This window comes from Eleutherodactylus coqui, chromosome 3 (genome assembly GCF_035609145.1).
Source record: "Eleutherodactylus coqui strain aEleCoq1 chromosome 3, aEleCoq1.hap1, whole genome shotgun sequence".
Lineage (NCBI taxonomy): Eukaryota > Metazoa > Chordata > Amphibia > Anura > Eleutherodactylidae > Eleutherodactylus > Eleutherodactylus coqui.
In genome coordinates this window covers 178,958,794-179,102,972 of record NC_089839.1, presented here as the reverse complement: position 1 = coordinate 179,102,972, position 144,179 = coordinate 178,958,794, and the positions used below count along the sequence as shown (strand labels likewise).

General features: G+C 45.2%; 1 protein-coding gene across 1 annotated transcript; it reads left to right on the top strand.

Annotated features, from left to right (window-relative positions):
• The first annotated feature begins 32,325 nt into the window (after positions 1 to 32,325).
• On the top strand, positions 32,326 to 116,263 carry FAM107A (family with sequence similarity 107 member A). The gene is made up of 4 exons (XM_066594609.1): positions 32,326 to 32,450; positions 76,513 to 76,687; positions 103,092 to 103,248; positions 115,547 to 116,263. Exons 1-4 carry the CDS (start codon positions 32,369 to 32,371, stop codon positions 115,658 to 115,660), a joined length of 528 nt encoding a protein of 175 aa, XP_066450706.1. The 5' UTR covers positions 32,326 to 32,368; the 3' UTR covers positions 115,661 to 116,263.
• The last annotated feature ends 27,916 nt before the right edge of the window (positions 116,264 to 144,179 follow it).

The window sequence follows — 144,179 nt, the reverse complement described above, 5'->3', positions numbered from 1 at the left end:
GTTTCCCAATTCCAGTCCTACAGACCCCCAACAGGTTTTCAGGATCTCCATAGTATTACAGAGGTGATGACCTGTTGGGGGCTCTTGAGGGCTCTTGTAGTGAAACACTGCATTAGAGTATTGAACTATATGTTTCGCATTATTTACTTATACATATAGAACACTTTAAGGGTACAAAATGCTACAGAATTTCTGCATCGAAAAATTCAGTAGCATTTTTGCATGCAAAACAGAGTAAAAATGCACCATTGATCCAGATTCTGACCCGAAATCACCTGCGTATTTGCAGCTGATTTTGGCAGATACAGCGCTCTCCTCAACCCCCTGTTCTTTGTACAATTAGCACAGCCTTTTTCTGGTAAGGTGGCGAGGATGTGACATCACCTGACTAGCGGCACTGCACTTAGTAGAGGCCATTAGATGCCAGGAGAAAGGCTGATAGTCTGAAGAATTCATTTGGATGCAGAAATGCTGTGGAATTTGCTGTGAAATTTTCTGCTCCGGAAATTCCACAGCATTTCCGCATTGTCCAGCTTTAAACTATTAATATCCTATCCTCAGGATGAGTCATCAATATTAGATAAGTGGGGGTCCACCCCCGAGGTCCTCTGCCAATCAGCACTGCTATGCTGATGCATTGGATTGCTGGAGCTATCTTCGTGGCCAGACTATGGCTGCTGCCATAGACTCCTCTGTGACTGCTAAACTCCCTCCCCCTTCTCTCCTCCTCTTCGGCTGTTTGCAATGGGAGGGAGCGGGGCGGAGCTAAGCTCACACCCTCTCCTCCCTCCTTGTCTGCAGCCAGCAATGGGAGGGGGTGGGACAGGGCAGAGATAAGCTCCTCCCCCATCCCACACCCTCCCATTGCAAACAGTCGGAGGGGAGAAGAGAGGAGGTGTGCCAGCAAAGGGAGAGGGAAGGGGGAGACAGTGTAGCAGAGCTAATCTGTCTCCCTCCGCTTCACATGGTAGTGTATATCGGCCAGTAAAAAACGTTGGCCGATATACGCTTGTGTGAGTAAGCACTGAATGACAAAAATGAATGTTGTACATGCAACACTACTTTTACAAAACCCCTAGTGATCCTTTTTCTATACAGCATGTACCAGAACACATGCTGAGGTGACATCATCATTCATTTACAAATCTGGTAAAGAATTCTACATGCCAAACTAAAAGTATAGACACAAATTAAAGAAGTTGCTCATAGCAATTAATCCAGAGGTTTAGCTAATTTCTCCTGCACCCGGATTAAATATACAGTTTGGCGCTCTGAGCCTCCACCAATCAGCGGCCTTTTCTTATGCGTGTGTAGTCACATTCCACATTCACATGACCTGAGAGAAGTTCAGTCACATTCAAGTGAATGGACCTGGGCTGCTATACCTGTCACAGCTGCTATACAATGTATGGTGCTGTGCCTGGTATGGACTGAAGTGCTCACAAGAGCACGATTGCCACTTTAGCACTACTCAGACGCCTCTGCCCTGTACCGGTCACTGCACTGGCTGACCGTCAAACACAGAATTCAATTTAAACTCGCTACCTTCATCCACAAAGCCCTCCACAGTGCAGCGTCCCCCTATATTGCCTCCCTCATCTCAATCCATCACCCAGCCCGGGCTCTCCGCTCTGCTAACGAAATCAGAGTGCCACTTTAATTTGAACCTCTTATTACCGCCTCCTAAACTTCTCCAGATCAGCACCAGTCCTCTGGAAGGCACTACCCCAAAACATCCGGGCAATCCATGACTCACAAAACTTCAGGCATGCTCTAAAAATGCACCTCTTTAGGAAGGCATACCATATCCCCTAAACCAAACCCTTCTGTACTCTGCCTGAATACATGCTTCCTGTCCTAGTGACTGCAACCCCTGCTAGCCACCATCAACCGCCCCCTGCAGTCACACCGATTCAACCACCACACGGCTTAATGTCTGACCACTGCTTATGCGTATAGCATAAGCAATTCAGATTCTCGTTGATCGCATGAATCTGAATAATTTGTTGGCCTGTGTAAAAGGGCCTTAAGTAAGAATGTGAGTGAAGCATGGAAGAGTGAGAAGAGAGGGAGGAGTGCAGAAGGGACATTAGAGGGGGAGATACTAATAAGTGGAATAAGAGCAACAATTAAAGGAGGGATAGCAATAGGTGGAGGGAGGACCAAAAGAAGAAGTGCTACAGAGGATGGAGTGAAGTGAGACAGAGGAGAGGTACAAGAAGCTGGGAGCCATCAACTGTATTCTGTAATGAAGTGGAGGTTGGAGAAGCTTTAGGATGTTCTGTGATACCTGTTTGCAGCCTCCATTGCCTAGGCACACCGGATCATGCTGGGCAAAGAATTATGCCTTATTATTGTTCCGCAGCTCCGCTGTTCAGCTTTTCTCAGCCTCAGCCTGTTAACTTTTCAAGTGATAGTGCTTCTGGTCTTCATTCTCCTTTCTCTGTGCTCTGGCGGGGGGCGACTTCTTGTTTGTCAGGACTTGGTTGCTGAGGCTGAGCTGAGTCACTTTTTTACTGTGTTTTAGCTACAGAAATTATATCTCCACTGCTCACTCTTGCTATACGCTGCCCTAAAAAATGACTTTATGTGTGTGTGTTACAGACACTTAGAGAACAGGTTCTGCAGTTCTTTGTGTACAGGCTATAGAACACAGCACAGCAGTCAGGTTCCTCCCATCAGTCGTGAGGGGGTTGAGAATCAGTTGCACACTCTGCAGGGGGGAAAGTGGGGGAAAATGCAATTATATAATGGCCAGAAATAGGGTCATTCCTCATGTATACACGGGGCAGCTTATTCTGAAAAGTAGGTAGGCTTTAAAGCTGGAATCTGATTGGTTGCTAAGACAAAAACCTCAAATTTTTGTCTGCAGTGATATCGATACACGGTGCCTGTAGTTTGCAGGTTCAGCCTCGTTTATAAAACATAAAAAAATGTCTTTCCAAACAAGGAACAGTTCTAAAATCCTTGTCAAACCGGTTTGAATACTTTGTAAAAAAGCACTGTTAACACAAGATACTGCAAAACAGATCTCATTTCTAATTTCTTTTTGATAAAGGAAGCACTAGTCCTTTGGTTAATAGTTAACATAGCTCCAGTGGACAATGAATGGGTTTGTGTTATTTGAGGTTGTGAAATTTATTCTCAGGACTGTCTGTATCTCGATAGTATCAGGGTAACCAACAGGTTCTAAAAGCAAATATTGACTCATGAGGGAAAGCCTGAAACGTGTGCTGGGAATTATTGCCAAAAGTTAATTTATCAGATTTAACTTCAATACAAGTCGTGAGCTGAGCCAACTTTTTTGTGATTCTTTTCTCTTTTTCTTCAGAAAGATGTTCTCATTTAGGAAAACTTGGCACTGCCACATATTACATGGTTGCCCATGCAGTTGAATGATTGCTGGGTAATACCACGTTTTTCTCACAGTTAAAGGGGAATTCCAGTTTTATCAAATAAAAGCTATTTCTTGCTTAATGAAAAGTTATATACTTTTTACAATATACTTTGTAAGACCGGGCTCACATGAACAGGTCGGAATCCACATGCAGAAATCCGCAGCGAAGACCTGTGATGCATTGTGGAAACAAATTGCATATGGATGCGTTCGATTTTCCTTGTGGGTGTACGTTTATGTGTGGAAGAAGGATCTCAGGCAGGGAATGACACCTGAAATTAAGAAAATATCTATCTATCTTTGTCTTGAAATCTGGCTTTTCTAGTTAGTTCCAAGCAATTCCACCTGTTCATATGCAATATTAATTGCGTATGGGCGACGGAACACATGCATTCATTGACTACATTGAAGGTTGTGAATGCACAATCCGTGTTCAAATACAGCATGTTGCGATTTTTGGTACCCATGAGTGTGAAGGAAAATTCAAAAATACATCAATGTCCGCGTTTTACCGCGGATCTTCAGCGTGTATGGAGATCACGGAATCCGTAATTCAAATCCGTTTGTATGAACCGGGCCTAAGTCAATGCATTATGATTTTTAAGATTAGTGTTGAGGAAACTAAACCAGCAGAACCCTCTTTCGGGTCAAACTTTGCTAAAAGTGAGGTTCAACATGAACCCTAACTGAGCTTTTAGGAAAGTTTTACCTGAAACAGGTTTCTATTGGTTGATTTGCTCAAAACTGGTCCTAATCACAGGTGTATAATACTGTCTAAAAGCCATAAAAGCCCTGTATAAGGCCTCATGCACAAGGCCGGGTCAGATTCTGACTGCGAGATTCTCGCAGCAGGATGCGACTGAAGCCCCGGCAATGACCTCTCGCTTACCCATCCGGCATCTTCTCTTTCTGCTCTGCGATGTGCCGGCTGGCACACAGCCGCGAATGTGCAGAGCAGAGTCGGTGCGTCAGCGGTGACATTTCTGTGCGAGCCACTATTTTGTTACCGTGCAGATTTTCCATGATCAAAATCGTGGCTGTCTGCATAGGGCTGCGTGCACACATGCAATGCTATGGCAGTGTGGAATGGCGGAAATTCCTCTGCAGAATTTCCATCCGTGGGCATTGGGCCTAACGCTCCCAGATTATTATATAGGGCTATTATGACTATTAGACAGTGTTATGCACCAGTTTTTGGGGGTTTGGTGAATTCCTGTTTCGGTTCCAACTAAATTAGACAGAACTAAACTTTTTGCAAAAGTTCGGCTATCCACCCAAACTGAACTTTTTAAAAGTTTACTCATCACTTTTCAAGATCCTGCTTGCTGTCATCTAATAAGAACCTTCGTTGTTTACTTTCAGAGGGTAAAAATCTGGCCTAGTCATGTGATGTACGCAAAGGTGCAAAATTGGTTATACAGTATAGTTATCAGAGCTGTATCAAGGACCTATGTGTCTATCACATGATCACAAAATATATTTACCCATTGGAAGTAAACAATGAAAGTTCTTATTGAATAACAGCAAGCAGAGATCTTAAAAATCATGAAGAATTGACATAGAGATTGTATTGGAAATATTGCATAAGATTTCATTGATTTCACTGGTAGCTTTCCCTATCAATAATAGTTGATGAATGGGGGTTCAGAGCCCCGTATCAGATTGATCAGCTAATCAGATAATATAAACTATCAATATGACCGTAAATAACAATAATGTCTGATTATCTGCATATTTATGGGATTAAAAAATTGGTTCAAATGAAGATTTCTTAGTTGCTACTGCTTAAATGCTATAACATGTAGTCAGGTATTGGACGAATGAACAGTTAAAAGGCATTGTGCCAAAATATAACTCCTCTGTTTCTGCGTTGGGAAAATCCCTCCATCTCCCATGCAGAGGAATCCCTCTCTCCCCACTATGGGGAAATTCCTCCTTCTGCGCTGCAGGGGAACATCTCTCTCTCTCCGCTATGGGAAAATTACTCTTCCCCTGCAGGAGAATCCCTCGAGCTCCCCTGCAAGGGAGTCTCTCCATCTCAACTGGGATGAAGGGAGTCCCCAACGATGAAGGGAAGCCCCACGAGGCTTTTCTTCATCTGTCCCTCCTCCTGAAGCAGTAGCACTTTTTTTTCTGCAACACGCAGCTCCCAATATTGTGAATGGGCAATTTTACCACTAATTAAAGGGGTGGTCTCGCGAAACCAAGTGGGGTTATACACTTCCGTATGGCCATATTAATGCACTTTGTAATGTACATTGTGCATTAAATATGAGCCATACAGAAGTTATTCACTTACCTGCTCCGTTGCTAGCGTCCTCGTCTCCATGGTTCCGTCTAAATTCGCTGGCAGCTTGCTTTTTTAGACGCGCTTGCGCAGTCCGGTCTTCTCCATTCAGCACGAGCCGCTTCAGTGTGCTCCCCGCTACAGCTCTTCTGCGCATGCGCAGACGAGCTGTCACTGCTCGGGAGCGCGCTGAAGCGGCCATTCTGCACCATCCTCTGTTAGAGGAAGGTGCAGAAACTGGAGCTGCCCAGCGGAGAAGCCCAGCCCAGCCCAGCAGCCCCGAGAAGCGTCCCAGGTAAGTGATGGGTCGGGGGGGGGGCTGCCGCTGCGCCGGGCTGCGCCGGGGGGGCTGTCGCTGCGCCGGGGGGGCTGCCGCTGTGATGGGGGGGCTGTCGCTAGGCCGGGGGGGGCTGCCGCTGCGCCGGGGGGGCTGTCGCTGCGCCGGGGGGGGCTGCCGCTGTGATGGGGGGGCTGTCGCTAGGCCGGGGGGGGGCTGCCGCTGCGCCGGGGGGGCTGTCGCTGCGCCGGGGGGGCTGTCGCTAGGCCGGGGGGGGCTGCCGCTGTGATGGGGGGGCTGTCGCTAGGCCGGGGGGGGCTGCCGCTGCGCCGGGGGGGCTGTCGCTAGGCCGGGGGGGGCTGCCGCTGTGATGGGGGGGCTGTCGCTAGGCCGGGGGGGGCTGCCGCTGCGCCGGGGGGGCTGTCGCTAGGCCGGGGGAACTAGCGCTGGGCTCCGGAACCTAGCGCTGGGCTCCGGGGCCTTCACCTGGGCTGAGGGTCTAGCGCTGGGGAGCCGGGGGCTAGCGCCGGTTACCTGCTGTCTGGTCGGCGGCTGCGGGGCGTCTGGTCGGCGGCTGCGATGCGTCCGGTTGCCATGGAGACACAGCTGGCGGCGTCTCGGGAGCGCGCACGTCGGGCTGCAGCGAGCGACGGGGAAAGAGCCGGCGGCCATCTTGAGGAAACTTTTATAAGTTGCTGAAACGCTGGAACGGTAAGTACGAACCAGCTAGAAATGTCATTTACAGGGGGGCTTTGTAATGTATGTTTAATGGGGGGGACTGGGCAAAAAAAAAAATTAACTGCTTCCTCGAGACATCTCCTTTAAGCTTTCGACTTGATAGCAGGAAATCGTCCATTCACCTGATTTTCACGCTGTTTAGTCATGATTTCTTTGCGCGGCTATCTTCTGTGTGATTTTCACGGCCATGTGAATGAGCACTTAAATGCAGATTTGAGCAGAATTTCCCTGGATTACGCACTATTGTGTGATTTTACTTTGAACCCATATAGATTGAATGTGAAGGCGGTACATTTATGGCATTTACATTTAGGTTTTAAAACGTCTCATTTAAGTCTAATATTGGTAAAAGAGCAGTTAAAAAGTCAACTGTTAAAATTAATAAAGGACCCCATGTTAATATATGAATCAGCTATCGTAAAATCGCATAAGTGTATAATTGTGTTATTTTCTTTGCAGAAGGAATACTCACTCCAAGCTAAATTCCATAATGAATATGGAAAACACATAATAAATGGCTCAGGTAAGAGAATTTTTCCCAATTTCTAGCACATTTGCTACAGATTTACCATAAATCTAATGCAGATTACGTCCTTTGCATTTACACAAGGCGAAATCCAAGACATGCAGATTTTGTGGCCTATTTGTGGTGCAAAATTATGCCCTATGTGAGGGCACAACACAACCAGCAACAATATAATCACTAGGATTAAATCACTCAGGATCCAAAGAAAGCGGCAAAAAAAGGATTTATGTAAATGTATAAGCTTAACTAAATAAGTATTAAAAATGCCTCAGAATCAAAATTAGACACCCCACCTGTGGTCACAGATAAGGATGGATCTTACCAGACCCTCCAGGCAGATACATCTCTGAATGTGAATCCTTCATCTGTGTTCGGACTAGTTGTGATTGTGAACAAGTCAACTAAATCTATCCTTATTGTGCCCTAGTACAATAGGGTATCCAGTTCTGGGGCATACTAGGGATAGACCTGACTGTCAAAAAACCTTACTGAGGTTTCTTTTAGCCTTCCTCTGGATCAACATTGAGGGTTAATAGGCAGAACTGGATGTACATGTCTTTTTTCGGCGTTACATACTATCTTACTATGTTAACTGACATGTTCAGAACTAGTCCTGCCACAGGTAAAAGATTCACATTCAAAGATACATCCGCCTAAGTCCTGAAGGCTCTGGTAAGATCCATCTTTGTCTGTGACCCCAGGTGGGGTATTTCTTCTTACTGTTTGTGACTTCTCATTTATTATATGGTTCTCCTTATAGTTTGGGCCCCATTAGGGTTTACAGCCTGGGTGCAACCTTTGCACGTCCTATAGCTACAGTTACCCATAAATCTATATTAAAGTTTCACCAACCTATGAATGATCGCTTATCCAATATTTACCTAAAAAATGTTCAGTACATACAAGTTATCGGCTTCATTTATCAAAACTGATTAATAGTAAGGATATGCAGACAGACGATTGTAAGTTGTGCCGAAGATTCTCCGTGTGCTGTCTGATGTGTGGGGCATTACATTTCCTAATCTCATCCAAGAATCAGACAAGAATTGGACATGCTGTGATTTTTCTAACTCGGACTATATGCCTGAGTGAGAAATCATTGGTGTGAATGAACCCATTCAAATGAATGAGTTCTATTTACATCGAATTTCAGAGCAATTTGTTTGGTCTAAAAATTGGATAGAAAGATCGTTTGTGTGAATATACCCATAGACTGTCCATGTTGACTCTAGCAACTAATTAGAGCTCAGCTTTCATTTCTTAAACTCCTGTGGAAAAATGAAAGGTGAGCTCTGATTGGTTGCTATGGGCAACAAGGAGAGACCTAAGTGGTTACTTGTCCTTTTTGATAATTAGCAAATGTGCAAATCCCTTTATGTACCTAAAATGATGTTTTAGTACATAAAAATCACTCTAAAGTACTGCCCACCAGGGGGTCCACTGCTATCTCCAAGGGTAGTCTGTCTCTATTACCAGAGATAACAAGACAGAAAATAGGAAGTGAAAGAGGGTAATGGACAGAAAAACGGGAGGGGTAAATAGTCGTGCCAGTGTCTGCCATGATTGTCTCTAACCAGAGAGTTCTTTGACAACCTGTTCTTCGTGGACATCTGATAATTCCCAGCATAATATCCTTCTCCAGTCCATTTGCTCACAAGATGTATCCATATTAAGATAGCTTTTGTTTTTATTCTTGCTGTCTATGGGATTCAATGCATTCTTCTCCATCACAGCTAATACTGTTCTTCATTTACATCTACACTGCTCAGTACTTCTGTACACTGTCCTACTTGATGATACTATTACTCTGTGTGTGCAAAGCTTTGTTCAGAATTCTGTCAGCTTATTTCATCCAGAAATTATTTCCATCATAAATGCTGGAAAAATTACTATGGAGCCCCTGAAAAGAAAAGGTTGTAACTCATTGTGGTAAATAGCTTTCATCAGGCGCTGCTAGGTTCTGTTATTTGACAGATCTGATGGCCATTTTATTTTTGTGGTTCTGTTCCATAATGAAACAGAATTGAAATATAAACAGAGCCTTACAGAATGTTTGCAAAATCTGTAGTTTCCTCTGCGCATAGTATATAGAACTCAGCATAACAGCAGGCTCATCCTACCAGCTAAGAGAGAACTGGAAATCAGATACACAGCCTACAGAGGGGAAAACTGCTGAAAAATGCCATATACAAGTCATATAATGGCCAGACAAAGAGTAGTTTTTATCTACACACACGTCAACTTATTCTGAATAGTTATCTGAAAAGTTAGGTACACTGTAATATTAGACAATTTTGATAAATAAGGCCCATATAAGCAATCCTGCAGACTGGTGAATGTCAAAACCATTCGCCACAAAAGGTGCTTAATTAATATTAGCTAATGTCGTCACCACCTACTGAACTTTTTGCTAGGCAACAGGCATGAACTGCCTGGAAAACAGCAGAAAGCTAATAATAGCTAATAAGAAACAGTGATAGAAAAACTCAATTATGTATAAACAGTAAAGGAAACTCAATCAAAATTTCCCTTAGGGTGGTTTCACACCTCAAGCAAAACACCACTACAATTGTTTATGCCATTTTCTTCAAACTAAGGCCAGAAGTCAATTTCCCACATCTTTTGAACCCATCTTGGACTTTGACTAAAAAAAAATGCGCTCAAAATGGCCACAAAAACAGCAGGGTATTTCCAAAAACACTGTGACTCATAATCAAAACTGTTTGTTGTTCATAGCAACCAATCACAGATTTCATAGATTCCACCAATAAAACCACATCAGAAATCCATAGCTACCGTGTTTCCCCTATAATAAGTCCTACCAGTGACAGAGCATTTTTTGCTAGTGGGGTTTGAATACCCCGCCTCCAGCAAGTGATTGCTCTAATTGGTTAATTGAGCACTGCGTCAGCGCTCGATTAACCAATCAAAGTCATTCAATGATGTCATTCAATAAATGGCTGTGATTGGTTAATCAAGTGCCGGCACTGATTGGCTGACGTGGCGCTCGATGAACCAATCAGAGCAATTGCTTTCTGGGGGTGGGGTATTCAAGCCCTGCTATCAGGAAGAAATGCTTTGTCAGCGTTCAGGACTACACAGAAGCCTGCAGATGTGCCACAGCCCAGTGCGAGGCACCGGAATGCCGACTACTAAGTGAGTATTACAAGACACCGCCAAAAAATAAGACACTGTGCCTCTTTTGGGGCAAAAATTAATATAAGACAGTGTCTTATTTTTAGGGGGAAAACGGTATTTTGCAGTGGATGTGAGCATGGATTTAGACTAATTAATGGGCAAAAGCCCCATGCAGAGTTTTTCAGACACATTTCCACACGGTACCACATGAAGTAGTATCATGACACGGATCCACACAAAAACGTGTTGGAAATTTCACCGGATTCCAAAGCCCATTGCCAAAGCTAAATCCACATATGAATCAGCAGCAAAACACGTGGCAGAAACATGTAGCTTAGCTGTTGATTTCTGCTGCGGTTTTAGAGGCGGAATCCATATGCAGAATTCCACGTCGGATTCGGCATGTGAACATACTCTAGGGACACAAGCCATTAAAGGGCACCTGTCGTTTTGCCCATCCAAACCAATATGCTAGTCATGTAGCATATACAATTTATAGTCTGTATCTCGGCTTACTTTTTTAAAACAGTGCTCCCTATTTGAATGATTCCTACTTGAAATGTGTGTGCGCCGCATGTAACATAGACTGATGCATCATTGTTTTTCTTTTTTTTTCACGGCCACAAGCCCATTTATTTCCTCTTGATTGACAGGCTTCTTGCTTCTGAAATCCCAGCCACAGCCTCTCAAATCTCAAGCCTACGCAGTCAATTAACATGGCACATCCTTTGCTCGGCTTCCTCAAGCTAATGTGCATGCGACAGGGATTATGTTAATATGTTCACAATGTCCTCAAACGCTAATGGCATTAGAAGTGGTGTAGTGAGGTCCTATAGGCTCCTAGACTGCCATACACCATCAACTGCGCATGCGCAGCATTTTGTTGAGTACTTCTGGGAAGTAGTTATGTGAATCAACTCAATGGCAGGATTCGGTTATGGAACCTTGGAAAAGCATCAGACTCCTCTGAACTCAGGAACACCTAGTGGACTCTTTTAGGTTCTTTTGCATACAGCACAGAAGATTATTACAATCACTGAATATATCAAGTATTGTTTTAGAACAGTTTTAGTGTAGAGGAAGAAATTAGGGGTCAAAAATGACATGGCAGCTTCCCTTTACATATCCCTGTATTTCTCCATATAGAGTAGACAAGTGCGTAATATTAGTCAATGGAGGTAAACTCAAGGCATTAGCAACTGATGCGTATATGGATTTTAAAAAAAGTGTGGGGGGGGGGCTATAATTTTTTCAATAATTCAGAAAGCCACTGCAAAAAAACATATGAAGCAAAGTAGATAATAAGCAGGCAAACAGCAGTCTACAGCCTGTGAATTCACTAAGCCTTGGCAACTCCTGGATGTGGCACAGAGCTGTCAATCAGCAAGAAAAAACTTCTCGCCCACCAGTCCTGCTATATATATATATATTAAGAGGCTTCCCAATGGCACGTAATTATTCTCGTTGCCATGGAAATGGACCTATACTGAGCAGCATTATGAGAACAAGTTGTACCTTGGCAAGTACAAGCTACTGACAGACGACAGAAAAGCTTTTCACAAATAGAACTACCAGCTCCGACTTCTGCCTTTGTTTACCCAATGTCAGTCTTGATGCTCAATGTAGCCGTCCGGCACAAGTGTTCCGCTGAGCATACAATGTCTGTTCATGGCCAGTCCTTATAACATCAGCTGGAAAGACCATAGAACAAAACACGCAGTAATATACAGGCAATCTATTGTATTCTCTCGCTGTGGTCAAAGCCGAAATCTCTAGAGAGGTAGTTGGCGATTCATCTTCATGTTAGGGGACATTTATTCCTGGGTCCGTAAATGACAAGCAGAATAAATTTCCTGGCCAATCAGCCATGTAAATGGAAAACTAATATTGGTAACTATGGATACCATCTCTATCAGTATGTAAACCAGTTTTAACCCAATGAGGAAATGGACATTTTTTTTCTTTTTTTTGTATTTTTATTTTCTTCTCCCCATTTTCAAAAAATCATAGTTTTTTAATTTTTCTGTCAACAAACATGCCTGAGGGCTTGTTTTTTGCAGGACGAGTTGTATCCTTCCATGGTACCATATATTAGCCTGCAATGCCGTTGGGTGGGGGGAGACAGTTTAGCTCTGCTAAGCTGTTCTCCCCCTCACTGGCTCTCTGCAAGGGGAGGAGGTGGAACAGGGCAGGAGCTAATGTGCTAAGCTCTCGCCCCCTCTCCGCCTCTTGCTGGCTGTTTGCAATGGGAGTGGGTGACAGGGGGCGGAGAAGGGGAGATAAAGGGGAAGGTGTTCAGCAGACATGCTGCTAAACTCCCTTCCACCTCCCCTCTCCGGCAGCTGTCAGTGGCTTCCACAGGAAGGACTATCTATGCTGCTCGGCGTAAAAGCGCCCGGTGCCATATTGGCTGGCTGGGCGCTTTTTCGCCCCGGGAGTATGCAAGGCTCATTCTCAGCAGGACAACCTGTAGCCTCTTGGCTTAGTCACACGGGTGCATCCGGGCGCGATGCGCCCGGTTTCCTGCACGCAGAAGACGGCCACACCTGCAGTGCGGACGACTCTCCGCAGCGCTGGAAGAAAGAACACATGACCGTCAAAAGGGTACCATTTTGCTGTATATATGACTTTTTGATTACTTTCTATTTGTTTTTCCTGGAAACAATGTGACCCCAAAAAAGTGCAATTCTGGTGTTTTGTTTTCACATTTTTTTCTGACAGCATTCACAGTAGTATAAGTAATGTATTATTTTAATAGATCGAACCTTTGTGGACGCAGCAATATCAAATTTGTTTTTTGTTTTGATTTTTTATTATATATATGGGATAGGATTTCTTTTTTAAAACTTTTAATATTTATTAATTTTTGTAATTCTTAAAAAGATTTTATTAAACTAATCTCTACTTTTAGGCTACTAAGGAAACTTGAAATCCCAATTGATGCTAGCTTATACAATACTAGCGGATATACCCAGCTTCGCCCGAGTTAATTTGGTACTGGTGTTTATCTGGTGCTCACACGGAAAATCTTATGAAGTCGTGGTTACTTTAGAGATACTGGAAAAACATATGTTCACCATTTTGCATAGTTCTCTGTGTTACCCAGGAAACACCACGGGGAGGTAACCATGCGACGTTTCCTTTATATAAAATGACATCAGGAAGTGAGAGAATTAGATTCCGTACGTAAAATTTGGACGCTAGTTCTTTTGCGCTAGAATTGAATAATCGAGTTGGGACCCATTAACTTTTCCTATTTATGACATATTCAATGCTTATGGCAAATTTCATGTTTCTATGACATTGGGAAGTGAGAGATTTAGATTATGTACGTAAAATTTCAACGCTAATTCTTTTGCGCTAGAATTAAACAATCTAATTGGGACCCATTAACTTTTCCTATTTATGACATAATCAATGCTCGTGCCAAATTTCACGTTTCTATGACACCGGAAAGTGAGAAAATTACATTCCGTACGTAAAATTTGGATGCTAATTATTTTACGCATAGAATTGAATAATCGAGTTGGGACCCATTAGCTTTTCCTATTTATGACATAATCAATGCTCGTGCCAAATTTCACGTTTCCATGACACCGGAAAGGGAGAAAATTACATTCCGTACGTAAAATTTGGACGCTAATTCTTTTGCGCATAGAATTGAATAATCAAGTTGGGACCTATTAACTTTTCCCATTTATGACATATTCAATGCCCGTGCCAAATTCTAAGTTTCAAATGACATTGGGAAGTGAGAGATTTAGATTATGTAAGTTAAATTTTGACGCTAATTCTTTTGCGCTAGAATTGAATAATCGAGTTGGGACCCAATTACTTTTCCTATTTTGGAGATAATCTATGCTTGTGCCAAAATTCATGTTTCTACGACATCGGGAAGTTGGAGAACTTTTGGCGAGTCAGTCAGTCAATCAGTGAGTGAGTGAGTCAGTCAGTGAGTCAGTCAGTGAGGGCTTTCATCTTTATATATATAGATACTATTCTGTATCGCAGTATATAGCATTTCTGCAGGCATTCCATTAAGACAGGCCATAAGCAATAGGTATTTCCTGGTTAATTGGCAGAAATACATGGCAGCAAAACCTTCACAAGATCTGGGGCTACCATAACACTTGATGGACATTCAGTGGGGGCCATTTAAGACATTTAAATGCGATGGTCAGAACTGATAGTGGTATTTAAATGGTTATTATCTGCAGTCAGAGTTAACTCCTTTCACTGATGTTGCGACTGATGTTGCCTGCTGCATACAAACTCTGAACACATCTGATGTACATGTTCATTGGATGTTGCCAAGGGGTTCAAATAATTTAAAGGAACAATTACTGATGTTGTGGCACTGCTTTGGATTGTATTCCTTGCCCACCACCAACAGATACCCCTATGACTGAGTCTCTGGTACCTATGACGCCTGGAAAGATGCACAGATGTAGAAATTGTTAACATGATTGGTGCATTGTGATACCTCAGTTTGCGGCATTTTAGAACATTGCAGTTATCATAAAACCTAAAAGACCACTTTGGTCAAAGCACATTTTTACGCCCCTGCCCCCCTCAACCTGATTGGCTGTCACACTCTGGAGGTCTCCTCTATGTATTGTAGTCAATTCTATTCAGTACAGCCCCCGGTCTGATGCCTATCAGGCACTATATTGATGTTATTGTCACGTTCACATTAAAGGGGTTGTCCCGAGGCAGCAAGTGGGTCTATACACTTCTGCATGGCCATAATAATGCACTTTGTAATGTACATTGTGCATTAATTATGAGCCATGCAGAAGTTATAAAAAGTTTTATACTTACCTGCTCCGTTGCTGGCGTCCTCGTCTCCATGGTGCCGACTAATTTTCGCCCTCCGATGGCCAAATTAGCCGCGCTTGCGCAGTCCGGGTCTTCTTCTTTTCTGAATGGGGCTCCGTGTAGCTCCGTGTAGCTCCGCCCCGTCACGTGCCGATTCCAGCCAATCAGGAGGCTGGAATCGGCAATGGACCGCACAGAAGCCCTGCGGTCCATGAAGACAGAGGATCCCGGCGGCCATCTTCAGCAGGTGAGTATGAAGACGCCGGACCGCCGGGATTCAGGTAAGCGCTGTGCGGGTGGTTTTTTTAACCCCTGCATCGGGGTTGTCTCGCGCCGAACGGGGCGGGGGGTTTAAAAAAAAAAAAAACCCGTTTCGGCGCGAGACAACCCCTTTAATTCCATAATGCATCAGCACAGCATTACATAAGCCACTACAGACTGTGCCATCCCTGCTGCAGGTAAAACAATTACATTACATTCTATATTTACCTATTTAAGCTACAGGCCATAAGTATACAGTCAGGAGGATGAGCTGTGATCCCCTCTGTTATAAATGTATGATAAGGGATTCTGAGGGTATTATTGTATCTTGATGCCACCAGGAAGTCCTGGTGGAATCAAGATTGACAGGGGGGTGACACCCCCTGATGCTGATTGGCTAGACAGCTGCCTTGCCTGCTGGTCCTGGCAGCTCAGTAACATAATGCTGCAGCTGGAAGTCCTTGTAATGCATGGTGGGATGCAGCTGTGTTCCTCGACAGCCCCCGCTGCAGGCAAGGATTGGGCCAGCTGAAAATCCCTTCCCTGGCGGCGGACCAGAAGGCTGCACTCCCGCTCTGTGTTGAAGCGCAGAGCGGGGTTCGCGATGAGTGAGGAAATACTATCGTTAAGCAGATTTGCCGCCAGCTCCCCCCCTCTTCCGCCACGTATGTGTAACATTCTGCTGAACAGCAGGGAGGACACACCTCGGGGATACCCTAAATCACACACGGCGTACACACACTAAGCAGCACAGCACCAGGGAGCTGGGAGCGGCGGTCTACACTCCCTTACATGCGTCCCCCACACCCTGCATGAGGAGAGCAGGGAGGCAACTACGGCAGGGGACTGTTCATTACAGGCTTCGGACACATAGAGCAGCAGCAGAAGGACAGCTGGGAGCCTACAGCACGAGAACTGGGGGCAACCGTTTATCTGTTGAGGGGTGTTCACTCACCACATCGTACGGCTCATATTAAAGCACTTTAGCATCTTCCAGGACCTTAAACTATTGACCCTATCAGGAGCTAGGGGTGTGAGAGTGGCGTTAATCCTGTCAAACCCCTAGCTTCCGATGGCGTCAAGATACAATAATACGGAATATGTGTTCCCCTGTAAGCAGCTTCTGTGGTAGAGTCTATGTAATTGCATCACACAGACTGAAAAACTGACTAGGAACTGAACACATAACCCCAAGTAGATCTAAATTGGTCAGAATTGCGAGCACATGACTATTTGAGGAGGAAGAAGCCAGCAGTTTCAGATAGAAATAACTAACCAAGGTAACACTAGCTCACTGATATATACTGGGGGCATAGCTACATCATGAATGAAAAAGCAATCACTGGAGTGGCCCTTTAGGCTGGCTCCACATGACTGGATTTGCATTGCGGAATCCGGAGTGGGTGTCCACCTTCGGGTGCCGCAGCAAATACTCCCCATAGCATGCTATGGAAAAGCGCTTTTTCCTGCACATGAGCAGAAATCAATTGCGATTTTCTGCTCGCGGAGGAAAAATCGCAGCATACTCTATTTTTTCAAGGATTCCACACGGATGGTTTCCATTGACATTGCAGAAAGGTTGCAAATTTTACGTCATCGCTAGGCGATGACACAGGAAAATCAAGGGTGAGGCGTGCGGACCATCCATAGTACAGGAGAGGAGGAGTAATGACAGGTACGTGTGGACACTGGCCGAACACAGGATTAGATCCGGTTGCGGGCTCCTGCATGCAAAATTCGACCCGTTTGTGTGCAGCCGGCCTTAAATGTCAAGTTAACGTTTTCTACATCTGTAAACATAAATACTCAACAGATCTCCCAATCCTGATTTTAAAAAATGCGTCAGATACCACATGCGGATTTGTCCCATTGATGTGGATCAGTTCGGGTGTCAGAGTTCTGTCGCAAATTAAAGTATCAGCTCCAGGTTTGAAAAATCTGACGTGGATCTGACAATTTACAGCCAGTGTGAACAAGGCCTAAGGCCTCTTTCATACAGGCGACAGCAATATCGCAGCTGTGTTCCCGCGATTTCTGTGCAATATCGCTGTGTTTTCTCGTGGCGATATCGCTGTGATTGGTTCATTGAGTGCTGCAGTGATTGGCTGAGCCACGGCGCTCGAGAACCAATCAGAGCCAGCGCTTCCTGGAGGCAGGAACCTGCAGCTGAAGACTGCAAACGAATGTGCCAGAGCTTTGGGAGGAGAAGTGCGACGGAGCCGACTGTTCCTGTTAGGTAATGTATTGGTTTTTTTTTGTTAAATGCATCTGGGGCTTATTTTTTAGGAACAAACAGTAGGACTTCCTATTGTAAAAATTGCATCGCACCGTGTAAATACATGTGTATTTACGTGGGCCAATTGGCTGTAAGGGCTCCTTCAGATGGGCTTTGAACGAGGTTGATTTGCGAGCATCTGCATATTTTACTTATTTAATTGGCTAGTTAGCCTAATGAGGTTCAGTTGTGTTCTTTTTTCACGGAATTGTGTAGTGCATTGTGCGTCTGTGTGCGCATTGCATGTGCATTTGCGCACCTCCATAGGCATCTGTGGTGGTCAAATGTGCACAAAATAGAATAGGTCCTATTTTTATGCGTGCGCGAAAAATGTGCGCGTAAAAAAATAATGGACCCATTGATATCATTGTTTTCTATTCTCTGTGTATTGCGCACACACACATTTTTGCACGTGCAAATACAACCATATGAAAAAGCCCTAATGGCCTATTTCTGTCTGTGTTTTTTTTTTCATGCGATCGAAATTTGGTGAAAAAAATGCACACTTGAATCAACCTATTGAAATCAATGGATTCTTTTCACTCTGTATTAAGGCCCCTTCACAAGCAAAGAAACCATTGATTATAATCACTCAACACTCTTTTTTATGCACGTACGAAAACAAATGTAGTATGCCCTATTTTTGTGCACACCAAAAGTCTGCATATAAGTCTATTAGAGCTGCGCCATACGCTGCGCAGTTCCATTTAAAAAAAAAAACACATCTGGACCTCATTGGGCTAAATCAAACTACTAACGATCACTTGTCTGTGAGTATGTATGTATGTATGTGTGTGAGTGATTCTTATGCTCCACCCCTGGTGATGGCATCGCTTCACCCCTTGGTGATGCCATTGAAGGTCCTATATAAAACACAGAGTCTGATAGAAAGAAGAACAACACAGTTAGGGCTCTTGAAAAGGGGAGGACAAAGTAACAAAATGAGAATACAACTAAACCGCTATTATGTCAGACACAACTCAGCATTCCTGACAGAACACCTTGACCTACCTCCACCACAGAAATCTGGTGGGCTGAAGGACCTGTGGTGATGTCACTGCTGTGGGAGGAGCCAAGCTGTGTTTGTCTTGTGTGGTAATCAAGCTGTTGTGTGTGTGATGTGCCACCATAAACACTGGTACTATAACTTCCTAATAATTACTAGTAGCCTTTTAAATGACGGCGTGGGGCAGTCCCACAACCATGTGAACTAGCCCTGCAAAAAGTGCAGTGATATGCACCAATACAAGCATAAAAGCACAACGTTTACCATACTAAAACGTTGTGCTTAGGCAAGCATTTTTTCCCATATGCTTGTAGGAAGGAGCACTTACGTAAATTATACGCAATTACTTTGGAGCCTATTTACACCTGTGTGATTGAGTCCAAAGTTAAATGTATCAGAATTCCTGGTCAATTTGCTGCAAAAAAGTTTGGTTCATCCAGTCGCTAAACTATTACAAAAAGTTTGGTTCAGTCCGAATTATTTTGACCTCATCCAGAAGTTCATTAGAAACCCTAATGCCCAATGTCCACTTGCACACACGGATTCCACTGCTGAATCCTGTAATGGAATTCAGCCATGCCCGCAAACATGGACAGGAAAGACATTTTCTTACCCATCCAGATCCAGCGCGGGTCTCCTCTATGCCGGCCGGATCTTCTCTCTTCAGCACGGTGCATGCGCTGTGCAATTTAAAAAAAAAATCTTATGCTTTCCTGCAGATGTGCGGCACATCCACAGTGACAGCTGTCCCTCAGGATCCACAGGAAAAATGGAGCATGCTGTGATTTCTTCCCGCGTGTGCGATCCTCACACCAGGAAGAAAATCACATCCGCAAGCTTCAAATTGTTTTGCGGATGCTAATGCATCCCTATGGTCTCATAGAGCTGCAGACCTCTTGCGGATCTGCCTAAGGCTGGGTTCACACAAGGCTGATTTCCAGCACAATGTCTACAGATATCAGCCACAGAAAGCCTGACTCCCAACTTGTACCATTTGGTGCGGGTTTTGAATTGGGTTCCATCGCAAGTTACTGTGTTGAATTCACCTCCTCATTGAGAGGGGATGAATTGAGCAGCAGAGACAGTGATAAAATTGACATGACACGGAATTCTGCACAGCAAGTCAAATTCCACAAAAGTTTTGTGTGGGTTATTTCCACAGCCTGCTACTGTAAATGCTGCAGAATTTCTGTGTGGAGGGTTTTTTTGTTGCATTTTTGAACCACAATTAAGAAACACATTTTTTAAAATCCAAATGCAGGTTTTTGATGCGTTTTTTTAATTGTGTGTAAAGTGTGCAATCATATGTAGGATATACCCAGATTATACATGTCCAAAATGAGGAACTGTGCGGAAAGTGGAGGGCCCCATTATTGTCAATGGGGTCCATCCAGAGATAGAACCATTTGGCCGCAGGGATTCACATTGGTGAGCAATATAAAAAAAGGAATTTCTGCTGCAGCACAGAAAATGAGTGAGTAGGAAGTGCTACTGTGCTCTAGAGGTCCTGCTGAAAAGACAATTTAGGAGACGCCATAGTCTGAAGAGCAGTGGCTGCCAGTGGGAGCCAGACACATCAGGATACAGCTCCTGGAGTCTGAGAAGCTTACATCAAGGAGAAAAAAGAATTGGGTGCTACATTCAACCTACTACAGGTGCTGTGGAATGAAAGCGCAGTAGTTTGCAGAAAGGTCAGAAGCTGCAAGCACTGCTACAAGGGACCCTAGGTCCGTCTAAGAGTAGCACCTGGACAGCAAAGATTCTCAAGAGACAAGCTGTAAGTGAGGCCAGCCTCAAACACTATGTTAAGTGTGCACACAGCCAGGGATGAGACTAGTAATGCAACACATTTATTGTGTAAGAGGTCACTACAGCAATTATTAAGCAAAAGAGACATTACTCGCAGGTTAATTACTGAGGCAAAAGTGGTTTGAGCAGAATTAAATGCTATATTCAGTTATACACTTTGTTCAGTTCTATTGCATTGATAGTCGCAAGTGATCATTTTTTCCGTTAGGACTGTGACTGTTATTGCGAGAACTGTATATCAGTGTAACACAACTAACTTTCATAAAGTATCATTTATAGTATTTTCTAACCATTTTTGTTATCTTATATCCTGCATCAAGTATTACTCCTAGGATTTATCTAGCGCAGATAGCATTAAGTACCCATATGGTAAAAGTTGGATTGCTTACTTATAACTATACTGTTATTTACCTACAATTCTGTGTTCTTAAATAAACATTGTATATTTTTGGTAACTTCATCGGCTGCATCGTACCCTGAAACCTGCGTCATGCACCATCGCAATCGACAGGAGACTGATCAGTGACACCCCTATCAATCTAACATTTAGCCCTGGAAACTCTGACTGCAGTACAGGGACCAATAAGTGGTTGCAATTGCTATCTGCATGTATCCCAACACTAGATTTTTCTCTGATTTCCCAATGGCACTTGAAGGGGGTATTTAGTATCATGCATTAATTTCCAGAGATCCTAGATATGTTTGCAGCGTCCGAGGAGCAGGCCCACAGCCCAGGAGATAGCGAGGTAGATTGGAGCCTTGTCATGGTGCTCTACCATCTCCTCCCCTGGGAGTAGCATGGGACCCGACCAAGTTACTGCTAGGCCAAGCACAGCCTCTCTTACTCGCTAAAAGTCTATCTCTTCCTAAGGCCTCATGTCCACGGGGAAAATCAGGCCCGCTACGGATTCTCCATGGAGAATCCGTAGCGGGTCCCTCCTGCCCCGCGGACATGAGCGCTGAAAATAAGAATAAATCAGAATAAACTCACCTCTCGCCCACTCCGGATCTTCCCTTCGCTGCGGCGTCATCTTCTCTGCGTCGCGTCCGGATCTTCTTTCTTCGGCCCGGCGGATGCGCAGGATGACATCGGTGACGTGCCCCGCGCATGCGCCGGCCCGAAGAAAAAAGATCCGTCCGCGACGGAGAGAAGATGGCGCCACAGCGAAGAGAAGAACCGGAGCGGGTGAGTAAATTCCGATTTTTGTCTCCCACGGATCCGGACGGCTTCCATAGGCTTCAATAGAAGCCCGCAGGAGCCGTCCTCGCGGGAGACCCGCACGAAAATGGAGCATGGTCCAGATTTTTTCATGCTCCATTTTTAAAAAAAATCACTTTTATTGACCATCCGCGGGTATTCATCTACCCACGGGTGGTCAATGCATCCCTATTGGATGCGGATCCACGGGCAGGAGAAGAGTTAAAATCCGCTGCGGATTTTAATTCTTCTTTTGCCCGTGGACATGAGGCCTAAGACTCCAACTCAGACTCTCTGGCAAGACCAACTCTCTTCCTTGCAAGAAGAAGATGGCTCTCCCGCTACACCTTACAAAACACACATATATATATATATATAACACGATCACGTGACACACAACAAGATACATTTTTCAGACATAACCAAGACGTTAACCCATTCAGTGCTGTAGAGGTGCAATAGACATCAAGTGCACACACATTGAAGACACCAACAATACAATCATAGAATCATAGATTCAATGACACAAGACAACTACACGCATACTTATGGAGGGGCCCCGTTAACTCTGGGCCACTACATCTTGTACAGAAGTTATATTTCATGCCTCCCTTGCATTTCAACATCAAGCTCTGTGTCATTGAAACTACAAACTGGGTACTTGACCAAGTACAATACTTGACATTGGTCACTTTTGTGAAGAAGACACCTTGATTTTCTTAAAACTGCTATGACGTACTTTGAGGTCTTTCAATTACAGTGTTGCTAGGATGACTTTAGGGGAAGGCTCTCAATCCATGATGCGGTAGGACATGTATTGTAAGGAGAGGCAGACTTTTGTATTAGTAACCATTTACTCCGTTCATTATATACTAGATAATTACTATAATTTCGGCCTGAAGGAGGTCAGAGAAGGTAAGAGATATTATTAAATGTTATAAAGCACTCACGGCTGGCCACTGAGAATACAAGCATCTTGGTAGGAAGCGCTGACTTCAATGAATCAGTTGTGGATTTGCTAGAAATAACCTGCAGGTAATACAAAGAGCTTTATCCATACGGGTAGAACAGATTGTAATGGCCGACGTACTGGATTTATTTATTCACTTATCTATATTTATATATTCTTTTCATGTTTCTTGCCACAGCAGTGGGTGTGGATACACTGTGCCACAAAATTGATTTGGCTTAGAGCTATACTTGGGGACTGCATTTTGGGTTCCCAAGTTTCAACCTTTAATCCCACCAGTCAAGATCTGGTATTCGCTGTGGGGACCCCAGATCGTTAGACATAAATATTCCCAGTTATGTGCCTGCTGATGCAACTGAGAAATAACTGCCGTGATCTCCTTCATGAGGGTGTAAGACAAGGATGTAGTTGTAGAACAGAGCCAGAGTCAGGGCAGGCAGAATACTTTCACAATGGAGATGAGGCCAAGAATCAGGGCAGGCAGTAGACAAAGAAAGTATAGTCAAATAATGAGCCAGAGTCATGTTTGGAGAATTTCAAAGTGTTGGGTGGTTCAGGCATGGAGCTAACACCAGGAGATCGGACAGAAACAAACTTGCACCTTCAGACAGTATGGAGACTGACTGCTCAGGCATCTGCTCATGGGTGGAGTAGTCTGAAATAGGTTAGGACCTGTCAGGATTGATTGCAAATGTGCACTGGCCCTTTAAGAGGCAGGCCTGCCATGCATGCACTCTTTGGGGATTAGGAAATTGACAGGAGATCCAGCATCTGCCACAAAAGGCACAGGAGGCACAACGCTGGCCATGGCTGATTGCAGGAGGAGTTAGAGGACGTCACTGGTCATGACCAGCGGCCATAAGATTTCTATATTCTTCTTAGTGACTTGCTATGAATGGAGTTGAAGCAGGGTAGATAGTCTTTTATGGTGCAGCAGTGACAGACAGAGGTGGAGGTAGCACAATTTTTTTTATAAAAGTAACTTTTTCTGAATTATAGCTTGTTACTCCCTTCGGCCCCCTGGTCATCAGAGCACTTTGATAGAAATGTCCTTCACCATCATCTACAGCCATCTTTCGTCGAGCTATCCAGCCCCTAACTATCCCCCGGCATGATGATTGTTCGCTTCTGCAGCTCACGCCACTCTTAGTAGCCCCAGCTGGGATCTATACTGCAATCCCAACAATGACTGCCACTACTTTCTCTGCACTGCTCTACTGAGCTGTATCACTGCTCTACTGCTGCTATCACACTCCTCTGTAACTGCGTCCTCTGCTCTCTTCCAGTCCCACAGCAATCAATGCTTTTTGTCGGTCAAGCAACAGCCAATCAATGAATATCCTTCTGGGCATGCTCAGTTCAAATTGTTGCAAAATTGTTGCACATGACCAATTTGTTGCACAAATTGTAACATCTCTGTTCATTACTATGGTAATCAGTTATCCCCATAGGGTCACCCCTTACAGAGTGATACACACCAAAGATAGAAGAGGAGATAAGTGGCTGGTAGCTACCTCTGGCGCTGCTTATCTCTGGAAAAAAAAATGAGACACAAAAAATGCATCCAGTTTATTTTCCCTAATGGCACATACTTGCAAATGTGTATACATTTATATATAACTGGCATTTTTGTACTAAAAAGCTTCTATGAAAAAATAGACATATCTACTCATTTTTATACATGTAGTAACACAGAATGCAAGCCTGAAAAAAAGACATATGTCCATCTAGTTCAGCCTACTACCCCCCCAAATGTTGATCCAGAGAAAGGCAAAAAGAAACCAATGGGACAGAAGCCAATTTTCCCCATTTAAGGAGAAAAACTCAAATCTAGCAATCGGAATAATCCCCGGATCACCAAACCCTTTTGAAGTTATTAATGATTATAATAACCTATAATATTGTGTCACTTAACAAAGGCATCCAGGTCCCTCTTGAACTCTTATCAAATTTGCCATCACCGCGTCCTCAGGCAGAGAGTTCCACAGGGTAGTTGTTAGAAATGAATAATATATTTGTAGGCTCAATACTATCAGCCATATTGTAGAATTCATAGAAGTATTGTAGCAACCAATGGAGCATCTAACACTGGTCAAGCAGCCCGCTGAACTTTTGCCCAGTGCTTTGAATTCCCAATTGAGAAGTCATGTTCAAAATGCATACCCGCCCTCAGGGCATTGCCCGTTAGGGACACTATTGAGGGCAATATAACTCTTTTAGTTTCAATGTTTTTTATTGAAAATTTCCACAAAACAATACTGGTGTACAACATTCTTAATTCCCCACACATGGGGCCAATGATCACTGACTTGAAGTACTATAAATTTTACTATAGCATCATATACGTAAAAATGCAATACTGGAAAGCGGTAACAAAAGGAGTATAACAAGGGGTTGTCAAGGATCCATATCAATTCTCTAATTTTTGTATACTAAATGTCGAGAGTTGGTTAGGTAGAGAATAAGCTATAACGTAGTCCTGGGACCTCTAAATGGTCACTCCAGGGCTGCCATGTATTTAGGAAATTTGGTAGGGAGTCCATTCTAAAAGCGTGGATCCTTTTGTAGAGCATGATTGTGGAAATTCTGTTTGTCACCTCAGAAAAAGAGAGGCTCGGGTTTTTTTCATTTGGAAGCGATATGGATCGTTGTGGCCATACATATGACCTGAATAAGCCAATGGGCTCTGAATTTATGCTTCGGTCTCCTAGAAGGAAAACTGTGGGAAATTTAGATACCAGGTTCACAAACAGTTGATTCATCAAATTATGCACTCGCTTCCACAACTTGACAATCTCCGGGCAAAGCCATCAAGTGTGGACGATATTCCCAACCTCCTGGCATCCTCGAAAACAAAGCTGGGAGGAAGATGGGTACGCCTGGTGGATTCTCAGTGGAACTATGTATGTTCTATGAAGAATTTTAACTAAAGTTTCCATAAGAGAAACCTGGTGGCTACCTTTAGAAACCGTGGAACAGCAGTGCTGTCATCTTTCCAAAGTCAATTCCACCCCTACGTCCTCCTCCCACCTTTTCATAAACGGAGGTTTTTTTCTGGGCTACAGGTTGGTTCTGCATGCTATATATATATATATATATAAGAGAGAGTTTCTCTCCAAGAGGGGTCATTAGCACAAAGGTTTTCAAATGGGTTGAGATGGGGGAGAACAGGGGGCAGAGGTAGGGATTGGACAAAATAGAACACCCAGAGGATCCGAAGGTATTCCTGTGTGGGTGGCTTAAATGTGGCCATAAATTGCTGTTTGGTAATAAATTTTGATTTATAGTAGAAGTGGCATAATGTAGTTATGCGATTGCATCTCCACTATACGAAGCAGGCTAGGTCCAGACTCGGTGGGAATTGCTGGTTGGGGATTATCGGTAGCATTGATGAGGGCTTAGAGGACAGGTTATATTTAAATCAGGTACTTTTCCACAGCAGAAGAGAATAGTAAGAAAGGGGGATCATTTGCAGCAATCCTGAGAGAAGAGGGTTTGTGGACCAAGTTAAGGATGGTATCAGGTGCGGATTTATGTGTCTTTTCTCAATGTCCACCCAGAGCGGGTTATTTGTGCTACCCAAACGTATAGCCCATTGGGTTAATCGTGCAGATTTGTAATATTTAACTAGTTGGGCACCAAGAGGCCTCCCAGTCATTGGTGGTAGTACATTATAGTATGTTTGATCCTCGAATGTTTGTTGGCCCATATGAACTGGAGTATGGTACGCTGGAAGGTACGGAGAGTGGGCAGAGGTATGGGTATTGGTAAGCATCTAAAGAGATAAAGTATTCTTGGCAAAGTGACCATTTTAATCTCGTTAATCCTACCTACCCATGAAAAATAGGGCTTATCCCATTTCAGCAGGTCTGATGCAATTTTTTTAAGTAGGAAGGGATAATTCCATGTATACAGGGATTGTATTGAAGTAGTCATATTAACATGCAGGTATGTAATATAATGTTGTTTTTGTTGAAATTGGAAGTTGAGGTCGACCAGTTTCTAAAATGTTCTGGGGTATTGATATAAGATGCTTCTGATTTATCTATATTTACTCGGAGGCCTGAGAGAGCCCCCCGGGTGTCTAGAATAGTCATTTAGTTCGGTAGAGTCGATCAGGGTTGGGATAAGGTTAGCAGGAGGTCATCCGCAAATAGGCTTAATTTATATTCATGGCAATTGAACTTCACCCCCTTAACATTGGGATTATTGTGAATGGCCTCTGCCAGCAGCTCAATAGCTAAAGCAAATAGAGCCAGGGACAAGGAGTGTCCTTGTCAGGTTCCTCTGTTAATTAGTATAGGGGTAGTAGTAGATGGCCAAGAGTGCAGAGAGGAAGGGCCCTTGGAGTCCAATGCACCGTAGAACCCAAAACAAATAATTCCACGATAATGTATTAAAGGCCTTTTCTAAATCTAACGCTAATAAGGTCATTTGGGCTTTTGTATTGGAAAGATGATCCATGATATTTAACACTTTACGGATATTCAGGGCTTGTCTGCCAGGTATAAACCCCAGCTGATCTTTATGGACTAGGGCCGGGAGAAGGAGGTTCAGTCGTGCAGCTAGAATGGCCGTAAAAATCTTGTAATCCAGGTTAAGCAGCGAAATAGGTCTATAATTTATTTTCTTTAGGGATTACTGTGAGTTGGGGGAATCCAGGAATTCATTCGGAGGAGTCTTTCCCCTCATGAGGCCCTGGAATAGTTTTCTCAGTGGTTGAACTAAAATTTCTTTAATGTTTTTTGTAATAGAGGGCCGTGAAACTATTGGGTCCAGGGGATTTACCAAACTTAAGGTTTTTAATGGTGTTTAACATCTCTTCCTCAGAGACATCAGCATTCAGGGATTCTCTCTGATCATTTGAAAAGGGAGGGGAGTTTTGGGGCTCCCAGAAAAGTGATTTCTGGGGGAGGCACATTACCCTCTTGGGCCTTATACAGTGGGCTGTAGTACGCATGGAAGGTATAATAAATTGGGTCAGGGTTGGACATTGGTTTTCTATTAATTTTGAAAACTTTATTAATTTTAGCCCTGTTTCGGAGACTGGCTGCAAGTAGACGATCTGGTTTGTTAGCGTATTTATAATAGCTCGCCGCCGTCCACTGAAGAGTTCATTCCACCTGCTGTGAGAGCAACGTATTGATTTGTAGTTTAATATCCTTGATTGCCTTTTTTGTAGCTAAGGAGGGATTTTGCCAATTTAATGTTTGCAGGAGGAAGAGCCTTCTTTCTAGGGCTAAGAGGGCTTGTCCTTTTTCCCTTTTTCTTTTGGACGCTATTTTGATCAGGTGACCCCTTATGTAGGCTTTATGGGCCAGCCAGGTACACATGGGGGTAGAGTCGGACCTGGTATTTGTTTCAAACTAGTCTTTAAGTTGTTCTCTGATTTGGTCAAGAAGTACTGGGTCTCTCAGAAGGGATTAGTTTAGGTGTCATCTGGATCTTAGGTGGCTGTTTGCTGTCAAAAGAATAGAGGTTAGTACTATGTCGTGATCCGACCATGGGCAAGCATATGTCTGATCTGGGCTAGGACTGGAAGGAGGGAAGTCGAGATTAATATATAGTCTAACCTGGAGTACAAGTGAGCCATCGGGAAGTAATAGGTGTAGCCTCTTTTGGCACAATGGAGTTCTCTCCAGCAATCAGCCACTGACAGATATGCCAAGGAGTCTGTCAATCGCCATTTTTGTGCCGCGGAAAACCTATCAGGATTTGAAGCTGTTCTGTTCAGTCTGAGGGAGAATGGAAGGTTAAAGTCTTCAGCCCAAATTAATTTGGCTGCAGTTGATTGTGCAAGCTTGTGACTTAGAAGTAAGAGAGCAGGTAGTGGGTTCTCTGAGCAGACGTATACGTTAACAAATACCACCTGCTGGTCATATAATGTCCCAAAACTATACAGAACCGTCCCTTATTATCTGCGTCCACTTGGTTCATGTGTAGGGGCGGGGAATTGTGAAAAAGCATCAGCACCCCTCCATGCTTTGTGGTAGCAGATGGAGCATAGAATCTGGAGTACTGTGGATGAAAATAGCTGGGGGAGGAGGACTGGGAGAAGTGGGTTTCTTGGATGATTATTATGTCTGGGTGGGGTTTCCCATATGATAGAAAGGCCTGATTTCTTTTCCGGGGAGAGTTAAAGCCCCATACATTATGTCACACGATATGGACCATAAGGACAGGAAATGAACAGCCTGTGGACACCCCTTGAACCAGATCCCCATAATAGCATTCTGGGGTGTTGTGTAAAGTTGGACTAACTTGACGACCTAGTAACAAAAAAAAAAAACAGTAACTTACAGTTCAGAATTGGTAAAGTCCAGAACTGTAAAACAAGGAAGTGGATCCTAAGATCCAACCAGGGATGACTGAGATCGTTCCCCAATAGCAGGTGTTTGACAGTCATCTAAATGTGTTACTACATGAAAAGCAGGGCTGGACCTGCTCAAACTTTTACAAAATATAAACATCAATAAGGCTTTACGCTTTGAAGTAGGGAAGAGGGCTGAGGCCCCCCAACTCCCACATACATCCATCTTGCTCCAGAATGCAGTCCGCAAGCCACCCCCACTCCACCCCCACCCCCATCCCGGACAAGGCACAAGGGAAAGCCCCCCTCCCCCGTGGTAGGGGAGAGTTGGCTGCAGAGCGCATAAGGAGCAGGCAAAGAATAAGTTTAACTTGTTAGGCAAGCAACATTTTAACTAAGCTCTAAATGGGCATAAGGCCCTCAGAACCATGGGCATACCCAACACCAATCCCGCCCAACCCATGTCATGCATGTCCACATCTCTGCACCCTCCAAGTACGCCCCTCAGACTTAGTGTCTATGTCCACTCATGGCTGAACTAGGGTGAAGGCTGGTCCAGTTGATCATCTGGGTGGGCCTGTCTTGGTCCAAGTTCGTCTTGGATGTAGTGGTAGACCTCCTGTAGCAGAAGTTGTTGCCACTGGAATTCTTGCAGTCTTCGCAGCTTGATAGACCTCCTCCAGGGTTCTGGCTGAGAAGGATCTACCTTGGTGCTGCAAGATGAGGGCAAAAGGGAAGCCCCATTTGTATTTTACATTGGCTGTTTGGAGAGCCAGAGTCACTGGTCGAAGTGATTTGCGTTTTGCGAGTGTAGTGGGAGCAATGTCCACATAAAGTTGAACTGAGGTAGGGAGTCCCAGGAGTTGGGATATCTGCCTTGCTGCTATCAGAAGCTGGTCCCGTACTTTGCTGTAGTGCAATTTTAATATAATATCTTGGGGTAGATCAGGGTTAGGAGGACGGGTCAGGGCCCGGTGGATCCTGTCTATCAGTAGCATTCGTTGGTCAGTGTTGGGCAAGAGTGCGGAGAAAAGGGTAGTAGCCATCTCCCTCAGAGCAGTTACCGTTTCTGGGAGCCCTCAGATCCGGATATTAGCACGCCTGGACCTGTTTTCCAGGTCTTCTTGTTTGGATTCGCAGAGGTTTAATCTGGACTTGAGCTCCTCAATGCGTTGCTAATCATCCTCCAGAGCCACCATTATTTCATCTGTTTTCTGTTCCATCTCTTCTGTTCTTTGTCCTAGATCTTTTATTTGTTCAGTAAAATCCTTCACTGCTGAGGCGAGTTCCTCTTTAAAGATAGACTTCATTTGAGTCAGGAGAGCCGACTGTGGTCACGAATGAGTTGGGGAGGCTGTGTCAGGGTTTTTTTGCAGCATGGTGGTGGTGTATAGCTGATCGGAAATGGCTGGGCATGGAGGCCCTGATCCCGCTTGTGAGTCGGCTTGGGATTGAGATGCGAATAGTTCTGGGAGTGTAACCCTTATTGTAGTTTGAGAGTCCTGAGGGTTCTAGTCATTTTTAAGATGATGAGTGTTCAGGTGTGTAATATGTATAGCTGGAGGGTGCAACTGTCCAGCCAAAGCGTGATCTAGTCAGACATCAGAACATCCTTCTCAGACCACCCATGCGTCGCACACTGATGGTGGGGGTGGGCATAGTCTATGGCATAAAGCAGACGGCAGTTGTAGAAGTGCAGGGTTCCAAGAATTCCCAGGTTCCCTCCTTATAATTTATTTCTTTTATCTCTTTATGCTCTCTCCGACTAACTTTTTCAAGGGAATTATCAGTGGGCCACTATATGTTTTGAGGGCATTATCTGCAGGGTACAATATTTACTTTGGCACTACCTGTGGTGTATTATTAAAGGGCTTATTCAGCCTTTAAGATTTGATGGCCTATCCTGAGGATAAGCCATCAATATCTGATCGGTAGGGGTCCGCCACAAAAGAAATTCGCCAATCAACTGATTGAAGAAGCTGTGGAGCTCAAATGTGTGCTGCAGCCTCTTCAATGTTTAAATTGAGTATGATCTTGTTAGTGCTCATGAAGCTATACTTTTACAGTGGCTGAGGGTGAATGGGACATTCCTTGTAGGGGGTTTCTGGGCACAAAGTAAAAATACTGAAAAGAAGTACAGCTAAGTAGTGGCAACTTAGGACACTTTTCTTCATCCTGTGAAGCCGCTGATCTACCATTGTGTTTACATGCATCACTTTCACAGTAAGGGCGCCCACCCACTGGCGTTTGCGATTTCCGCGCGTTTTTCGCTGCGTTTTTTGCGGCGTTTTCGCGGCGTTTTGCGGCTTTTCCGTTAATTTCCATTGACATTCATGGGTGCATTAGGAGAAAAATAAGGACACATATGCAACTGACAGTTCCTATGTTAAAAAACGCAACGCAACGCAAAAAAAAACGCCAGTGGACAGGAACACATGTTATCTCTATGCCTGTGCAGGAAAAACGCAAAACGCAGGTAAAAAAACGCCAGTGGGTGGGCGCCCTAAGACAGCAGCAAACTGTTACTACAACTCCCAGCATGCATAGAGCTTGTCTCCCAGCCAGAGCGACTCACTTCTGGTACTGTATTTATGTATATGAGCTTGGTTCTGGTATTGTATCTATGTACTGTATTTATGTACCGAGTTTTTTCTAGTACTGTATTTATGTACTGAGCTCAGAATACAAGTTATGCTGCTATCTTACTGCTTTCTGCACCGGTAGAATAAGTGTAGACTGCCTATCAGTGCAATATATATAGTTTTTTTTTTTCTTATAGCAGGGGTGAAGCTCCAAAAACAATGACTGAACCCATCCATGTACACTGATTTACAACAGTGACAATTTATTTCTTTGGTCTTAATAGCCAAAATCAACAGTAAACGAACTGTATCACATTATTCTTCAGTCTTGCCTGCAGATAGGCATTTTAGCATCCAGGTTAGAAAAGTTACACCTGCAGTTTACCTGCTGGATGCTGGAGAACACGATGGAGTTGTTCATTCATGATCAAGTGTCTACAGAACTGTTTCCATCTTTGATTTATAGGGATTTTTAGACTATTTGGAAATGAAAACCACTGGATCATCTTCTGAAATATCTCAGTAATGAAGGATCCTTGAGATCAAATTTCATAGTCTGCAAGCATAAAGTTGGTGGGTGAAATGTTCTGCACATTGTGTGGGCTGCGATACAGCAGAGTCCTGGAGGATGGAGCAGTCAGCAGGGAGGCAGAGCAGGCACAGGTCACGTGACTGCTGCTCATAGAAAACACCGCGGACGAGTGACAGCTCTGCAGATCCCCGGCAGCTGCAGGCAGGGCTTGGTGTGTGCGGGCAGGACAGCAGGGGGCGCACTCATGTCACAGAGGTGGTTTGACCGGGTGAGGGTACCTGATACAGCGGGCACCGGGATGCACAGGGCCATGCTGGTCAAGTCTGGTAAGCAGGAGCATTATTCTGTATGCAGCTCATAAGCTGGGACACACCGGCTATGTGCAGTGCTGCTGCTGCAGAGCATCTCATTGCTACGCAGCCTGTGGAGCAAGATTGCAATTGACAGTTCAGATTCCAAGAGGTTCTGCAGCAGCTTTGTATGCTTTTCCCCCCTTGTATTGTATAATCTGTGGCTTTGCTAGATGCTGTAAAACTACAACTCTCATCAGCAGGAGGACATGGGTGTTATAGCTTTGCAATACAGTCACTCCTAGTATTCAATTGGGTTTGCTGGGAGTTGTGGTTTTACAAGTGCTGGAGATGATTTATATACAATGTACAACTGGGACTACAATATTTGCTATGCTGATAATGAACCTGTATCTGACATGGGGAGAAGTAATAAGTCCTTGGGGTGTCCTTTTGTTACTCTTACCTGTTTCTGGGAAAGCTGTGTTACAAACTATATAGTTACTATTACAGGTGTCATCAAGCTTTCCGAGATCTGATTGACAAACCTGCCTACAGCGATACATCCTCTGTTCTCATTGTTAATGCATAAAGTGGCAGATTTACCATTCAGAAGTCTGGAAAAGAAGAATTCTGCATTGTCTCATGGGCATGCTTGACAACTTAGCAAATAAAATAGAAGATGACAACTCTTGGATGTTACTAAACTGGGAATCCCTTCTGTATGTCAGCTGTGCTTCTTCTAGAGCTATGAGTCCGATCGCCTCCTTATATGAATTCCTTATAACTATATACACAGTAACGTAAGCTGCCCGTAGTTGGTATTTATTTTATCTATCGTTGACTGCAATTGGGACTGGTACTCGACAATCCAGTGAGAGGTGAAACGTAGCTCATGGTGAGGGGCACTACCATCACTGGGGAGTTATTGCAACATGGTTGTTTATATTACAAGAGCCGATACATTGTAGGGGAAATTTACCAAAGCTCTTTCCATCAGTAGCACAGTAGGGTGCTAGTAGGCGAGTAGTTAGTTCTTAAAGTGCCTATAAAGGAACCGGTCACCAAATTCATGCTGCCTGAACCCAAATCACATATGTACATTGTTGTCATGTTTGTCTTCTTTGGAAATGCTACAGTGTTTCAGAATAAACATACTTTTGAAGTTTCATTCCAAACGGAGCTGCAAGTTACGGGGGGTGGCATCGCGCCACCTCTCTCCACCCACATCATCTAGAGTGGCAGCGCTCTCCCTGTACAGAAATAGGGAGTAAGCTGTCATTCTAGATGATCCGGGCGGTGAGAGGCCAGTGTGACGCCTCCCCTATAACTCGTAGCTCCGTTTGGAATGAAACTGCAAACTAGGTTTGTTCTGAAACGCGGTAGCTTTTCCGAAGAAGTCATAAATGGACGCAGTGTGCATATTTGTCCCGGGCTCATGTTCCCTATGGTTCTGGCAACATGAACCTGGTGACAGATCCCTTTTAATGAAAAAAGGCGATATCAACCAAAACGATCATTCGTTGAGTGAAATAAAACGCTGAACGATCATTTTAGCCAACTGATGACAAATCATCATTAGCCTCTGGAAAGAAGTCAGAAACTTTTGGAACTTTTCTCCAAAAGTTGAACAAAAGGTGTTTTGTGATTATGAAAAATCTATTGTCTATGAATGATCTCATTCCCAGAAAGATTTTCGTGCTTCGCTCAGGGACACTGAACATGCATGAGCATTTAAATGACTAGCTGCCAATATGGACTAAAATGTGTATGGCTGAGACTGCAAAGTGATTGTTTATCGAATGATTCTTCGTTCAGCGGTTCGTCAACCATCTACCTACCTCTATCTAATTTGTATGGGTGACTTTAGAGCAAAGTTGTAATTAATAAATTGTACATTGTTAAAGAAATGTTTTCATATAATTAGTGAATGCTGCATATATAGTGCAGTATCTGTATACATGCAATATATGAAGGGTCTATTACAAATATGTTTTTCAATTAGATTGACCTGAGATTAGCAAAGGGTTAGAAGTTAGAACCCTTTGCTAAGAGCTTTTTCTCTCGTTACACACACACACACATTATATATATATATATATATATATATATATATATATATATATATATATATATATATATATATAGTTGCAATCAAAATTATTTAATCCCCATTGTAAATTAGGTGTATTTGACAAATTTACAAACTTTCAAAAAGCAAAACAATCTTGGTGTTTGATGTATTTTATTTCAAGCATACCTGATATAACTAATAAAGCCCTTGATTAGTTGTATCAGGTGTGCTTGAGACAACACCTCATTTGCAAATTTATACCCTTATGAAGGATTCTATTCATGGGGGTGAGTAAATCTGAGACTGCATAAAAGTGGCATTTTGTGAAGAATTTGGAGAAACCACTTGTTATTATCAGTTGTGTTAAGCTATTTAAATTGTACTTGTTTGATTAGGTGTTTTTTGCTGGAGGTTTGTAAATTTTGCAAATACGTAAAATTTGCAATGGGGGTTCAGTAATTTTGGTTACACAGTTCAATTTTTTAAACATCCCAAACTATCCCTATATTCCAGTGGCAGCATACTACTAGGATAACTTTCTAAGTATATATTGTTATTTGTATAGTGCCAACTTATTATGTAAGCAGCGCTTACAGGCAATTTATTTATTTATTACCAAACTGGGTACTCATTTTACTGACCTCAGAAGGATGGAAGGCTGAGTCAACCTTGAACTGGCTACCTGAACCATGTGGGAATTGAACTCATAACTTTCAGGTCATGAGCCAGAGCTGCATTTCTGCTGCCTTAACACTCTGCACCACACAAGGCTCTTGTGTTCTGCCCCAATAACCCATCATACCTTTGGAAATTAACTTTTTAAACATCCCATGTTGTATGTAAGACTCAGCCGACATACCTGGACTGTTCCAGCCCCATGCCTCTGAGTGACTTAGATGTCGCCACCTATGACATTCACAGATCAATGTAGACGTCAGTGTCCTGAAAGTCAGAGCAGGACCAGAGCATGCACAGAAGAATCTGTTGTGGGTAGACTCATCAGATTCCTTTGAATATGCACCAGTCCTTCTGCGACTTCCGAAACATCAGTGTCTACACTGGCCTGTAGATGACGTTGGTGATGATATCCAAAAATACTTAAGGCCCATTTACACATGGTTATCGCTCAAAATGCACTCAAAAGCCATAGTTTGAGCAATTAATCATTGTGTGTAAAGCCCCATTTACACGGGACGAATGTCGGCTCACAGCAGGGAGGCTGGAAGAGATTTCTCTCCTTGCTCTCCCCCGCCCCTCTCCACTCACCTAACACAGCGGCCGTTCAGTACTGAACGACTGCTGTTTATATTGAACCATCATCGTTCAGCTCAGCTTTCATCGTTTAAGCTGCATAAAACAGAGAGTCAGCGATACTCACTCCTATGCAGCAGCAAGGGAGCGAGTACACACAGGGACGAGTGTTGGGCATCATTTGCCCGACATTCTTCCTGTGTAAATGGGGCTTAAATGTTCCCATCTTTCACTCTTTGGCTGAACAATGATTTTTAGCTGTGCATAAAATCCATTATTTAGCTGAACTGGTGATAACATAGACCGCAGGCTGTGTTTGTTGTCCATGGTGCTGAATTCTCCATGGGAGTGCTGATTACATTGTATTCAGCAGAGAGCACAAAGCAGCCCCATGGCAAAACAATAGAGCTGTATGCAGAGAACAGACCACCTACTGTTCTCTACATACAGCTCCTGGAGACTCATTAACATGCAAATTATGGTGATAAGCTGCTAATGGACATTAGTGTCTATTAGCAGCTTATGCAAAACAATCATTCAAAACCTATCTTTTGAACGATTAGCTTTACGTGTAAATGGGCCCTTAGACACTAGGGACATTATACTAAATACTGCTGTTGGGTGGAAGAGTTCGGGTACATCTGCCAGACAGTTCAAACCTAACTATTCAGTGGAGCAAGGTTGGATATTGTCATTGGGGTCGGAGGCCAAAGTGCCATACAGGGCTTCATTCCTAATAGACTTCTGTGTCTGACCCCGGTGTCGGAGCTGGAAATGCCAGAAGTGTAATAGGAGGCTTCAGCTCAAAAGGAGTGAAACACTCTGTGCACTTTCCGCCTCTGAAACCAGTGATGCGCGGTGTGCTGCCCCACTTCACTGACTGATTGCTGGGGATCCCGAGCAGTGGGTCCCTGGTAATCAACTACTGAGGTCATCAATAATATTTAACTGGAAAACACTTTTAATTTCCAAATCCACAATGATTATAAAATAGCACTGGGATACGATCCATAGGTAAACCTCCCACTAGAAGCCAGATCTAAGAACTCAATGTTATAGTGAGCTAATGCGGCAAAATGTATATATGTTTAGAAAGTTATCCTACTTACTAATAACATGCTGCCACTGGTTTCCAAAGTTCAAACTTGGTCACAGGTTCCATTAACTAAATAAAGACTTACATTTCTCTCTGGGAATGGCCTCCCGTTCCCAGCACAACTAGTGACTAGGAGTACCGCTGTTCTCAGGATTGATGGGGTTCTGGTAGTTAGACCCCACTGATCAGAAAGTGATGATTTATTCTAGCAATATAATGCCACTTTCTATGATAGGAATACCCCTTTAAGCCAACCGAGTCTATACTGTAAGTATAATTGGATCAGGACATGTAGTCAGTGTGCCTAGAAGTTTGCTGCTTGCGCCCAACTTTTTGGGGTTACTTTTTAATGATGTTTTGGACAGTTCTTACTGCTTTGCTAATAAAGTGCAGTCAATCAGGAGCAGTACAAATGCCTCCTAACGTCCACAGGAATGTGTTCAGTCCTGATTTTCATACGCGGAGGGTGAAGACCTCACCTGCCCCAGGGTTCCTCAGCTATGCTTGTCTTGGCACCAGATATATTTGTTCTGTAATCTCCATGTCCTGCTAGCATTACTTCTAGTATGTATCTTGGTCCAGTTCAGGTCAGTTCTTATGCTGATAATTCTGTAGTAAACATATTAATGTAGTTCGTTGTTATTTCTTCTTCAACCAGGTGCAATCTCCATTGTCTTGACCTCGCTGGGTCATTGCTTTACAGGGACACACCACACATCCCCTCCTTTCATGTGTACATTGTAAGTTTGGTTAGGTTATCGCTCCCGCAGCACAGCGCTAGATGGGAAATATGTTGTGAAATGTTTCTTGTGGTTATTTCTTGATTGTTTTTTGTTGGGCTCTATCAATGCTTCCACCATGGCCAAGGTAAATATTTGTCTTCGGTGGGGTAATTGAGGAGCTGGTGTAACAGCTAGAAAACCTGGATGGTGGGAACACCCTTTTTACCTCCTTTAATACAAGAACCTTTGCATTTGGGTGTTGAAAATAGGGTTTACTATGGTTGTTTCCATTTATGCAATGTGAATAGAACAGGAAGCTTCTTGTGTTGGCTGATCATGACCACTGAGCTATGAGTTATACGACAGGATAATGTTTGGCCACCACTCACATGACCATGAAGTCATAACTCAAGCTCTTCTCAGTTATTTGTAGCCTGCAAATGTTGTTGGTCCATGGTCATACCACATAGACAAGGGCGTAACAAGAATAGTGTGGACTCCAGGGCCAGAGCTAACCTGAGGTTAGATGACACTATGTAAAAAAATTTGTCAGCCCCCTAGCTGTCATAGGAAAAAAGTCATATGACACTGATAAACATTCTGAATGTATTCTGTTTGTATATGATCTAAATTAATACCATATCTACAGTGCTCAGTAAATAAATACAGTCCCAGCACCAAGCTCAGTGAATAAATATATTACCAAGCTCAGTGAATAAATATGGTAACAGAAGCTTAGTGAATATAATACCAGAACCAAAGTCAGTACCTATATACAGCACCACAACTAAAAGCAGTGCATAAATACAGCATCAGAACAAAGCTCAGTACATAAATACAGCACCAGAAACAAGCTCAGTACATAAATACTGCACTATAAGTAAACTCATAAAATTAATTCAGCATAAACCAACCTCAGCACATACATACAATACCAGCACCAAGCTCATAACACAAATGTAGTCCTATAGCACTAGAACCAATGGTACCCTCTGCCCTGTGCCATTGCTTGACCCACTGTTATTTCCCCCCCCCCCCCCCCTTCCCCACTCCTCAACAAACTAAGGCCATCGATGCCCAGGCAAATTTTGGACCTAGGCCCCCACTACTAACACGTTGCTTGGATGCACAAGCTCCAGTAGCATTGCTAAGGTGGGACTATAAAAAATTTGAATAACTCAAAATGCTGCTCTTCGTTTGGTCCGGGTTTCCCCAGAAAATTGGGACTATTGACAGCTGTAATGTTGAACTGCAGGCAAATATCTTATTGATAATCATGAACGGTAAGCCATCAGGTGGTGTGTGACCAGCTTTACATGCAATGCAGAGAGATCCTTTACATGATTATATAACAATACTTCAAAAGGAGGAAATATACTATATGTGATAAATGTAATAATTCATTCCCAAAATATATGACAGGGAGCCCTGATCCTAAATGACTAGGAAACACTCCTGGTCATAGAATTTGTCATATCTGATCCTTTGGCACGTCCTGATTCACTAACATGATGTTTTTCATAGGCCCATCTGTTGCTGATAAATGCTGCAAAGTTTCAGACCGTTCATTTCCTCTTTTTTTCCCCCCTTCTTATAGAACGTCGTGTTTAGCACTTCTAGTATTTTCTTTCCATTTATGTGACATCTTAATAAGCCACTTGTAATGAATGTAGAGACAAAGTTTTCTGTAAGTACCTGGGAGGATATGTAAGATGTTCATAGTAGCTCAATTCCAAGAGGCCCCACATTTCTAAGGCAGTTATACATTTAAAGGGGTATTTCGCAACTTTATTTTTTCTATTGATGACTAACAGGTCATCAATAGATGATCAACAGGGACCCACCTCTAAGATCCTTACTGATCAGCTGATTCCTGGTGCCACTGTTTCTGTGCAGGAAGCAGAAAGTGCTGACCATATCGCAGTGGCCCGGGTTGGTACTGCAGCCAATTCCAAGAGAATTCAACAAGAGCTATGCCTGCAATATCAACCGAAACTGCTGCACTTTCTGCTTTCTTTCCACTGAAATGAATCCACGGGGACATGAGTAGCGGTCATCGTTAAAAAAGAATAAAAAGAGTCTCATTTAATGCTATATTCACAGCATAAGAATACATGAACAGGAGCACAAAACACGTGAGAATATTATCTCTATTCTTTTAAATGGAGTCCTACACATAAGCGATGTTTTCCTTCACAGCAATGCTGCGAGGTTAAAAAAAAAATCGCTGCATGTCTTTTTTTTTTTTTTTGCGTTCCTCAGGACACATCACCGATATGCATGCGAGTGAGATGTTTCACATTGAAATCAATAGCAAAAACTTTCTATCATCTATCGCTTGTGAAGATCAGAATTTAACAGAATGATGCGAGGCGTTTTTGCATGAATTATGCTTTGCATACATGGTTAAACGCATGTTGCAAAAAGTGCAATATCAGGCCGAGAACATCGTTTGAATGTAGCCTAAGGGTATCTGAGAAACTCGGACTGATATCACACTCTTAGGGTGCCCACCCACTAGCAATATTTTTTCTTGCGCTGCGAGAGCCTCGCAGTGCAGAGAAAACTCTGCAATATCGCACACTATTGTCAATGGGGCCGGCGGCAGCAGCTCCAGCCCCATTGAAAACATAGGGAGTACATTGCAGACTTCTGCCACAGCTGTCACAGCTATTGCAGAGGATTCCCTCATCCCCGCAGGGACCGCAGGGATGAAGGAAGCCTCTGCTACAGCTGTCACAGCTGTGGCAGAAGTCCGTGATGCTATCCCATTGCTTTCAATGGGGTCGGCACTGCTGCATCTCCATTGAAAGCAGTGGGTTGCAGGCAACCCCCACAGCGATGATTATCGAGGATGGCTTGAAATATAAGCCCTTCCCTGCAAATCATCCCTAGGTGTAAAAAAAAAAGTAAAAAAAAAAATTATACTTACCTAGAAGAACTGTCTGGCTCTTCTCTCCGGCATGGCAGTCTTCTTCTGTCTTTCGAAGGCAAGGGATTGAAAAATCCCAGCCCCCTGAAAGCGCTGGTGTCATTGGCTGAGCGCTCAGACAATTCAATGAATGGCTAAGCGCTGCCTGTGATTGGCTGAGCGCTGTGACCAATCACAGGCAGCGCTCAGCTGTCATTCAATGGCTGAGCGCTGCCCATGATTGGCTGAGCGCTGTGAGTAATCACTGGCAGCGCTCAGCTGTCATTCAATAGCGGAGTGCTGCCTGTGATTGTCTGGCGACAGACACTGTTATAGAGGTACTGACTGTGGCTAACAATGTTAGGGTGACACTGATGACACCTGGCAGTATTATGGGGCAGTAACCTGCTGAAAACATACAGTATGACGATCCTGACAATATTATGAGGGTACTGAGAGTGGCTGGTAATATTATGGGGGCGTTAACTGAGTGATACTATTGTAGTGGCCGAGAGTTAAAGGGGCCTCTCCATAATGTTAAGTGTTTGTCTTGTGCCTTTGTATTGTCAGTGTCTTTTATGTGTATACATTTGATGTGTATTGCACCTCTGCAGTACTGAATCAGTTAATGTCTGGATTATGTCTGAGAAATGTATCTTGTTGTGTGTAATATGATCGTGCCATATATATGTGTAGTGCAAAGTTGGTCTTTGGGGGGGGGGGGAAAGAGAGTCTAGGCAAGAAGTCTGCAAGAGTGCAAGTAGTGGAGCCTGTATTTAGGGGAGAAAACGTGCCTCGTCTTAGGTGGACTCCCAAGATGGAAAAGGCTGAGCAATGGCCTGATGTCTGCCCTGGGCCCAATTCACCCAGGCCACCTCGGTGCTAGTATGGAGTAATAAGAGAGAGATTGAGAGGAGCCGCTATGCAATGCTGAGTGCAACTTCAAACCAGGACCCCACTCTTATGAAAGCTGTCTGAAAGAAAATCTTTGTTGCCAAAAGCAACCAATAGCAGTGCAGCTTTCATTTTACCCCAGCGATATAAGAAATAGCAACTAATCACAGCACAGCTTTCATTTTACATCAGCAGTAAAAGAAATAGCAATCAATCACAGCGCAACTTTCATTTTACCCAAGTGGTGTAAGAAATGAAAGCTGCGCTGTGATTGGTTGCTACAGACTTTCCTTTAAACAGCTTTCATAAGAGTGTGGTGCCGGGCTCCATGGCCACCCTATAGATTCTAAGGTGATGATGAGTGAGTGTGATACATAGCATGTAGTTACACATTACATACACATGAGGGCACCTCGAACTCCTCAGTCTGTAACTGATGCCAGGTGATTTATCATACACAGTCTTCTTTTTAAAGGGATATAGCGATAGGTGGTTCAGAAGATTGCAATTACACCATAACCCTTGTGCCGAAAATACCCCATTGCCACTTAAGGAGTATTCCAGCTATTCAAAGTGAATGTTATATGCCTTATAAGGCAATCACATGTAATTTTACAATATAATTTTATAACTAGTTTAACTAAAATGCAGAGATATTACTTTACCTGTGGTCCCTCCTGCTTAGTTCTCCATTGGTATCCAATGGTTACGTCCTGTAACCCATGCTGTTTACTGGTCAGGCATGCTCAGTACCTTCAGTGTTTGTGATGACAACACAGCTTGTACAGTTGTGATGTGCACTCGTCAGTAACTAGTAATGGGGCATTGTGGGAGATGTAGTTTGTGCTCTTCGACGGTTATTTTAAATAACAATGTGGAAATCTAAAGCTGGCTGGAAAGCAGCGGTGGCGCAGGTTGGCAAAAAAAGGTACTAGAGTTCAGTTTGGTGATTGAGGTCGCACGGGCGTTTTTTCCCGCGATTTGCGGATCGCATAACGGATGCTCATCCGCAAATCGCGTGACCGGGGCAGACGATTCGCTGAAAAAGCTGCACCTAGCAGCGTTTTCAGTGAAACCGCCCCGCACTGCCCGCTATCCTCTGCCACAGCTGTGCCAGAGGAGAACGATGTTCGCCCATTGAATTCAATGGAGCCGGCAATACAGCCGTCGATCAATAGCTGAGAACTGCCTCTGATTGGTCCCTGCGCTCAGCCAATCAGAGGCAGCACTCACCCATTCATGAATTCATGAATGGGTGAGTGAGAGCTGCCTCTGATTGGTGAGGGCTGTGACCAATCAGAGGCAGCCCATTCAGCAGGTGGGGATTTTAAATCCCCGCCTGCTGAATACTACACAGAGCAGTTCAGAAGAACTGCCGGCCGGACGCGGCTGAACTCCGTCTGCAGGGAAAAGGTGAGTATATATATATTTTTTTATTTTTACACATTTTTAGGATGTTTTTCAGGAAAGGGCTTATATCTTTAAGCCTTTCCCGAAAATTCATCCCTTGCTTGCCGGCAGCCCATTGCTTTCAATGGAGCTGGCTGTATTACCGGCTCCATTGAATTCAGCGGGCGAACATCGTTCTTCTCTGCCACAGCTGTAACAGCTGTGGCAGAGGAGAACGATCTTTAAGTATATGTTCTCAATGGGGTTGGTGCTGCTGCCGCCGGCCCCATTGAGCGCATATATAGAACACAGCGATTCGCAGAACGCAGATAGGTGCGTTCTGCGAATCGTTGTGTCCTATAATTGATCGCACATCCGCATAAAAAGCGGACATGTGACCGATCCCATTGGGATGCGTTTGGTCTATAGATCTGCAGATCGGACCAAAAACCAGTCGTGTGACCGAGGCCTTAGATGGACATTTGGAATAATTGCAATCAGCAGAAGCATTAGGAAACTCTTGCTCCATCTGTGAAATACCCCTTGAAGAGGACTTAAGGGGCTGTGGAACAGTTTTGGGACCAGGAGCCCCACACAATGGCAGCCGTGCAGCGGAAACTCATGAACCCTGTTGTGTTGTACTTCCATACATAATTTCTCTCAACGAATTGAACTTGGAAAAGACAATACAATTTTGTTGGAGGAAATGCAGTTTGTGCTTCTGTACACCCACATAAGTGGCTCCAAGCGACTCCCTGAAGAGCTTTATAATAAGCTTAGCCATGGCGCACTAATTACAGTTTTTTTCCACCTGCTTGGCTTCATATTATCTAAAATATATGTTGTGTAGATTTTCAGTTTACTTTGCCATAACTTTGGCTTTATCTCCACAGTAACATGGCACTCCATAGACTTAAATTAACGCAGCGACTGCCAAAAGTTACACTTGACTGTGTAAACCAGGTATAAATCTGTCTCGATCTCTGTTCCTTATAGCAATGTCTACCGCGTTTTCCTCAAAAATGAGACACTGTCTTAGATTAATTTTTGCCCCAAAATAGGCACAGCATCTTATTTTCGGAGGGAGGAGGGCCTTATACTCACCTGGTCTGCCGCGTCCCGATGCCTTGCGATGGTCTCCGGCGGCACTGCGGCAAACTGCAGTGTCCTCCCTGTCTGCCATCTCAGCTTCTTTCTGGTGACGGAGCTTTGAATACCCCGCCTCCACCAAAGTGAGCACTGTGATTGGATCGAGCGCCAGCCAATCACAGCCAGCGCTCCATGAGCCAATCACAGCCATTCAGTGATGTCATTCACTGAGTGGCTGTGATTGGCTCATCGAGCGCCGACTGATTAGCTGCTGGCGCTCAATTAGCCAATCACCGCGCTCACTTGCTGGAGGCAGGGTATTCAAAGCCCCATCACCAGAAAGAAGCTGAGATGGCAGACTGGAGGACACTGCAGTTTGCCGCAGCGCTGCCGGAGACAATCGGGACGCCACAGTTCAGGTGAGTATTGATATTTTTTTTTTATGCAGATTAGCTAGGTCTTATTTTTGGGGAGACATCATATGTCAAGCCTCCCTTGAAAACAGAGGTAGGTCTTATCATCAGGGTAGGTCCTACTTTTGGGGAAACACGGTGGTTGTATTCTTAAAGGGGCTTTTCTGGAATAAAAAAAAGCAAAAAAAAACAACAGGCTTAGAGGTCTGTAAACGAAGAAAAAAAATTCTAGTGGCGCCCCATCCAGCACTGAAGCTCCGATGTTCAGAACCCAGAAGAAGCTGTCTGCCATTCATTGTACGCCTGACCACTCCACAATCACAGACTTCACTGGTGATCCTTCTATAGCCACTGAACTCTGATTAGTGGTTGAACAGCACATGACCATCAACCTGCTTCTTCCAAGTGGTGGGCACACTAGCTCCCACCCCTCCCATTGCAGACAGCGGGCAAGGGGCAGAGAGGGAGAGGGAGTTTAGCATAGCTAAACTCTCTCCCACCACCCAACAGTATCCTGTGTTCAGTGTATACTTGCCAGACCTGGGTCGCCTGAATGGACTCATAAATGGGAGACCAGGTCACGGCTGCCTATCGATCATGAGATTTTCGTTTGCACTGTGGCCCAGACATGGCCGGCTGAAAATTGCAGCGCCCGTCTGAAGGAGCCCTCTAAGGGTGGCTTTACACGAGCGTGTGCCATACATAGGTGTGCATAAAGGTTCGCACCCATGTACGTGCACAAGCACATGTGAATGCAGGTCCGTGCCCATTGTCTTCAATGCAGCCACGGCTGCTGCTGGCTGCTCCGTTGAAGGCAATGGTCTACCAGCACCCCTTAATTGTTTTTCAGGGAAGAGGTTTAAATATAAGCTCTTCCCTGAAAAACAATCATTTTAGTGTAAAAAAAATAAATAAAAATATACTTACCTGTCCGCTGCTGCTGTGTCCCCTGTGGGGATGAAGAACATATCTGCAGCATGCAGAATTCCCTACCGCAGCTGTCACAGATGACAGCTGCGGTAGGCGATCTAGCTGCCGACACCCTGTAATTGTTTTTCAGGGAAGGGCTTTAAATGTAAGCCCTTCCCTGAAAAACAAGGCAAAGTAGTGTAAAAAACAAAACAAAAAAAAAAACAAACAAAACACACACATACTCACCTCCCTTCAGCTGCTGTCGCTCAGCTGCGTTCTCTCTGCGCTGTCCCCAGCTCTGCAATGTAGTTCTTTGAGCAAGCAGGGATTTAAAATCCTCGCCTGCTGAAACAGCTGCTTGTGATCGGCTGAGGCGCACAGCCAATCATAGGCAGCTCTCACCTGTCATTCATTCAGCGAGAGCTGCCTGTGATTGGCTGAGGTGCTCCATTGAAGACAATGCGTGCATTCACTATGGTGCACGCATGTCCCATCTTTGCAAGCGCACGCCTGTAAAGCATGGACACACCATAGGGAATGCATTGGTTCTAATAGACGCGTGTTTTTGTGCGCATGTGTGCACTCACAAAAACACACTTATGTGAAGCCACCTTTACTGTGCTCTTTGCATGTGTAAAAAAACATGCAACCATGCTCCTATTCATTGAAATGGGCAGTTAAGTTAATTAATGCAATACATGTCAAATGGAGCATGCAGTGCATTTTTTTGCGCAAACGCTCATTTGGTTCTATTCATTGCATATTGCACATGCAAAACGCTATGCAAATTTGTTTGTGTTCAATCGGCCTCAGGCTGGTTTCACATAGCTGAGAATTTTGCATGAGTATTGTGCGTTGCGAAACTCGCGCAAATATGAACTCCATTCTTTTGAATGGAGTCATACACATGAGCGATGTTTTTCCTCATTGCAATGTGCAAAGGGAGAAAAAAAAAAAAAAAATCGCTGTGTGTTTTATTTTTTCACGTTCCTTGGAATGCATCACCCATTTATTTCAATGGGACCTTAAATCCATTGCATGGCTCTTGCAGGCCGTGCAATGTGCATGCGATGCGAGGTTTCCCATTGAAACAAGGTTTCCCATTTTGCCCGGCCCGTTTTTGTGTTCGCCCGTGTGCCGGTAGCCTAATGCTGCAGCTCTGCTTGTTCTGATTGGCTTCTGTATATCAGCACAAGCCCACCATGAAATGCATTGCGAGCAGAATTCCATTCCAGTAAGGAAAAGGCTGATAGAAACGAAACCACCACTGAGAATTAGACGGTCATCAGGTAACGTTGCACATATAATGAGACAAATGAGCCTCGATAAGGGATCCTGGAGAATTGCTTTAAAGCTGATTACTGTAATTCCCGCTTATTATATTCTATTGTTACTTGAGAGATCAGTTTCAGCACTGATTTTTGCATTACGGTTAATTCACCACCTTTGTAGTCAATCACATAAATAAAAAGTCAGAGATGAGATTATTTGCTGACAGATTTTTCATCCAAATGGAATATCCGAGAAAGAATACAGTGAATGAAATAAGAGGCTTTGCTATGGAAACACAATGTTATGTTTAATATCACTGATGGAGATAAGAGCTACCATCATTTCCCAGGATCATAAGTAGAGAAAGCAGATGAAACCCATTGCCGCAAACATAAAGAGGATACCTCACCTGTTTTCTTACACGGAGACTTCATTAAAATGAGCTTTCCTATTGTTGTTATCGATTAGGGAATCCGTCAAGAACAGAAGAGGCCGACAGCTGTGAAACAAGTTGCCTAAATTAGAGGTCACATTCATTTTAGGCTCCATGAACACTTCATTTATGCTATATATCAGGCATATGTGACGGTAAAGCATCATGTGCACCAAACATTCAGACTCCTTTCAGTCGTAGTATGATTTGGCATACCCCAACTCTACATACCCCGACCCTACAGGGGCATATAGTTACAATAAAATTATTGAACCCCCGTTGGAAATTAGGTGTATTTGTCAAATGTACAAAATTTCAGCTCTTGGTATTTTGCAAACAAGAATACAACTACTACAACAAGTAGTTTCTCCAAACTAAACGTAGAATGACGCTTTTGATGACTACTGCAGTCTCAGAATTAGGGCTCATGTCCACGGGCAAAATGACATTTAAAATCCGCAGCGGATCTCCCGCGCGCGGATCCGCACCCCATAGGGATGCATTGACCACCCGCGGGTACATAAATACCCGCGGATCGTCAATAAAAGTGATTTAAAAAAAAATGGAGCATGAAAAAATCTGGACCATGCTCCATTTTCATGCGGGTCTCCCGCGGGGACGGCTCCCGCGGGCTTCTATTGAAGCCTATGGAAGCCGTCCGGATCCGCGGGAGACCTAAAATAGAAATTAAAAGCATTTACTCACCCGCAGCGGGCCGCGAAGCTCTGCTCTTCCTCACGGCCGCATCTCCCTTGCTTCGGCTCGGCGGATGTGCCCGGCGCATGCGCGCGGCACGTGGACGACGTGCCGGCGACGTGCCGCCGGCGTCAGGAATTCATCCGCCGGCCGAAAATGAAGATCCGGCCGTGAGGAACAGCTGATCTTCGCCGTACGCTACGGAAAGGTAAATGCTTTTAAATTGCTATTTTCGGCGCTCATGTCCGCGGGGCAGGAGGGACCCGCTGCAGATTCTACATGTAGAATCTGCAGCGGATCTGATTTTCCCCGTGGACATGAGGCCTTATTCAACTCCTTCGTGACAAGCATCTTTTTTTTTTTTTTTTTTTTATTCGTTTCATTTAACACAATTGTCAAACAAAGACAATACACAATGATTTAACATTGAAGTTGCTTACAAAAACAGATTCTGTTTTCACAATTTTAACTGACATTAGTATAGTATCAAAAATATACTGTTTGTTATTATACAGTATTAACGCTTTCCAATCCACTGTCTGATGTCTAAAGACATTTTGATTGAAGGCTGTACAGCTCCGATTTTGGAAGACATCCAGCAGGGTATTCTTACTGTAGATTACTGGCCGCTCTGTTATCAGGAGCCTTTTCAGCATGTCACATACCACAGTACTGGCTCTAGCCAGCAGATGGCACCAGTGTATAATGGCAGAAAGAGAAAGCCCCCTAGGAAACCCTGAAACCAAAATTGGATTGCAAAGGGTTAATAAATCAGTAGACTAAAAAAAACATTCAAACCTGAACTCAAGTTTAAAGTTACTGGCATATAAAAGATGAGAAGAAAAGTCTCCCAAGGGGAAAGTTAACCGTTAGTTGGTGTGGAATGTGCATCCAACCAAGAGCCCCATTTTTTAGGAACTTGCTAGCACAGCCCCTATGTTGGTATATGACTTTCTCATAAGGGATAATTGTATTGACCAGCCTTTTACAACTGGACAAGGAGGGTGATTCCGCCGCCATCTACTTCATGGCAATAGTGTTCTGAGCTAAAAATAGTATTTCTCTAAGAAATATTCACCTATAATGTGGCCAATGTTCCTCATCAAATAGGCCGAAGAACACAATCTTTGGGTCTAGATTTATGTTCAAGGGTGGAGGTGAGGGTGCATTCACACGAACGTATATCGGCTCGGTTTTCACGCCGAGCCGATATACGTTGCCCTGGTGTGCAGGGGGGGGGGGGGGGGGATGGAAGAGCCAAGTGCAGGAACTGAGGCTCCCGCCCCCTGTCTGCCTCCTCTCCGCCCCTCTGCACTACTTGCAATGAGAGGAGGCGGGATGGGGCGGGGCTAAAGTCCGGGAATTAGCCCCGCCCCGCCTCTCCCCATTGCAAATAGTGCAGAGGGGCGGAGAGGAGGCAGAGAGGGGGCGGGAGCCTCAGTTCCTGGCCCTGGCTCTTCCATCCTCCCCCCCTGCACACGAGGACAACGTATATCGGCTCGGCGTGAAACCCGAGCCGATATACGTTCGTGTGAATGCACCCTAAGAGTGGGGATATAAAATTGATAACCTCAGACCAAAAACTTGTTATATAAGGGCAGTCCCATATCAAATGCCAGAAATCGGCATTGATTTGATGGTATTTGTGACAGGCTGATGTTGGAGTTTTACCCATTTTGTGGCGATGCACTGGGGTCAGAGAAGACTGGTGAATAATATAGAGTTGGATTAATTCATTATTAACTGCTGGGGATACCGTCAGATGAGATTCCACTATATCTGACCATTCTTCATTAATGAAGGGATACAAGACAGTGGATTTTAGCTGAGAGTAGATGGGTATAGAGCGCTGATATTAGGCCTTTCGGCCCTTGGGACCTGATTATACATTTTATAGGGTGTTTTGATATTTTAATGGTAACCGAAGAGAACTGGTTATTTAGAGCATGTATTAGCTGGAAGTATTGAAACCATTGAAGTTGAGGTACCTGCAGTGTTTCACACAACTGGGTGAATGTAATAATTTCATTGTTGTGATATACGTCCCCTAATTCAGAGATACCTAATGAGACCCAATATTGACAATCTGGTATTGTCTGTAATGAGGGTAGGGTGGGATTATTCTATAGGGGGGAGATCTGCCATAGTATCTCTAAAGTCTTGAATATTTTTTGCAGTTCGCCATATGGACATGCTAATTTGTGCATGGGCAATGTATTAGAGGACTTGGTGTATTCTGGGAGTTCTAAATAGCTGAAAAGATCTTTTCCCGCCACTATCTCTGCTAAATAGTGGTCTGCAATCGGGAGCTCCTGCAGTAGGAACCATGGTCTCAGGTTCCGCAATTGACCCACTAAATAATATAAGCGAAAATCTGACAATGCCATTCCAGCCTGATTAAGACAAGCATCTTTAGTACTTAGTAGAGCACCTTTTACCATTCTGACCTGCTGCTAACAGGATTCATAGCTGGACAGCAGCTTCTGATAGTGTTCCTGAGGAATCTTAGCCCATTCCTTGTGGGCAATGGCCTTCCATTCACTTGTAGTCTTGCTGCAGCCACTTTCTTCAAATCCCACTAAAGATTTTCTATGGAGTTCAAGTAAGGCAAGTGTGATGGCAACTCCAGAATCTTCCAAGATCTCTTCTGAAACCGAGCCTTGGTGAACTTTGAGTGATGCTTGTCCTGTTGGAAGGTCCAATGATGCCCAAGCTTCAGTGTCTTTACAGAAGGCTTGAGGTTTTCTCCTAGGATCCCTGGATACTTAATTGAATCCATCTTGCCCTCCACACGTTGCAAGTTTCCAGTGCCAGAGGAAGCAAAGCAGCCCCACAGCATCATCAATCCACCGCCATGCTTCACTGTAGGCAGGGGCTTCTTTCAGCTTGCGCTTCAATCTTCGTTCTTCAGAAATACCACTGATCCATAGACCCAAAAAGTTCCAGTTTTGTTTCATCATTGTGCAAATGAAAACCTCAGTACCTGCTGCCAACAGATCTTGCTGCAAATCTTTCGGCCACTTACTTCCTTAGGAATCTAGTGGCAGCCGGTGATAGCTGATAGCCAGTGATCATCACAGTCAACAAAGCCCTAGCCAGTCCAGGTATTTGATGTGTTTTATTTCAAGCAAACCTGATGCAACTAATGAAGCCCTTGATTAGCTACATCAGGTGTGCTTGAGACAACACCTGATTTGCAAATGTGTGATCTTATGAGGGATTCCATTTATGGGGTTATAGAATTCTTTGACTGCAGTATTTTTTTTTTTACAATGGGGTCCTGCGTAAGCCACTGTATGCCTACAGTACTGTGTCATAACCTTCCTTCAGAGGTATATGTATGGAAACGCTCCCGCCATAATTTCTGATGGCAGGCAATAACAAAAGCTGAACTGATCCCAGAGTTTATTTGCATATGCTTTTTCCATGGCCTACAAAGCTCCCTATCCCAACTTGGCAGTCTCTACACAGAGAAACATTATCCCCCTAAATTAGCTGTCTTTTGACATATCTTGGAGGATCTCCCCCTCCACTGATCACTAGAATTAAAGTGGCACTGCTGCTCTTACCCTTTAATTAAATTATTCAACCCATATAAGCAGCAGTAAAGTTTAATTTCCCCATCTGAATGCTATATACTAATAACTTTGAAATTTCTAGCCAGCCATTCGTTTAAATCAACATCTTAATTACCTTTTCTAAGACACATACCAGTCATTCTTTCTTTCCCTATCGAGAACATGAAAAGTAAACTTGAAGTTCCTGCCAGAAACATATTGGACTTTTAGGTGTGGATAGAAACTATTGAGGTCTCTGTTTGCGCTGAGCAGATTGGACATTCAGATATACTTATGTGCTTCAGATACACTTATCAAAACTGCAATATAGTGACATAACTATGGTTGATGTTTACTGTTCTTCAAAGTAAAAGTTGCTATATTGTGGGTCCTGTTTCTGGTGATGCCATGTAGTGAAGGAACAATTGTTATCACAGCATAGATATAGTGGATATAAAAAGTCTACACACCCCTACTAAAATATCACGTTTTTGTCATGTTAAAAAATCTGATAAAGATGAATCATCTCAGATTTATTTCCACCTTCAATGTTATCTGTATAATTCCATTGAAAAACAATCTAAAATCTTTTAGAGTGAGAAAATAGAAAACAAAAAAAATTCTAATAATGTGGTTGCATAAATATACACACCCTAAGGCCGCCTGCACATGGGCGGAAATCCCGCGGCGGGATTTCCGCCGCTCAAAGCCTGCATAGGAGTGCATTACAATACGCACTCCTATGCAGACGGACGCGCGAAATGTCGCGCGGCAAACAAACCGTGGCATGTCCTATTTTTGTGCGGGGGTCGCAGAGCCTCGCACAGATACGTTACTCACCCGGCTGCCGGCTCTGGTCTGCGCATGCGCCGGCTGCCCGGCAGCCGGCACATGAAAGAGCCGGGGCCGCCGGGCGCGGGTGAGTACGCGCTCGTCTCTGCAGGCGCTCAGGTCGGGTCCCGCCGCGAGAATTTTCGCTGCCGGATCCGACCCGCTAGTCTGCAGGCGGCATAAAACTAATACTTTGTGGATGCACCCTCTGACTTTATGACGGCATTCAGTCTCTTAGGGTTGGTGTCTATCAGCATGGCACATCTTGACTTGGCAATCTGCCCACTCCTTGCAAAAGTGCTCCAAATCAGTCAGATTGTGAGTGCATCTCATGTGAAGCGCCCTCTTCAGGTCATCACACAGATCTTCAATGGGTCTGGGCTCTGGCTGGGCCATTCCAAAACATTGTTCTTCTTCTGGTGGAGCCATTCTATTGTTGATTTGATGGTATGCTTTGGGTCGTTGTTGTGTTGAAAGGTGAAATTCCTCTTCAGCTTACTAGCAGGGACCGAAAGGTTTTGGGTCAAAACGGACTGATATTTGGAACTGTTCATAATTCCGTTCACCTTGACGAAAGCACTAGTTCCAGCAACAGAAAAACAGCCCCAAAATACTGTATAATGCTGCCCCCACATCTTCACTGCGGGTATGGGGTTCTACTGGTAATGTGCAGTGTTGGCCTTGTACCAAACATACCTTTTTGGAATTATGGCCAAAAAGTCCAACCTTGGTCTTAGACATAACACATTCTCCAACAGACTTCTGACAGATGTGATGTTGATTTGGACAAAACATAACTGGGCTTGGATGTTTTTCTTTGTTATAAAAGGCTTACATCTTGCCCCCGACCCCACAGCTCACACATATGAAGAATACGGGAGATGGTTGTCACATGCCCTACACAACCTGTATTTGCCAGAAACTCCAGTAGCTCCTTTATTGTTGCTGCAGGCCTCTTGGAAACCTCCTGCACTAATTTTCTTTTGGACTTTATCAATTTCTGAGGGAAGTCCAGTTCTTGGTAATGTGACTGTTGCACCAAATTTAATCCACTTCTTGCTGACCGTCTTCACTGCAACTAAGAAAATGCCAGGAAAATCCTACTAGAAGAGCTGAACTGTATTTGGGGTACATCAGAACCCCTGTAAATAATGGCAGCGGAGTACTGACTACTAATTAATATGGGTTTTAATGTGATTGGCTAATTCTGAACAAAACCACATCCCGAATATAAGACGGCGTTCACACTTATTTTAGTTTTGTTTTTTTCCACCCTAAAATGATTTCAGTTTGTTTTCCAATAGAATTGTACAGATAACAGATCACATTCATGGTGGAAAGAATTCTGAAATGATTTTTCAACATGGCAAAAACATGGCATTTTACCAGGGGTGTGTAGGCTTTTTATATCCAGTGTATGAGAAGGAGTCACTTAAACATTCAATCTCAGCGTGATTTGTTGGCCATCTAATGTCTAGGGGGCTGCCAGAAAGTAAGTACTTCATTATCTGCCACTGAGGTGTCAAAAAGCTCACAGATTTTATCTGAACTTGTCCTATCCCTCGATTCTTTTCAGCCAAGCAAAGCTTGCACAGTAATGAGGTAGTCAGGACAACAATGATGTATTGTCTATGGCCAGCTTATCAGGTTTTTTATTGCGCAAGAAAATAGAACAGTGAGAAGGAACCCATTAAAAACAATGGGTTCTATTCTCTGCGTTTTGCGTGTGCAAACACGCCTCTGTAAATAAGCCCCAAATGCCCATTTAGACACAAAGATGATCGCTCAAAATTCCTTCAAAAGAGAGGGAGCTTGACAGTTTTAGCAATCGTTTTGTATAAGCTGCTAATGGGCACTAATGCCCATTAGCAGTTTACTACCTTCATTTGCATAACTTGGTAGGCATCCATGCATGGCAGCTCAGGGAGCCTTCACTAGGTTCTGGGCTGCTATACTATCCCATTGGCACCTTGTAATTTCATTCTATGGGGGCTGATGGGGTATCAGAAGGGGTCCCTCTGGCTGCCTGGATGCGCCATCAGCTTTGACACGGCCTCTAAATAGTTAGCTGCCACTTTTGGAGCTAATTCAGATCATGGCAGTTGTTGACAACTGTCAAAAATGTCCGATAGTTTTTCGGGTATGGGTCGGATTTGGCTCCCGAGCCCAGTCCATACCCTCTTTAAGTCTGCATGGTAATATTTACATGATGTGGACGGAAAGAGGGTAAAGAGCTTTCCAGAATTGACAGTGCAGAGCTGTTTGAATAGAGCAGCGGTTGAGTATGCGCACTGCCACTCCATTCAAACTCTATGGGATGGATGGAAGTAGCTGAGTATCAGCGGTCAACTGTCCTTCCTTTCCAACTCCTTCTCACTGCAGTTGTGTGGTATCATATGGAGAAAAGGGGAAAATGGTGAGAAGGGGAACATGGAACCGCCTTTACATTCCTATGGATAGGTGATAACTGTCGAATCTGGGAAGACTTCAATTACATAACCTAACTAATTAATGTCTGTTATGCTCTGAAATTGAGAACCACACCACAATCTCACACCATCTCATAGACATGGTAAAGAAGACTTGGGTGGAGGGATTTTTGAATATAATTTTGATTCCTCTGCCCCAGTGATTTCTGAGTCGATGGAGGTTCAAGCTTTTAGTCTTTGGCAGGAGATGGCCTTGAGTTTATGGGGAAGTCAAAGATAAATAGCTCATGATCTTTTAGCTAGTGTGGAACAACAAGTCCACACTATGCCTTTATTCTGTGCCTTTATTGTGTGTGAATCAAAGTTAGGCATCTGATACAAGAGCAGCTGTTGGGGAATTGATGGCTTTCAGGGACTTCTTGTTTGGAGACATCTGGAGGGCCGTATGTTCTGTATCTGTGGTGTCATTTTTTCATTATCGATAATGAACATAATGTAAAGGAGAACAATTTGTTCTTATTAAATAGCCAGAGAACTGATGATGACTTTGCACTTCATTTCTTGGCTCCCAAAGCCGTGTGATGTCATTCTTAATAGGCTTACATAGGAGGACTACAATGTATGTGACCAAAGCAACATATGTATAACATTTGCATTGACGTCTGTTAGACTCTTTCGCAAGAGTAAGAAAGACTTTAATTGTGTGTATAGCAACTTGAGTGGTGCATCCACTTTCCTAAGGGGGATTAGAAAACCAACGCTGCTTTCTTCCAAAAGAATTGCTATACCTGTCCATAGCTTATGTCTAGAATTGCAGCCCAGCTGCATTGAAGTGAATAGGGCTAGTTGCAAAAGCACTGCTTCTGGAAGAAAGTAGTCACATTTTTCTACAACCCCTTTAACCTGTTAACACACAATGATGTACATGTATGTCATCACTGATAACACAGGCACAACATCTCTGTCTATGTGATTGGGTGGGGGAGTCAAGAAAAAACTCAGATCCCTGCTGTTTCACTCCTGAAGTACTTTCTCATTGTTGATCATGGGTCGGGCTGTGCATTTCAGTCCTGCCAATGTGATCGCCAGCGCTGACTGAGAAATTATTATAATTCTGGGCCTAGTAAAGATCGCCGGAGTTGTCTGGGGTTAATCTCTGTTAGAGCATACCTTAGGATTTATATGTGCAGTCAGTATTGTATTGTCCTATAGACATGTCAGTATATTATGTTAAAGAAAAAGTATGTAAAAGTTAAATGCAAAGTAATTTTAAGTTAAAGGGGTTGTCTCGCGCCAAAACGGGTTTTTTTTTTTTCAATAGGCCCCCCGTTCGGCGCGAGACAAACCCAAGGGAAAAAAAAAATATATATATTACTTACCCGAATCCCCGCTCTGTGACGACTTCTTTCTTCCTTCTCCAAGATAGCCGCTGGGATCTTCACCCACGATGCACTGCGGGTCTTCTCCCATGGTGCACCGTGGGCTCTGTGCGGTCCATTGCCAATTCCAGCCTCCTGATTGGCTGGAATCGGCACACGTGACGGGGCGGAGCTACGATGACGACGCGGGACCAGCTCTCCGGCACGAGCGGCCCCAATCATCAGGCAGAAGACCAGACTGCGCAAGCGCGTCTAAAAACGCCAGAAGACAGCGAATTTAGACGGATCCATGGCGACGGGGACGCTAGCAACGGAGCAGGTAAGTGAATAACTTCTGTATGGCTCATATTTAATGCACGATGTATATTACAAAGTGCATTAATATGGCCATACAGAAGTGTATGACCCCACTTGCTGCCGCGAGACAACCCCTTTAACTTCTATTACTATTCAGCTGGGCCGCCTAATTCTGAAAACATATTTCACATTGGGCTAGGACCCACACACGACCAAATATGCTTTATTAAAAGATTCTCCCATTGGTCTAACTTTCGGTGACAGGGAGTCTGCGGGAATACCCAATGTGTTAAGCCTCATTGCAGGGGGATCAATTAGTATCTGTCAAAGCCTTAAAGGGGTTGTCTCGAGGCAACAGTGATTTTTTTTTTTTTTTTTTATTGCCCAGTCCCCCTTCTTAAGCATACATTACTATGCAGCAGTGTAAACGGCTTTTAAAGCCAGTTTCTACTCACAGTTCTGGTGTTTCATCAACTTATAAAATGGTTCCCAAGGTGCACCGCTGTTTTCTCCCATGGTGCACCGCGCTTGTTGTAGCCCGACGTGCGCGCTCCCGAGATGCTACCAGCTGTGTCTCCCTGACAACCAGACGCCCCGCAGCCGCCGACCGGACCCACCGCAGCCGCCGACAGTCCACCACAGCCACCGACCGGGCCTCGGGATTGAACGCGGCCGACCACGGCACACGCTCTTGGGCCACAGTCACCCACCGCCAGGCAGCAGGTAACCGGCGCTAGGCCCCGGCTCCCCCGCGCTAGGCCCCTGCCAACAGACGAAGGCTCCGGGGCCACAGCGGTACAGTCCCCCCTGCGTACACATCACCCCCGACCCGTCACTTACATGGGCGGCTGGGCGGCTTCACGGCAGGGCTGCTGGGTGGCTTCACGGCAGGGCTGCTGGGCGGCTTCACGGCAGGGCTGCTGGGCGGCTTCACGGCAGGGCTGCTGGGCGGCTTCACGGCAGGGCTGCTGGGCGGCTTCACGGCAGGGCTGCTGGGCGGCTTCACGGCAGGGCTGCTCAAGTTTCTGCACCCCTCTCTAAGAGAGGATGGTAGCAGAATGGCCACTCCAGCGCGCTCCCGAGAAGTTACAGCTCGTCTGCGCATGCGCAGAAGAGCTGTAGCGGCGAGCACGCTGAAGCGGCTCGTGCTCAGAGCAGAAGACCGGACTGCGCAAGCGCGTCTAAAAAAAAAGCAAGAAGACAGCGAAATTAGACGGAGCCATGGAGACGTGGACGCTAGCAACGGAGCAGGTAAGTGAATAACTTCTGTATGGCTCATATTTAATGCACGATGTATATTACAAAGTGCATTAATATGGCCATACAGAAGTGTATAACCCCACTTGGTTTCGCGAGACAACCCCTTTAACTTTATTGCCGCTTGAACAAAGGACTTCCTATGGCCACATGTACGTCAAAGGCCTGGCAGTTGAGAGTGTAGCGTCCAACCACAAAGCGCTGGATCTATCAGCAGCACATCTCCCACAAATGCAAAAAAGAACAAATGACAAAACAAGAGATACAACCAAAATATGGGAAAAACTGTCCCTATACAACCAAACTTAGGGAAGGACCCTGCCTGAAAGCAGGGCGATCGTCCCAATAAAGACAGTCCTGATCACATGCCTCGGCCCCTAGTTGACCGAGCATGGGAAAGGGAAAGAACACAACAATACCAAAACTTGAAAAGAAAACAAATGCTGTACTTGGCTTGAGATGCGGCAGGTAATAGCAATCCAGGACCAAGCTCTGACTGCAAGATCAGCCAGGGAGAGACTGATAATCAACAGCAGCTCAGCTTAATATCCAGCCAGGTTAAATAGCCATGCTAATTAACCACAGGTGAGACTAAACACATCACACCTAATACCACACTCACTGAGCCAGAAGATGTAGAACCATCTCCAAAACCAGCACCAGACTTGTCAGCAAGGCAGCAATCCCAGGACGGCTGCAACAGAGAGGGAGGAAGGGGGGAATTAATATTGAGTCCACTCGGCTTTTCCAGGGTCGTGAACGGCAAATTGATATGGATAGTTCGGGGACACTTTATCAATATCTCTATATCACATATACATGGGTGCTTTTTGCCTCTCCAGTTTAAATGAATGGGGAGATAGCCGAGTATGCGCACTGCCACTCCATTATTTTTGCTAGGACACAGGACCTAATTTCTGGCAATCAGTGGGGGGCCAAATAGTCAGACCCCATCTGTCAGCTAATTATCCTCTATTCTGTGGATCAAGGATATCTTAATGTCACCGGAATACACCCTTGGGCTGCATTCCCACGAACGTATATCGGCTCGGTTTTCACGCCAAGCCGATATACCTCCTTCTCATATGCGGGGGGGGGGGGGGGGGGGGATGGAAGAGCCAGGAGCAGGAGCTGAGCTCCCGCCCCCTCTCTGCCTCCTCTCCGCCCCTCTGCACTATTTGCAATGAAAGGAGGCAGGGCAGGGCTAAGTTTCAAGAATTAGCCCCGCCCCGGTCCCGCCTCTACCCATTGCAAATAGTGCAGAGGGGCGGAGAGGAGGCAGAGAGGGTGCGGGAGCTCAGTTTCTGCTCCTGGCTCTTCCATCCCCCCCCCCCCCCCCCCCTCACATCTGCACATGAGGACGACGTATATCGGCTCGGTGTGAAAACCGAGCCGATATACGTTCGTGGGAATGCAGCCTTAAGGCAGAAATAAGTGGTAATCCCAAGCCTTATACTTTCTGTTAGCATTGGTAAGTTTATATTGATTGGTTAGCCTGAGGGTGGCTTCAGACAAGCATGTATTTTGTGCGTGTGCCTGCAAAGATAGGACATGCGTACACCATAGTGAATGCACACATTGTTTTCAATGGAGCCGCAGCTACTGCTGGCGGGTCCATTGAAAACAATGGTCTGCCGGCACCCCTGCATTGTTTTTCAGGGAAGGGCTTTACATTAAAGCCTTTCCCTGAAAAACAAAAATTTTAGTGTAAAAAATAATAAATTAATAAACTTACCTGTCCGCCGCTGCCGTGTTCCCTGCGGGGATGAAGAACACATCTGCCGCATGCGGCAAATGTTTCCTTCACCCCCGCTAGTAAAAAGAATTCCCTGCTGCTACATATGCCACATCTGTGACAGATGCAGCAGAGGAATTCTTCAATTCTCTACCGCATTCATTCGTCGAGAGCTGCCTGCCTGCGAGAGGTGCTCAGCCAATCACATTCAGCTCTTTCAACACTACAGTGCAGGGGACAGCAGGAGAAGACGCGGCTGAGACCCGGCAGCTATAGCAAGGTAAGTATCTTTTTTTTTACAGCACTTTTACTGTATTTTCAGGGAAAGGCTTATATTTAAAGCCCTTCACTGAAATCAATTGACAGGGTGTCAGCAGCAGAATCCTCTACTGCAGCTGTCATGTGTGACAGCGGCGGTAGAGAATTGAAGAATTCCTCTGCTGCATCTGTTACAGATGTGGCAGATGTAGCAGCAGGGAATTCTTTTTACCAGTGGGGATGAAGGAATCATCTGCCGCATGCAGCGGCGGACAGGTGAGTTTATTTCTTTTTTTTTTTTTGCACTAAAATTTTTGTTTTTCAGGGAAGGATTTATATGTAAAGCCCTTCCTTGAAAAATAATGCAGGGATGCCGGCAGGCCATTGTTTTAAATGGAGCCCCTGGCAGCAGCCGCGGCTCCATTGGAAACAATGCACAGACCTGCATTCACGTGTGTTTTTGCACATACATGGGTGCGCACTTATGTACGCACCTTTGTACACACAAAAACACGCTCGTGTGAAGCCACCCTGAAGGGGCAAGGCTTTTGAATAAACATAGTGGTCTGGGTGCTAAAATTAGCAAATAGAGTTGTTTTTGGAATGTACCTTCTCATTTGGCTATGGATTGATGGTTAGTTCATTTAGAAAAGGGCTACAAAAAATCTGGATAACAGCTCAGAAGCAGGAATACAATTTATATTATCATTGATTCAACTGCAACTTGTGAATTTGTTCCTTAGTATGAAATCTGCCATTCGTCTGATGGAAGAATGAGGAGGAGGACGCTCTTGTTCACTTACTAGCAATTATGTAAACAGCGTGATGAGCTGAGAAGTACTGGAGAAATGTCATGCAGTCAGTTGTGTTAACCCTATCCACAAGAATGACACTAGAGCGAGAAATCTCAACTATAATGACATAGAAGAGGTGGACTGCAATGGGACAGCAATGAGATCAATGTTAAAGACTATGCACACGTTGGGGTAATTGTTTTATTGAATTTAGAGATGAGCAAGCACCCAAATGCTCGATTCCGCATTTTCGTAAAATTCGAGAGCTCTACTCGAGTAACGAACCCCATTGACTACAATGGGTGAGTCGAGCATTTTTGTATGTGGGACGCCGGGAGCCGAGCTTTTTTTTTTTTCCTAGGCTCGTCTCTCTCTCTCTCTCTCTCTCTCTCTCTCTCTCTCTCTCTCTCCCCCCCCCCCCCTGCCTGCCAGACAAAAAATTTGCCAATGACGTGTGCTGTGTTGCGGCAGGGAGGGGCCAAAACAGGCATGTCACAGTGGGGAGGAGCCAAAAACTGGGGTGTCGTCGAACATGGCTTGATGCTCGTTCGAGTAACGTGCACCATCGAGTACGCTAATACTCGAATGATCATCAAGCTCGGCAGAGTATGTTCGCCCAACTCTAATTGCATTGGATGTGCCATAGAATAAAAAACATCTGCTATTATTTTTGCAGCTTGTTGTATTCTATTGCAGGATAAACTGCAGAATGCTGTTCACAGAATTCCATCTGACAGCTCGGTCCCCTGCCTTCTCCTCAGCACTCCTCTAAGTTGACTTCTGATTCAATCAGAGTTAATTATCTTTGATCAGAATTCATCTTAGAAGATCATGCAGAGGAATTCCCCTTTTACACGAGCCGGTTCTCATTTGAACAAGCGAGTGATGTCACGGCTAACTCGTTCGCGCTCATGCAGAATGTTTAGACTGGCAGATCATCGTTGAGAATCATTCACTCCTCATTCACTGATTCACGTTCTTTGTGAAACACTGAACAGGAAGTGTTTAATTGTAACGAGAAGTGAATGAGCCGCCCATGATTTTTATGCTGGCTCAAACTGAACGACTGACGAGAAGTGCACAATTCTCGTTCAGATGTCATGGACCCCGACACATATGCTCAGGGGCCGCCATGCCGTTGCCCCTTCCTTCCCCCTTGCTGGCTCATCTTCACTCTCCTCCCCGCTGGCTGTTTGCAATAGGAAGGGGGTGGGGCGGAGCTAAGCATAGTTCCGCCCCACTCATCCCCCTCCTATTGCAATCAGCCGGAGGGGAGGAGAGAAGAGGGAGGGAGTTTAGCAGTCATGCTGCTAAACTCCCTCCCACCTTCCTTCTCTGGCCGCTGTCATTGGCTCCCATAGGAGCCCATGCAGTGGCCAACGTGTTTCGGCCCAAAAGATATTTCCAGGACTATCTATTGGCCCGGCGTAAAATCGCCCGGCGCTATATTGGCCGGCCGGGCAGTTTTACTTCGCGGGAATACAGCCATGTGATCTGATGCATTACAATCCAATGCATCAGATCATAGTGTATATCGGCCGACTGTGAAAACGGCGGCTGATATACGCTCGTGTGAAAGAGCCCTTACCATAATTATTCTTTTTTGTTTAAGTAAATTTTGAGCAACAGTCGTTAATGTGTAAATGAGCCAGAACATAGGGGGAGCTGGAGATGGGCCATCAGAGAGCCAGTCTGATAGAAATTACTGTATTTTGTACACACATTTCGTTTGCACAAAAAAATAAACAGCATGCTCTATGTTTCTGTGCATTTGCTCAGAAAGATCATATATTGAACTAATTGCACTAATTACCCATTTCAATGCATTGGGAGTACTTTGCGTGTTTTTGGTGTGCACAATTTGTGCATGCAAAAAGTACAGTAAAAATACACCACGCCCATTGCGCAAGTATGAGCATAAATACGCTTCTGCCTGTGTGACATTGGCTTAAGCACCCTTCACACGAGTGTACGCGTATAATAATACGTCTGAAGGGGGCCTAAGGGTCTATACACACATGGCAGATTTGTTGCACAAACGTTCCATTAATCATAACAGGGTTTGCAGGAATCCGTGCACACGCGGCAGTTACAATACCATTCACATGTATGGGACTGATTTTTGACGAATCTGCCATGTGTGAACAGTCACTGGCACGGGGAGCCCCACTGAGTGGAGGTTGTGTTGAAAGGGAATAATTAGGAAATCTTTGTGCTGAGAGATGGAAGCGATTGTATTGTACATCTCTAGACTATTTTGCTTATCGCTGGACTGTAACTGTAGAGCCCACTTAGTTATCTCCCTACTGCCCTCCCCTCCTCTCCGTGCTAACAGTACCATCTGTGCACATCCTGCCAAATGTTCATTTTGTAAGCGCCATCTCTGCCAGCCCTGTGGACTGATATTCCTCGCCAGGACGGCTGCTTCCATCTCTGTAAATCATATTTACTTTATATTAACTGCATTTACATAACGAGGCATTCTACAATAGACATTTACTATCCTGGATATTACCGTGGCACGTATTTCATAGCGGGATAATCGGATTTCAGTCATCTACCCACTGATTCTTTAGAAAGGGTGTGCAAAGATAGAGATGCAAATAGACTGTAATTTCCTTTTAGATATTAATTGTTATATAGATATTAGGCTGTTATATGTCTTTATGGAAATGAGTATCTAGGCCCATCTGTTCATGATGTAGGCTAAGATCCCAGCACAGTGGCTCTTTAGTGATACAGTATGTCTGAACGATGTTTAATAAGAGCTCTATGACGGCCAATATGCCTTTTTACTGACCTCACTAATGGGCTTTAAACCTGCATATACATCTTTTTAAGGCGGTGGCTCGGCTAACTACTGACAGCCAGGCTCCTGCTCTAACTGTCAGGAATGGAGAAACCTCAGATCCTGGCAGTTTCATCTTTTACTTGTGTGGCGCAGAGTGTTAAGGCAGCAGTATGCAGTCCTAAGCTATCACTCACGATCTGAAGGTTGCAGGTTCAATTCAAGGTTGACTCAGCCCTCCATCCTTCCGAGGTTGGTAAAATGAGTACCCAGCTTGCTGGGGGGGTAATAAATAAATTACCTGAAAGTGCTGTGGAATAAGTTGGCGCTATACAAATAACAAGTCCCCTTCCCCCTTTTATATACCACAGTCAATAGCAACTGCAGCATGTAAGCATATGACGTCTTCTGGTACCCTTCGGCACCGTGCAGTGGTGTGCAGGATACTAATGGGTTCCTATAGTAGCCAGAAGCCTGACAGAGGCCTCTATGTCTGCCACATAACTCAGCCTATTAGACCGCGCCTCTGGCTTAGTAGAATGCACTAACTAAGTAATGTAGTGTATTATCACAACAATTGAACAGTTATAACTTCAGGTTCCCCTGAGGGACTAAAAAATAGTGTTAAAAAAGTCCAATAAAGTTTAATTGAAAGAAAAAGAATTAGTTTAAAAAATACACATTTTAATCCTTTTTAAATTTTAAAGCAATAGGTATTACATAATTAGCATACCTAATGACCCAGACAATGAAAATATGGTTATTTATCGCACATGGTGAACGCTGTAAAAGTAATTTTAAAAAGTAATACCAGAATTGCTATTTTTCTTTTATTTGCCTCCTAAAAAGTGCAATCTAAAAGTCACATGGACCTCAAACTGGTACCAATAAAAACTACAACTCTTCCCAGAAAAAGCAAGCCCTCACACAGCTCTATTGCTGGAAAATGATACAATGAAAATCGCTTGGTCCTTAAGGCAAGAAATAGACTTGTCAGTAAGAGGTTAAGCATACGTGCAGCATGGAGTAAAAAACAGCACATTATTGCGTATTGTTTAACCCATTAAGGACCAAGCTCTGTAAATTTATGGTGCTTGGTCCTGGGCTTTAAACCAGGCTGATAGTAAAAATACATGGCGGGGTTAAAGCCCCTGCTTCTGCAAACAAGCAGAAGCAGGTTGGGTTGTCAGCTGTTAATCACAGCTGAGAACCCAAATAAGAAGTCATGAGTAGTTTTTAACCCCTTCTGCCTTCACCTTTTCCTAGTTGACAATGAGTTATATGTACTAAGAAGTGAAAGTGGAAGTATAACTTCCACTTCACGGGCTGGTGGTCATGTGAACGCGGGGAACCCCTGGCACAGCAGAGCTGCAGGGTCCTAGAAGACCCTGATCAACTCTGACAGTGACTATTGTCACTACGGGGGGGGGGGGGGGGGGGGGATTTCCCTGTAACTGTGGCTCCTATGGATGCCCCAGGTACAGTGGAAAAATGTCAAATAAAAAAAAATACAAAAAACATGTGAATGTCTCCCAGAGGTCTTATATGACATCATGGGGAACATAGATAGTAAAAAACATAATTATATAAATTAAAAAAATATATATAGTTGCTGTATAAAGACTCTGCCCAATGACATGAATTTTGCTGTAATGAGGATGATCAACTATAGAGTTTTCCTAGGGATCCCACTTGTGTTTGTGGTAAAATCTGAGCCTATGGGATCACTGCATGGTAATATCTGTGATTAGGGATCATATTGATACCAGTGGGTGCCCAGAAATGCTTAAAAAGGCATTGTCATTTATGTTTAAACAGTTTTTATCAAAGTTTTGCACATATTAGAAAATAAACAATAGCACAAGGGTCTTGCAGGACCATATAAATGTATGGCATTGTCATTTAAACAAAATTAATCGAAAGAGCTGTTATGAGAAACTTTGTAACATGCCTCTTTCTCTACTTATGGGCAAATTCTCCTCCATCACTGCCCCCCCATCTTTAACTCTGAAATGCTGTTAAAATCTGTCTCAAAAAGAATCAGCTAACTGAGGATACAGGTTTAATGCTGCCTATAGTCAACTGAGAGATGAGAAAAAGGAGGAAGTAACTGCAGAATTGGAGAGTCAGAGACATACACAGACATGACTGCTAAAGGACCTAGTAAGTGTTTTATCTCACCCCAGTGCTGAATTCACAGCTGCACTGCTCAGTACTGCTGTATAATGTTCTCCACAATCCTGCTACTACTGAGGGTGTGCTACAGAAAGATAAGGAAGCAAGATCTCTTCTTCCCTGTGTGTGCTATGCAAGTGAGACATAATAGCAGCGTCTCTACCCACTACCTCAGAGAAAACTGACAATTAGGTATAGAGCCTGCAGAGAGAAAAACTGGTGGAAAATGCCAAATATAAGGCATATAATGATGCGAAATAGTGCTGCTCCTCGTGTACACACTGTAGATTATTCTGTATAGTCACCTGAAATGACAGGTATGCTTTAATTTCTGTTCTTGTTAAAACCGCTACAGAGAATTTCAGCAGTGGGATTCCAAGATTGTACAGAAAAAAGAGATGGTCTGAGCACCATACTATATGTAATATCTCGTGTTTGGAAACTTTTATATATAAATCATACATTTTTGTTCATGTTTTGAGTTAATTATAGGTTAGACATGCTCTGTTTAGGTGGTATAGCGGGTAAGGAACTAATTAGAATGAAATAAAAATGAATGACGTCAACCTTGGGAATCCACTGTTTTGGAACAGCGTGCTCAGGTCTTTGTACAAATACCCCACAAGTGGCGTATTTGAGAGTCCCCTCAATACAAGCATCCATCCTTATGGTCTATATTCATTCAGTGCTGTTCAAGTACATCGTGCAGGCAGAACCAATGTGCTTAGCGAGTCTCATGAGAAATGTTCTCTCTTCATCTGGGCATTGGGCCAGACTCCTTTCTTCACCATACGGCTTGCTTCTTTATACATGGCCAAACCTCCCTCATCTCTGACAGATTCACTCAGACCATTGAAAATGAGGAAATAAAAACTTTTCTTTATGCCTGGAAGCCAGGCCTCAAGGAATCTGCATTACACCATACGCCGGTGACTGAAGGAATACAAATGTCTTAACTATTGTTGTCAAACAAAGATCCACTGTTGTAAGGAACTTTAACCACGGAGGAGATTATGCTGAGGATCTTAATCTACATTCTGCTGCAGTTATTTAGATATTACATTACAATGGTGCATGCGGTATCCGGTCAACATAATTGTGTCCTCAAAGTTAACATTAAAGTACATTGTGTGTTTTTACTATAATACTCAAAAATCTACTGTCAAACCTCAGCGGGACGAGAATAGATTATTTCAGCTTTTAAAAGCAAAAATGTTTGACCTACAGTCAAAATCCTTGAAAATATATTTCTGGAACCTGTTAACGTCTTTGGTACTATTAAATTGGGAAGCATTTTTGATGTACAGTGGACGGTAAAGGTCTAGGAGCTCGGGACCTTTCTTGTAGGGGTTAAAGACATTACGTTTTCTCATCTTAACAACCGCTTCCAATAAACTCCATTTTCTAAACATTCTCTTTTTAGTAGTGAGAACAGAGAGCTACTAATAAACAGCAGCTCTTGTTTTTGTTTGGGCACCTCTTCTCTTCTTGTACGGGTGGGGGGGCTAATAAGTCTTAGGCTTTGATCACAAAAAATTGACATAGAACAATAAGATTTCACAGTCATTCTGCATAATCTCCTCGGATATCAATGCACTTTTGACTGCAGTGTTGCAACCTCTTCAACCCATCCAGATCGACTTCCTTCGGATGGGCAGCAGACCAGACATTAGCCGCTGCAATTGCAACAGAAATGGTGGCAAATTTGGTTTCCTTGAGATGTTTCTTCAAATTAGAAAATAGATGAAAGGTGCTAGATCAGGCAAATAAAAAGGATGATCCAGCACTTTTGAAACCCAGGTCAGTCAGTTTGCTCTGGATGATGGCCAGGTCAGCCAGTTTGATCTGTGGAACGTGGCATTGTCATTGAAGGAGATGACAGGGATCAACTTTTTTCACACCTTTTTGACTTCAGCTTTTCCAGACTTGGTATATAATGCACAGCCATGATTGTAGACCACTTTAAAAGGTAGTCTGCAAGCAGTATCCCATCTTTAACCCGGAACTTCTTTGGACACAAGGAACCAATGTGTCTCCATACTTTTGACTACTCTTTTTATTCAAGGTCATACATAAAAATCTACTTCTCATCCTTCGTCGCCAGTCAAGAAACAAAAGCATCAGCATCCTGCCGAAAACACTGCAGATTTTCCCGGAAAGCTTGCACTCAGGCACACTTTTGATCTGCTGACAAACATTTCAGGACCCACTTGGCAGATATCTTCTTCATGTCCAGGTGATCATGAATTATGGACCCAACACTTTCTCTGTAAATGTTCAGAGCCTCGGCTTTCTTTTAGCAGAAATTTGCTGGTCTTCCAGAATCATCCTAGAAGAGAGAAAGAGGGTTAGAAAAGCTAGAAAAGCTTGAACAGTGGGCGGCGACTAGCAGAATGTTTTTTAACATCTGGGCAAGGAAAATGAAAAAAGCACATACAGCATGGGACAAATTGGACTAAGTAGCAGCACATATGAAAAAGACTTGTGTGATGCAGTAGCAAAAAAGACAAACACAATTCTGGGATTAATTAACCCCTTAATGCCACAGGACATACTGTTACGTCCTGCAGCTGCAGGGTATGTATGGAGGGAGATTGCGGGGTGATCTTGCTCCACACATTGCGGTTGTCGACTGTTTCTTATAGCAGTCTGCAACAGCTGGGCGGCTCATCTGAGCTGTCAACCCTTTAAATGCCGCCGTCAATTCTGACAGCAGGATTTAAATCCTCTGACTGATGTTTGGAGGACCTATACGGCCCCCCCAACGCGGGTTGCTGTGTGTGTGTCATGGCAGCCAGGGCCTTTGGAAAGGGCCCAGGGCTGTCAAAGCAGAATGCCTATCAAGCTATCATACTGCAAAAGCGATCAAAGCATTGCATGTTCTTGTTCCCTCTGGGAACTAAAAAAGCGAGTAAATATAAGTTTAAAAATCTTTTTCTAATTATTAAACAAAAATAAAAAGTAATAAAAGTTTAAAAAAAAAACTTTTGCCATATTTATAATAAAATAAATTAAATAATAAAACAAAAATACATATTTTGTATTGCTGTGTCCGTAAACGTCCGATCTATAAAAGTAACGCATTATTCACCCCACATGGTGAACATTGTCAGAAAAAAACACACCAGAATTGTGCTTTTTTGGTCACCCCGCCTCCAGAAGAAAAAAATGTAATAAAACGCGATCAAGAAGCCGTATGTCTTAAAAAATGGTACCAGTGGAAACTACAAGATGTCCCGCACAAAATGACCCCTTCCACAACTATGTTGCCGAAAAATAAAAAAGTCATTGCAGTCAGAAGATGCAACAAAAAATGATTTTGAAAATTAAACATCTTTGAAAAAAAAACAAAAGTAGAACAGCACAAAAAAACAAAACGATATATGTTTGGTATTGTAGTAATAGTACTGACCCATAGAATAAAGTTATCAGGTCATTTTTGTTGCAGTGTGTACGCTATAGAAAAAAGACGCACTCAAAGATGGCAAATTTATGGGGGGTTTTTTCATTTCACTCCACTTACAATTTTTTTACAGTTTTTCAGTACATTAAATGGTATCTTTAAAAAAAACAACTTGTCTTACAAAAAACAAGCCTTCATACAGCGACGGCGATGGATTAACAAAACGGGGCAGGAAAAAACGAAAATGGGAAAAAAGGGCTATGTCCTTAAGGGGTAAGAAAAGCATAAAGTCTAGATCACGTTAGGTAATTATCCCCCTACTCTTCCTTAGTCGGACCTCATCTGGAATACTGTGTCCAGTTCTGGGCTCCCCAATTTAAAAAAGACATAGACAAAGTGGAGCAGGTTCAGAGAAGAGCTAGCAGGATGGTGTGTGGACTGCAAACCATGTCCTATGAGGAACGGTTATTAGGTCCGTTTCCCAGACTTGCCTGCCTACTGCTATTTCCGGTAGACGCAGCCGTTGTCCTGTTTCCTCTGTAACCTGAACTGCCGTACACTTCTTCCAAGCAATGCAAGGGTTGCTCTCTTCAGTGCTCCCAAGCTCAGCTGCAAGGCATGAGCAATTACTTCTCTGTTTACTTGAGAATGTTCCCTCAGTGCCTCAGTGTTGGTGTGTGTTGTTTTTCACACCCAGCTTGGTCTCTGCTTTTGTTGTTCCTGCATGTTCTTTGCTCAGTGCTTTTCTGTGTGTGCCTTTTGTCCATTGCTTTCCTGTCTGTGTATCGTTCCCATCTCTGTGGTAAGTCAGTGCTGTTCTGTGTTTATTGTTCACTGCGGTGTGTCCTGTGTTCAGTGCACCTCTCCTGTGCCCTGTCATGGAGAGGTAGTCCCAAGCTAAAGACTACAGGACCGTTCTTTTCAAGACGCCTATCCTGCTTCTAGGCAGGACTCTTCCCATTCCCCTGTTAAGCCTATGGTGAGATTTCATATCTGAAGTTGCCTGGGTGGGGTCATCGTCCTTGCTTGTACCAGGTGTATCTTAGCACTGTTCCTGCTCATAGGTCAGTCTATCTCACAGTGTATTGCTCCAGTACCGCTGTTTGCTGAGGTCAGCGGCCAACTACACTAGTTTTGATCCAAAGCCTAGCTGGTAATTTGGCACGGTGGGCCCACCCCCACAATCCATAATACGGTTAAAGGATCTGGGAATGTTTAGCTTAGAAAAAAGATGAGGAGAATATATATATCTGAAGGGTTGTCACAGTGCAGAGGGATCAGCCCTATTGTCATTTACATAAGAAAAGACTAGAAGTAATGGGATGAAAATGAAAGGGAGGAGACAAATTAGATATTTAAAAAAAATCTTTTACACAATAAGGCCGCTCTCACACTTGTCGCTTTTTACCGCGATTAGTGTAGTGTCCTGAACACAGTGCTAACCGCGGTAGAGCACTGCCATCGATTTCAACGGCGCTTTGCAGACCAGCATTCGATCACAGTGTTTCTAGCGCAACGATTTTTGAGTGCTGTCTGCTCTATTTTTGTGCGTTTTAACGCACCTCATCATCCATCACAGTGATGGGGTGTGTTGAAAAATACTGTCAAACTCTGAAACGTACGTTTGAAAATGATGTGCAAAATCGCAATAAAATGCAGTTGTTTCTCGTGGCGGTTTCTGAATGCATGTGTGAGAGCAGCCTTAGGGTAATGAATGAGTGGAACAGTTTGCCACTGCAGGTGGTGAGTTCTCCTACAATGGAAATCATCAAACAGAGGCTGGAAAGACATCTGTGGGATTGTTTAGTGAATCCTGTACTGAGCAGGGAGTTGGACCCAATGACCCTGGAGGTCCCTTCCAACTCTACTATTCTATGATTCTGTGTCCTGGTTGGCATCTGTTTTCTGGAAGGGTCACCACAAGAGTTCTCTCGGAACAATCTTTATTGATGGTGTTATAGTGGATGATTTTAAATTTGGCCACCCAGTTTTTCATTGTGCACGTGTCGCCTAATGTTTGCACCATGTCACCATGAATCTCTTTGTCCGACATCCCTTTCAGAAATAGGAACTTCGTCACTACTCTGCTCTCATTTGCAGTGAAATCTGCTGTAGACTCCGCCATGCTGTTTTCAGACCTTTAGGACATAAAAATTGCATAAAAAATCAAGCCAAAATGTGCTCAGTATTACAATGATTTGAACATTCAAATTATATAACTTTCAATAATGTGAAAAAAAAAATGAAGATCACAAAGTCAAGGACTAAGACTTGCTCTAGCCATATCCAATGGTGATGAAGAGGGTCCTTGCTGCTAACCAGACACCTAATAGTAACATTTAGCTAATTAAGGAATCTTTTCACCAGCAAAGCCTATCAAGGATACCATCTGCATGTCATTTGTAACTATTCTCTCTAAGAACTCTCTCATAGTATAAGCAAAATGGACTGTTAGGAAAATGTGGCCATGAGGCTGGGAAATAAACCGAAACCTACACTGCATATAAATGAATACATCCTCCGTATATCCTCTGGATATGTCGACACAACTTGAAGGATAGCAGTGATTGTAAATTTTTATTTACAGGTTCTTAATAAATGTCTGTACCGTAGGTGTCTGCCTCACCCGCTCCCTGGCTGCACCTTACATTATTCATGTTTGTTACCCAAATGGAAAATGAAATGTATAATAACTGTGTTGTTGGCGCACAATCCATTGGATCCTGTTAATAAGTAATGGGATTAGGTGTCTTTAGTAACGGCCTTTGGGTTCCTCTAAGTTTTCGGTTTTGCTGTGTCTTCAACATATCAAATAACTCTTGCTTTGCAGACAAATCCAGTTTCAGGTTATAAAGAGGGTGATAATTAATGCATCACAACAAATTAAAGCCCGTTTGGACTTGCGACTTCTGTATCGAAGGCAAATTCAACACCTTAAAGAGATTCTAGAGGACTCTTGAAGATCAAAACTGAAAAAGTGGTGTAAAGGCAAAATCCACTAATTCATCTTAAAGAGATTGTCTCAAGATTGAGAACACAGTATGCCCTGTAACATATTAGAAGTCCTCCTCAGTACTCCTGTCTATTAGCCAGAAAGAACACTAAGAAGGAGCAATATCTGCTCTGAAGGTCTTGGCAGGACCATGAACTATATAGTTGCCAATCATATGTGTTTATGTAGATAGGCGTCATGAAATCAAGTTTTAAAATACCTCTGTTACAGTTCGTAGCATACTGGAAAAAATTAAGTTTTATTCTGTTAAGTGTCCAATGGCTGTAGCTCAAACTGGAAAGTCTCCTGAGCTACTGCTAGTAAACGCTCCCAATGACCTCACCTCTGACCTTGATTGACAGCTTCATTGTTCCCCTGCATCATTCAGCCAGTGGAGAGTGCCTCAGTATTGTGTTAAATTTGGCCTTGTTCAAGATGCTATTAAAGGGGTTGTCCCGCGGCAGCAAGTGGGTCTATACACTTCTGTATGGCCATATTAATGCACTTTGTAATGTACATTGTGCATTAATTATGAGCCATACAGAAGTTATAAAAAGTTTTTTACTTACCTGCTCCGTTGCTAGCGTCCTCGTTCCCATGGAGCCGACTAATTTTCGCCCTCCGATGGCCAAATTAGCTTGCGCAGTCCGGGTCTTCTGCTCTCTTCAATGGAGCCGCTCGTGCAGAATGCCGGCTCCGTGTAGCTCCGCCCCGTCACGTGCCGATTCCAGCCAATCAGGAGGCTGGAATCGGCAATGGACCGCACAGAAGAGCTGCGGTCCACGGAGGAAGAGGATCCCGGCGGCCATCTTCACCGGTAAGTATAGAAGTCACCGGAGCGCGGGGATTAAGGTAAGCGCTCCGGTAAGCTTTCTTTAGGTCCCTGCATCGGGGTTGTCTCGCGCCGAACGGGGGGGGGGGGGTTGAAAAAAAAAAAACCCGTTTCGGCGCGGGACAACCCCTTTAAGTTTGTTCTGATTCTCTGGTTCCCTGACTACGTTCCCTTCTCCACTTCGGACCTCGTCTTGTTATACCAACTATACTTTTGTCCACTGCCTGCCTTGACCGGTCACCTGATTTACCATGCTGAACATGTTCTTGGTGACCCAACTGCTGGCTTGTTGCTCGTGCTGAAGTGGCCTGCCTGCCCCTACCCGGACTGTCATACTACACTCTTGTTCCCTTCCTTAGCTACCCAGGCCTAAAGAGGTGTCAGCTGTCAAAGAACTTGGACCACTTCTTTAGTAACAGCCTGGGGACGCCACAGAGAAGCCCACATCTCAATTAGGGCAGTTAAAGGGTGAAGACCGAGGTACCCCAGGTGTCGTCTCAGGATGTAGTCCAAAGCCAAGCCAGTCTGTGGCTCGGTGGATCTACGTCTGCTGATCCTAACAAAAATAAATAACAAAATGTTCTGACAGACTCCCCTTAATCTTTTGATGTCTCATTTTTATTTGCCTCCCTAGAGTTTTATATTTCTTTTTTATTTTATCTTCTTTCGCACTGTATCTATTTCTCCATTTTTTTCAAGCTTCTCGTCTTCACAGCCCTGGTTTGTACAACATAGCAACAAAGTTAATATTAACCAGTAATTGATGTCTTTTTATAGTACATTGAGGATGTATGCTAATTCCATTTATACATAGCTAGACCCTGGAGGGCCTTTTGGCCTAGAATAACTGTGCACCTGACCGACTTCACATAGAGATCAAATTCTTGAGGAATTAACTTTGTTTTAAAAGAAGCTCAGAAGGTTCCTGTTGCTTTCTTCGAGAAGTCTTGCTTCTGACATTCCAGGCTAGGACTTGTTACTACAAGCATATCAAAAATCTGTCCTTTCTTTGTATTCTTCTCACCAAAGATGGGAACTGATTATGGAATCGCCTTATTTATATAAATGTCTATAGCACACATGAGGCACTGACTTTGATCAATACAGTTTCTATTTCTCAGCAGACTTCATTGTAATACACATTTTGAACAGATTTAGAGCAAAAACACATAGATGTATGTGCAACTACGCTCGCCGCTACGAAATGTAGTTGTGCATGAACCTGGGTATTTTTCATTTTTTTTTCAGGCCATTTAAACTTTGTTCCATAGCACGCATGTTTGAAAATACTGCAGGAAAATAGTAACGTGCGAGAATACTGCTAATGAAAATGAAACCATTGAAATCAATGGCTTCGTCCCGTTATGCGTCTGTGATTATAACGGCCACATAACGGAAGTAAAACACGCCCATGTGAAGAAGTCCTAAGGCCTCTTTCACACAGGCGACACGGCATCGGCCTGAGAAAATTGCAGCGATGTCACATAGCTGATCCATGCAATATCGTTGCGTCTTCTCGCGGCAATACTGCGATTTTGTAGCGCCAGAAAGTCGCATGTGACACTACAAAGTCGCGTGACTTTGTAGCATCACATGTGAGGATTTTCGGGGGTGGGTGGGGCTTAAAATATAAGCCCTACCCCGAAAACAAGCTGTAGCTGAAGAAAAAGTATACATTACCTCTCCTGCAATGTCTGGGGCGCCACCGCCGCTGCTTCTCCCCGCATCCCGGTACTGCTTCTACTCTTCTGGCCGGGGATTGAAAAATCCCCGGCTCCTGGAAGCATTGGCTGTGATTGGCTGACGCTCGTGCGATGCATGCAACAGAGAGGAAGGCTGTATACAGAAACCTGGGCTACAAAACTTCACGTGTCGCGGGCATATCGCTGGACCAGTGATGTTACCATGCGGTGGTTGCGGCTCCTCCCAAGGCGGCAGTGTGCTGAGTCCCGCTGTCGGGGCGCGTCCCCCCGGCTTGTGGTCTGGCTGGCGGGGGCACGGGTGCCGGGCCGGCGTGGTGCTGGTGGCTTACGGCGTGGTGCGCGCACTCAGTAGTCCTGGCGGCGCCGTGCGCGCGGGCACCAGGGAGTGCAGCTGCCGTGCACAAGCTCCCTTTTGATGTGCTCTGGGGAGTTGGCCGTCTCCCTCTCTCCGCCTCTGGGCGGAAGCTTCTATTTAAAAGTCTGGCAGTGACTGCAATCACTGCCAGTTATTGGTTTCCCTCAGGTTGCTAGCTAGTGTGCATCTGTAGGTCTCCTGCCTCTGTCAGTTTGTCTGCTATTTTGTTACCATCTGCCAGGTTGTTTCATCTGCCCCAGTACTATCAATATTGTTTCGTGTTGTTTTTTTTCATCTGCCTGTCCTGTCGGTAGTCTACCCATTTCATCAAGGTATGCCATTACTCCTTCTTGGTCCCTAGTTAGCGTCGGGACTGCCGCCCAATTGGCTGCCTGGGGTTAGCCAGGAGTGGAGGCAAGTAGGCAGGGACAGGGGTTGCGGGTAAGATTCAGGGCAACCCAGGCTGGCGTATCCAGGGTAGGTTACTGTAACAAGCGAGGTTTATGTGTCGGGGTGTTGCATGCTACAAAACATTGCATCTGTGAAGGGACCAATAGGAAAGCATGGGCTTCACATACATGTGATATGTAGCATTGTAGCAACGCGACAAAATCGTGCAACTGTTACGGCACTCTGACCCCCCGAGCGCCAGGTGGGGTGCCCTGAACTTCCCGCACCCCACTGTCCCTGCCTACTTGCCTCAGCCCTGGCTAACCCCAGGCAGACAACTGGACGGCGGTCCCTGCACTGGCTAGGGACCTAGCGACTGACAAGATGAGACTAACTAATGGGGGACAGAGTGCCGACAGAGAAGGCAGATGGAAATGACCAACAGACAAAGACTGAGCTAATGACAAGCTGGAGGAAGCTGACTAGCAAACTAGGAGCTGGCTGAGACTATCTGCAGACAGACTAACTAGACGCAGGCAGAACCAATAACTGGCAGTGAGCTCAGGACACTGCCAGCCTTATAAGTACAAGACTCCGCCCCGGGGTGGAGAGTGGGAGGAGCCAGCTCCCCCACTACTGCACAAGAGAGGTGGAGGAGTGCGGGTGGACACGCCCACGCCGCCGCACACCAGCCACTCCACGTCGCCGGGAGAGCCCCGATGTCAGAGCTCCAGGATGCCGGAGCCGACGCCGAAGCAGCGCGCGCTGACCGCGGGACCCTGCGCCGCCCTGCATGGTAACAGCAACTTTGTCGCCCATGTGAAGGAGGCCTTAAGCATAACATTTTAGCTAGTAACCATATAAACCATGTTGACAAAAGTATTGGGACACACATAGAAGGTGATGAAATTTGATTTTATTCAAGTTTTCCAATATGTTTTGGGCTGCCTTTGGTCTCAATGACTGCAGTAAACCTCCTAGGCATGCTTTCCATCAAATTCTGATATATGTGTGGAGGGATTTGCCTCCATTCATCGAGAAGAGCTTCAGATAGTGATTGGCGTGCATGGGTACGGTGTACTAGTTCGCCCCAAAGATGTTGGATGTGATTGAGATCCAGACTTTGGGCTGGCCAATTAAGCTTGCAGATGTTTTGCTCCTGAAACGAAGCCTCAGCAATGTGTGCTGTATGATATGGTGCTCGGCCATGTTGGTAGAAACATGGAGCTGTACCAAAGTATTGCCACAGCGAATGTAATGCCACATTGTCCAGAATGTCTCTGTTCCCATTAGTGTGGAGGGTGGACTTCACTTTAACCAATGGCTCTAGTCCTTCCCATCCAATTTGCATATCCCCTTCTCTTGACAGCATAGGATTGGTGGGTGTCCCGATACTTTTGTCAACATAGTGTATATGATACTTTATAGTATCTGAAATCCACAATCCAGTAAATAGGATATAGAACTGGTGAAGAGACTGAAGACATGAGTATAGACTGCATTACCAGACACATCCATTGGACAAGAGTGGCACTGTCCCTGCAAAAATAAAGCTAACCTTTTTTCTAATCTTTGACAACCACTTTAAGTTACAACTACCATTTGTCTAAGGTAAAGCCAGTGGGCACTAAGTGCACCAAACAGCTTCGTAGACGTCAGTGCAAGGGTTGGTCAGCAGGCTGGTTGAATAGGTATTCTGTGTATGTAATCCAGGTTATGCTTATTTTAGCAAGGTGCATCAATATCTGTATTATGTGTGTTTTACCTGCAGCTTCCATGTACTCTGAGATACAGAGGGAGCCGCCTGATATAGGAAGTATTCTGGCTCATCCTGACTATCTGGAACCAAACACTGAACTTATCAAGCCCAAGAAACTCCTAAATCCTGTAAAAGCATCTAGAAGTCACCAGGAGCTCCATCGTGAATTGCTCATGAACCATCGGAGGTACATCTTTCCATAATTTTTCACTTCTCTCAACTCAAATTGCTCAAATTATCCAACATTGATTTTCTTATTTTAAAAACAGCTCAGATCATAGGTACTCAACAGGCCAACAGGGCTCCGAATGCTGACCTTGGCCACCAGCTCTCCAGACTTCTTCTGTCTAGACCAAGAGAAGGAGCTGCTGCTCTCAGTGTGATCCCACTGACCTGACCGGATGCTGTGGACACTGACCTGACACTGTGACATAGTTTTGCTCCTTCCCCGGCTCTGGACTCTCGGTGATCTTGAGGAGTCGGATATAAGGGAGGATCAAATATAGCAGGAGGCCACACAAAGCTCATCTACACGTGTGTACCAGTGAAAGGAGGGGAGGAAGGATTTTACATGGGACTGTGTGTTGGATGGCGCTGAAGAGAGGAAAAGACATTGGTTTATGTAGGACTATATATTAGATCTGATGAAAAGAGGGGGAAATATGTTTTCCATGGGACTGTACGTTTGGTGAGTATGTTGAGAGGCTGAAGTTTGGGGGAGTGTTGAGTTTTTTACATGGGACTGTAAGAAGAGATAATGGGAGGGGGTGTGTGATGTTTACATGGAACTGTATTTTGGGGGTGAAGAGAGGAGAGTGATCTTTCTCTGTATGGCATTGTATGATTGAGAAAATGAAGGCAGGGAGAGTGTTTTTTACATGGGACTGGATGTCGGAGGAGGGCACTACAAACAAAGGGGCCACAGGGGGACACTATAACTAAAAAAGGACCACAGGGGGGCACTATAAGGAGGGCCATGGAGGTCAGCATAACTAGAAGGGGCTACAGAGGGGCACTATTTACGATAGAGGAATTATTAAAAGGGGCATTGGGGTTAGGGGCAGGATGAGAAGGGTGTGAAGAGATGAATTGTAGCTGATGATGGCGGTCTGGGTCCAGATAGATACGTAAAACAAAAACAGATGTCACATATTTGGGATCACCATAATCCCACCATAATTTATATGTAATTATAATTACGTCTCTTGATTTAATCCTCATGATCAGGGTTTGACCTTCATCTGATGGCAGACCCAGGTAAGTGGACCTTTACAAAAACTAGTTGAGTACCTCTGGCTTAGAGTGTAACAAAAAAAAAATAGAAGTCACACTGACGTTACTGATCCCTGCCGATCTGGTTTCAGCTACTTCCGGTTCCCTGTTGGTTTCTGTACTGCCTTAAAGCTGATTATGTTTCGTCTAACCAGTAACTGGCTGCAGCGGTTAGTTGGAACATGATTAGTTGCAGGGGGTGCAGAGACCGACGGCGGACTGGAAAGAGTAGGAAGTGGATTGGTGGAGATCAGTAAGCCAAATATGACTTCTTTTTTCATTTTGTAACATTCTAAGGGGTTAAAAAAAAGAAAATCACTGCTGAACAGTCCCATTTAAACATTAAATGGATTGTACTAAGACTGACTCGTATCACCTATCTTTCCAGTGCTGAGATGCTCCACGGATCTACACCACAGTGAGGAGGAGATTGAATGGAGTAGCGGTCACAAATGTGCATTTTCGCTCTATGCATCTAGCAGAGATGGCCCAGCACTTGTACACTGCTATTTCCGTCAGTCCCATTGAAATAAATGGAGCAGTGCTGTGTGTGCGTGTGATCGCCACTGAATTCAATATTTATGGGTGAAGCAAGAAGAAGGGGACTTGGGATCCCTGTTCTAGGCATCGGTGGGGTTTCAGCGGCGAGAACCCCACTGTTCAAACTTATGATAGATGATAAGAGTCAGTCTTGGTACAATCCCTTTAAAGGGGTTTTCTGGGACTAAAATATTGATGGCCTATCCACCAAATAGGTCAATAATGTCAGAAGGATGGAGGTTGATTTGCTGTTTGAAGAGGTTGTGGTGTTTGGGCAAGTGCCCTGATCTATGTCATTGGCCTGTGACGCCACGTTCATTGTTCACGTGGCCAGAGGGCAGCTCAGTTCCATTTAAGTGAATGGGATTGAGCTCTAATACCTGGCACCATTGCTACAAAATGAACGGCTCTGGTGAAGAGGCCGCTGTACTCAACCGAGTGCGGCCTCTTCAAACAGCTGATCAGCAAGGGTGCCAGGAGTCAGACATCCAGCGATCCCATATTAATAGCTTATCCAGAGAGATTTGTGGTGCTCATGAATTTAGCTCCCAGACGATTGCCTAGATTGAGTATAAATTCTATGTTGTGAGCATTATTAGGTCTGCATTCCTTGGATATGAACATAAATTCTCCTATTTACTGACAGTAGACCGGGATCTTGAAATAGTGATTAATTAAAACATTACAAAAATTAAAACCTTTAATACTGTTTTTAAATATCCTACAAGATGCTGAGGAACTTTTTGGTGTCATTTTCTCATTCATTTGTTCTGGGTGCTATGATAGGATGGAGATATTACAGACCATAGGCAATCAGAAGATGGTTGTATTCACACAGTTGTAATACAACTGCATTTTAGCACCTTGACGGGAACCGGTCATCAACTTTGAGTCCCATAAACTACATTATCGAGTTCAAAGGTGAAGGATGGGAGACGGGGGAGCTGTGTTTCATACTCAGTTCTTGCAGTGTGTCCTCTCAAAGTTGACGTGCTCACATAGTATGACTATTTTCAGACAGCTCCGTACATGTGCTCTCCCATTCATCTCTATAGAAGAGCATGCACAGAGCCATCTGAAAAGTGTCATGGTGTCTGTGCACACCAACTTCATGGAGATAGGGCAGGAAAGAAACATCACCCCACCCCGACTCTGTTTCTTCACGTTTGAGCCCTATAATTTAGTTTATGGGGATCAAAGGTAAGGACAGGTTCCCTTCAAGGTATTTTAGACAAGCAAATTAATTGCCCTTAAGAGCGCTGATCAACGATAAAACAAGTTGATAGGCACTTACAAGAACTGTCACAAGACAGATATCGGCCAGGCGATCGGTTGGTGCGCAAAAAAATGCTCTCCACACATGTTAAAAATACAGGTGACAGAAGCTTCATTGAATGACAGCTGAGCGCTGCTTGTGATTGGTCACAGCGCTCAGCCAATCAGAAGCAGTGCTAAGCCATTCATTGAATTCAAGCCCCGAAAATCACTGCAGGGGTTGCCTGCATCCCATTGCTTTCAATGGGGTGGCCGCAGCATCGGCCCCATTGAAAGCAATGGGAGAACATCGCGATCCTCTGCCACAGCTGTGGCAGGGAATTCCTTCATCCCCACGGGGAGTGCCCTCATCACTGAACACTGTGACAGTGCTGTCACAGTGTTCAGTGATGAGGGGACTCCCCGTGAGGATTCTTTACATGCAGCACGGACCTTGCCGGTGCACGCATGTCCTATCTTTTGCAAGTGCAAAGATTTTGCGCCTGTAAAAAATGGAAATGTGAACACTACATAGGAAGCTAATGGTTCTAATAGAGGGGCTTTTTTATGTGCACATAGGCGCAAGCTCGTCTGACTTCGCCCTAAGAATGCGGACCTTTTTTTCTCCATTTTCAGTTTTTCCTCCCTCTCTTAAAAAATTATAACTCTTTTATTTATTCATCAATGTAGCTGTATGAGGTCTTGTTATTTGTGGGACGAGTTGTATTTTGCAATGGTACTATTCAATATACCATATAATGTACTAAAAAACTTCTAAGCAGAGTTAAATATAAAAAAAATTCTGTGATCTTGGTGAGGGACTTGTTTCTACAGCGTACACACTGCAAAAATGACATGATGGCTTTATTGTGTGTGTCACTATGATTACTATGATACTAAATTTACATAGTTTTTTTTCTGTACTACTTTTTTTTTCCAAACATATTTAATTTTTTTTAATTATTTTCTGTCGCTATCTTCTGATAGACATAACTTTTATTTTTCCGTCGACATAGCTGTGCGATGGCTCATCTTTTGTGGACTTTCCTATAGTTTCTATTGGTACAATTCTGGAGTACATAAGACTTTTTGATCTCTTTTTATTAAATTTTTTCTTTTTTCTTGGAGACGGGGTAACCAAAAAAAGTACATTTCTGACGTTTACTGTGCGGGGTAAATGACGCATTACTATGAAAGATCTGACGTTTACGGATAAAGCAATACAAAATATGTTTTTGGGTTTTATTATTTAGATTCATTTTTATGAATATGGTAAAGGGTTTTTTTTTTTTACTTTTATTAGCTTTAATTTTTTTAATAATTAATTCAACTTTTTTAAACTTATTTTTCTAAATTTATTAATCCCCAAAGGGGACAAGAACTTGTGATGCTTTGACTGCTCCTGCAGTACGATGTAATGCCATAGCATTACATTATACCGCGATCTGATAGGCAATCTATCAAGCCACGTTACTGGCATGACTTGATAAGCAATCTGCAATGGTAGCCCAGGGTCTTTCACAAGGCCCCCATCTGCCATGGCAACCGCAAGGCAACCGATCTCATCGCGAGGGGCAGTGCAGGGCCACAGAGCATCCATCAGGGCATTTATGTGCTGCTGTCAGAATTGACAGCGGCATTTAAAGGTTTATTAGCTCCGATTAGTGGCTCGGCTTATCAGAGCTGTTGTGGGTGGGTGTCGGCTGTAAAAAAGAGTCTGCACTCGTATTGTATGGAGCAGAATCGACCACCGATCCACCTCCATACGAATCCCTAACTTTCGGGACATAAATGTACATCCTGTAGTGTTAAGGGCTTAAGGAACAGGCAATTTTCATGGTCACATTGTAAGAGCTAAAACTCATTGACATAGCCCTTACGATAGGTTGTTTTTTTGAGGGGGATGAGTTGTGTATTTTAATGGCACGACAGGGGCACAAATTTTATAACGTTTATTACATTTCGGGGGAGCAGGGTTGAATACAATGGAAACCCCCCTCCCCTTTCCCCGAGAAAGTCTGCCACTGTTTTTGGGTTTTGTTCTTACAGCGTTCACTATTAGCATAATTATTGCAATTTATATAGATTTTTCATTTTTTACTACTTTCGCACAATAAAAACACATTTTAAAAGAAAAACAATTGAATCAGCATTGCCGCATTTTAAGGGTTTATTCACACAAGCGTATATCATCCGGTGTTTTCACGGCCCGCCGATATACGTTACCATCTGATGCATTGGATTCCAATGCATCAGATCACACAGGCGTATTCCCGCGGCGTAAAAGATCATCCTAGCCTGACTACGGCTGCTGCCCTAGACTCCTATGGGAGCCAAAGACAGCAGCCGGAGAAGGGAGGTGGGCAGGGGTTTAGCAGCATGACTGCTATACTCCCTCCCCCTTTTCTCTTCCACTATGGCTGTTTGCAATGAGGGCGGGTCAGGGCAGAGATAAGCTCCACCCCATCCCGCCCCCTCCCCTTGCTGGCTGTGGACAAGGGGCATCCCTCCCCCTTCCATTGCAAACAGCCGGAGGGGAGGAGAGAGGAGGGGAGCCGGTGAGGTGGAGTGAAAGGGAAGACAGCTTAGCTCTGCCTGAAAGCATATACGCTGAGCCAGTGCATCACACTGTAGCTTATATCGGCCGGCCGATGTATGTTCATGTGAATAAGCCCCAAGATCCAGAGCATTTTTCTTCATCTGGAACGGAGCTCTGTGAAGGCTTGTTTTTTGCAGGAAGAGTTTATTGTTACGATTTTGAGATGCATTTTAGTTTTGGATTGCTTTTTGTTACATTTTTTGGGAGGCAAGCAAAAGCCAAACAACATTTCCGGCATTTTCTTTTTAAACTTGTTTTTTTTACAATATTCACCATGCGAGGTAAACAACAAATAATTTTCATTGTCTGGATTATTATAAATTCGGTACTACCTAATATGTGTATCTATATGATAGTACACTGCATTACTTATTGTAGTGTATTCTGCTTAGCCTTTGTCAGTCTTCCAGCTACTATGGGAATCCATTGGTACCTTGTAATCACTCTGCAGGGTGCCTATGTGTCAAAAGCAGCCCCTTCTCCTGTCATCTGCCTAAATATTGCATTTGCTATTGCTTGTGGTATATAAGGGGTTTAGTTGCCAGAATCTCAGGTTTCTCCATTGCTGGCAGTTAGGCCTCCTTCACACGGGCGACACGGCATTGCCGCGAGAAAGTTGCTGCAATATTGCATCGCTGGTCCATGCAATATCGTTGTGTCTTCTCGTGTCAATACCGCGATTTTGTAGTGCTACATGCGAGGATTTTCGGGGGAGGCTTGAAATATAAGCCCTTCTCCGAAAAGAAGCCATAGCTAAAGAAGAAAAAAAACAATACACATACATCACCTCTCCCGTGCTGTCAGCCCGGCCGCATCTTCTCCCCAGGTCCCGGCACTGATCTTCTTCTCTTCTGGCTGGGGATTCAAAAATCCCCGCCTCCTGAAAGCGATGGCTGTGATTGGCTGACGCGTTGCCAATCACAGCCCACACTCGATGAGTGACTGTGATTGGTTCGTTCACAGTCATTTATCGAGCACTGGCTGCGATTGGCTAAGCGTTAGCCTATCACAGCCAGCGCTTTCAGGAGGCGGGGATTTTTGAATCCCCGGCCAGAAGAGAGGAAGATGATCAGTGCCGGGACCCAAGGAGAAGATGTGGCCAGGCTGCCAGCACGGGAGAGGTGATGTATGTGTATTTTCTATTTTTTTTTTCTGCAGCTAGGGCTTAGATGTGGCCTTGCATCATATCGCACGAAAACCGCGTTTTCGTGTGATTCAATGCAACAGAGAGGAAGGCTCCATAGGGAAACATAGGCTACAAAATCGCGCGAGTCGCGGGTATATCGCCGGACCAGCGAGGTTTTTGTGTCGTTTTGTAGCATGCTACAAAACATCGCATATGTGAAGGAACCCATAAGAAAGCATGGGCTTCTTACACATGCGATTTGTAGCATTGTAGCAACGCTACAAAATCACACGACTTTGTCGCCCGTGTGAAGGAGGCCTTACAGCAGAAGCCTGGCTGTCAGTAGTCAGCTAAGCCATCACCTTAAAAAGATATGTGTGCAAGTTTAAAGAGCATTAGTGAGGTCAGAAATAAAGCCAGATTGTGGTCACAAAGGGGTTAAAGTTACATCTGGCTGAAGTTTTTGTAAACAAAAAATGAGCATTAAAAACACAGATGAAAATACTGCGCAAAAACATTCTAAAACGTCTTGTGTGAATCCTGCTTAAGAAGACACAATTTATTTTCTTGGATTTGACCTTGGCTCCAGCAATTGAACAGAGTATCTTCTGTCCCAGAACGGCAGTTGTCAGCTCAGTATCACTCTCCATTTACAAGTCAGGTAGGAGTGCGACGACAAGGTCACCAGGGAATCCTGTCCGACAAGTAACCTTTATACTCACATTTAACAGCGGCAGAGACACATGGCTCAGACCTCATATAGTATGCATTACAGCCGCTTGTACTGCACAGTCAGACCCAATGGCAGCAATAATACACAGTAATACAGTAAAGCATTAAGAAGTAGGCGCCGGTAATGGGTCATCTCTAACAAGCTGCAATATGTGTCTTCTTATTTAATTGTTTCTTATATTATTACCTAGTGCATTTTTTTTGTTTCTGCATCTAGATTGTATTTTTTTTACCTATACATTTCTGCGGCCAGATTCACATGGGTGTATTTGCACATGAAATTTTTGCGCACGCAATACGCAGAAAATAGAACCCATTAATTTTAATGGATTCCTTCATATTTATTAAAAGTGCCAAAATTGGAAACATTTTGAAAAAGTTGTCATTTTTTCACATTTTCAACTGTAATTAGAGATGAGCGAGCACCAAGATGCTCGGGTGCTCGTTACTCGAGACGAACTTTTCGCGATGCTCGAGGGTTCGTTTCGAATAACGAACCCCATTGAAGCCAATGGGCGACCCGAGCATTTTTGTATATCGGCGATGCTCGCTAAGGTTTTCGTTTGTGAAAATCTGGGCAATTCAAGAAAGTGATGGGAACGACACAGCAACGGATAGGGCAGGCGAGGGGCTACATGTTGGGCTTCATCTCAAGTTCACAGGTCCCACTATTAAGCCACAATAGCGGCAAGAGTGGGCCCCCCCAACAACTTTTACTTCTAAAAAGCCCTCATTAGCAATGCATACCTTAGCTAAGCACCACACTACCTCCAACAAAGCACAATCACTGCCTGCATGACACTCCGCTGCCACTTCTCCTGGGTAACATGCTGCCCAACCCCCCCCCCCCCACGACCCAGTGTCCACAGCGCACACCAAAGTGTCCCTGCCCAGCCTTCAGCTGCCCTCATGCCACGCCACCCTCATGTCTATTTATAAGTGCGTCTGCCAGAGGAACCGCAGGCACACACTGCAGAGGGTTGGCACGGCTAGGCAGCGACCCTCTTTAAAAGGGGCGGGGCGATAGTCCACAATGCTGTACAGAAGCAATGAGAAATCCAATCCTGTGCCACCTCCATCTGGAGCTGCACACGTGGGCATAGCAATGGGGAACCTATGTGCCACACACTATTCATTCTGTCAAGGTGTCTGCATGCCCGAGTCAGACCGCGGTTTTTTATAAATAGTCACAGGCAGGTACAACTCCGCAATGGGAATTCCGTGTGCACCCACGGCATGGGTGGCTCCCTGGAACCCACCGGCTGTACATAAATGTATCCCATTGCAGTGCCCTGGACAGCAGAGCTAACGGCAGATTAAATGCAGGTGGGCTTCAGCCCACACTGCATGCCCCAACCGGAGAAGGGTTTTTAATTCATAGACACAGGAAGGTACAACTCCCTATTGTGAAGTCCCTGTGGACCGACAGCATGGGTGGGTGCCAGGAAGCCACCGGCGATACATAAATATATCCCATTGCATTGCCCATCACAGCTGAGGTAATAAATTCATGTTTAATGCAGGTGGGCTTCGGCCCACACTGCATGCCCCAGTCAGACTGGGGTTCTTTAGAAGTGGACACATGTAGTTACAACTCCCTGTGGACCCACAGCATGGGTGGCTCCCTGGAACCCACCGGCGGTACATAAATATATCCCATTGCATTGCCCATCACAGCTGAGGGAATAAATTCATGTTTAATGCAGGTGGGCTTCGGCCCACACTGCATGCCCCAGTCAGACTGGGGTTCTTTAGAAGTGGACACATGTAGTTACAACTCCCTGTGGACCCACAGCATGGGTGGCTCCCTGGAACCCACCGGCGGTACATAAATATATCCCATTGCATTGCCCATCACAGCTGAGGTAATAAATTCATGTTTAATGCAGGTGGGCTTCGGCCCACACTGCATGCCCCAGTCAGACTGGGGTTCTTTAGAAGTGGACACATGCAGTTACAACTCCCTGTGGACCCACAGCATGGGTGGGTGCCAGGAAGCCACTGGCGGTACATAAATACATCCCATTGCAGTGCCCAACACAGCTGATGTAACGTCAGCTGTAATGCAGGTGGGCTAAAAATTAATTTGATTACACTGTAGGCGAGGGCCCCCAAAAATTGGTGTACCAACAGTACTAATGTACCTCAGAAAAATTGCCCATGCCCAACCAAGAGGGCAGGTGAAACCCATTAATCGCTTTGGTTAATGTGGCTTAATTGGTAACTAGGCCAGGAGGCAGCCCAGTTAAAATAAAAATTGGTTGAGGTGAAAGTTTCAACGCTTTAATGAGCATTGAAACGTATAAAAATGGTTTAGAAAAATTATATGACTGAGCCTTGTGGGCCTAAGAAAAATTGCCCGTTCGGCGTGATTATGTGAGGTTTCAGGAGGAGGAGCAGGAGGAGGAGGAGGAATATTATACACAGATAGATGAAGCAAAAAGGTCCCCGTTTTTGATGGGGATAGAGAACGATGCTTCCATCCGCGGGTGCAGCCTACGTATTGCTTAGGTTTCGCTGCTGTCCGCTGGTGGAGAAGAGAAGTCTGGGGAAATCCAGGCTTTGTTCATCTTGATGAGTGTTAGCCTGTCGGCACTGTCGGTTGACAGGTGGGTACGCTTATGTGTGATGATTCCCCAAGCCGCACTAAACACCCTCTCTGACAAGACGCTAGCCGCAGGACAAGCAAGCACCTCCAGGACATACAGCGCGAGTTCAGGCCACGTGTCCAGCTTCGACACCCAGTAGTTCTAGGGGGCAGAGGCATCACGGAGGACGGTCGGGCGATCGGCTACGTACTCCCTCACCATCCTTTTACAGTGCTCCCGCCGACTCAGCCGTGACTGGGGAGCGGTGACACAGTCTTGCTGGGGAGCCATAAAGCTGTCAAGGGACTTACAGAGTGTTTCCCTGCCTGTGCTGTACATGCTGCCTGATCTCCGCGCCTCCCCTGCTACCTGGCCCTCGGAACTGCGCCTTCGGCCACTAGCGCTGTCGTATGGGAATTTTACCATCAGTTTGTCCGCCAGGGTCCTGTGGTATAGCAACACTCTCGAACCCCTTTCCTCTTCGGGTATGAGAGTGGAAAGGTTCTCCTTATACCGTGGGTCAAGCAGTGTGTACACCCAGTAATCCGTAGTGGCCAGAATGCATGTAACGCGAGGGTCACGAGAAAGGCATCCTAACATGAAGTCAGCCATGTGTGCCAGGGTACCTGTACGCAACACATGGCTGTCCTCACTAGGAAGATCACTTTCAGGATCCTCCTCCTCCTCCTCCTCCTCAGGCCATACACGCTGAAAGGATGACAGGCCAGCAGCATGTGTACCCTCACCAGTGGGCCAAGCTGTCTCTTCCCCCTCCTCCTCATCTTCCTCCTCCTCCTCCTCCTCACCGCGCTAAGATATAGACAGGAGGGTGCTCTGACTATCCAGCGACATACTGTCTTCCCCCGGCTCTGTTTCCGAGCGCAAAGCGTCTGCCTTTATGCTTTGCAGGGAACTTCTCAAGAGGCATAGCAGAGGAATGGTGACGCTAATGATTGCAGCATCGCCGCTCACCACCTGGGTAGACTCCTCAAACTTTCCAAGCACCTGGCAGATGTCTGCCAACCAGGCCCACTCTTCTGAAAATAATTGAGGAGGCTGACTCCCACTGCGCCGCCCATGTTGGAGTTGGTATTCCACTATAGCTCTACGCTGCTCATAGAGCCTGGCCAACATGTGGAGCGTAGAGTTCCACCGTGTGGGCACGTCGCACAGCAGTCGGTGCACTGGCAGATTAAACCGATGTTGCAGGGTGGCATTGTCCGTGTGGAACTTGCGGAAATGTGCGCAGAGCCGGCGCACCTTTACGAGCAGGTCTGACAAGCGTGGGTAGCTTTTCAGAAAGCGCTGAACCACCAAATTAAAGATGTGGGCCAGGCATGGCACATGCGTCAGGCTGCCGAGCTGCAGAGCCGCCACCAGGTTACGGCCGTTGTCACACACGACCATGCCCGGTTGGAGGCTCAGTGGCGCAAGCCAGCGGTCAGCCTGCTCTGTCAGACCCTGCAGCAGTTCATGGGCGGTGTGCCTCTTATCTCCTAAGCTGAGTAGTTTCAGCACGGCCTGCTGACGCTTGCCCACCGCTGTGCTGCCACGCCGCGCAACACCGACTGCTGGCGACGTGCTGCTGCTGACACATCTTGATTGCGAGACAGAGGTTGCGTTGGAGGAGGAGGAGGGTGCTTTAGTGGAGGAAGCATACACCGCCGCAGATACCACCACCGAGCTGGGGCCCGCAATTCTGGGGGTGGGTAGGACGTGAGCGGTCCCAGGCTCTGACTCTGTCCCAGCCTCCACTAAATTCACCCAATGTGCCGTCAGGGAGATATAGTGGCCCTGCCCGCCTGTGCTTGTCCACGTGTCCGTTGTTAAGTGGACCTTGGCAGTAACCGCGTTGGTGAGGGCGCGTACAATGTTGCGGGAGACGTGGTCGTGCAGGGCTGGGACGGCACATCGGGAAAAATAGTGGCGACTGGGAACTGAGTAGCGCGGGGCCGCCGCCGCCATCATACTTTTGAAGGACTCCGTTTCCACAACCCTATACGGCAGCATCTCCAGGCTGATAAATTTGGCTACGTGCACGTTTAACGCTTGAGCGTGCGGGTGCTTGGCGGCGTACTTGCGCTTGCGCTCAAACACTTGCGCTAGCGACGGCTGGACGCTGCGCTGACAGACATTGGTGGATGGGGCCGAGGACAGCGGAGGTGAGGGTGTGGGTGCAGGCCAGGAGACGGTAGTGCCTGTGTCCTCAGAGCGGGGTTGGATCTCAGTGGCAGGTTGGGGCACAGGGGGAGAGGCAGCGGTGCAAACCGGAGGCGGTGAACGGCCTTCGTCCCACCTTGTGGGGTGCTTGGCCATCATATGTCTGCGCATGCTGGTGGTGGTAAGGCTGGTGGTGGTGGCTCCCCGGCTGATCTTGGCGCGACAAAGGTTGCACACCACTGTTCGTCGGTCGTCCGCACTCTCAGTGAAAAACTGCCAGACCTTTGAGCACCTCGGCCTCTGCAGGGTGGCATGGCGCGAGGGGGCGCTTTGGGAAACAGTTGGTGGATTATTCGGTCTGGCCCTGCCTCTACCCCTGGACACCGCACTGCCTCTTGCAACCTGCCCTGCTGCTGCCCGTGCCTCCCCCTCTAAAGACCTGTCCTCAGTAGGCGTAGCAAACCAGGTGGGGTCAGTCACCTCATTGTCCTGCTGCTCTTCCTCTGAATCCTCTGTGCGCTCCTCCCTCGGACTTACTGCCCTTACTACTACCTCTCTGATAGACAACTGTGTCACATCGTCATCGGCCTCCTCACCCACTGAAAGGTCTTGAGACAGTTGCCGGAAGTCCCCAGCCTCATCCCCCGGACCCCGGGAACTTTGCAATGGTTGGGCATCAGTCACGATAAACTCCTCTGGTGGGAGAGGAACCACTGCTGCCCAATCTGAGCAGGGGCCCGAGAACAGTTCCTGGGAGTCTGCCCGCTCCTCAGAATGTCTCATTTTCATGGAGTGAGGAGGCTGGGAGGAAGGAGGAGCAGCAGCCAGAGGATTCTGAGTTGCAGCAGTGGACGGCACAGAATTGTGGGTGGACGATAGATTGCTGGAAGCACTTTCTGCCATCCACGACAGGACCTGCTCACACTGCTCATTTTCTAATAAAGGTCTACCGCGTGGACCCATTAAATGTGCGATGAATGTGGGGACGCCAGAAACGTGCCTCTCTCCTAATCCCGCAGCAGTCGGCTGCGATACACCTGGATCAGGAGCTCGGCCTGTGCCCACACCCGGACTAGGGCCTCCGCGTCCTTGGCCACGCCCACGTCCTCTAGGCCTACCCCTACCCCTCAGCATGCTGTATTACCAGTAATGCAGAAACAGAACGCTGTAATTAAATGTGCCGCTTATTGGCCTGTGGTTGGAGGCTGACTTCGCTTACGGAACGCCAGGAAATAATTTGGCGCAAGCCTGCTGTAACACTTAGCTGGTTGCGTATGATTTTGTAGAACTACTACACCCAGCACACACAGACCCAGAACCCTGAGCACAGTGACAGGCAGGCCAAATAGATTTTTTGCCCAAATTTTTTTAGCAAAGGCCCACTGCCTATAATCAATGAATATGTCTTCTGTCCCTGCCTCCACACTTCTGTCCCTGGAGTATGTCACAGAACTGCACAGTGTTGCACTGTCAACTGCAACACAGCAGTGATTTCAGAGCCCAGACAGAGCCAGGAAATAATTTGGCGCAAGCCTGCTGTAACACTTAGCTGGCTGCGTATGATTTTGTAGAACTACCACACCCAGCACACACAGACCCAGAACACTGAGCACAGTGACAGGCAGGCCAAATAGATTTTTTGCCCAAATTTTTTTAGCAAAGGCCCACTGCCTATATTCAATGAATATGTCTTCTGTCCCTGCCTCCACACTTCTGTCCCTGGAGTATTACTGCAGGGCGCAATGCTCTGCACGGCCGATATACCAAAAAAAAAAAATGTGCAACACTGCAAAAAGCAGCCTCCACAGTACTGCACACGGTTAGATGTGGCCCTAAGAAGGACCGTTGGGGTTCTTGAAGCCTACAATAACTCCTAACACTCTCCCTATAGCAGCTCCGGCACCAACAGCACTTTCCCTCAGCTATGTCAGAACGCATCTGTGGCGAGCCGCGGGAGGGGCCGATTTTTATACTCGGGTGACACCTGATCTCGCCAGCCACTCACTGTAGGGGGGTGGTATAGGGCTTGAACGTCGCAGGGGGAAGTTGTAATGCCTTCCCTGTCTTTCAATTGGCCAGAAAAGCGCGCTAACGTCTCAGAGATGAAAGTGAAAGTAACCCGAACATCGCGTGGTACTCGTTACGAGTAACGAGCATCTCGAACACGCTAATACGCGAACGAGTATCAAGCTCGGACGAGTACGTTCGCTCATCTCTAACTGTAATATCTCAAATATGTCCAAACATACTGTACAAATTTTTGATAAGATATATATTTCCATCTGTTTACTTTATTCTGAATGCACATTTGAAAAACTTTTGTGTTTTTTTAACCATGACGTACAAATTTAACAATACGTTTCAGCATTTTGAGGAACACTTTGTTTTCCTGCACCAAGCCAAGTTTGCAAAGGCTCATTAGTGTCAGAATAATAGATACCCCCCCAAATGACCCCATTTTAAAAACTACACCCCTTAATGTATCCACTGATGGGTGTCATGAGTATTTTGATCCCACCATTTTTTTTCAGGAATTAATTAAATTTAGAGGAGAAAAAATAAAATTTCATATTTTTGCAAATATGTCATTTTAAAGACATATTTTTTTCCTATAGTGCCCATGAAAATGAGGATTTACACCGCAAAATGGATACCCCCGTTTCTCCGGTGTTAAGAAATATACCCATTGTGGCCCTAATCTTATGTCTGGATGCACAACGGGACCCAAAATGAAAGGAGTAGTCGGTGTCTTTCAGAACATAAATTTTGCTTGAAGGCGTTTTAGGCCCCAAGGCACATTTGTAGAGCTCTTGAGCGGCCAAAATAAAGACAACCCCCATAAGTGACCCCATTTTGAAAACTACACCCCTTACCGAATTTATCTAGGGGTGTACTGCTCATTTTGACCCCACAGTTTTTGAATGAATTCAAGCACAGCAAAAGGAAAAAAATTGTGATTTTCGTTTTTTTGGCAATTCTGTCATTTAAAAAACTGCTGTTTTTGTAAAGCACACACATGAATGAAGACTTGCACCCCAAAATAGATACCCCTGTTTGTCCCGTGTTCAGAGACATACCCATTGTGGCCCTAATCTTTTGTCTGGATGCACAACGGGGCCCAAAATGAAAGGAGCAGTCGGTGGCTTTCAGAACAGAAATTTAGCATGAAGGTGATTTAGGCCCCATAGCACACTTGTAGAGCCCTTGAGCGGCCAAAACGACAGAAAACGAACAGTAGGAAAAAAATTACAATTTTCATTTTTTTGGCAGTTGTATCAATTTAAAAACTGTTTTTTTTGTACAGCACACATAGGAATGAAGACGTCCACCCCAAAATGGATACCCGTTTGTCCTGTGTTCAGAACTATACCCCTTGTGGCCCTAATCTACTTAAAGGACACATGGCTAGGCCTATAATAGAAGGAGCACCAGTTGGATTTCAGGGTACAACGGAATGAATTCCAGCCCCATCGCCCACTTATAGAGCCATTGAGCATCCAAAACGATAAAGAACCCCCACAAATGACCCCATTTTAAAAACTAGACCCCTTAACGAATTCATCTAGGGGTGTACTGCATATTTTGACCGGACAGTATTTGAATAAATCTAAGCAAAGCAGAAGGAAAAAATTACGTTTTTCATTTTTTTGGCAATTTCGTCAATTTAAAAACTGTTTTTTTTGTACAGTGTACATAGTAATGAAGACATTCACCCCAAAATGGATAGCCCCGTTTGTCCCGTGTTTAAAAACATACCCATTGTGGCCCTAATCTACTTACAGGAAACATGGCAAGGCCTATAATGGAGGGAACACCCGTTGGATTGCAGGGCACAACTGAATAAATTCCAGGCCCCATTGCCCACTTGTACGGAATAAAAATTGACACCTTAAATGTCAAATATCTCCTCCCCCCACACACAGACACACACTTCACGACCTTTTCGGCGTTCCCCAAATCTTAGATAAAAGTAATAATGTGAACTGTGTGGTATTTCCGAAGACAGGGGTAATTACGGAGGCTGATTGGGATGGGTACATGGGGCAATAAAACCGGGTATCCCCCCTCCTCTCATGCTTTTGGGGGGTATTTTGTGACCTCAGTGGCGGGTATGGGGTGTAAAAAATGGCACTCTGTGAGGCTTCGTAAGCTTGATGAGGTGCGGCGGTCTCACACAGAAGGCGCTCAACAAGCTGCTCCTGGAACCGCATTAAGGCGAACGTTCCCGGGGCTTCTTGTAAATTACGTATTACAGGTAGTGGTCTGAATAACGCCGGGCTCACGCGGGTGCAGGCGGAATCCGCTTGCGGAGGCCCGCAGCGGATCCCATCTGTGAGCCCGGCTGTGACCCTGCGTAGGGCCGCGTAATGTACTGCGCATATCTGCCTACTCACACAGGCGGTCATACACAGTACTTTTTTTTGTTTGCATTTCCCGCACCGTCGCTTAGCGATGACACGGGTACCCGCAGTCCGTACACAACGTAGTTGTTTTATGGGCTGTGGGTATATCAGTGCCCATGGAGCACAATGAGCTCTATGTTGCGGATATCCGTGGTAAAATAGAACCTGCTGCGTTCTCTTTTCTGCGAGTGGATTACGCAATTCGGACCCGCTAATCTGAGCGGAATTGTGTAATCCAATGCGATTGATCTGCATATTACCGCGGATCAGACGCATGCAGAATCCGTAATTCCTATCCGGTCATGTGAGACCGGCCTAAGGTAGATCGCTACCTTTTTATCACGTGACCGGGGACCGCTCAACGAGGCCACCCGTCACTGCTCCAGGCTCTCGGCGACCATTGGTCACTGGGAGTAAGGAGATTTTAATTTTCCGGGGCTCCCTGACTCCTGCGCATGTGTCCAGTGTTTTACCGGCGGTCGCATGCACAGAATCCGGGAAAGTTCACGAAGGAAGATCGCGTCGGGGTGCAAATACGGAGGCCTCCGGTAAAAAGTTTCATCTCCTCTCACCGATCGCATCGGTGAGGGGAGATGAAGCTTCACCTTTTTTTTACTTTTACGTGATCGCCATTATCCATTGGATAACGGCGAAGACGTGATCAGGAACCGCTCACCGCGGCCCCCCGTGAAATCTCCAGGCTCTCGGCTAAGTTTTGTAGCTAGGAGCAGGGAGATTTTAAATTATCACAGCTTTTGCGCATGTGCCTGCCATTGTGGCGACTGGCGCGTGCGCAGAAGCTGGGGTAAGGTCCGCGGATAAATCCGTGGGCCTTAGGTACGTCATTTCATCCTCCCTCACAGATATGATCCGTGGGGGGAGATGAAACGCAAGCTTTTTAAACTTTTATTTTTACTTTTTACCCCCTTTTTTTTTTTTTACTTTTTACACTTTTTTTTACTTTACATGATCACTGTCATCCATTGGATGACAGTGATCATGTCCCTGGTGACATCTCTCTGCTCCTGGCTACACATGGCAGCCAGGAGCAGAGGGATTTTAAATTTCCCGAGGCTTGCGCAGACGGGCACTTCAGGTCCCGGGACATCGCAGAGGACCCGAGGTGAGTATTTTCCATGAGGGGAGGTGAAACTTTACTTTTTAAAACTTTTTCGCGATTGCCGCTATCCAATGAATAGCGGCGATCGCGTGCCCGGGGACCGCTCACAGCGGTCCGCGGTAACACCTCCTGGTTCCCGGCTACCTTCAGGAGCCAGGAGTTTTTAAATTTACCGGGGGCTCCCGGGCTTCTGCGCATGCGCGTGACGTCATCGTCTGGCGCGCATGCGCAGAAGGCCGGCGGCGGGTCCGGGAGGACCCGATCTTCGGGGGACACCGCGGACAAGCCGGCTGAGTATTTTCAGCTGCCCTGATGGATTGGATCCATCAGGGCAGCTGAATATCTGACTTTTTTACAACTTTTATTTACTTTTTTGCGATCGGCGCTATCCTGGATAGCGCCGATCGCAATGCCAGGGGGGACTGCCCACATCCTGGGATGACAGCTCCATGCTGTCGGCTACCTGCGGGCACCGACAGCCTGGAGCTGTCACGTCCTCAGGCAAGTGGGCATTAATCCAAAGAGGATGCATAAAACTACGTCCTCTAGGATTAAAGCCCACTTGCTGAGGACGTAGTTTCCCAAAGGGGCAGTCGTTAAGGGGTTAAATGAACAGAAAGCAAATGGTAACATTTCAGTTGCTTCCTTTCTGCTTTCATTTTTTTAAAATTGCAGTCTACTGCGCTATTTGTTCTACTAAAAAAACGGAAGGGAAGAAAACAAAGCTTTCAGTTTGCTTCCCGGTTGTCTTTTGTCATGGGGGACATAGATGTTAAAAAAATAGTTAGGAAAATAAGTTTAAAAAAAATGACAGGATGAAAAAAGAAAAAGAAAAAAAAAATCTATCTATATATTGTGGAAGGACAGCTCGGTAGAGTGCGGGTTTGCGGCAGTCAAAGATGGAAACAAGTTGGTAAAGTCCAAGTGCAGGCGTGACCTGCGTTTATTTCAGTCCAGAAAAATCAACACAAATTCAGCCTTAGCTTCAGGCAAGAAAATAACAGTCCAGCAATAGGTCAATAGGCAGTCCCTGCCTGACCAGGTCATGCTCAGCAGGTGCACCACACAGTAGGGCTTTTACCTCTAGCAGGTATCACAGGCTGCCAGGATCTTATCCCCTCCTGTGTCAATGCACACTGCTATTTATATGCACACCTCCTGCTGGCTCAGCCTCAGCACCTGTGCTGATTGATCTCGCGCACACCCTGGAGTGAAGGAAGTGGAATGGATGGCCCCACTACCAACCTGACATCCATTCCAAAAAACCAGGCCCAGATACTTTTAAAGGAAAACCTCCAGCAACTACTTGCTGGAGATTACATTGCCCTCCTGGATTTTCATGTCTCAAACAGTGGGACATGAACTTCCTCCAGTCCCACAAGGCATAATAACGGAACCTAGGGGCGATGTACCGGCCATCCACTATCACGCCCCTCAGTACCTCACATACCCTCCCCCTCTGCTCGAACCCATAGGGGCGAACACTTACCAACCAAGCAGTGGGTTCGGGACAACGCATCAGCATTTCCTTGTAGCTTACCAGCCCTGTGCTCTACATCAAATTTAAAGTTTTGTAAAGTAAGGAACCACCTCGTCACCCGAGCGTTTTGCTCTTTGGCCTGACTCATCCAGGTGAGAGGGGAGTGGTCTGTCACCAATCTGAAAGGTTGTCCAAGCAGATAGTACCGTAGGGCCTCTAAAGCCCACTTTATCGCCAGACACTCTTGTTCCACAATGCTATAATTTCTCTTTGCGGGGGTAAGTTTCCTACTAAGATGGGTGACTGGATGCTCCTCGCCTCTAACCACTTGGGAAAGGACAGCCCCCACAGCCACATCAGAAGTATCTGTCTGTACTACGAATGTTTTTCTGAAGTCGGGAGTAATTAAGACCGGCTCTCTACACAGGGCTGTCTTTAACCTCCAAAATGCCTGCTCGGCCTCGTCATTCCACTTGATCATGGTGGAACTTCTTCCATTTGTTAGCTCTGTCAAGGGTGCTGCTATGGTGGCGAAGCTAGGTATGAACCTGCGGTAGTAGCCTACAGTCCCTAGAAACGCTCTCACCTGTTTCTTGGTCAATGGTTGGGGCCAGTTTTGGATGGCCTCTACTTTATTAATTTGAGGCTTAATAACTCCTCTTCCTATTATGTACCCCAAATAACGTGCTTCTTTCACTCCCAACGTACACTTCTTGTGGTTTGCCGTAAACCCTGCATCCCAGACGGAATCAACTACCACCTGTACTTTTGCCAAGTGACTCTCCCAGTCATTACTAAATATAATGATGTCATCCATATAGGGGGAGGCATACTGACTGTGAGGTCTCAGGATGATATCCATCATTCTTTGGAACGTAGCTGGTGCCCCATGTAGCCCAAAAGGTAGGCAGACATACTGGAAGAGTCCCTCGTGAGTGGAAAAGGCTGTCTTTTCTTTGGCCTCGTCGGTAAGTGCCAATACCCTTTAGTCAAGTCCAAGGTAGAGAAGAACCTAGCATGTCTTAGCCTTTCTATTAGCTCATCTACTCGTGGCATCGGGTAGGAGTCAAACTTAGAGACTTCGTTCAACTTCCTGAAGTCGTTGCAAAACCTCAAGGTGCCATCGCGCTTAGGAATCAGGACAATGGGACTAGACCAATCACTTTTTGACACTTCAATGACCCCAAGGTCCAACATCTTCTTTACTTCCTCTGATATAGCCTGTCTACGTGTTTCAGGAATTCTGTAGGGTTTCACCCGGACGTAAGGTTCCGTGAAGATGTCATGTTTAGTCACTGACGTACATCCCGGTAGTTCCGAAAACACATCCGTGTTTCGAAGCACCAACTCCTTTGCCTCCTGTTTAGGTCCTTAGATAGGGACCCTGAGATAGCTACTTCAGGAGCTTTGTCCATGGACTTCACAAAAACCTGGCTGCTCGGCGCATTCACCGCTGCCAGAAACTCTTGTTCTTTCCAGGGTTTAAGCAAATTCACATGGTATACCTGCTCCGGCCTCCTCCTGCCAGGTTGGTACACTTTATAATTGACTTCTCCTATGCACTCAAGCACCTCATAGGGCCCCTGCCATTTGGCTAAGAACTTGCTCTCTACTGTAGGCACCAAAACTAACACCCTATCTCCCGGGCAAAAGGTTCTGACTTTGGCCGACCTGTTATAGACTCGACTCCGTGCCACTTGTGCCTGTTCCAAGTGTTCCTTCACAATGGGCATGACAGCTGCTATCCTGCCCTGCATTATTGAAATATTTACTGAAATGTTCTAAAACACTTTTGTAGGGGGTGTGTTCACTTTCCCAAATTTCTTTGGCGAGGTCGAGGAGACCGCGTGGGTGTCTACCATACAGCAGTTCAAACGGAGAAAAACCTGTGGAGGATTGGGGAACCTCACGTATTGCGAACATCAAGGCTGGCAACAAACAATCCCAATCCTTCCCATCTTGGCTGACCACCCCTTTTTAACATACTCTTCAAAGTTTTATTAAACCTTTCGACCAGGCCATCAGTTTGCGGGTGATATACTGAGGTACGCAGTTGTTTAATCTTTAGAAGTTTGCACATCTCTCTCATTACTTTTGACATAAACGGAGTTCCTTGATCGGTAAGGATCTCTTTGGGAATACCGCTGCGGGAGAACATCTGGAACAGCTCTCGGGCAATGAGTTTGGAGGAGGTGTTTCTCAGAGGAATTGCCTCCGGGTACCGTGTGGCATAGTCTAGAATGACCAGTATATACTGATGTCCCCTAGCGGACTTCACTACTGGACCGACTAAATCCATGGCAATCTGGTCAAATGGTACCTCGATAACGGGTAATGGCACCAATGGACTCCTAAAATGAGATCTAGGGGCCGTTAATTAACATATGAGACATGAGGCGCAATACCGCTTAACCTCCCCATGTACCCCTGGCCAATAGAACCTTTGCAACACTCGTTCACGTTTTTTTTTTTACCCCCCCAGATGACCTCCAAGCACATGTTTATGAGCCAAGTCAAGAACTACACGGCGATATGGTTGGGGTACCACTAGCTGTTCCAGTTCTTCCCCGTGCACCTTGTCCACTCAGTACAACATGTCATTGTTAAAAGCCATATAAGGGTATGCCTCACTTCCACCTGGAGTTTGAGGCACCCCTTTTATTTTTTTTACGGCCTCACAGGCCCTGATCAATGTTGGGTCTTTCAGCTGAGCAGACCCAAAATTTTAATGCGACATCTCAAGGTCCAGCATGGCAGGAACTTCTGCCGGGCTTTCAGTGTCACCAGCCAGTACAGCTAGGGGATAATCAACATCGTCACTTATGGTCACCCCTACTGCGGGCCCAGCAGTGTCTGGGTCATACGGCTCAGGGCTTACCTCCTGACACACAACATTATTAGCCGCATTCTTATTGTCCAAAGACCTTTTTCTCCACATGGCCCAGAACAGTGGAAAGTCCCTTCCGATAATAGCCTCATGCATTAGGGACTTAACCACTCCTACCTCATGGGTAGCGGTGCCGCAAGGGGTGGCTATTTGTACGGTAGCGGTGGGGTATTCCCGAGTGTCCCCGTGGATGCACAGTACACCCACTCGGCCTCCATTGTAAGAGGTTGAGTTAACCAATGAACCATGCACTAGGGTCACAAGGTTTCCGGAGTCCAGCAAAGCCTGTACCAGAAAGTCCCCAATGTTCACCGAACATACCTGCGGCTCATCCCCGATCAGGTTTTCGGCGGCTAGCGTGGGGCGTACGTACAGGGAGACCCTCCGCCCAGAGCTGAAGTCCATGGGCTCGGAGCCTAGGAGGCAGTGTGCCGCAACATGACCCCATTCGTGGCACCGCCAGCACTGTAGGCGTCCGGGGTCCCGCTCTCAAGCGCCCTGATGTGGGCCAACCCTTGGCTCGCCCCCCTGAGCCCCCTCCCTTCTTCCATATAGGCCCCCTGGGAGCAGAACATGGTACAGTCTTACCAACTCGACTGGAACCCTTTGTCTCTCTGTCGCGGCCCCGTCTCGTTGAGGCTTGTAACAGTTCCTCTGTGGCACAGTACCTCTCAACCAGATTCACGAGGTGGTTGCGCAGTTCTCTGGCTGAAGCCACTTGGAGACAAGGTGTATTTAATCATGCATTTGGGACTGCGGTGGTAGGCTCTCTGAGTACCTCCAGGCATGTACCCGGTCTGCACGCACCTGTATGGTCACTCCCAGTCATGCCAGGATTTCGGCCTTCGGTTTGGCGTAGTTATAGGAGTCCAATTCACTTAGGTCGTAAAAGGCCTTCTGGGGCTCTCAAGACAGAAAAGGGGCCACAACATCTGCCCATTGATCCGTGGGCAGCCCTTCTCATTCCGCAATCCTCTCAAAGACGTTAAGGTAGGCTTCCACGTCATCTGCGGCAGTCATCTTCTGCAGTGAAGCTTGCACCGAGGCCCTTGCGGTTGGTTGTCCTCCTTGGGCCCCCTGTGGGTGGGTGCTCTGACTTGCTGTGACCGCAGGCCGTTGTATCACCACCACCTCTCGCAGTGTTGCCATTTGTTCTATTAGGAGGCGATTAGTCTCTTGCTGCACCTGCCTTGCCTCTGCCTGGGCGTTTTGTTGCTGTAGACAAATCTGCACCAGCTGTCGCACCAGGTCCTCCATGGCAGCAGTCTTCTTAGATAGGGCACCAGCGGCTTTTACCCAGGACATACTGTGTTAGCCGCAGGTGTCAATTCCTTGCGTATGTCTCTTTAAGACTGCCTATTCCATGCCCGTATCCGAAACACCATATGTGGGAGGACAGCTCGGTAGAGTGCGGGTTTGCGACAGTCAAAGATGGAAACAAGTTGGTAAAGTCCAAGTGCAGGCATGACCTGCGTTTACTTCAGTCCAGAAAAATTACCACAAATTCAGCCTTAGCTTCAGGCAAGAAAATAACAGTCCAGCAATAGGTCAATAGGCAGTCCCTGCCTGACCAGGTCACACTCAGCAGGTGCACCACACAGCAGGGCTTTTACCTCTAGCAGGTATCACAGGCTGCCAGGGTCCAGCAGTCATCTTATCCCCTCCTGTGTCAGTGCACACTGCTATTTAGATGCACACCTCCTGCTGGCTCAGCCTCAGCACCTGTGCTGATTGACCTCGCACACACCCTGGAGTGGAGGAAATGGAATGGATGGCCCCACTACCAACCTGACATCCATTCCAAAAATCCAGGCCCAAAGACTTTTAAAGGAAAACCTCCAGCAACTACTTGCTGGAGATTACATTGCCCTCCTGGATTTTCATGTCTCAAACAGCGGGACATGAACTTCCTCCAGTCCCACTAGGCATAATAACGGAAGCTAGGGGCGATGTAGCGACCATCCGCTATCACGCCCCTCAGTACCTCACAATATATATATATATATATATATATATATATATATATAAAGAAAACGACCCACCGCTGACCAGAACCATTGCCATATTCGCCTTGAAATCCGAGACAATACAAATTATATATCAACAGGCTTGAAACAAAAAAATGAGAAACCCATACTTTAGCGAAAATATACAAATTTTTAAAATAAACAATTGTAAATTAAAAAATACTTTTTTTAGCTGTTTACCCCCAATGAAACAAACAAAAATGGGAAAAAAATCTGTGAAAAAACAATTAAAAATAGCCCTTTATGTCGCAGGAAAAAAAGCAGCAAAAATGATTTTGGTAGCTGAGGAAAATAAAATAGGGGTGTAAAACCACCACATGGGTAAAATCCCTAAGAAGTGTCTGGTCCTTTTGGACCAAAACACCATTGTCCTTAAGGAGTTAAATGCTGCCAATGAGTCGTTAAATGACCGCAAGAGTGAATGACTATTGAACAACTAACACGTGTAAAAGTTCACAAACTACAATCCTTCGTAAGCTAATGATTTGAACATCAACAGTTCATTGAATTATTTGTACGAGGGTCGTCCCGTCTAAAAGTCCCCTTATGTTCATCTGCAGTTTTTTGGATAACCACAGATCACACATCGTGTCGGTCAAGCTGTAAACTCTGCTCTGCTATATAGGTAGTATGTCTGTCTGTTCTGCAAAATACAGGCGTTCACACTAAGTGCTTAGGAGCCACAATTATCTGGGTTTATAAAAGGAAGATCCCAAGAAGGAAGGAAACCACCGTCATAAGGAGACCCTCCGAGCTGTGATTACATATATGTTATATACTGTATGCTTCTGCTGTGATCTGACAGATCCTTTCTGTCTCTGGTGTTGTTGTGCCCTCTAATGGCCACAGAGTATATAGCATCTACAGAAGCCTACCATCAAGGCGATGGGAACTAACCTATGTCATGCTCTGACCTCTTGAGCACTCTATCTTTCTGTAGGGATTGCTGTCCATGCAGTAACCTTGAGCTTACTGGGAGAGAGGAAAAGGGGGAAAAAAGATAGAAAAAAGAAAGGAGGGTGTAGGGAAAAATACTCCTCTGTACCTAGGGAGGATTGACTCCTTGTCCTGCTATGCTAACGGCCTCATTGCTTGTATTTGCATGAGTAGTTAAGGACTTTAGGACTTGAAACCTCCTTCACTCAATTATAGGGGATTTGGATCTGTTAGAGTTATTACCTCCAGACCAAAATTCCAAACCCAGTAATCTCATGCATGTAGTACTCTTTATCCCTACTCTCATTGTAAGGAGATCCTATTGACCATTACACCTGGCATGGGACTATTGAAAGTAGGATTGATAGAGAAGAAGGGTTTAACATTTGAAAGAAATGAACCTTGTACCTACAATCTTTATCTATCCCCTCACCGAGGTTAAACCCTACTAGCTCAAATTGAACGCTAAGAGCTCATTTCCTGATTGAGGATTAAATATTTTAGTGATACTCTATCTATGGAGTGATACCCTAATTGTTTACCATCATAACTCTGTAAACATTATTGTTGTTATTATTACTCTCTAAGTACTAAGCCTCCTGAGGATCCACGTACACTCAGTGGTGAAACGCGTAGAGTGGGAGTACTGTTTATAATGAGTAAAAAACATTGACAAAATTAAAATCTCTGACACACTGTCCTTTTGAGCCGTTCACAAGTCTCAGCTCACTAGGCAACAAGCTCTGACAGAGATAACTATCTTCTTAGGTTGAATATCACTTTCTTGCAATCTGAAAGTTTCTGCTCAAACATTGTCGCCATGAGTAGGAGTACTGGCCATAAGGAATAAAAATTGACTAAAATCAATTTCCTTGACATACTGTCCTTTTGAGCTGTTAAAAACTTTTCAGCCCACTAGGCAGTATTTTTGACAGAGATATTCACTTCCTCAGGTTGAACATCACCTTTCCGCAACCTGAGTATCTCTGGTCGAATTCTGTCATTATATTAATAAAACTACAGATATCTAATTGGGGTTCCGGTTTTTGGGAAATCCATGAACAGCCCCCATGCAGACTGTATTCCTATGTGACGTGCGACATTAAGAAATACGGAGTATCAGAAGTAATACCAAGTTGTAATTTTGAAACCCACCAATCATTTCTCTATCCACTATTTGGTGGGTTAACGCCTCTCCATTACAACTTAGATTTTGTGTTGTGTCCTTTGTTGTGCCCAATCGTGTTTTTTTAGACAAAACTTAATAAAATTTATTACTTTTAACCAAGTCACGTCTGTGAATAGAGCATCTACAGAAGCCGTTCAGTGTCCTGAATTAAATAGATCTCAGTTTCAAATAAATGTACTTCTTGAGGCACTTTAGTGATTTTTTATGCTTCTCTATGATTGAATTTGCTGGTAACCTGTTATTACTGTGCAGTGATTATCCACGTCTGCTTCTCGTAGAGGTCTGAGCATTGACAAGAAGCCGGAGCTCCAGAGAGTCTTGGAGAATCGGAGAAGAGACAAGATCATACAACAGAAAAGAGAGGAGGAGGAGAGCAAGAAGATGCAGTCGCCATTTGAACAAGAGTTATTAAAGAGACAGCAGAGGCTCGAACAGGTACCTGCTTCTGTGTATTGTTAGTGCCTTCAATCAGTGCCTTTGAAGGTGTGAGAAAATTTATACAACCTGAAGAATGCATATTATCCCTTTAATGCCTTAACCCGTTCCAATCCAATTTTGGATTCAGTATTTCCTAAAAGGATTCCTCTTTTTGCTGTTATACAACGGTGCCATCAGCTGGCTAAAGCCAGAGTGTGTGTGCAACAGAAAGGCTCCGACAGCGGAGTGGCAGGCAATAGACAGTAAAAATACCCTGTCGGATGTCTTCTGAGATTGGAGCTGTACAAGCTTTGATCAGAATGTAGAAAGATGTCAGACAGTGGATGGGAAAGGGTTAAATCGGTTGTTCTAGTTATGGACACCCCTGTCACCAGGTCCCTCATGCTTTAAAATAAAAAATCAGTGGTTACTTCCCAATCCCCCATTCATCCCCAACAGTCGACTCTGTTCTACGCAGTCTGTTTACAGGCAGCTCTGACGTCCTGTACACCTGCTGTAAAAGCCAATGTCAGAGCTCGACCATGATTGCTAAGTAGAGATGAGTGAGCGTACTCATCCGAGCTTGATGATCGTTTGAGTATTAGGGTACTCGAGATGCTCGTTACTCGAGGCGAGCACCACGCGGTGCTCGAGTCACTTCCATTTCCATCCCTGAAAGTTTTGCGCCATTTTCTGGCCAATAGAAATACAGGGAAGGCATTACAACTTCCTCCTGTGACGTTCCAGCCCTATCCCACCCCCCTGCAGTGAGTGGCTGGCGAGATCAAGTGACCCCCTAGTATTTAAAATGGGGGCCACCCGCGGCTCGCCACAGTCACACACTGGGAGAGATCAGGGACAGTGCTGGTGCTGCTATAGGGAAAGTGTTAGTGTAGGATCCTGTGTACAAGAACCCCAACGGTCCTTCTTAGGGCCACATCTGACCTAGTGCATTACTGTTGTGGCTGCTGGTAGCAGTTTTGCAATTTATTTTTCTTTGTATATCGGGCGTGCAGCCCCATTACAGCTATAGCGTTCTCAGGCTGCAGTCTGTACTACATAGTATAGGGACAGCGTTGCTGAGATAGGGAGAGTGGTAGTGTAGGATCCTGTGTACAAGAACCCCAACAGTCCTTAGGGCTACCTGTGACCGTGTGTATTTTACAGGTTGTCTGATGGGAGTTGTAGTCCATCACTATTGCACAGCTAGGCCTGTTTGCAGCCTTCCGTATAATTTTTTTCTGGCTGCACGTTACATAACTGCTGTCAGCATCCAACTGTACGCTAATAATTCCAAAATTTTTTACACCGCTCTGTGTCTGCCGTCAACTTCATGCACAGCATACGGCGACAGCCCCTGATAGAGGCAAAGTCATATACACGCTATATAGCCGGTATTCTTTTTTTCAAAAAATTTTTTTAAAAAAGCTCCTTCTTACAGCTACCTGTGACCGTGTGCATTTTACAGGTTGTCTGATGGGAGTTGTAGTCCCACACTATTGTATTTAGGCCTGTTCGCAGCCTTCCTGGTTATTTTTTTCTGCCTGGAGTTTGCCTTACTATACTGCTCTCAGCGACAAAGTGTACGCACATAATTCCAAGACTATTTAGTGAATTAGAGACGCACAGCATACGGCCACAGCTACTGATAGAGGGAAAGTGATATACACACTATATAGCCTGTATTCTTTGACCAAAAAAAACAAAAAGCTCCTTCTTAGGGCTACCACTGACTGTTTAAATTTCACTGGGTGTCTGGTGGGAGTTGTAGTCCATCACTATTGTAGTTAGGCCTGTTTGCGGCCTTCCTGACTATTTTTTTCTGCCTGGAGTTTGCCTTACTATACCGCTCTCAGCAACAAAGTCTACGCACATAATTCCAAGATTATTTACACCGGCCTGTGTCTGCAGTAAATTAGAGTCGCACAGCATACGGCCACAGCGACTGATAGAGGGAAAGTGATATACACACTATATAGCCTGTATTCTTTTACCAAAAAAAAAAAAAAAAGCTCCTCAGTTGGGCTACCTTTGACAGTTTAAATTTCACTGGGTGTCTGATGGGAGTTGTAGTCCATCACTATTGCACTTAGGCCTGTTTGCGGCCTTCCTGACTATTTTTTTCCGCCTGGAGTTTGCCTTACTATGACGCTCTCAGCGACCAAGTCTACGCACATAATTCCAACATTATTTACACCGGCCTGTGTCTGCAGTGAATTTAACCCTCAGCGTACGGCTAACACAGGTACTTATAGAGGGAAAGTGATATACACAGTATATAGCCTGTCTTCTTTTTCAATAAAAAAAAAACCCCAAAAGCTCCTGCATTGGGCTACCTCTGACCGTCTGCATTTTACTGGGTGCCTGGTGGGAGTTTTGGTGCATCACTATTGCATTGCTAGGCCTGTTTGCGGCCTTCCTTCCATTTTTTTCTGCCTGAAGTTAGCGTTACGATTCCGCTCTCTGCGTGAAAGTATACGCATATAATTCCATAATTATTTACAGCGGTTTGTGTCTGCTCTATTCGTAATCCACCATGCTGAGGGGTAGGGGTCGAGGATGTGGATGCGGGCGAGGATGCAGAGTTCCAAGTGAGGGTGTGGGCACAGGCTGGGTTCCTGGTCCAGGTGTATCCCAGCTGGCTACTGGGGGATTAGGAGAGAGGCAAGTTTCTGGGGTCCCCAGCTTCATATCACAATTTATGGGTCCACGTAGTAGACCTTTATTGCAAACAGAGTAGTGTGAGCAGGTCCTGTCGTGGATGGCAGAAAATGCATCCAGCAATGTATCGGGCACCCGGTCTTCTATGCAGTCCACTGCTGAAACTCTGAATCCTCTGGCTGCTGCTCCTCCTTCCTCACAGCCTATACTGCTGCTACAGAAATGGTACTGGGGTCTGCCTATACTGCAGCTACAAAAATGTTACAGGGGTCTGCCTATACTGCTGCCACAGAAATGTTCCTGGAGTCTGTTTATACCTTTGCTACAGGAATGTTACAGTGGTCTGTCTATACTATGGGTGCACTAAGTCTTCCCATCGCTGTGTTTTACCTATGTGGCACAAATAATACAGTGACTGACTAGGCCAGAATTGCTGGCCGAAGCCAAGTTGCTTGGCGGGGCGAAACTCTCCCATGGTTGTGCACTCCGATTTCTTTCTGTGTAATACCATCTTTGTGCACTTACAGCATAGGCTGTGCCAAGAAACTCAAAGACTGCCCCTTCCAGTGTTGAGCTATCTATGTTGCGACACATGGATTTCCCGTTGCTGTATAATTCAGGGCACCTTGGGTCACAAAGGTGGAGGCTTGGAACCGAACCTGACCTGGGCCCACTAACGTGCTTCCCACAGAGACTATAGCGGGTCCTGGTCATGGTGTCTTGGGCTTGTAATGCCACCTCCTCCTCCTGTTTGGGGTCAGGGGATCAGCCCTGGGCATCATGTATTTTCTCCCGTGTTACCACAGTTATCTGAGACACTGGTTTGGGCCAAAGAAGAGGAGCGTTACTGCATTGATGAGACCTTCACAGCTGTACTAGCATCGGAGTCTGCTCTATGCCCACAATTGCTGAGGGTGTGTGCAGAGGCCTATGTACTCGGCATAGTGAAAGTCTGGCATGTTTGGGCACTATCATTTCTTCGTGTTTATTACTGTCTTTGGGTTCCTTTCTCTCGCCTACGCTGTGGGTGCAGAAAGACTTCCCATAACGGTGATTTACCTGTCCGGCACAAAGTCACTGACTGACTTGGGTAGGGTGCATAGTGTAGATGGCTTTCCCCTTGCGGTGTCGCTAGAGCTATCCGACACCTAGACAGAATGAATACTGTGTGGGCACATGGACTTCCCATTGCTATGTCTGTCGCAGCACCTTGGGCCACACAAGGTGTTTGCTGGGACCGAGTCTGGCCAAGGACCCGCTCACATCCTTTCAGCACAGGCTACAGCGGGTCCTGGTCATGGTTTCTTGGCCTTGTGAGGCCACCTCCTCCTCCTTCTTGGGGTCAGGGGGTCAGCATTGCGCATCATGTATTTTCTCTCGTGTTACCACAGTTTTCTGAGAAACTCGTTTGGGCCACAGGAGAGGAGCATAACTGCATTAATGAGACCTTCACATGTGTACTAGCATCGAAGTCCGCTTCCTGCCTATGATTGCTGAAGCTGTGGCCCGAGGCCTATGTCCCAGGGGAACTGCAACGACGCCAGGTTGGGCCTGTGGAACTTTTTCCTGGCTAATCCAGTGTAATCCAGTGGACCATGTTTGTCCACTCTGATTTCTTTATTGTTCATGTCTTGGGTTGCCTAGGACCCACCTATGCTGTTGGTGCACACTTAGTTCCCATCGCGGTGTTTGATCTGTCTGGCACAAAGACACTGACTGACTTGGGTAGGGGGCAGAGTGCAGATGGCTTTCCCCTTGCAGTGTCGATTGAGCTATCTGACACCTAGACAGAATGAATACTGTGTGGGCACATGGATTCCCCATAGCTATGTAACTCATGCCCACGTTTGCAGCTCCTGACGGAGGTTGGCACTTTATTGGAATGAAGATCGAACGTCAATTTCTCATTGATTGTCAACTGCATTGTGGGCTATCGCCCCGCCCCTTTTAAAGAGGGTCGCTACCTGGCCCTGCCAACCCTCTGCAGTGTGTGCCTCCGGTTTCTCCTCATCGCAGACGCACTTATAAATAGACATGAGGGTGGTGTGGCTATGAGGCCAGCGTGTGGCATGAGGGCAGTTGAAGGCTGCACAGGGACACTTTTGTGTGCGCTGCGGATGCAGGGTCGTGCGGTGGGAGGGGGGGGGGGGGTTTGGGCAGCAAGTAACCCAGGAGAAGAGGCAGCGGTGTGTCCCACAGGCAGTGATTGTGCTTGGTTGGAGGTAGTGTGGTGCTTAGCTAAGGTGTGCCTTGCTAATGAGGGTTTGTCCGAAGTAAAAATTGTTAGGGGGGAAGCCCACTCTTGCCGCTATTGTGGCTTAACAGTGGGAACTGGGAACCTGAAATGCAGCCCAGCATGTTGCCCATCGCCTGCCCTATCCATTTCTGTGTCGTTTCCCTCACTTTCTTGGGTTTTCCAGATTTTCACAAATGAAAACCTTAGTGGAGCACCGGTCATATACAAAAATGCTTGAGTCGCCCATTGACTTCAATGGGGTTTGTTAATCGAAACGAACTCTCGAGCATCGCGGAAAGTTCGACTCGAGCAACAAGCACCCGAGCATTTTGGTGCTCGCTCATCTTTATTGCTAAGCGCTGTCATTGGCTACTGCAGCTTGTTTGAAGACGGATTCAGCATACAAAGTGATGTCATAGGTAGACTGAAGCAAGTGGCAGAGGAGAAATGGGGGAGGGGAAAGGTGAGTTACCACAAATTTTTTTATTTTAATCTATGAGGTGAGTACGATTACAACGATACAAAATATACACATATATATACTTTTAAAAAACAAAATATCTCTTGAAACAAACAAATATATAACTATATATATATATATATATATATATATATATATATATATATATATATACTCTTTGCCAAAAATAATCCCACTCCAAGAAGACATTCACGATAAAAAAAAGGGAACCCTGAGAGGAGCGCATTATTGGAATGTGAGAAGCTAGATGGTCATATCAGTCATACCTGCCACCTGGACCGTTCTGACCAGAGTGTTGGAACGAATGGATGCATAAGTTCACATAGGGCGACCGGGATCAGGACGCCCTCGACAGATCACCAGTAGAGAGGATCCTCTGATTGTCCAACAAGCACGAGCAGCTCTAGCTGTTTTGTTGCCCGCCATCCAGAGACAGGTGGCGCCATCATTAGAGGCCCCTGTGTCTGTCTGAACCATTTCCTTGGCTGAAGTACATGTACTTCCTTTGACACCCACCCGCTGCTGGCTTAGTTTGCAGTGGTGTCATGAACAAAGAAACTGGACGGTAACCAGGTTGTCTTCAATGAAGAATTTAGGTTCATTTGGGCACTGACGACGGAAGTGTTCGTCTCTGAAGATCTAGGGGTGAGCACCTCAATTCTGCCTTTGCTGTGCAGTGGCACACTGCCCCCTGCTGGTGTGATAATCTGGGGGCCATCGCGTATGACAGTCGGTTACCCCTAGTAGTGATACGAGGAACAATGACAGCTCAGCGGTATGTCCAGGACATCCTGCAGCCACATGTGTTCCTTTCATGGGAGCTTCCAAGGGACATTTTCTAGCAGGATAATGCTCAGCCGCATACAACAAGGAGGTCATAGGAATGTCCCCACAATATTGCCACACTTCTATGGCCTGCCCGATTGCTAGGTTTATTTCCAATAAAACATGTATGGGACCATCTGGGACTCCAGCTTCAACAGTGTACTAGTTGCACAATCTAGAGGCTCAGTTACAGCAAATATGAAGCGCTATGCCGCAGGATACCATACGGAACCTGTATACCTCAATGCCCACTAGTATCATATCTTGTATCCAAGCTAGAGGTGGCCCAACAGGGTACTAGAGCCTCCATGCCTGGTCATATCACATCTTGTATCCAAGGAAGAGGCAGCTTAACAGGGTAGTAGACCCTCTGTGCCTGCCTGTATCACAACTTGTATCCAAGCTAGAGGAGGTCCAATGGGATACTAGAGCCTCCATGCCTGCCCATATCACAGCTTACATCAAAGCTAGAGGTGGTCCAATAGGGTACTAGAGCCTCCATGCCCATCCGTATCACATTCACATCTTACATTCAAGCTAGAGGCGGAACAACAAGGTACTACAGGTGAGCCTCCATGCTCACCTGTATCACATCTTGTATCCAAGCTAGAGGTGGCCCAACAGGATACTAGAGCCTCCATGCCTGCCTGTATCACATCTTGTATCCAAGCTAGAGGCAGACCAACAGGGTACTAGAGCATCCATTCCTTCCCATATCACATCTTGTATCCAAGGTAGAGGCAGTACAACAGGGTACTAGAGCCTCTATGTCCGCTTGTATCACATCTTGTATCCAAGCTAGAGGTGGTACAACAAGGTACTAGAGCCTCCATGCTCACCTGTATCACATCTTGTATCCAAGCTAGAGGTGGTACAACAGGGTACTAGAGCCTCCATGCTCACCTGTATCACATCTTGTATCCAAGCTAGAGGCGGTACAACAGGGTACTAGTGATACAGGGGGCATGGAGTCTCATCTTGTATCCAAGCTAGAGGTGGTAAAACAGGGTTCTAGAGCCTCCATGTCCACCCGTATCACATCTTGCATCCAAGCCAGAGGTGGTACAAAAGGGTACTAGAGCCTCCATGCCCGCTTGTATCACATCGTGTATGCAAGCTAGAGACAGAACAACAGGGTTCTAGATCCTCCCTTCAAGGGGTCAGTTCTCCATAATAAATTATCCTTTTGCTCTGATATTGTAATCACTTACTTATATCAATGTTACAATCACACAGAGAAAGTTACATTCCATTCCAGCAACTCCCTCTGGGCACTTGATTCGTTTTACAATAATAAATATTATATAATTTTTTTTCTGTCACCATCTTCTAACCAACCTAACCTTTTATCGTTCTGTCAACATAGTTGTGTGAGGGCTCGTTTTTTGGAGGATGTCCTGTAGATTCTGTGGGTACAATTTTGGAGTCCATGTGACTTTTTATTGCTTTTACCTAATTTTTTTCTTGGAGACAGGGTGAGCAAAAAGCGCAATTCTGGCACTCCGTTTTTTTTTACCTGAAGTTCACGTTGCGGGATAAATAAAGGGTCATTTTGATAGACTGGACTTTTACGGACCCTGCGATGCAAAATATGCTTTTTTTTTTCTTTTGATTTGTTTATTATGAATAGAGGAAAGGGAGGGTTTTTAAACTTTTAGTATCCTGTATTTTTTATAATAGTAAAAAAATATAATTTTCTCTGAATTTAAAGAGTTAACAGCTACATTTGGCATGATTGCTGATCGTGGTTGTCACCAGTGGGTATCAGCTGCCAAAAACATTTAGTATCCACCCTGTATGTAGCGATATCGGTTCCAGAGCTCACGCCATAAAAGCCCGGACACTGGAGAGCGTACATTTACACTCAATACCGTCAAGGGGTTAAGCACAAGACAATTTTGGGGGATTTTCATTTTCAATTTTCTAAAGACCATAATTTTTTAAATTTATCTATTGGCATATTAGCCATATGTCAGGGCTTGTGTTTGCGGGGAGAGATGGCCACAGCGGAGATACAGGCGGTGAAGCAGCTGCGGCCTCGGGTTTTGAAGCTGCGGTTATCCCGCGGAAATTTCCGTCTTGTGAGAAGGTTTTCTTACAATATAATAATTGCAAGGAATGGGTTAAAATAAAAAAAGCCCTGGTCCCTACTGCTTAGAAGCTACAGTGGTCATGTGTCATTTATTGTATATGTGACCCCTCAGGAAATCACTGGCTGAGGGGTCACATATTCAGTAAACAGAATGTTGCGTCAAATACATCCCCTTTCAGAATGCAAGATCAGGATTGGAATGCTGATTGCCCCAGGTCCCCCTACTGGCACCCCTGGCAAACAGCTGATTTTGCAAGGGAAGCCCCTGCCAGTCAGGAATTTTCCCTGCAGCACCTGCTACATTCATATTAATGGCTATCCTGAAATACAAGGGTAGCAGGGTATGTGGTATCACGACGTAGATTCAGGATACAATGCAGCAGCAGGAGTTACAAAAATATGCAAACATTGTTTATGAAAAAAGGAATGAAAGTGAGTCATGATATAATCACAGGTAAGCAATTTGACTTTTACCATAAATTGATGTTACCTAATGCTAACTACATCTGTGCACACTAATAAACAAGTATCAGGCAAAACAGTATCAAAATGTAGTTTGAAGATCGATGCCGCACTCTGTCTCTTAGGTAAGCTTGTTCCCCTTTTTCTCCCACAATGTTCCCTAAAAGGAGTTTTCTGATACATTTTATCTTTGTGGCAGTGAGGGCCAAGGTGTGTGTAAAATAAAAAACACACATACTCACCTCCTGCTGCGCGCTGCTCCCCTGCTGCTAGCCGCTGCTCCAGTCCTCTGTTTAAATCAGTGGCAGCAGTCACATTTACCCACATGAACGCTGCAGCCAATGGAAGCCTGGCAAGGACATCATCAGTAACATCCCGTAAACCTGCCTCGGCGCTTCTATATTAGAAGCCAACATTACAGGTTTATGGGACATTACCAGGCCTCCTAACCGGGTGACATTACCTGTCAAAGGCGAAATGAAACAGCAATCCGGCACTAACCAGAGTATATATATATTTTTATTAGGAAGCCCAAAACCATATAAAAGAAATAACTCAGAAAACGCCTTTAAATATCACAGTGCTCAAGCTGGGTTTCAGCACCCGAAACTTGCATAAAGTCCAATGTGCATACTATTAGCATTATCTCCTATAGCAGTGGTGGCGAACCTATAAAACGTGTGCCAGAAGCAGCACGCAGCGCCCTCCCTGCTGGCACGCGTCACCATCGGCCGCTCACCACATTAGTGAATGCCTGCAGGGGCCGCGCCTCCCCTGCCTACATTCACTCAGCGCTGCTATCTGTGCTGATCCCGCTGCACACTGTGAGTCAGTGTGCAGCCAGGATCCTCCTACCCCTTCCCCCGACGTCTCCTACTTGGTTCCGCAAGAGCAGGGGGAGGAGGCATCTAACAGCACACTGCCATCAGTGTGCACCTGGGATCAGACAGGAGAGGAACGGCACTCTCACAAGGAGGAGGGGTAAGTATGTGGGGCTGGGGGGCTGAGGGCTGGGGGCGGGCGTTATGACTGCTGGGAGAATCGCTGGGGGGGGGAGGCATTATGACTGCTAGGAGATTCGCTGGGGGGGAAGGGGAGGCATTATGACTGCTGGGAGAATCGCTGGGGGGGGGAGGGGAGGCATTATGACTGCTGGGAGAATCGCTGGGGGGGGAGGCATTATGACTGCTGGGAGAATCGATGGGGGGGAGGCCTTATGACTGCTGGGAAAATCGCTGGGGGGGGGGAGGCCTTATGACTGCTGGGAAAATCGCTGGGGGGGAGGGGAGGCATTATGACTGCTGGGAGACTCACTGGGGGGAGGGGAGGCATTATGACTGCTGGGAGAATCGCTGGGGGGGGGAGAGGGGAGGCATTATGACTGCTGGGAGAATCACTGGGGGGGGAGGGGAGGCATTATGACTGCTGGGAGAATCGCTGGGGGGGGAGGCATTATGACTGCTGGGAGAATCGATGGGGGGGAGGCCTTATGACTGCTGGGAAAATCGCTGGGGGGGGAGGCCTTATGACTGCTGGGAAAATCGCTGGGGGGGAGGGGAGGCATTATGACTGCTGGGAGACTCACTGGGGTGAGGGGAGGCATTATGACTGCTGGGAGAATCGCTGGGGGGGAGGCATTATGACTGCTGGGAGGATCACTGGGGGGAGGGGAGGCATGATGACTGCTGGGAGAATCACTGGGGGGGAGGGGAGGCATGATATCCGCTGGGGGAGGCATGATGACTGCTGGGAGAATCGCTGGTGGGGAAGGGGAGGCATGATGACTGCTGGGAGAATCACTGGGGGGAAGGGGAGGCATGATGACTGCCGGGAGAACCGCTGGGGGGGGGGGGGCATTATGACTGCTGGGGGAACCACTGGGGGGCATTATTACTACTGGGAGAACCGCTTGGGGGGAGGGGGCATTGTGACTGCTGGGGGAGGCATTGTGACTGCTGGGGGGGTATTATGACTGCTGGGGGAACCGCTGGGGTATGTCACTATTATTACTGCTGGGGGGGTGTCTCTATTATTACTGCTGGGGGGCCACTGTGGGATGTCAATATTACCACTGGGGGGGGTCACTATTACCGCTGGGGTATGTTTACATTTGGCGGAAATGGGCAGGGCTGTTTCAAAATACACAGGGTGCAGATTTTGACTGCTTTTTGGATGCAGAAATGCTGCAGAATTTTCAACTGTATTTTCCGCTGAGGACATTCTGCAGCATTTCCGCATCCAAAAAGCAGTTAAAATCTGCATGCTGTCTATTTTAAAGCGGCCCTGTCTTTTTTAGAACAACGGGGTAAAATCATACGTCGTGATAAGCCCCGCCCCCTGACGGGTTGGCACTTTGCAATAAATAAGTGGGTTTTGGGTTGCAGTTTGGGCACTCGGTCTGTAAAAGGTTCGCCTTCACTGTCCTATAGCAATCATGCTTATTAACAGACACCATCTAGTGTGCACAGTGCACACCTATCTGTTGCGAGACCGGCCTAACTTACAATTCATTGTGTGGGAATCATCGCTATCACTGGCCTAGCCTATCCAGGGTTGTGAAGATGTCTCTACCAGAGTTCCGTTGGATCTTTATCGCAGTTCTGACACCCTGTCAAACTAGGGACGTAGCACAGCCTCTCTCTTCCTTAGGTTGCTCCAGGCAGTAGGCAATTTCTGCTGCCTCAGTCCAGAGTAGTCCCTTTTTCTTTCACAGTCTGTGGAGTTGCCACTGCTTCTCCTCTGCTGCTATCACATCTCCCAGCAGCACCTCAACTATATTAAAGATTCTTGCTATGGTGCAGCAGAAATTGCCTTTTATATGCCACACATCAGACAGTTAGTAAGAGCCCATTAGACATGCTATGTTCTGTCCTGCCACAATTTAGCGCATATTTTGGCACAAGCAATAATTTGGCGCGGTTTTTAGCTCATCTCACAGTCCACTACCATAGCAACATTTTAATTCTTTAGGGAAGCCAAAGACAGTACAAGGACCACAGTCCAAATCATAGAGAGGGGTTCAAAGCAGGGACTTTTACCCCTTAGTAACCACTCATACGTGTGTTCACATGCTAGGTGTCTGGATTTTATTGTACATTGTCGTAAAAACACGCTGACCCCGTAGAATAAAGCCCCAGGGTCGAGGAGTGTGGCAGCCCCGGCTATTGGCTACCGGAGGTAGCCGAAAGCCTGGAGCTGTCATCACTGGCTGTGGTGTGTGGTCCCCACTCACATAAAAGTAAAAAAAAAGGTAAAGTTTCATCTCCTCTCACGGATCCAATTCATGAGGAGAGATAAAACTACTCACCTTTGGCCTCCGTGATGTCCTCCAATGATCTGGTCCTGCGAGGACCTGTCCCTGTCATCTGTGCATGCACCGGCCTGCAAAATGTCGGACACATGCATAGAAGCAAGGGCTTGCCTGGCAAAGCTAAAGTTTCATCTCCCCTCACGGATTAGCCTGGTCACTAAGGCGCAAACGGGCTTGATTACTAAGCGGTTAATGCATGTATATATTTTATCATTTATACTTTTTTTTTTTTTACTTTTGCTCCTTTAGCTTGAAAAAGAAGAGCAGGAAACTAAAGAGGAAAATCACGCTCCAGAATTCATAAAAGTGAAGGAAAATCTCAGAAGAACGGCGACGACACCAAGTGATGAAAAAGTAGAGTAAAAAAAAAAATTGCCAACCAGGAATGAAGTTCTGTTTCGAGCACCTGGGCATCTTTGTACTTGACTGACATTGCAGATTGTTTGTGCAAGGATCTATCCCTTATCCCGACAGCAGTATCCAAACGTGAGATTGTGCTCTCAGAAGCGATGTAACACCCTGTATTTAGCTGCCACAGCATTTAGCACATGATGCTTTGCCCTAACACCAAGAGAAGTATCCTCATACAACTGCACGTGGCTGTGGAGACTTGTGGCTGAGCTGCTGTGTTGCCCACGCTTTCCATATGACTACGAAGGTCAAGAAACGTCAGGTTGTCAGTAGATGACCTATCCAATATGTATGTTCATTGACCCCAGAGGGGCACGTGGGAGCGTGCGGTCTATTAGGCTGTGTTTACCGCATACGTGTTCTGCATGTCAAATTCCAAGATATGTTCTCTGCGTTTTGCACAGTCATTGTAACTGCCACATGAGGTGTCCCATGAGCAGCCAAGGACGCCTACGCTATTGTGTTCCAGCCCGCCGTCTGGGCAGTATTACATTCCTATTTCTATATTACTACAGTGCAGTATTACCTGCATAAAGCAACCACAGTAGTGAGTTAGTGAACCAAGTGCACTCCTTTTTTTTTCTTTGCTGGTAGAAGAATGCAAGTTGTGAATTTCCCTCTCACCACCAGAGGGGGGCAGTGTGGTTGTCAAGATTTGGTTTCCTAATGTTAGGTAGATTTGTCTTTAGAGTCAATGATGGTAAATTTAATTCTGAATGTACAGGGGAAGATATCTCAGGCATAAGCAAAGCCAGGATTTAAATCAAGCCTTAATGATGTAAAATTAATAAATCCATAAAGGGAAAGGATCATCACAAGTTAGGGAGGAGGTTCTAGCAGGACGACCCCCTACCCATATGCTCTGATAAGGGCGTGCACAGCCTCCACAGGCTAAATCAGCTGCTTGCTGAGGGTCCGTGTCAGAATTGTTGTCTATGATAAGGCGAATCCATTAACATATATATCTATTTTTTTGTCTACATAAACTACCAGAATACACTGAATGGCCGCTTTATTAGAGACCCCCATATAATAGGGCGTTGAACCTCCTGCAGCAGATCATCGTGGGAGAGATTCCACTAGATGCAGGAATATTGGCCCATATGGACAGAAAGCTTCTTATAGTTGACACAAATTAGATAAAGCTACTGACTGACCAGCTGCAGTAAGGGGTCATCAATTCATGCTGCTTGTGCCAAATTCTGACCTCACATCAGCATGGTGCAACAGAAATCTGGATTCATCTGACCAGGTTATGTTTTTTCATTCCTCAGTGATCACATTTTTGCATGGTTTTGCTCACTGGAGTCTTGCCTCTCTGTTTTTCTTAGATAGTGATGATACTGGAACTGGTTGTCTACTGTTATGGCTCATCAATGCTAAGGAACAATTAGTTGGAGCACTAGTGTTGTATTCAGCTGCAGTTTTCTTGACTGTGCACTGTCTGTTCATCAGAATGATTCTTTACATCCTCCTCTGACCCCTTTCATTAAAGTTGTTTCTGTCAACAGGATCTCCTTTCTCTGACACTGGTGACTAGGCCTTGTTAGAAGTCAAACAGATCACTCGATTTTCCCATGTAATGTTGATATACACTGAAACTGATCCATGGAAAACCTGCTTACTTCATTTTACACTGCGCTCCGTGGCCACAGGTCTAATATCCATACAGGGAAAGGGCTGGTATCTCTAATAAAGTTTGCCATTCGGTTTATATGGACATTTTCATGGAGCTTTCACTAGACATCATATCTGACCTGCATAAAAAAAATAAGCTTTTGAACATTTTTGTTTATTTTATCTGTGACTGATCCTTCCCCTTTAAGAACATGGCCCAATTACAATATCACTTCCTGCTGTGCAATTCGGTAGAGCATATATTTATTTTGGTGTCTGTGTGATGCCAGCTATTTTTCTATATAGTCTTCTAATCAGAATAAATCGTTAGATGTATAATATTTGCATACAGTATATTGAATACAGCACAAAGTATTTTTTTAAATCGAAATTGGACCTTTACAATCTCTTGGTTTTTACCCGCACTAATTATAATGATGTTATATGTTGCACTTTATGTATTAATAGGATTGTTCTAGTTTTATCGACAGATCTTTATACCAGATATTTACAGATGACTCTTCATTCTGATACTGAACACAAAATCAGAAGTGTCATAATGCCTGGACTGATGAGAGTGGCGGTACCAGTGATGAGAGGGGCGGTACCAGTGATGAGAGGGGCGGTACCAGTGATGAGAGTGGTGGTACAAGTGATGAGAGTGGTGGTACAAGTGATGAGAGTGGCGGTACCAATGAAGAGATGAGTGGTATGTCACAGGCACTGATCCTTTCACCACTTTCCTGACATGTCTATTTTAGTACCTTCCCAATGAAGTAACAATTTTAGAACCTCTTTTCTTGGAAATCTATGCTATTCCTTTTTTTATTCCTCCTGGAAATGTACAGAGGTGGATAAAAATATGGAAACACCATATGAAATGCATGGGATTTTAATCAATAGCACTGAGCTACCCTTTTAACCCCGGCTTGGCTGAGAGCTTTCCTGCCAAATTTGTGTTTACTTCACCTCTTGCCCTGCTCTGGTGGTTTTGGGAGCCAGATGGTAACAAAAGCTGAGTGGCTCAAACCATTGACCAATGGAACCTTGTTGCTCAGGCACATGTTCACTTCTGCCCGGCAGCATCTGTGTCATATTACCTCCACATAAAGTCTCTACATGTTTTATTGAAATATGATTTATAATCCCATGCAATTTAAGGCATGCATTTTGGACTATGTTTCCGTATTTTTGTCCACCCCCTGTAAGTATAAACTGACAACTGAGCTTTACCATTTCCCTTGTTAGTAGATCTGACACTGGCAGAATTGGTTGGTCAGAGCATGTAGGGAAATACCCCACTGGCTAGGCGATTAGTGACACCCAGTTATTAATCAATTCATAAATTCCCAGGAGGAATAGCAGAGGAATGCTACAATGCAGAATTCTATAAAAAGATCAGAAGCTGCTCTCACAAAGGCTTATTGTCATTGCGCATCACGTTTGACATGCAATGCCAATAGCCCATTGATTTCTTTTGGGCCACTCACACCAGCGTTTTTTTTCACGTACGTATTACTCACGCAAAAAAATTATAGCATGCATGATCTTGCGCGTTTTATGCCAAGATAATGCATGGGGATTGGCAACATGCAGCAAGTACGCATGTCATTGCGTACTTGACGCATGCCAATGTGCGAGAGATTTGCGCGCAGCACGCTGGCACTCACGCTTATGTGAGCCTGGCCTATAGCTTCTCATGGAATTCTGCACTATATATATTTTTTTAAATTGTATGACATAGGGCTTATTCACATGGACAATTTTAACATCCAAGTTTAAAACCGATAGAAATTGGACAGAGCTCAGACTCTTAAAAGTCAATGTGTACATTCACATACCGTATATACCGGCGTATAAGGCGACGGGGCGTATAAGACGACCCCCCAACTGTCACCTTATACGCCGGTATTCAGTGGAGAAAAAAAAAAATTCATTACTCACCTGCCCTGGTGTTCTGTCGCGCTCCGGCAGGATGTCGCTCGCTCCGGCAGGCTGTCGCTCGCTCCTCGTCCCCGGCGCAGCATAGCTTTCTGAATGCGGGGCTTGAAATCCCCGCTTCCAGAAAGCTAATACACACGCCGGCAGCCATGACAGCATTGAATGGCTGTGATTGGCTGAAGGCGCACGTGTTAGCAATCACACTATTCAATGATGTCATTGAATAGTGTGATTGGCTGAAGCCACGTGCGCTTTAGCCAATCACAGCCATTCAATGATGTCATGGCTGCCGGCGTGTGTATTAGCTTTCTGGAAGCGGGGATTTCAAGCCCCGCATTCAGAAAGCTATGCTGCGCCGGGGACGAGGAGCGAGCGACAGCCTGCCGGAGTGAGCGACATCCTGCCGGAGCGCGACAGAACACCGGGGCAGGTGAGTAATGAATTTTTTTTTTTTACACTTTTTTTTTTTTTTGAATTACCGGCGTATAAGACGACCCCCGACTGCAGAGCAGATTTTTCGGGGTTCAAAAGTCGTCTTATACGCCGGTATATACGGTAAGTGATTTTTTTTCACAGACTGGTCGTTCGTGTAAAAAAAAAAATTGCAACATGACCCATTCTGGTGCAGTTTTTGGACCAGAATCACTCATTCAAGTCAGTGGGTGCAACAATAAATTAACAGAATACACCTGCGTAGAATTCAAGTGTGTGCTGTTCCTAATGACATCACCTGGGCCACCTTCCAGCTTTTTTCACACGTGCTAAAAATGGATTACATCTAGATGACACTTGCGTATTAAAAAAAATGATGTAAAACTTACGCTCATAGTGAAATTAGTCCGTTGTTCACTGGCCAAAATCGCTCTCTCCCATCTGAATAAGGCCTTGTCTCCATTATTGTAGCATTTTGCTGCCAATTTGTGTTCTCCATTGAAATTAATATAAATTTCCAGAGTAGCTTGCATTTCTGGCTTCTCGGTGTGTATGGGCTATCATGTGTGCATCTCTACCTTAGTGTAGGAGTGCCTTCCAACTGTGAAATACTTCAAGCAGTGGATTGGGAGGGGTGTTGTCTCTCCTTGAGGAGTGCACCCAGAAGGTGTGTGGAGACACCTAGGAGTTGAGTGTGGAGACTTATAAGGCCTGACTCACTCACCTCCTAAGTGTCTCCGCACACCTTGTGGGTGCTCTCCTTAAGGAGAGACGGCACCCCTCCTGACTCAGGTCACAGGCCTCTCACTAGTCAAGCCAGAAACCTACTGCACACTGATGAGGGGCAAATGCCCCGAAACAGCTGTCTGTGTATGGTGTTCAATTCCCAATCATTATTTAAAGACTTGTTTGAAGTCATACATTGATTTGCAGGAATGCTGCCATCCATTAGGTAGCGCTGCAGAGGTATTGTTCCATCTTCCTTATTTGCATATACTACAAGCAAGCACAGATGTCACAAGAGTCATATTATAGAAGTTACATAGAAATGAATGGTGTATGTAGAAAGAAGAGAAGGCAAGCTAGGAGGAGAGAGATATAAAGGGGGAGAGAGGGGCAGAAAACTCAGTTCTATAGCTTCTAATAGTTGCTGCTACTTCCGGTCCTAAATTACAGTAGGAAGAGCAGCTCTGGAGCGCAAACAGCTTCTCAAACAAGTGAAATACTGATATGAATATTCATATAGGTTGCAGTATTGAGATGCAGAGGCTTCATTGAGATATTACGATTATTTATGGATCTTAAAGGGACGATTACACTAGTTTACTTAATTTTGTTAAACGCTCTGTCTTCCTTCAAAATAAGAAGAAAAAAGAAACACAGCAGCACTCCAAAGATTCAACCACACCGCTGGTGCAAGGCACTATGCAATAGCCCAGTTAGGGTCCCGACTCCCTGGGTCCACCGTTGATCAGCAATGTAGAAAGGAAGAACCAGGCAGCATTCACTAAAATCCTCTTCTTTATTGAATAGTCATGAGGAAGCAAGCAGCCACGTATTGACCCTGTGCTCGGGTCTTTTTTCCTTCAAAATAATTCTTCTCATCAGTAGGAATTTTGGTCTCTGATGTCAGGTATAATAGACATGACTTTGTGCATAAGCTAGTTTAAAAAATATATTTTTATCAAATATCCTTTTATAGAGCTCTTCCTTAACGGGAATCTGTCATCAGGAATTGGACCTCCAAAGCCGCCACAAAGCAGTTACCCAGAACGGTGACCGGTTCCGATGATGTTCTTCTATTTTCTGGCATCATGAAGGCCGGCTGAGTCATTACAAGCCACCTGCATGCTCCACCACCACCTATTGACTTTGGCTTCAACTGCATTACGCATGTACTGGATGCCACTGTGGGTGGTTTGTGATGGTGAACCCGGCATACAGAAGGTAGACCGCCCAATGTGACTACTCCGGAGAGCAGCTCTGCCCCGTGATGCTATACAGATGCACGAAGAGGGCCTTCAAAGGTCAGTTTCTTCATGATGCCGGCCCTGCCAGATAATACAAGAACATCATTGGGAATTTCTTGCCATCCTGGATAACAGATTTGTGGCGGTTTGAGGGCCTAAGGGTATGTTCACACGGCGGAATCTAATTTTTCCATGTGGATTCCATCTCTAAAAACTGCTGTTGAGCTGCGGATTTTTGCCACGGCCCATGCTATATATGGCTGACGATATACATGCATACTTGGCCCTTTTCAATAGGCAAGTTCATGTGTGGAATTCCTGCCAGACTCGGATTTGAAATCCACATGTAGAAAAAATTCCTTGCCGTATAGACTATGGTGCGAATTCATATTGAAGGAATAGGATGTTGATTTGCCGTAGAATCATCGCAGATTCCGCATCAAATCCACAACCAAATTCCACCTCGTAAACATTACGTAATTTCTGATGACTGCTTTGCTTTAATATAGAGGATCTCCTTTTAAGGGCTCCTTCACTCAGGCGTATTTGTGTGTGTTTGTCTGTGATTTCAATGGTTTTTATCCATATTTCCTTTTTTGTGCATGCATTTTGCATGTGCAAAAAAAAACCCCGCAGCATGATCTACTCTTGTGCGCATCTGTGCACCAAAGGTCCGCATAGAAGTCTATGGGAGATGTGCAAATGCACACACAATAAGGAGATGTGCAATATGCCGGGGGGAAAAACACATCTGGACCTCATTAGATGATTTAGCCATTTAATTCAGAGTGTGGCTGTGTCGCATGCGCAAAAAAACATGCGAAGTGGGTGCAAAAAGTACAGTAAAATACGTAGACATGAGTGCAAAAAAAATAAAATACACTGTCATCAGGTGTGCACAATTGGGCATACGCTTGAGTGAAGGAGCCCTTAGGAGTTTCTTCTATTAGCCAGACTGGAGAGTAGCTACAAAGAGTCGACCAAGCACATCAATGCACCATGTAATTCTTAATTTCACCTGTGGTGGTGCTGTAGGAGAACTAAACATTCCCTACATATTATTACTGATGGCTGAGAGCCTGAGAAATGGGGGCTCCCTGTGCTAGCTACAATAGATGATACCCTGGGCAAATTGGCGAAAAAGTCACTTCAAATACAGTATATAAGCTCACTTCCCAATAAATATTATTATTACCAACCACAATACCCAAGCCACATAAAAAAAATGACTGGCCTTATTTAAAGGGATTAGAAAAATAATTCAGCTTTTTCCCCAGAAACAGCGCCACTCTTGTCTATACGCTATGTGTGATACTGCAATATGACTCCCTTCAAGCAAGAAGGGACTTTTACTGCATCTTATGTTATGTTGTGTGTACAGCAGATATGCAGCTCTGTATCAGAAAAACCAAACTCTGGTAAGGGTAGTCGTGGGAGAAAGAAATGAATTTGCAGTCTGCAGTACATAATCTCTATAGTCAGTCCTTTTATTATTGCCTCTGTTCTCATAGGATAGATATACATATATGCCAGACATGCGTTCCTTCCCTGACTGCTGATTTTCTAACAGTTAAAACCATGATCCAGTGCTACATCTCAATGTTGGTGTCCTATATTGAAATAATAGTAGCATACTTGAATAGGAAGTGGATGGTATGGTGAACAGACCTCTGGGGGCCCCATTACATGGATTTCAATTTTATGTTGTGGCTCCTATAAATTATAACATGCAAAACCCAATTGCAAAGTTAAAGAGTGGCATGTGAGAAGCAGGAATCTACTTTCCGCATCTAAGTCCTGTGGGACCGCTGCTATGACTGAAGAGCCTTGTGTTGGGCAGAGTGTTAAGGCAGCAGAAATGCAGTCCTGAACTCTTGCTCACGACCTGAAGGTTGCGAGTTCAATATGGTTCAGGTAGCTGGCTCAAGGTTGACTCAGCCTTCCATCTGAGGTTGGTAAAATGAGTACCCAGCTTGCTGGGGGGTAATAAATTTCCCGAACGTGTTGCGAAATAAGTTGGCGCTATAAAAATAGCAAGATTTATAAGTAAGGAAAGTATACTGTAAGTGGCCTCCTTGTACTATGTACGATACATGCCTGGAGCCGTCCATGGACCTGGGTTCCACTCTCAATGTGGATTGGTACCTGAACCTCCTGCGGACGGCGGCGGATGACTTACTGGATCTGCTGCTATCATAGTAGAAGGAGGCCACCTCCAGTACGCTTTCCTTACTTCAGTTATAGCAACAGTCCTTAAAGGGACTTAAAGAGACACTTTAAGTAGATTTCTACTCTTCAACCTTGCAATTGGGTTTTACTCTCTTACAGGGGCCACAACACAAAATTAAAATCCATGTTCTGGGGACCATCATGAATAGGGTATCCATCCATGCCTTCCTATTCAAGTACGCTATCGTTATTTCAATATGGGACACCAGTACTGAGCTATACATTTTGACTATCTATCTATCTTCAGGATATCCATCCATAAGACGTATTTTCCTAATGTATTCATTTTCATAGAGCCAGGGGCGTAACTATAGCGGATGCAGGGGATGCGGTTGCACCCGGGCCCAGGAGCCTTAGGGGGCCCATAAGGCCTCTCTTCTCCATATAAGGAACCCAGTACTATGAATAAAGCATTATAGTTGGGGGCCCTGTTACAGGTTTTGCATCGGGGCCCGGGAGCTTCAAGTTACGCCTCTGCATAGAGCCCAATGCAGTAGAAGTCACACATTTATTTATACACTGGGTGACAATTTAAGGGCATGTCTCACACTCTTGTAAGAACACCAATGACTACTATATTGTCTGTTTCGGGACCTTGTATGCCTTTCAATTGCATATAGATATAAATTGTTTTTAACATGTTTACAGTAAAGAGGACCTCCTACCTCTCCAGACACATCTGTTTTAGTAAATACTTCTATTCTCCATGAAATAACACTTCAGGAACATCATTTCTTATAACTATGTTGTTCCTCTGTTGTTAATCCTGGAAATGTATTAATCCTGGAGAGTAGTGGTACCAGTAATGAGAGTAGTGATATTTCACAGGCACTGCGCCTTTCACCACTTTCCTGACATGTCTATTTTAGTAAATACTTGTATTGCCAAAGAAGTAACAACTTTGGAACATCTTTTCTTAGAAATCTATTCTGTGGCTCTCTTATTCCTCCTGGAAATGTATGTATAAACTAACATCTGAGCCTTACCATTCCTCTTCTCAATAGGTCTGACATTCATAGTACTGATTGGTCAGTGTGTGTAGGGACATGCCCTATTGACTAGGGAAATTGTATCTTCCAGTTGTCACTTCATTCATACATTTCCAGGAGGAGTAGCTCAACACAGAGATCTAAGAAGATGCTCCAGTATTATTATTTCATGGAGAATACAAATATTTGCTAATACAGACGCATTAGGAGTCGTGGGGGGTTCTCTTTAAGGGCTCATTTCCTTAATTCATAGTTGGTCTGCACTTTTTTAGGCAACATAAATGTTTTTTTTATTCACCTATGTTTGCCTTTCACACAACTAATGAAGATATTTGGGGAAATTAACGTAATAACAAATATAGGAAGAAAGTTCTCTTACATGATTTATTCTAGATTTAAATGTATGCCCCCAAAAGGTTGGAACTGCAGAGAATTTCATATCTATTGTCTGAAAAAAATCCCCTATCCAAAATGTGTAATGTCTGACTGTCCAGGACTCAATACAGAGAAGGTTTTAGATAGGTACAGCGATTAATGCATTGCTTTTGTAACATTGATGGGCAGTAAGTGACACCCTATGGTAACCCTGCAAGCTAATTGTGCCATGCGAACATCTGCGGTGTTGGTGTCATGCCCCATTTCCATTGAGTCTATCGATGGTGACATAAGGGCAGTATTAGATTACACATAGCCTACAAAATTTGATGCTAGCTTATGATCTGTGACATCATATGACCGTAGCTGCCTCGTGCCAATGCATGGCAGAATTTATAGTCTTTCCATACCATAAGGAGGTTGTTCCAACGGGATATCCCCTTCTCTAAAGGAAGCCTCCATAGAAATAAGCTTATTACCAAAGGTCCAGCTACTGAAACCCCTAGTGATCTACTGATGTCATTGCAGGAATCTCCAGACTGCATACATTTCCTGAACTAGAAATGTGCTGTAGTATTACATATGCCCATTCAAACAAACAAGTGACCATGTAACACATAGGTTGAAGAGGGGTAAGAGAAAACTAAGGCTCTGGTGCAACCTGTTGCTATGTATTAACTGCAGATAGAGGGAGTCTATGTTGGTATAATTAGAAATACACTTTAATCTGAACCAGCAGGTAATACTTTTTGGGGTGGTCAGACCCCTTCATCATGTATTATGTATGAATAGCATACAGTTCCTATACTATCCACACATTAATATACGTAATCTAGCTTTCTGATGAAGGGGGCTGGGCATCCTGAAACATGTTACTTATTGGTTCAATCAGACAGCTGGATTATGTATGGATAGTATAGAATTCGATACTAGCCACACGTTAATACGTAATCCAGCTGTCTGATGAAGGGTCTTGGCACCCTGAAACGCGTTACTTGTGTACTTATAATTATATCCACATCAACTCTTTCTATATTCAGAGCAACAGATAGGGCCAAAGCCCTAGTTTTCTCTCACTCCTCTTCAACCTATATAGTAATCCTATTACAAGCTATGGTCAGCCAGAATACTAAACCGGCCGCACCTAATTATCTATTGATCAGCCATAGTCGCGGGCTGCATCCGCTCGTCACCCTGCCTGGAGTCCAATAGACGCTATAACATTCTCTCTACATGTAATTCATGTCACACAGAGTCAGCTAAATCAAGAGCCACTGTTTGCTCTGCTTCTCGGTTCTGTTTAGTAGACTATAGTCCTGAGCAAAGAGCCCCCTCATTCCTCTATGACATCTATATGCCCTTATACATGGTCAGGGGTTGTCAAATTTCATTGATTGAAGGACATTATGAATATTTTAACTAAAATGTGTTCTGTCCTACTTTTGCAGCCCTTTATGGGGGTGTTTAGACCCCAACAGTCCTTGTAAATGAATTTCACAGGAGATGCTGCCCAATTGTAGGTTCATTCTTTGAGCAATCCCAAGAAAGTTCTTCTCCAGTCAATTAAAGTTTTTTGGAGAAATACCGGTATGTTTTTCTTTTCTGCTTTCCAGGATGATTAAACCAAATTAACTTTCTTACTACTTAGATTTCTATTGCATGGGTTAATATCTAAAAATAAAGATAAAACTATGCAGATTGGGCCACAACCTAAAAGAACTGATTTTGTTACAGTTTTTTTTCCATTTAAAAATTGAAACAATCGTCTGATTTGGATGGTGTTGATTATAGCTCAGTATTTCTATGCCACCATTCATAAATGTGTCCAAAATAATATATTCAACTTTCAGTATAGCACTTTATTAAAGGAGTTGTTTAGTTGTAAACTATTGATGATCTATCAACAGGGAAGGCAAACCAATAGTAGATTAGCAGTGGTCTGTCTGGGACCCCCACCTATCAGCTATTCACTGGGCCTGTGTTCTTGTACACCGAACTGATTTCTACAGGAAGCATACAGCTCTGTTCCTACTGCAGTGGACAGGCTTGGTACTATAGGTAACATTACCATTGAAGTAAATGGGAACTTTCCATGCAATACCAAGCCTGTCCACTGCAGTGGGAGCAGAGCTGTATGATTTCTGCAGAAATCTGCTTAGAACAGCTGATCAGAGGAGGTCCTGGGTGGTGTACCCCCCTTGATCTACTATTGGTGGCTAATTTCCTATGGATTTGGTATTTGATCATTTACAACTGAACAGCTGAAGCTGGCTACTGCATTTCGGCACTTCTGCCTCGGATATGGGAGTGAAGCCAGCTCTGGCACTTCCACCACTATCTCCTATGATGCTTGTCCGGCTCGTGGTACTGAGGATAGGTCATCACTGGTTTTTGCTTTGGAAAACCCCTTTTAAGGCTTTCATAGTCGACCTATAGAAAATGCCATCACAAATATATCTGGAGAATTGGGAAATTGCCGAGGAGAACTAATTCTTAACTTGCTCGTCGATGCTGAGTTGTATACACGTATGAGAGTCCTTGTTAATAAAGATTAGTATTGGTTGGATTTAGGCCGGCTGCACAAGACCAGATTTGCATTGCGGAATTTGCATTGCGGAGTGTGTGTTACCCTCCAGGTTCTGCAGCAAATACTTTCCAAAGCATACTATGGAAAAGCGCTTTTTTTCCTGCATACGAGCGGAAAACAATAGTGATTTTCTGCTCACAGAGAAAAAAAATCAAAGCATGCTTTCTTTTTGAGTAGGTTCTGTGCAGACAGCTTCCGTTAAAGTCAATGGAGGCCATTCCACCCGTGGCTCTTCCACAATTGACATTGCAGAAAGGTCACGGATTCAATGACGCAGGAAAAGCACGGGTTTAAAAAAAAAATCTGTACTGCGCATGTCCGACAGCGAGCCAGCGCGCAGACGCCGGCCAGGCACAGGGTCGGAATCTGACCTGCTCGTGTGCAGCCGGCCTTTCTCATTTACAACAAAACTTTCCACCATCGTGTGTTACCCGAATGAAGTTTTCTATGCAATAAACCAAAATACGTATAGTAGAGATGGAAGAGGCCCTATATCATAGTTCTAAATACAGGTCACCTCCTGGTTCACACTACACTATCCATCTTGACAAAAGAGGAATGCGTTCCCTTCCTATTTGCCTCTTGTTAGTGCAGTTTGACCCATGAGCCTGTTGAAGGGTTTGTCCAGAATGACAAAAAGTCCTTTGTTTTCCAGAAAGAGCGCCAGTCTTGTCTATAAGTTGTATCTGGTTTTCCGTTCAGTCCTATTTACTTGAATTGAATGAGTGGTAAGTTGCAATGCCAACACAACCTGTGATCAAGAATGGCGCTGTTTCTGGAAAAAATTAGATCTTCTTTTCTAATCCCTTCTGAAGACAGGCACCATGGCACCCTACTACCTCTCCTTTAAAAAGGGAAAGGACCAACTTAGTGAAGAACTCTTTTTGGATTGTCTTTTTGCTACAAACATCCGTAAGGGTAGAAAAAGGTAATACTGCAGATTTACATCAGCTTTGGCCAAGTATTCTGATTGCATATGACTTCAATGGGTTGTACAAGGTTTGAAAATATGGCTGCTATCTATGAGAAATAGTGCCACACCTGTGCATGGGTTATGCCTGGTATTGCAGCTCAGTTCTATTGAAGCGAATGGGGTAGAGTGGCAGTTTCGCTGAACAGGAGTGCCACTTTTTGGTCAAAAAACAGCCATGTTTTTTTAAGTACTGTAAACCCATATCCACTTTGACCTGTGCACTGGAGGAAAAAGGTCTATTAGGCTTATTTAAAAAAAAAAAATTGTGCAATGAAAAAATAGAGTTATTGACGTGGTACCTGTAGGCAGGTCCCACATTTGCAACTTCTCACAAGTCCCAAAGTTCCTTGTAACATCAATTATTGGGCAGCTGGAAGTCAATATCACCACTGTCCACTTGGTGGTGCCCTATAAATTAAAAAATGGTTGTTGCACAATGACTAAATTTAAATATATTTTTATCAGTTTTTCACTGTTTGCTTAAAAATATGCATTCTCCGTCAAACGCGTAATATCTATAGACAACGTTTCATGCTTCTTATTCAAGTGTATTTGTGGCCTATACACAATAGCAGCAGCCATTTTCCGGGATGGACTACTATTCTTTACACATATTCTAATGTTTCATAAAACATTACTAAGGCTGTGTGCCAATGTAACTGTTAGCTTGGAGTCCATGCTTCGTATGTATATTGGTTTCACCCACAAAATGGCTGCCTTCGTCTTCTATAGGAGGCAGAACACTTTACTAGAGGTTGCACTGGGTTTTATAATGTGCTTGGAGCCGCAGGATGAAAATTGGAGCACAGTAAATTATATTGAAAGTTTGGTAAGGCAGATAACATGAATGTTGTATATATTTTTTATTGAGCATTTTCTGCTTTAACCGTGACTTGTTACCAGAAATACTTCTCATGACTGTAATAAAGATCTAATTATCACAAGCGCATGTGTATTTTGTTTTTTTCGTGTAGGACTTGATCTGTGCTAACATTTGAACATTTCACACTGTGCAAATCACAAGTCTGCAACAGAATTGACATACTGTGGATTAGGAAATCCATAGCATGCCTTTAAATGTGCACACAATCCTCTGCTTCATGTGGAGGGAGTTTTTAGTCTCTTGTGGAAGAGGCCATTCTTCGCTTTTTTAAATTTCTATTTTCTCCTCCCCACTTAAAAAAAAGCAAACCTTTTTTATTTTTCCGTCAATGTAGAGGTCTGGCAGCCTGTTACTATTTAATGTACATGTAGCAGTTTCAGGCACTGGGCTGGAGCCTTTCGTTTAGTAGCCGCAGGTCTGGAGAATAGTCGGGAGGAAGCCGGAGGTCGTCAACAGGTAGTCACGGTTGGCAGTGCAAATGGAGGAGATGGGTAGCGTAGTCAGAAGGGAAGCCAGCAGTCCGCAATGGGAGGTCTCAGTTTGCAGTAGGAAGGAAAGCCAGAATTCAGTATCAGGAGGTCTTGTTGAAATAACAGAGGAGCAGGGAAATGGAGCTTGATCAAATGGTGCTGTGAAGCAGAATAATCATGCACTGAGGGAGTGACAGGGCCAGGCTTTTATAGGAAGTACAATCAAGACAGAGGTGGGATCAGGACTAGAGATGAGCGAGCATACTCGTCCGAGCTTGATGCTCGTTCGAGTATTAGGGTATTCGAGATACTCGTTACTCGAGACCAGCACCACGCGGTACTCGAGTCAATTACATTTCCTTCCCTGAAAGTTTTGCGCCATTTTCTAGCCAATAGACATGCAGGGAAGGCATTACAACTTCCTCCTGTGACGTTCCAGCCCTATCCCACCCCCCTGCAGTGAGTGGCTGGCGAGATCAAGTGACCGCCGAGTATTTAAAGCTTTCCCGCCCGCTGCTCGCCTCAGACACACGCTGGCAGAGATTAGGGAGGGTGCTACTGCTATAGTTAGAGTGTTGGCATCTTCAAGAACCCCAACGGTCCTTCTTAGGGCCACATCTGACCGTGTGCATTACTGTTGTGGCTGCTGGGAGCAGTTTTGCAAATTTTGTTTTTTATATCGGACGTGTAGGCTATAGCGTTCTCAGGCTACAGTCTGTACTAGGTAGTATAGGAGCAGTATTGGTCAGGCAGGGACTGTGGTAGTGTGGAATCCTGTCTAGAAGAACCCCAACGGTCCTTCTTAGGGCCACATCTTACCGTGTGCATTACTGTTGTGGCTGCTAGGAGCAGTTTTGCACCAATTTTTTGTTTTCATCTTGGGCTCTGCAGACTATTGCGTTCTCAGTCTGCAGCCAATTATACAGAGTATTGGGGAAGTATTGGTGAGGTAGGGACAGTGCTACTGTAGAATCCTGTCAACAAGTACCCCAAAAAAGCTCCTGTTTAGGGCTATCTGTGACCGTGTGCATTTAACTCCGTGGCTGCTGGCAGTTGTAGTACCTCACTATTGCACAGCTAGGCCTGCTTGCAGGCTTCTGTATTATTTTTTTCCTGGGTGCAGTTTGCATAACATAAGCGCTGTTTCCCTCCAACTGCACACCAATAATTCAAAATTTTTTACACCGCTGTGTGTCTGCCGTCAACTGCACGCACAGCGGACGGCGACAGCCCCTGATAGAGGGAAACTCAGATAGACGCTATAGAGCCTGCATTGCATTTCCCAAAAATGTAAAAAAAAAAAAATACTTCTTACGGCTAGCTGTGACTCTCTGCATTTCACTGCATGGCTGCTGTCAGTTTAGGTGTATCAGTATTGCATATTGCACAGCTAGGCCTGCTTGCAGGCTTCTGTATAATTTTTTTCCTGGGTGCAGTTTGCGTAACATAAGCGCTGTTTCCTTCCAACTGCATGCCAATAATTCAAAAATTTTTTACACCACTCAGTGTCTGCTCTATTCGTAATCCACCATGCTGAGGGGTAGGGGTAGGGCTAAAGTACATGGACATGGAAGTGGGCGAGGACGCGGAGTTCCAAGTGAGGGTGTGGGCATAGGCCGAGTTCCTGGTCCAGAAGAATTGCAGCCAGCTGATGCGGGATTAGGAGAGAGGCAAATTTCTGGGGTCCCCAGCTTCATATCACAATTTTTGGGTCCACGTCGTAGACCTTTATTAAAAAAAGGAGCAGTGTGAGCAGGTCCTGTCGTGGATAGCAGAAAGTGCATCCAGCAATGTATCGACCACCCAGTCTTCTGCGCCGTCCACTGCTGCAACTCTGAATCCTCTCGCTGCTGCTCCTCCTTCCTCCCAGCCTCCTCACTCCATGAAAATGACACATTCTGATGAGCAGGCAGACTCCTAGGAACTGCTCTCGTGCCCCTGCCCTGATTGGGAAAAAATGGTTCCTCTCCCACCTGAGGAGTTTGTCGTGACCGATGCCCAACCTTTGGAAAGTTCCCGGGGTCCGGGTAATGAGGCTGGGGACTTCCGGCAACTGTCTCAAGAGCTTTCAGTGGGTGAGGAGGTCGATGATGATGATGAGACACAGTTGTCTATCAGTGAGGCAGTAGTAAGGGCAGTAAGTCTGAGGGAGGAGCGCACAGAGGATTCGGAGGAAGAGCTACTGGACGATGAGGTGACTGACCCCACCTGGTTTGATAAGCCAACTGAGTACAGGTCTTCAGAGGGGGAGGCAAGTGCAGCAGCAGGACAGATTGGAAGAAGCAGTGGGGTGGCCAGGGGTAGAGGCAGGGCCAGAGCGAAGAATCCCCCAACTGTTTCCCAAAGCACCCCCTCGCGCCAAGCCACCGTGCAGACACCAAGGTGCTCAAAGGTGTGGCAGTTTTCCACTGAGAGCGCGGATGACCGACAAACAGTGGTGTGCAACCTTTGTCGCACCAAGATCAGCCGGGGAGCCACCAGTACCAGCCTCACCAACACCAGCATGCGCAGGCATATGATGGCCAAGCACCCCACAAAGTGGGACGAAGGCCGTTCACCGCTTCCGGGTTGCACCACTGCCTCTCGCCCTGTGCCCCAACCTGCCACTGAGATCCAACCCCCCTCTCAGGACACAGGAACGAGTGCCTCCCGGCCTGCACCCACACCCTCACCTCCGCTGTCCTCGGCCCCATCCAGCAATGTCTCTCAGCGCAGCGTCCAGCTGTCGCTAGCACAAGCGTTGGAGCGAAAGCGCAAATACGCTACAACGCACCGGCATGCTCAAGCTTTAAACGTGCACATTGCCAAATTGATCAGCCTGGAGATGCTGCCACACAGGCTTGTGGAAATGGAGGCTTTCAAAAACACGATGGCGGCGGCGGCCCCGCGCTACTCGGTCCCCAGTCGCCACTATTTTTCACGGGGTGCCGTCCCAGCCCTCCACGACCACGTCTCCCGCAACATTGTACGCGCCCTCACCAACGCGGTTACTGGGAAGGTACACTTAACAACGGACACGTGGACAAGTACTGGCGGGCAGGGCCACAATATTTCCCTGACGGCACATTGGGTGAATTTAGTGAAGGCTGGGACTGAGTCAGAACCTGGGACCGCTTACGTCCTACCCACCCCCACAATAGCGGGCCCCAGCTCGGTGCAGGTATCTGCGGCTGTGTATGCCACCTCCACTAAACCTTCCCCCCCCCTCCTCCTCCTTCGCAACCTCTACCTCGCAATTAAGATGTGTCAGCAGCACGTCGCCAGCAGTCGGCGTCGCGCGTCAGCAGAGCGGTGGGCAAGCGTCAGCAGGCCGTGCTGAAACTAATCAGCTTAGGAGAGAAGAGGCACACGGCCCACGAACTGTTGCATGGTCTAACAGAGCAGACCGACCGCTGGCTTTCGCCGCTGAGGCTCCAACCGGGCATGGTCATGTGTGACAACCGCCGTAACCTAGCGGCGGCTCTGCAGCTCGGCAGCCTCACACACGAGCCATGCCAGGCTCATGTCTTTAATTTGGTGGTTCAGCGGTTTCTGAAAAACTACCCACACTTGTCATACCTCCTCAGCAAGGTGCGCAGGGTCAGCGCACATTTCCGCAAGTCTACCACGGACGCTGCCACCCTGCGGACCCTGCAACATCGGTTTAATCTGCCAGTGCACCGACTGCTGTGCGACGTGCCCACACGGTGGAACTCTACGCTCCACATGTTGGCCAGGCTGTATAAGCAGCGTAGAGCTATAGTGGTATACCAACTCCAACATGGGCGGCGTAGTGGGAGTCAGCCTCCTCAATTCTTTACAGAGGAGTGGGCATGGATGGCAGATATCTGCCAGGTCCTCGGAAACTTTGAGGAGTCTACCCAGATGGTGAGCGGCGATGCTGCAATCATTAGCGTCACCATTCCCCTGCTATGCCTGTTGAGAAGTTCCCTGCAAAGTATAAAGGCTGACGCTTTGCGGTCGGAACAGGAGACGGGAGAAGACAGTATGTTGCTGGATAGTCAGGGCACCCTCATGTCTATATCTCAGCACGTTTTGGAGGACGAGGAGGAGGAGGGTGAGGAGCCAGAGGAGGAGGAGGAGGAAAAGACAGCTGGGCCAACTGCAGAGGGTGCCCATCCGGCTTGCCTGTCATCTGTTCCACGTGTATGGCCTGTGGAGGAGGAGGAGGATGATCCAGAAAGTGGTCTTCCTAGTGAGGACAGCGATATGATGCGTACAGGAACCCTGGCACACATGGCTGACTTCATGTTAGGATGCCTTTCTCGTGACCCTCGCGTTAGACGCATTCTGGCCACTACGGATTACTGGGTGTACACACTGCTCAACCCACGGTATAAGGAGAACCTTTCGATTCTCATTCCCGAAGAGGAAAGGGGTTCGAGAGTGATGTAATACCACAGGGCCCTGGTGGACAAACTGATGTTAAACTTTCCATCTGACAGCGCTAGTGGCAGAAGGCGCAGTTCCGAGGGCCAAGTAGCAGGGGAGGCGCGGAGATCAGGCAGCATGTTCAGCGCAAGCGGGGAACACTCTCCAAGGCCTTTGTCAGCTTTATGGCTCCCCAGCAAGACTGTGTCACCACTCCCCAGTCAAGGCTGGGGAGCACTGTAAAAAGATGGTGAGGGAGTACGTAGCCGATCGTACCACCGTCCTCTGTGACGCCTCTGCTCCGTACAACTACTGGGTGTCAAAGCTGGACACGTGGCACGAACTTGCACTGAATGCCGTGGAGGTGCTTGCTTGCCCTGCCGCTAGCGTCTTGTCAGAGAGGGTGTTTAGTGCAGCTGGGGGGATTAACACTGATAAGCGGAGAGCAGCGTTACCTAAAGATTCTTTTTGCTGCAACCGCGGACGCAAGCATTGTTCTCTATCACCGTAAAAAAGGAACATTTGCCTTTGTCAATCTGTGTATGATATTAGTCCTCCTACTCCTGCTCCTCCTCCAGAAACATCCTATCATCACGCTGAAGAGCCAATGTTTCTGCAGCCCAAAAGGCTCATATACCTTTTGTCAAACAATATTTCTACATTTATAACTAAAGCATTGAAACTTCAACATGAACCAATTTCTTTAACAGGGCTGCCTCCGGGCTCTGTTACAAATTAAGCCACAGTAAGCTAAAATATTAATGGGTTTCACCTGCCCTCTGGGTTAAGCAATTTTTCTGGGGTACATTTGTACTGTTGGTACAGCAATTTTTTGGGCCCTCGCCTACACTGTAATCCAAGTCATTTTTCTGGCCTTTGCCTACACTCATGGTACACCAATGTGTCAGGGGTTGGCCTACACTCTTGCTACATAAATGTCACCCGGGTCTGCCTGCCTATACTTCTGCCACAGTAATGCTACAGGGGTCTGCCTATACTGCTGCTACATATATGTTACTTCTGTCTGCCTATACTTCTGCTCCTAAAAAATGTTACTGGGCTTATCCTACACTGCTGCAAATGAAATGTTACTGGGGTATGTCTATACTGTTACTACTGAAATGTTACTGGGCTCTGCCTACACTGTTGCTACTGAAATCTTACTGGGGTCTGTCATAATGCTGCAAATAAAATGTTACTGAGGTCTGTCTATACTGTTACTACTGAAATGTTACTGGGGTCTGTCTATACTGCTGCAACTGAAATGTTTTTGGGGTCTGTCTATACTGTTACTACTGAAATGTTACTGGGGTCTATCTATACTGCTGCAACTAAAAATGTTTTTGGGGCCTGTCTATACTGTTACTACTGAAATGTTACTGGGGCCTGTCTATACTGTTACTACTGAAATGTTACTGGGCTCTGCCTACACTGCTGCTACTGAAATGTTACTGGGGTCAATCTATACTGCTGCAACTGAAATGTTTTTTGGGGTCTGTCCATACTGTTACTATTGAAATGTTACTGGGGTCTGTCTATACTGCTGCAACTGAAATGTTTTTGGGGTCTGTCTATACTGTTACTACTGAAATGTTACTGGGGTCTGTCTATACTGCTGCAACTGAAATGTTTTTGGGGTCTGTCTATACTGTTACTACTGAAATGTTACTGGGGTCTGTCTATACTGCTGCAACTGAAATGTTTTTGGGGTCTGTCTATACTGTTACTACTGAAATGTTACTGGGGTCTGTCTATACTGCTACTACTGAAATGTTACTGGGCTCTATCTACACTGCTGCTACTGAAATGTTACTGGGGTCAGTCTATACCTCTCCAACTGAAATTTTTTTGGGGTCTGTCCATACTGTTACTACTGAAATGTTACTGGGGTCTGTCCATACTGTTACTACTGAAATATTACTGGGTTCTGCCTACACTGCTGCTACTGAAATGTTACTGGGGTCTGTCTATACTTCTGCAAATGAAATGTTACTGGGGTCTGTCTATACTGTTACTACTAAAATGTTACTGGGCTCTGCCTACACTGCTGCAACTGAAATGTTACTGGGGTCTGTCTATACTGCTGCAACTGAAATGTTACTGGGGTCTGTCTATACTGTTACTACTGAAATGTTACTGGGCTCTGCCTACACTGCTGCTACTGAAATGTTACTGGGGTCTGTCTATACTGCTGCAAATGAAATGTTACTGGGGTCTGTCTATACTGTTATTACTGAAATGTTACTGGCCTCTGCCTACACTTCTGCTACTGAAATGTTACTGGGGTCAGTCTATACTGTTACTACTGAAATGTTACTGGGGTCTGTCCATACTGTTATTACTGAAATGTTACTGGGCTCTGCCTACACTTCTGCTACTGAAATGTTACTGGGGTCAGTCTATACTGTTACTACTGAAATGTTACTGGGGTCTGTCTATACTGTTACTACTGAAATGTTACTGGGGTCTGCCTATACTGTTACTACTGAAATGTTACTGGGGTCTGTCTATGCTGTTACTACTGAAATGTTACTGGGCTCTGCCTACACTGCTGCTACTGAAATGTTTTTGGGGTCTGTCCATACTGTTACTACTGAAATGTTATTGGGGTCTGTCTATACTGCTACTACTGAAATGTTACTGGGCTCAGCCTACACTGCTGCTACTGAAATGTTACTGGGGTCTCTCTATACTGTTACTACTGAAATGTTACTAATACTGGGCTCTGCCTATACTGCTGCTACTGAAATGTTACTGGACTCTGCATATACTGCTGCTACGGAAATGTTACAGGGGGCTGTCTATACTGTTACTTCTAAAATGTTACTGGGGTCTCCTTAGACTTCTGCAACATAACTGTTAGTGGGGTCAGCTTATACCTTTACAACAGGAATATTACAGGAGTCTGTGCATCGTATGGCTGCACTAAGTTTTCACATTGCGGTGTTCTACAGATCTGGCCCCCCCAAAAAACCCAGTATGACTGGGGCATGCAGTGTATTTTATCTGACGTTAGCTCAGCTGTCTGGGGCACTGCAATGGGATTCAATAATGTACCGTCGGTAGCTTCCTGGGACCCACCCATGCTGTGGGTCCACTCCACACAGACTTCCCAGAGCGGAGTTGTACCTGCCTGTGACTATTCTTTAAAAAAAAAAAACAGTCTGACTGGGGCATGCAGTGTGGGCCAAAGCCCACCTGTATTTTATCTGACGTTAGCTCAGCTGTCCGGGGCACTGCAATGGGATTTATTAATGTACCGTCGGTGGGTTCCAGGGAGCCACCCATGCTGTGGGTGCACACAGTATTCCCATAGCGGAGTTGTACCTGCCTGTGACTATTTATTCACTGAAAAAGCCAAAAATACAATACCTGAAGGTCTGTAAAGCAGACACAGTCGCCATAGGCACGATCGCCATAAGGCAGGCACAATCGCCACCGGCACAATCGCCGTAGGGCAGGCGCAATGGCCTTAAGCCCTGAAGATATGTAGTCAGCCAGACAATAATGTGTGGAGGAGCAGCTTGTTCCTGGCAGGCTAATATGCAGTCACCCACTCAACCCAGCCCAGATTGGGGAGGAGTGACTGCATATACTAATAGCCTGCACATGTGAACGATACCAAAGATGTCAGCCATAGATGGGTGGTGACCCACCATACAGGATAACAACCCTGGCTGATATGACAGCGGGTTGCCCTGTATCTCCAAGGTGGGCCACACTGGCTGACATCTTGGGCTCCCCCACCAACTAGCAAACTACATACAAAAATACTAATGCATACTAATGAAATGCGGGTGTTGGTACTGCATTTTGGCCAAAACGCATAGGCTGACGGACCGCGTCGAGGTCACACCGCTTCCGTCAGTACCTACGCTAACTCACAATAAATTACATAAAATCACAGAGGTGAGGAAAAAGAAAAAAAAAAACACATTATTCACTGAAAAAGCCAAAAATACAATACCTGAAGGTCTGTAAAGCAGACACAGTCGCCATAGGCACGATCGCCATAAGGCAGGCACAATCGCCACCGGCACAATCGCCGTAGGGCAGGCGCAATGGCCTTAGGCCTGAAGATATGTAGTCAGCCAGACAATAATGTGTGGAGGAGCAGCTTGTTCCTGGCAGGCTAATATGCAGTCACCCACTCAACCCAGCCCAGATTGGGGAGGAGTGACTGCATATACTAATAGCCTGAACATGTGAACGATACCAAAGGTGTCAGCCATAGATGGGTGGTGACCCACCATACAGGATAACAACCCTGGCTGATATGACAGCGGGTTGCCCTGTATCTCCAAGGTGGGCCACACTGGCTGACATCTTGGGCTCCCCCAAGGCCATTGCGCCTGCCCTACGGCGATTGTGCCGGTGGCGATTGTGCCTGCCTTATGGCGATCGTGCCTATGGCGACTGTGTCTGCTTTACAGACCTTCAGGTATTGTATTTTTGGCTTTTTCAGTGAATAATGTGTTTGTTTGTTTTTTCTTTTTCCTCACCTCTGTGATTTTCTGCCTGTGACTATTAATTTAAAAAAACCCAGTCTGACTAGGGCATGCAGTGTTGGCCAAAGCCCACCTGTACTTTATCTCACGTTAGCTCAGCTGTGCAGGGCACTGCAATGGGATTTATTAATGTACCGTCGGTGGCTTCCCGGGACCCACCCATGCTGTGGGTCCACACAGACTTCCCATAGGGGAGTTGTACCTGCCTGTGACTATTAATTAAAAAAACCCAGTCTGACTCGGGCATGCAGTGTGGGCCGAAGCCCACCTGTATTTTATCTGACGTTAGCTCAGCTGTGCGGGGCACTGCAATGGGATTTATTTATGTACTGTCGGTGGGTTCCAGGGAGCCACCCATGCTGTGGGTGCACACAGACGTCCCATTGCGGAGTTGTACCTGCCTCTGACTATTAATAAAAAAAAAAACAGTCTGTCTCTATCTCGGGCATGCAGTGTGGGCCGAAGCCCACCTGTACTTTATGTCACGTTAGCTCAGCTATCCGGGGGACTGCAATGGGATTTATTTATGTATAGTTGGTGGCTTCCTGGGACCCACACATGCTGTGGGTCCACACAGACTTCCCAGAGCGGAGTTGTACCTGCCTGTGACTATGAAAAAAGGCCAGACTGACTAGGGCATCGAGTGTGGGCCGAAGCCAACCTGTACTTTATCTCACGTTAGCTCAGCTATCCAGGGCACTGCATTGGGACAAACTAGAGGAGCAATACAGCGCTAATGAGACGTTCACAGCTACACTAGCATTGGAGTCCGCAGTAGGCCCGCGATTGCTGAGGGTTTGTGCAGAGGCCTATGTCCTGGGTGCAGTGAAAGTCCGCTTCCTGCCTTCGATTACTGAAGCTGTGGGCCAAGGCCTATGTCGTTGGCGCGGTGCAAGTCTGCCATATTTGGCCGCTCTGATTTATTTAGTGTTCATGTCTTGGGTTGCCTAGGACCCACCTATGCTGTTGGTGACACTTAGTTCCCATCGCGGTGTTTGACCTGTCTGGCACAAAGACACTGACTGACTTGGGTAGGGGGCAGAGTGCAGATGGCTTTCCCCTTGCGGTGTTGATTGAGCTATGCGACAACTAGACAGAATGAATACTGTGTGGGCACATGGATTCCCCATCGCTATGTAACTCATGCCCACGTTTGCAGCTCCTGACAGAGGTGGCACAGGATTGGTATGAAGATCAAACGTCAATTTCTCATAGATCCTCTACAGCATTGTGGGCTATGGCCCCGCCCCTTTTAAAGAGGGTCGCTACCTGGCCCTGCCAACCCTCTGCAGTGTGTGCCTCCGGTTCCTCGTCATGGGAGATGCACTTATAAATAGACATGAGAGTGGTGTGGCTATGCGGCCAGCGTGTGGCATGAGGGCAGCTGTAGGCTGCGCAGGGACACTTTTGTGTGCGCTGCGGATGCAGGGTAGTGCGGGGGGGGGGGGGGGGGTTGGGCAGTATATAACCCAGGAGAAGAGGCAGCGGTGTGTCCCGAAGTCAGTGATTGTGCTTGGTTGGGGGTAGTGTGATGCTTAGCTAAGGTGTGCCTTGCTAATGAGAGTTTGTTTGAAGTAAAAATTGTTGGGGGGGAGGGGGCTCACTCTTGCCGCTATTGTGGGTTAATAGTGGGACCTCGGAACCTGAGAATCAGCCCTGCATGTTGCCCCTCGCGTGCCCTATCCGTATCTGTGTCGTTTCCATCACTTTCGTAGGTTTTGAAGATTTGCACAAATGAAAACCTTAGCAAGCATCGGCGATATACAAAAATGCTCGAGTCACCCATTGACTTCAATGGGGTTCATTACTCGAAACGAACTCTCGAGCATCGCGGAAAGCTCGACTCGAGCAACGAGCATCCGAGCATTTTGGTGCTTGCTCATCTCTAGTCAGGACCAGGAGCCAGGAACTAGGCAACTGGGATCACAAAACACGGCTGAAAGTCATGCAAGGGAACTGTCTACAGGCTGGAAAGCTCAGTAGTGAAACCAATATACAGTTTTTTTTATATTTTTATTTTAAATATCGGAAAATCTTCTTTTAAAACTTTTAATATTTTTATTTTTTGTAACAATTTAAAAAAACGTTTCTAATCCTCATAGAAGAGTTGAATTTGCGATAATTTGAATGCTTATATAATATACTGTAATACTTCAATATTTTAGTGCATTGTATTTCAGCAAGCATTCTATTAGGTACTTTCACACTCATGGCTTAATAAGCAGAAATACATGTCTGCCCTGGGGGCCTTCACAAGGTCTCAGGCTGCCATGGCTGGAATGGGCACCTTCGGGGAAAGCTGTTCCAGTGACAGAGGGAGCTACCTGTTAAATCTTCTCCTATGTCACTTACGAACATATTAGAAAGAATAGGAACCAGAATAAACCCTTGTGGTCGCCACTTGTAACTCATCCCTGTTCAGAATATACTCCATTATAAGAACAAACTGCATATCCACCAGACTATCAAAGGATAATTGTCCATAACTTATCCATAAGCCCTTTATCTGAAACTGTATTAAGAGTCTTACTGAAATGCAGATAGGCAACATCCATCACGCCACCTTTATCCAGATAGGCAACATCCATGACCCGACCTTTATCCACCACTATTATGACAGAGTCAAAGAAATCAATGAGATTAGTTTGATGTGATCTTCCCTCAGTAAAGCCGTACTGTTTAGGGTTCAACTGCCTGTTGGTTTCTAAGTGGTTAAGTATCCTATTTTTCAGTGTTTTCATTTATTTAACTATTACAGATGTCAAACTAACTGGTTTGATGTTGCCTGCTTCTTCTTTACTACCCTTCTTATGGATGGTACAGCATTGGCTAATCTCCAATGATCAGGAACATCACATGTTAGAAGGGACTGATTTTACAAATCAGGGGTACAGCAATCACAGATTGGAGTTCTTTAAGGTTTCTGGGGTGGACACGATGTGGACCCATTGCCTTATTCAACTTTAAACGTGTGAATTCATCTACAACATCAACCTCCAACTAAAACTGTGCAATGGTTGTATCTCTCCTTAATGGTTTTGGCCATTTCTTCTTCAGTTTGTGCCTCCTAATTTTCTACAATTCTCTGTCAGTTAAACTTCCACTTTAAACCTCTTACAGGCAGACTTCTTTACCTTTACTGTAACATCTCTTGAAAATCATAGTTTTTTTTTCCTTTTCCTTTTTTTTAAAAGCACTGACATAACCATCCTTCTCGAGTGGTAACTAACAAATCTCATTAGACTGTTTTCATCAGTAATTTTCTAATACAATTCAGTATGCAACTCAGCATCAGACAACACTACTCATAGTGTCTAAAGGCCCATTTAGACACAATGATTATCGCTCAAAATTTGCTTATCTTCCATCTTTGGAGCGATAATCATTGTGTCTAATTGCGCGGCCGTCATGCACTGTTCGCTGATCTCTGACTTTTAGCTTGCTAAGAGTCAGCGATCAGCCTTATCAGGGCCACACGCTGAGTTCTCAGTGGGATACAGCTCATACTATCGTTTCAGCTGGTATCGCGCTCGGAGAACAAATCATGAGTATACAGAAGACAAGCAGTCCTGCTTGTCTTCTGCATACCCCGCAGCTCGGAGCGCTCAGCTGTATACCAGCTGTTCACTTCGAGAAGAAAACAGCTGTATACAGAAGACAAGCAGCCCCCCTATCTTCTGTTTACCCTGCTTGGAGCGCTCAGCTGTATACCAGCTATGCATTCTGAGAAGAAAACAGTTGTATACAGAAGACAAGCGGGACCGCTTGTCTTTTGTATACCCCGCTCGGAGCACTTAGCTGTATAACAGCTGAGCACTCCAAGAAGAGAATAGCTGTATACAGAAGATAGCGGTTCCGCTTGTCTTCTGTATACAGTGTGAGGTTAATTTACACAGTAATAAGCTGTTAAGTAGCTAGTTAGCCACTTAACAGCTTATGCAAAGGGAACGCTCAAAACTGTCACTCAAACTGCCGATAATCGTTGTGTCTAAATGGGCCTTAAGAACTACATGGCTTCACAAGATTGTATCTACTTGTATGTGAAGTCAATATTTAATCAATACAGTTAAGAAAATCAAGTAGGTAACAGCTATCAGCACATTATCTATATAGTTGGGCTAAATCTAAACTATAATGAAGAAACAGCTACTATAGTGTTTAATTACTTTCAGTCATCCTGTAAAGAGCTGGTGATGCCAATTCTGCTGCATCACTGTTACTATTTGATTCCTCTAGCTGTATGCATTGTTGTTTGTTGATCGCTAATTCCTAAACAGCTCTGGTTGATCATATGTGGATATGTAATGGCCACAGTGTGATCCTTATACTAGATATAATTATATGCAGGGACTGGTGTTCAGTTTAAGAAAAGTTTCAGGTAAGGTGACCGCTGGCCCGTAGGGAGAGTAGAGGTCCGGTCACACAGATAGAATAGATAGAGAAGAGGGAATAGCATAGCATAGTTAGGTTTGTCTTCAGCATCCGGCTTCCTGTGTGGGGATCGTCAGATACAGAAGTTTCTAGTCCCTTTCACCCTCTTCTATCTCCTGACCTGCATTTGAGTGCTGTTCATCCTGCCAGGGATGTAACTATAGGGGTTGCAGGGAATTCAGTTGCACTCAGGCCCAGAGTCTTATGAGGCCCATAAGGTCTCTCTTCTCCATATAGGGAGCCCAATATTATGAATAAAGCATTATAGTTGGGGGCCCTGTTACCTATTTGAATTGGGGCCCAGAAACTTCAAGTTACGCTTCTGCATCCTGCTGTAGAATCCTGCATCTGCTACCAGCTACAGGGGTCCTTGCATCGTGACTCTTTATTTCTCTGACGTCTGGGGTATCGTGCATGGGACTCCATGCACACCTGTATATGCATGTACCCGAGTATATAGTCACCATTTAACCAAGACTATTTGGAATTACTTATTAATTACTATATCATTCATTGTAACATATGTATGTATCAATTGTATCTTTAACTACCGTTTTATAAAGTATAATATCCTTCGTTGTTATCTCTGTATAATCATTGGATTCACAAATATATGCCTGTTTGCATAAATACCTAAGTGACTAAGAACGGCTTCACAGGATTGTATCTATTTGTATGTGAAGTCAATATTTAAT

Coding starts and splice junctions, on each gene's coding strand:
- FAM107A (XM_066594609.1), top strand. CDS start 32,369: ATGTCACAGAGGTGGTTTGACCGGGTGAGGGTACCTGATACAGCGGGC. Junction 76,688..103,091: donor TTGCTCATGAACCATCGGAG/GTACATCTTTCC, acceptor TGCTTCTCGTAG/AGGTCTGAGCATTGACAAGA. Junction 103,249..115,546: donor GACAGCAGAGGCTCGAACAG/GTACCTGCTTCT, acceptor TTGCTCCTTTAG/CTTGAAAAAGAAGAGCAGGA.